The sequence below is a fragment of the Rhinopithecus roxellana genome, chromosome 5 (genome assembly GCF_007565055.1).
Source record: "Rhinopithecus roxellana isolate Shanxi Qingling chromosome 5, ASM756505v1, whole genome shotgun sequence".
In the NCBI taxonomy this organism is placed as follows: domain Eukaryota; kingdom Metazoa; phylum Chordata; class Mammalia; order Primates; family Cercopithecidae; genus Rhinopithecus; species Rhinopithecus roxellana.
This window is the reverse complement of record NC_044553.1, coordinates 158,179,932-158,321,129: the sequence shown is the minus strand read 5'-3', so window position 1 is coordinate 158,321,129 and position 141,198 is coordinate 158,179,932. Positions and strand designations below refer to the sequence as shown.

The window sequence follows — 141,198 nt, the reverse complement described above, 5'->3', positions numbered from 1 at the left end:
ACCCACCTCGGCCTCCCAAAGTGCTGGGATTATGGGCATGAACCACTGCACCCAGCCTCATTTTGCCCTCGGTCCTGAGAGCCCAGGGGAGATCATTTTGAATGCCCATTCTGCAGTCTCCCACACCATCTGCTCACCCCAGTCTTGGTGTCACCCACAAATTCAGTAAGCATGCCTCCCACACGTCTGCCCCAGTCCTGGGCAACTTTGCTCTCCCTGGGAGGGGCAGCCAGGCCTCTCTCAGGGAGATACCCAGTAAGACACCCAGTGAGCAACCCTGGACTGTATCTGACACCCAGCACACTGCTCTGCCAGCCTTCCTTCTTCCGCAGTCTCCACAAACGTCTTATCTGTCAAACAGCCACTCCACAAACATTACTAGGATCCCTACAATGGGAAGGCCCTGTGCTAGCAACCAGAGGAGGATGAAACTGAACTAAAAACTTGGAGCTGACAGGGGCGGGGAGGTGATGATTACAGTCTCCAGAGTCAGCCTGAGTTCCAATCCTGACTCTGCCAACTCTCAAGCTGTGTGACTCTGCCCAAGTCACTCAGTTTCCCTGAGCCTCAGTTTTCTCCTCGGTCAGGTGGGGATAAAAATCGTGCCTTCCAGGGTACAGTAAGGACTGAGTGAGGTAACATTTGCAAAGCTCTTCGAACAGAGTCTGGCACAGAGAAAACGCTTTACGAGCCTTGGTTGGCATGATTGGTCTGAGAGGGCTTCCGGCATTTGTCTGTGATTCTGCGTTTTTCCTTCTCCCCACTTGCCTATGGCTCAGGCCTTGGTTGTTTCTGTGGTCCATGGGTAGCAGAGAGCAAAATGCGCACCAGAGTCACTTGAATGAGACAGAACTGTGTTCAAATCCCAGCTTTGCATGCACTGGTTGAACGCAGGTATTGGGCAAGATACTATTTGCTCCATTATAAGATGGGACCAGAGGCGCCACACACTGAGGGACCGTCTGGCTCAAGTTGGGGCTTACTTAATGAGACTGAGATTAATATCGGTGTTTGGACGTTGAGCAGGCTCCCAGTCTGTCTGCAAGGCCTTTCCAGGGAAAAAGGGAAAATCAGCACTTTGCATGCCGTAAGGAGGCTTGCTGTATGGAGGCGGGACAGGCTGATCCCCTGTTAGGAATGTGACATAAGAATTAAATTCATGAAAGTCTAAAAGTCATTTCCTTTGAACAGTAAGTTCTTTTTTTTTTTTTTTTTTTTTTTTTTTTTTTTTTTTTGAGACAGAGTCTCGCTGTTGCCCAGGCTGGAGTGCAGTGGTGCAATCTCGGCTCACTGCAAGCTCCGCCTCCCGGGTTCACACCATTCTCCTGCCTCAGCCTCCCCAGTAGCTGGGACTACAGGCGCCCGCCACCACACCCAGCTAATTTTTTGTATTTTCAGTAAAGACAGGGTTTCACCGTGTTAGCCAGGATGGTCTCGATCTCCTGACCTCGTGATCTGCCCACCTCGGCTTCCCAAAGTGCTGGGATTACAGGCATGAGCCACCGCACCTGGCCTAAACAGTGAGTTCTGAACACCCTGCACGGTGATCCCAACATCAGAGAACGGTTCCGTGCCGAAAGCCAGTACATTTCCCTCCATGTTCTGCAGTTGTTACAATGGTCATTACGGAGACCATGCAGCAATGTGGGAAACGCTTGTGACATAAGGGTGGGGGGAGGAAACCGGAGATGCCATTTTACCAGTGGCTTGATAGGGCAACTTTGCACAGAAAGAAAGAGAAAGGAGAGAAAGGAAACCCACGTGGCTGACAGGGCTGAGTTTTCGGGCGAAGGGACGACAGCTGATTTCATTTTCTTTTTCTCCATTTAACCAATTTTCTGTAGAGGTTTTGTTTCTGTTGCACATTTGTAAGGTTGCGGGGTGTTTCCAAATGGAATGATTTAAGCCTAGTCTCACAGCTCTTCCTTTTTTTTTTTTTCTGAGAGGGAGTCTTGCTCTTATTGCCCAAGCTGGGGTGCAACCTCCGCCTCCCTGGTTGAAGCGATTCTCCTGCCTCAGCCTCCTGAGTAGCTGGGATTACAGGCGCCTGCCACCACACCTGGCTAATTTCTGTATTTATAGTAGAGACGGGGTTTCACCACGTTGGTCAGGCTTGTCTTGAACTCCTGACCTCAGGTGATCCACCCACCTTGGCCTCCCAAAGGGCTGGGATTACAGGCATGAGCCACTGCGCCCCGCCTAGTCTCATAGCTCTTGATGCATCAATGCTAAGAGCGTTTTCCAGGTGCTTCCCCAGACCCTGCTGCTGAGGGTGGTTAAGGCTCAGCTCAGCCTGCACAGCACAGGCTGGAGACAGGAACTGAGCTTGGCTGGACACAGTGCAAACCCAGCAATGCCACCTCGGAGCTGCCAGGACAAGCCCTTTCCTCTCTGGCCAAGACCTGGACTGTCAGACGGTGCACCCAATTCCTCCGCAGGCTGTCAGGGGGATGAAAGGACAGGAAGCCTCTGAAGTGCCCACACATGTGACTGTTGATAGCAGGAAAGGTGCTGACAGTCACCAAAGGAGAAACTAAGAGAAGGGTACCTCCCGGCTCAGGGCTGCCCTCCAGGCTGGCCGAGGGGTGTCTGAGTGGCCAGAGAACCATCAGCGAAGGTGAGTGCAGCTGGACAAGAAGAAAGGCCCCACGAGGGAGAAGCAGCCTTAAGCCAAGCAGGCCATGCAAAATCCACCTTGAGCCCCTGCCTGACTGCAGCATGCCCACTGTGTGCCCAGTCTGGCCTTGGGGAAGGGAGTGGAGGGGCTGAGGGCGGACTGCTGTGCTGACCCCAGACATCTGTGGCAGGGAACGCAGACACCTGCAGAGCCCCGTCCTTCTCCTTCTTGCTAAAACCAGGTCCCACCCGGACTCCCAGCCCCGTGTTTGCTCCATGACTCTTGGGCCACTACACTTCAGGACCCTCTGATTTGGAGAAACATGTAAATCACTCATCTAGGTAGGAGCTTTTCAACTGCTGGTGCCTCCGTAAGGTCAGACGGCTTTGCACATCTATGGGCTTGAAGCAGAGCCACTCCGACCCTGACAGCCCATTTAGACCTGCCAGCATGGCCTCAGCAAAGACATAGCTAAGTAAACTCCAATTTCTTTGCAAATCCAGGGTCCGATGTTTTATCAGAACTAGGGTGGTGCCCACAAGTTCATTGTGATGGAGAGGGCAGGAGGGCAGGAATATGTGCTTTACAGAAAGTCCTTGTGAGCAAGTCTTCTGTTGCAGGGCTGAGTGACTCGGCGCTCCTCAGCCTCTCCCTAGAAGCCTCCGTGTGGAATGCATAATTTATGAGGACCCGCTGTGCATATTCATGAGCTCATTGCCTTCCAAGGCCAGTTTCTTCGCCTAATGAATCACTGCATGAGGGCGTGACTGGGACAAGGACTGGCTCGGGGCAGGCCTGGGGCTCTCAAAATGACTACTAATCTTTAAAACTTGCTTTGAAGAGAATGATTTCCGACTGTGCCTGCCTTTGGTCAAATGTGGGGAGATCCAAAGACTGAAACCTCTGCCCTGAGCCCCCAGGCTGCACAAATCAGGGTGCATCCGCAATATTTCCCAGGATACTGAGGCAGGTCTCCTCCCCCATAAAGCAATGCCCATACATGGTGGGTGGAACTCTGTGTGCTCCGTGTTGGCAGAACTGCAGAAAAATCCCTCCGAAGCCTCTGATGACATCATCTCAAGAGCCAAAGAGCCCCCTGGCAGGTTGTCCTCCTGGGCCTCAGTCTTTCCTGTCTGTGAACTGGAGGGGTAATTCCTTTTATGATCTGGCTTCCGTTGACTCTCTAACACACTGTTCATGTGTAAGCACCTCTGGGACAGCATGTTCTCCCAGTGTATCTTGGCTGCCATCAGGATTTCAATGTCAGTGTTCTTTTCTTTCTTTACGGTCCAGAAAATAATGTATGTCTTATAGTCAGTGGGACCCTGGGTTCGGATGAAATACAGTAATAAGCTACCGTTTACCAAACACCTGCCATATGCCAGGCACCATGCTCAGCGTTTAGGAATCGCGGTGCATAGATTATGTGTGCTCGTCCCCGAACACGGGCTGGCTGATAGTAGGTGCTCAATAAATGCGAGTTTCCTCCCCTCCTTGTTTCTGGGAAGAAAGAGCTGCCCGGTGCACTGTAATTCGTTTGGCAGAGAAGTGTCTTCTCGAAACCTGTTTTTTAAAGCTCACATTGTATTCAGGGAGCTTCATGGCATTGGGAGCATTAAATAATTACTGGTTTAATTTGGATTTGAGGTGGAGGGGAGCTTAAAAGTTTTCCCAAACTAGTCACAACCAATTAAAATGTTACTCATGAAACCCAAGACAGTGATTCATTTAGTGCTCCATCTGGCATTTCTTGCTTTCAAGCAACACACATATGACTCAACTTTGCTTTTGCTTATTAAATGCTAACCAGCACACTTCCTCGTCCCAATAAAAAGTTAAATTGAAGGCTCGCTGTGTGTGCACATGAGTGTCCATGCATGGGTGTCTGTGCCGTGGGGCATGTTTATCCACGAGGCTCCTAGATGTGCACAAGTGGTATGAGGGACTGTATGCAAGGCCAGTTTTGTTGCCACACAAACTGTGCTGTCACTTGGGGCTCTGCTGTCACAGTCTTCAAATTTTTAACAATTCTTTTTTTTGTTTGTTTTTGAGACGGAGTCTCTCTCTTTCACCCAGGCTGGAGTGCAGTGGCGCAATCTCGGCTCACTGCAACCTCCGCCTCCTGGGTTCAAGCAATTCTCCTGCCTCAGGCTCCTGAGTAGCCCCCACCGCACCCAGCTAATTTTTGGATTTTTAGTAGAGACAGCGTTTCTCCTTGTTGGCCAGGCTGGTCTCGAACTCCTGACCTCAGGTGATCCACCCGCCTCGGCCTCCCAAAGTGCTGGGATTACAGGCATGAGCCGCTGTGATGGCCCCTTTTTTAACAATTCTTCTTCTTCTTTTTTTTTTTTTGAGACGGAGTTTTGCTCTTGTTGCCCAGGCTGGAGTGCAGTGGTGCAATCTCGGCTCACCGCAACCTCTGTCTCCTGGGTTCAAGTAATTCTCCTGTCTCAGCCTCCCGAGTAGTTGGGACTATAGGCATGCACCACACCCGGCTAATTTTGTATTTTTAGTAGAGATGGGGTTTCTCCATGTGGGTCAGGTTGGTCTCTAACTCCCGACCTTAGGTGATCCGCCTGCCTCGGCCTTCCAAAGTGCTGGGATTACAGGCGTGAGCCACGATGCCCAGCCTTAACGATTTTTTTTTTATTTTTATTTTTTTTTTGAGACGGAGTCTCGCTCTGTCGCCCGGGCTGGAGTGCAGTGGCCGGATCTCAGCTCACTGCAAGCTCTGCCTCCCGGGTTTACGCCATTCTCCTGCCTCAGCCTCCCGAGTAGCTGGGACTACAGGCGCCCGCCACCTCGCCCGGCTAGTTTTTTTTTGTATTTTTTAGTAGAGATGGGGTTTCACAGTGTTAGCCAGGATGGTCTCGATCTCCTGACCTCGTGATCCGCCCGTCTCGGCCTCCCAAAGTGCTGGGATTACAGGCTTGAGCCACCGCGCCCGGCCGCCTTAACGATTCTTAAACAGCAGCTCCATATGTTCATTTTGCACTTGGCCCTGCAAATTGTGCCGCCGGTTCTGGGGGTGTGTGTGTAGAACTGCGTGTCAGTGTGGGCACAGGAGCACACGCGTCCCTGTGAATGTGAGTCCATGCAGATGAGTGTGTACGCGCCCAGTGAGAGTGCAGGCTGTGTGAGGATGTGTGAGGCTGGGAACACAGGAAAGTGGACGTGAGAGGGGGATTGAGAGTCTTCGTGACTGTGTCTGAGGGTATCTGACACACTGAACTTCAAACACTGGGGGCACGGGAATCACACCAGAGCCCCAAGATTCAGATTCCACAGGTCTGGGGGCTCAGGAAGGTATACTTTGTTTTTTAACAAACACCTTCCCACCTTCAGGGGACTGCAGTGCCCACCAAGGTTTGAGAACCACTGGCCAAAGGTTTTAGGTGCTAGAAATTGGGTTGACGACCCCACCATTCTTTAGGTATAGGCTTAGAATGTCATATGGCTCCAAACCATCTATCCACTCCCTCTCTTATCTGAAGTAAAGGTTTCCCCAAAGCCCACCAGGAACACCAAGGAACTGACGAGCCGTCCACTGTGGGAAGCCCAGACAGAGGCCTCCCTCGGCCTTTGCCTGGGCCTTGAACCAGGCAGTGACTCACAGGAGCAGGCCAGAGTGGCCTTGCTGGTCAGCAGGGCAGGGCCAGGTCTGCCACCCAATGACCAGTATGGGTCCTGCTGCCTGACCCTGCCCCCACCACCAAACCCCCTTAAATCAGAAGGGACTTGCATTGGTCTGTGCCCCCCACACTGATGCCATCAGATGTGCCACCTGCAGTCACCTCCTGGGGTCCTTCCCTGGGGCCCAGCACTTGCTGACCTTGGATAGCTGGCTCCTCGACACCCTGGTGACCCTGCACAGCACAACTCCCCTTCCTGGCTGCATTTCCCTGAAAGCCATCCTGGGGTGAGATGTTGTCCTCTTGTGGAGCCATCCTGGCCGAGTGAGGGGCTGTGGGCCGCACGTGTGGCCGTGGGAGCTACACTCTGCCACTTGTCTGCGGGGGACCCTGGGCAGGTTCCTTGAGCTTGTCTGAGCCTCGCGTTCCACGCCTGTGAAGCAGCCCTGCGCTACCCTGGGCCTCGGGCCTGCTCCAGGGTGGATCCGGGGCCAGGCTCCTGCCCACTGCCTCCTCAGGCCACACTTCCTCTTGCAGCTCCTGCTTGGTCCTCACACACCTACCATGCACACAACACAGTTTCCCCACCCTGCCCCTTTGGGGGGTTGGCAGTGGAGCCAGCAGTCAGCAGCCGTGTGAATTAGAATTAGGGTCCTGCAAGCTCGGGGATCCAAAGAGGTACCTCGTTTCCCAGGAGGGCAAGTGGACACGGAACAGGAAAGAGGCTGGTCCAGTGCCACACAGCCAGTCCACGGCCAGGACAGGAACCAACATCTTCAGCTGCTCCTTTGCCCCCAGTGCTCCCCTCCACATCTGGCATCACTAAGTGCCCACTGTGCGCTAGGCACTTGGTAGCCTCTCTTCTGGAGCCGCTGCAACCACCAGATGAGGATGTCACAGCAAGAAGAGGAGGGCTGAGAGAGGTCAAGTGATTTGCCCAAGGACACACAGCGTGTGGGACCTGAGATATAAGCTTCGAAGTGATGCTGACACAGAGACCCCTGACTCTCGGGCAGCGTCAGCAGAGCCCCTTTCAGGCCTCTCCACAGCCTCAGGCTTCCTGAGGCCTCCAGGCCCCGAAGGCTGCTGGAGGCTGCCTGTCCTCCACAGTCCATCCCCCTCAGCTCCTGTCACCGGCTGGGTGGCTGGGAGCTGCATGCCAGCCTTTCCATTATTCATGTCACCCTTTGGCTGCCAGTAGGGATCGGGCCCAGAGGCCCCAGCTTTGCCAGGAAAGATAAGGCACCAACGCCTGACTTTTCTTCTGAGCTCCATCTCATTTCCCAAAAGAACACAAAGGCCTGTTATTCCCCGCCCTGTGCAGGATGTTGGGCCTCCTTCTCATGAAAAGAAGATAAACCATTAGTGGGATTACAGCTGGTTAGGTTTACAGCTTTTCCTCATGGCCACCTGTCCCCTCCTATAATGCTGCATGGACGCGAGAGGCAGGTGCCTGCTGTCTCCGGGTCATGGGGTGGGGGAGGCAACAGCTCCTCTGAGCCCCTCCCTCGGGCCAAGCTTCACAGGCATGACCTGGAAAAGTTTCTACAGCACTGCGTGGGCTCCATAGTCCTCATCCCATGTTACAGGTGAGAAAACTGAGGCTCGGTGAGGCTGAGAGACATGCTCAGATAATGCAGCTGGTGGAAGGCTTTGCCAGTGCTCTCTGCCCTGTGCTGGGGTGCCAAGCTGACTCATTTGTCCTCAAAACTCGGAAGAAGTGAGTTCATGCATGCAAACCCTGCCCACCCACGCCTCTATCTCCAGCTGTACAGTTGAGTCAAACAGAAGTTGAAAGCAGAGAACCAAAATTCAAGACCACCAAAGTGGGTCCTGGGAGGTCCATCTGTAACCTACTCCTCCCACTCGGGGAGCCAGGCAGGCCAGTCTGGGAGTCACGGCCCCACCCAGAGGTCTGATGGAGCCCCCTGCACCTCAGAGGACTCCCACAGCTTCAAACACCACGCGTACCACCGTGGGGGGGAGGCAGGGGTCAGGGGAGGTGACATGCCAGGCTGGGAGATGGAGCCCCCTCCTTGCCCTAGCAGACCCCGCCAAGCTGGTGATGTCACCGCCTGAGACAGGATTAAGGTGATGTCACAAGAAGCAGCTTAGTGCTGGGACAGATAAATGTCTTCAGAAGGCTAGCACTCCAGGGATGCCAGGGGTCCAACAAAGGCCAGCAACATCTGTGTCCTTGCACCCCAGTGTTGAGCCACTTTAGAGATCAGCAACTGCAGCTTCCCCCATTTCACAGATCAGGAAACTGAGTCCCAGAGAGGGAAGGATTTATCCAGGAGCTGCCAGTGATGCAGCAGCAGAGCCAACGAGGGTCTTAAGACACAGACTTGGGGTAGGGGGCCCTTGTTGGAAAGCCCTCTGGCTTTGCCACCTGGCAGCCCACCAGTGGAGTCTGTGCCTCTATGGAATAGCTGTGTGATAATCCACTCTGAGCCTCCGTCTCCTGGTCCGTACACTAGGGATGATAATAATACCTTGCTGATGCGGTTGTGGGGAAGAGAAAACAGGGTGGTGTTTGTAAGGAGCCTTGCAGACAGCAATTTTCCCTAAGCACTTTCTAAATGAAGAATGACAACAAGCAGCAACAGACCAATAGCAAGATCCCCGCTGAGCACCTACTATGTGCCAGGGCTGGGGCAGAGATGACTCAGACACCAGCCCTGCCCTCAGACGCTCACCGTCTATCGGGCAGACACAGATACGGACCTCACAAGTGATGGAGGCTACTTAGGGGCTGTCGCCGCACAGAGGAGGCCCCTCCCTGCCAGGGAGGGAGTAGAGAGAGTGAGGGATGGCTTTGCTGGGGAGCACAAGGTGTTCCAGGAAGGGGGTCCGGTTCTGACAGGCACCAGGTGAGAAACATCGAGGAGTGTGTAGAGAATCCATCTGCTTGGGCTGTGGAGGTGAGGGCGGGTCCTGGGCAGGGAGGCCAGAGGGGCCCCCGGGATCCGTTTGACCCCCCCAGGGAGGGCCAGCATTACCAGGCCAGGGGGCTCAGACTTCATTGCAATGAGGACTTCCCCTGAAGTGTACTGTTAACTGAAGTGCCAACCCCAGCCAGTGGGTGGAGATGAAATGCCCCTTGGAAAGCAGGTGCGGTGGTGGTGGCAGTGGGTGGCGGGGGTGCAGGCCGGGGGGTGTGGTGGAGGGGGATGGTGGCGGTGGTGGTGGCAGCGGGTGGGGGGGTGCAGGCCGGGGGTGCGGTGGAGGGGGGGTGGTGGTGGTGGGGTGGGCAGTGGGCGGGGGGCTGTGGCTGCTTCTCTGGGCGATGAGACATCAACCCCAGGTGTCTTTGCAAGACCCCTCCACATGTGTCCTGCCCGCTGTGCCAGCTTCACTGCTTCCCTCTTACGGCCATCCTGAGGGAAACTGAGGCTGGGCCAGGTGAAGTCACTTGTCCATAGATGCCAAAGCAGGGAGTCAAAGCCAGGGCTGCCTCAAGTCAAAAGTCTCGTTCTTTCATTACATGCCCTACCTTCCAGCTGCCTGGGATGGTTCTTCCCTGATTCATACAGTGCAGGGTTTGTTTCCTTATTCAGGTTTCATCATTAAAAAAAAAAAAAAAACAAAACTGCTGTTTAAAACTGTGTATTTTTTAATGCGCATTTTCCAAAGGAAACCAGGCCCCCTGTGCTTCCTCCCGACTGACGCTGTTTTCTCAGAGCCATAAATCACTTCCTTAAAGGGGGCTGGGAAGCCACACAGGAAGACCATTGGCCCCCGAAAGCTGTGGTTCACCAGCTACCAAGGGTCAGGGTCTGGAGGTCCCACGGCGGCAGCTGAGTCCCAAGCCCCAAGGCAGGCACTGCTTCCCTGGGACAGCACCCTCTCCCCAGCGGGCACCTCAGCAGGTAGCTGGTTCCTTGGGCCCAGCCTTCCCACACCCAGGGGACCAGGACACTTTCTGCTGGCCTGGAGGTGCTGAGGTGCAGGGGCAGTTCAGGGGAGATTCCTTAGCTGCCAAGAAGGAGCACTATTTGGGACATGCTTCCTCTTCCACTAAACAGTTGTTGTTTATCTGAAATTCCAATTTAGCTGGACGTCCTGCATTCCGCCCGGCAACCCTGGCGTTGGTGATGAGTGTGTCTGAGAGTGTGTTTATGTGTGTGGGACTGTGGGTGTGTGTCATCATTTCCAGACCTTGCCGGGGGGAAGTCTAGGGACAAGGACTTGGAATTTCGAGTGTCTTCCTGGGTACATAAGAAGGGAAATGCCTCTCTGGGGGCTGTGCTGCTGGTGCTGTCTGGAGGCAAAGAACTGGGAGATCTCAGCATGCTTGAATCAAGAAAGCCCGCTGAGGGCATTGTAAACCTCAGCGCCCTCGGTGGGGTGATTAACGGTGTCTCTGGAGTAAGGGCATCTGGGGTGCTGTGATGGATGCCTCCAGCACGGGCTGGCAAAAAGGCCTTGGGTTTGCTTCCTCTTATCTTCTGATGCTCAGACTCGCTGGGAATGAACGTTCCCACCTGCTGCCACGTGCCCGTAAAACAGATGTGAGGTCCTGTCACTCCTCTGCCCAAAACCCTTCTCACTCAGGGTCAATACCAACATCCTTTTCAGACTGCAGAAAGACCCCCGTGGGTCTTCCCAACTCCTCCTGTCTAAGCTCATCTTCTGCCCCAGTTCTGGGTTCACTCTGCCCAAACTGACCTTACTGCTCTTCCTTGAAAAGACCAGGCACTCCCACCTCAGGGCCTTTGCACTAGCTGCCTCTTCTGCCAGAAACACCCTTTTCTCAGAAGCTCTGTGGCTCAGTCTTTCATGTCCCTGAGGTCCTTCTCAAGTGTCCAGGCCTCTCTCCATAGCCCTGTTCTGATTCCCCTTCCCTGATTCATGATACCCCATCCTCAGCACCCTCTTCCCCATTGCACATCCTATGGGCTTTGTATTTCTCTTGTCCATTTTCTGTAAGACACCTCTCCTGCTCCAAGATTCTGCTGCCATCTTTGTCTGCAGCTGATCAGTAAATGTTTGTTGAATGGCTGATTGACCATTCAACAGTTGCTGCTGCCTCTGCCTTCCACGCAGTGGCCCCTTTTTACCTCCCACTTGTGCCTCAAGACCTGACTCAGGGCTACTCTTCCAGGAAGCCTGCCCTGCCCACCCCTGTGGTTCTCAGGTCACAGCATATGTCACACTGGACTCCCATTGTCTGTCTGCTTGTCTGTCTCCCCATCTGCTGTGAGCTCCTGGAGGCAGGTGTCCTCACAGACTTTCCTCTGTACCCCAGGACCCAGCAGTGGCCTGGCTAGCAGTAGGTGCTCGGGATGTGATTGGTGGCTAAGGGAATGATTGCTTGGATAGTTTATTTTAATTTTCTTTTTTTAAGAAAAGAGCCTAGTAATACACTGGGAGGTCCTTAAAAACCTTTGCTCCAGCCGGATCATTTCACAGATGGGGAAACCGAGGCCTGGAGGTGGAAGGCAAGGCAGGTAACACCTGGGAAGTATCGTCTCTGAGCCAGGCTCTGCCTTCTGAGCTGGGTGACTTCTCCCCCAGGCCACCCCAGCCTTCCATGGATGCTTCCTTCAAGGGCGGAGGTCGAAGCCCTGAACTGAGGGGCAATCGGGTTAGACTCAGGGATGGTGGAGGTGACTATGAACAAAATCAAGCTGGATTCCATCCGGAACCCATCCTGCCTTCCTCCCTCCTTCATAGCTTTCTCCTGAGTGCCTCCCTCAGTAAGCCACATACATGGAATAGAAGCTCTGCTTTTTAGGGGGCTCGACCTAAAATGAAAGCCCACCCTGATCCCCCCAGTGTGTCCTTGAATACGACTGATATTTCATCGTGTGTAGCAAGCACCCTATAAGGTGTCATCAGCTTCGTTTTGCACACAAGGATACAGAGGCCCAGAGAGGTTATCTGACTTGCAAAGATCACACAGCACTTGGTGGCAAGCTTGAATACCAAAGCAATCTGTCTGATTCCTCAGTCATGCTCCCCTCCCTGACTTTCTACTGTGGCCCCAACTAGGTGAGGACATAGCAGCAGGGCCCAAAAACAGCCGGAGACTCCCACCTGCCCCCACATGCTGCCAGCACCTGTCCCTGGAGCCTGGAGTCCTCATCGCATCTGACCTGCTTTTCCCAGATTGCAGACTCAACTGAACATCAGGGGCCACCATGGAAGCCTCTCTGCTCTTCTCCCACCAAATTCCAGCATAGAACAGGAATTGTTCCCTCTGGGGCAACCTAGTGAGCCTGCTGTTAGAGGCGGCTTTGTTTTCCACCCGTGACAGGCTGGTGGTATTGCCTCACCTCCCGCCTGGCTCCAGGCTCAGGTGACAGCTACACAATCGGCCTGACCATCGGCACCTCCACCAGAGGCTCCCTGATAAGGGGCAGAAACAGCCAAATTCGCAGGAGGACAGTCCTGGCTGACTTCCAGAGCTCTGCATTGACAGACACAAGCTTGGCAAAGCCAGCCACAGCAAGTCCAAGGAGCATGATGTCACCCCATCGGGGAGCAGCTAAGGGGCAGAGGCCCAGTAACTCCCCACGAGAAAAACTAGAAGCCCAAGTGATGGACTGAGCCTGTCTGCATTGAACGTGTGCCATCTGCATTTCGCTGGGGTTGTGTAGACATGTCGGGTCACTCGGCCTGCTGCAGTACAGCAGAGCATCAGAGCTCAAGCAGAAAGTGCCCAGGGCTGGGCTGGTATTCAGCACCCTCGCTAATGACGTTTGTCCCTTTCTACATGGGTTTGCGGCTCACAGAAACCTCCAGCCTTCCGGCTTTCTCTATGTCCCTCCCTTATACCAGCTTTCAGAGGAGGGACCCTAACCCCAGCCTGCAGCTTCAAGCAGCAAACATCCCAGGACTCTGAGCCCTCATCAGGGCTTATCTCACTGGGCCCTCATCACAGTCTGAGAGGCAGGTGCTGTCATTGCCCCCATTTTACAGAAATGAAAGCCAAGACTTAAGGTGGCAAAGCCAAGAGGTGATGCCCAATAGGCACATGAAAAAATGCTCAGCACCATTCGCCGCTAGGGAAATGGAAATCAAAACCTCAGTGAGATACCACTTCGCACCACTAGGGTGGCTGGGAGCGAGAAGACAGTAACAGGCGCCGGTGAAGATGTGAGGAATCAGAGCCAGCAGGCCCCGCAGGTGGGAAGGGAAAATGGTGCAGCCACTGCTGGAAACAGCCTGGCGGTTCCTCAAAATGTTCAACGTGGAGTTACCGTATGATCCGGCAACCCCGCTTCCCGCTGTGCACTCAGGAGAAATGAAAACAGATGTTCACACAGAAACCGGTACACGAGTGTTCAGAGCAGTGTTACTCATCATAGCCAGAAAGTGGAAAGAACCCAAATGCCCATCCACTGGTGAATAGATGGGTGAAACATGGCATATCCATATGATGGGGTATTAATCGGCAATAAGAAGGAGTGAAGATGGATACAGACTCCAACATGAATGAACCCAAAAATGCTTCCTAAGTGAGAGAATCCAGGCACAAAGGCCACGTGTTACAGGATTCCACTCATATGGGAAATGCAGAATAAGCAAATCTATAGAAACAAAGTAGATGAGTGGTTGCCAGGGGCTGTGGGGAGGAAGCTGGAAGGGGTCACTGCTAATGGATATTGGGTTTTTCCCTGGGTGACGAAAGTGTTCTAAATTTGATTGTGGTGATGGTTGTACAATTCTGAATATACTAACAACCACTGGGTGTACACTTTTAAATGTGTGATTTATTTTTTTCTTTTCTTTCTTTCTTTCTTTCTTTCTTTCTTTCTTTCTTTCTTTCTTTCTTTCTTTCTTTTTTTTTTTTTTTTTGAGACAGGATCTCACTCTGTTGCCCAGGCTGGAGTGCAGTGGTGCGATCATGGCTAATACAGCCTGGAACTTGTTGCCCAGGCTGGTCTTGAATTCCTGGACTCAAGGGATCCTCCTGCCTTGGCCTCCCAAACTGCTGGGATTGTAGGTGTGAGTCATTGCACTGGGCCTAAATGTGTGAATTATATAGTACATCTCAACAAAGGTGTTACTGAGAAAAAAAAAAAAAAAGATAAAACCAGGACTGGAACCCAGGACACTTATTACAGAGCTGCAGCCTTGAGCATCGCTGGCCCTTCCCATTTCCTCCCAGAAACCTGGGAAGAACGTGAGCACCACTCAGCCCACAGATTCCGGCAGCCTCGGGGCAAGCTCCGGATCCCAGGACCCCACATGCTCTGAGTGGCAGGCCTGGGTCTGCGGGCAGGGGCTGTCCCGGAGTCTGAGTGGCAGGCCTGGGTCTGCGGGCAGGGGCTGTCCCGGAGTCTGAGTGGCAAGCCTGGGTCTGCGGGCAGTGGCTGTCCTGGAGTCTGAGTGGGCAGGCCTGGGTCTGCGGGCAGGGGCTGTCCCGGAGCAGCGATGCCATCCCTGTGACAGGCTGTTAGCTAGGGTCACCCCACAGACCCCTCAGGGCCCCAGGAATCCCGGCTGCAGCCACACCTCCTGCCCAGGCATCCTGGGTAAATGCTGCCTCGGCAGTGAGTGGGACTCCTCCTACGCACCCAGGCACGCATGATCTCATGGACGTCACAGCTGTCGGCCCTAAGGGAACCTCCTTAGGGCACCTCATCCCTGGTTTTGGGGTCATTGCCAAGTCTTTACCCTCTCTCAACAAGCTCAGTGTTTTAAGATGGAAAGAAAAGGAAGTCCAGGAGGGGGTGGCTTTCCAAGTGTCTAAGGTGAGATGAGGCCCCTTCCCGTGCATTGCTGACCCTGCAGCGGGACCCCTGGGGCAGCATCAAGTCCCTGTGTGGCCAGGGGTGGGCTTGGTGGCTTCCGCTCAGGCCTCCCAGTGACCGGCAGGTGTCCTTACCCCGAGCCCCTGCAGAGAGTAGGTAAGAAGCGGGTCCGAGCCTGACCCTGAAGCCCACCCTGCCAGCCCTGTGAGTTCCTAAGGCGCAGCCCAGCCCTGGTGTGGTGCAGACCTGCGTTTGGTGAATGAGACATGAACAGACACAGACAAGGTGTCCCTTGGGTCTCTGACAGCCCCTCATCCATGGGACATCCACCCTTCTCCACTGTCTATCAAACAGGCCACACCCCAACTGGGCAGCCGAGGTGGCCCCAAACCCACTTTAGGATAGAGTTTCTCCTTCCTCCTCAGACCCCTGCCCTCCATCAGGCCAGACAGTTGGCATTCCCCAAATGTGCCCCGTACATCTGGAGCCCATCTGTGCCACCCCAGGTCTGCCTTTCTCCTGGCCCAGAGGTTGGTCCCTTGGTCCAGGCCTGGAAGAAAGCTCAGTGCCCTCCTCGCCATTTCTATACATTTCCAGGGAGTTCAGAGCTGACGATTTCTTCTCCAGAGGTGGTGGTTGTTTTTCTACCTCCTTAATCACGCTTATCCTGGGTGTCTGGCCTTGTGAGATGGGGCACCGTGCCCGACAGAGCTGAGGCAAGCACAGGTTAGCACACAGGAGTGCAGGGGAGCCGCCCAGGGCAGGGCGCAGCAAACGCTGAACAAACCAGAGCACCCAGCCACTTGGGCTTCTCTCTCCAGGAAGAACTGGGAGCCCTGGGTGGGAGGAGCCCTGCTCGAGGGGTGGGGACACAGGACGAGGCTCTATGCCAGCCTCAGCCAGCCTTCTTGGGCATGAAGTTGACAGAAGCGTCCACCAGCAGCAGAATGGGGATGATGTGAAACCCTGAGCTTCGTGGAGGGGGCCCAGGGTGTGGGGTGCGACTGAGCCAGCTCTGGCCATGGGGTAGAGCCGGGAAACCAGGCTTTGGCTGTTATCCCCGGGCGAACAGGAAACCATTCCAGAGAGATGCTGGGGCTTAGGAGGCACCTCTTGAGTCCTCAGCTTCTGCTACAAGGAAGACGCCTGTTTCTCTTCATGCTGCACACCTGCCCCCACCACATCCTACGGAAACCTCTCCAGAGGCAAAGGGCTTACCTGAAGCTAGTGCTTCCACCACATAGCTGGGCTCAGGGCCAGGCCTCCATCCAGGCTCCAAATGTAGGGTCTCCCTGAGACCGCTCCCTCCCCCAGAAAAGTTCAGAGGGAATTGCTGGACTTGGGTCTCGATAAAGGCCCTTCCCCCAAGCCATCCCTACACCCAGGTCCCTTCTTTGGGAAGGAGGGCCACTTTTCTGACCCTCCTGAGGTGGGTGACCCCAGGTTGGGGACAGCCTACTTGTGTCTTAGCCCCATCTGTCTCAGTTAGTCACTGTGTGACCTTGGGCAAGCCACTCAATTTCTCTAAATCTCCATTTGCTCATCTGTAAAATGGAATGATAACGTTGACTATATAGGGGAAAAGGGGCATCATGTGGAACTGAGTGTGTGAAAGGACCTAGGGGAAAGGGAACCGCCATTTTTTAGTGCCTACTGTATACATTCTTTTTAGTCCACCGGTAACCTCAGTCTGTTGTTAACCCTAAGGACAAGGACATCAGACCCAGGGCTGAATTCCCTGCTCTAGCCTCTCACCACAGTGCCTGGCGGCACACCGTGCACACAGCACGGGCTCAGTAAGCGTCCACAGAGTCAGAGGTTAACTCAGACCACCATGCACATGGCACAGGCTCAGTAACCATCCACAGAGTCAGAGGTTAACTCAGACCACCACGCACACGGCACGGGCTCAGTAAGCGTCCACAGAGTCAGAGGTTAACTCAGACCACCATGCACATGGCACAGGCTCAGTAACCGTCCACAGAGTCAGAGGTTAACTCAGACCACCATGCACATGGCACGGGCTCAGTAAGCGTCCACAGAGTCAGAGGTTAACTCAGACCACCATGCACATGGCACGGGCTCAGTAACCGTCCACAGAGTCAGAGGTTAACTCAGACTACCACGCACATGGCACGGGCTCAGTAAGCGTCCACAGAGTCAGAGGTTAACTCAGACCACCATGCACATGGCACGGGCTCAGTAACCGTCCACAGAGTCAGAGGTTAACTCAGACTACCACGCACATGGCACAGGCTCAGTAAGCGTCCACAGAGTCAGAGGTTAACTCAGACCACCATGCACATGGCACGGGCTCAGTAACCGTCCACAGAGTCAGAGGTTAACTTAGACTATGAGCGAGAAGCAGCAGGAAGGATGTTTTCTGCTCCAGCACCAGCGCTTGACATGTTTTTCCACTCAAAATAAATGAGGCAGGATTCCTAAAAGATGTGTTTAAACTTGGTAGAGAGTTCTCTAAACAGTTTGGCCTTGAGTTTGGACCACAGAGCTGAATACTGCAGGAATGTCTGACCCCCAAACGGAGCTCAGCAGTTTCAGGCCCAATTCTGGTTTTATTTCTAGCAATCCAAGTTGATGTCACTGACTCTTATGACAGGGTTCATAGGCAACCTCTAGTCTTTGCAAACATTATTTTTAAACTGGATCTTATCTCATACAAAGCAATGTGTGATGTGTGTGGCCACAGCCCTCTCTTACACTGTAAAGTTTTATTTAAATGTGTTTCATAGTGTGTGTGTGTGTGTGTGTGCTATATATGTATGTACACGCCCACCATTAAAAGTCAATTGGGGCCGGATGGTGGCTCATGCCTGTAATCTCAGCACTTTGGGAGGCCAAGGCAGGTGGATAATTTGAGGTCAGAAGTTTGAGACCAGCCTGGGCACATTGGTGAAACCTGGCCTCTACTAAAAATACGAAAATTAGCCAGGTGTGGTGGCGCATGCCTGTAGTCCCAGCTACTTGGGAGGCTGAGGCAGGAGAATCACTTGAACCCAGGAGGCAGAGGTTGCAGTGAGTCAAGACGTGCCACTGCACTCCAGCCTGGGTAACAGAGCGCGAGTCTGTCTCCAAAAAAAAAAAAAAAATGTCAACTGGGAAAGCCAGTTACTAAACTGATGACACAGCTTCTCTTTGATGGTGTCATGGAATCAAAGAGAGAGTGCATATCTGTAGTAGAGTGAAGAAACACGCTCTTCTCATAATTTCCCCCAGTATTATTCAAAAATCATTTCCTTCTAAACTCCTATCTCAGTTTTTGGATCTGTGGATTACACTGAATAAACAGATTCCACAGCCTACTCATTCCAACGCCCTCTTTTGTACCTCAACAAATAAAAAGTCAAAAGAGATTTCTGGCTGATGTTCTTGGTTATGCTTTTCCTCACTGGAGGTGATGACCGAATCATTCAGAAATTTGTTTTTGTGCTATAAAATGCAAATGCAAGTCCGTGGGAGGGAGCGATGTTTTGAAAACTCTTGCCCCTTGCATTATGATTTGCATATTAGAAATCCCATGATTTACATTTTGGATGCCTGTTGACCACAGCTCACACAATATGCTCTGTTTCATAATGAAAATGGATTACTTAAAAAACAAACAAAGAAACAGTCATTTGGTGGGGAAAAACTCAATGGAAGGGGTGCAGACATTACTACTGTTCCTAACGGAGGGACACATCCTGTCCTCTGGCCATTTGGTGTGGCCATGTGACTTGCTGGAGCCAGTGAAACTTTGGTTGTGGCAAGGTGGGTTACTTCCTGGTGGGTGCATTTAACTGGTGCTGTGTCGCCATCTCTCTCTTGGCTGGCTGCAGTGACTGGCAAAACATGAGTCTTTACAGAAGCATCATGCTGGGCCACCGTGCAGGGACCTGCCCTGGGAGCGGAGAGGACGTCACCAGACCTGCAGTGGCCTTTGTATAAGGTAGAAGTGTACCTTTGTGGCATCGAGCCATTGAGATTTGTTTAGGCCGGGGCATCCCGATCCCATTCTGACTTAAAGAGTTGGAAACAAAATATAAACCAAAGAAGCTGTTTTGATGAAGGCAAAATTTTGAAATCAAAGTGCAAAAATTGGAAATTTGAAATGGGTGTCTACAGGCGGCCTCTTACCTACCTCAGCAACCGGTTTCTATATTTTATTTTGACTGTGTGAATTTCAAGAAAAAAATAGTGAAATGGTTGCAAATGCTAAATGCAAAAGCTGTTAGCATTTGCAACCATTAGCTGTTTTTCATTTTAAAAATTTTGTTTTAAAAGCATGATAAATAAAAAATAAAAGCTATCTTGCTATCTCAAGAATGCTCCCTTAGAATTGACCCAATACTTTAAAACAACAGAAGTGGATAGCTTTCCTTTCCAAGCTGCATTTCTAACCTGCATCTCTTGTCATAGATGAAAAAGCCTGCGAGGGTACTTTCGACGCTGGCACCTAGTCACGCAAATGTATTCATTTGCTGCTTGGAGGTTCATGTGCCAAGTGAGTGCAGGGCTGGGAAGGTACCTGGGCCCTGCCTGATGTCGGGACTTGGGATGTGTGTGCAGAGCCATGTACTGGCCTGTGAATGGGTAACAGATAAGTGGGTGGATGCTAACAAATCAGCATCTCTCAGGCCACACACGGAAGGGGGCCTGTCCTGGGTCACACAGTACCGAAGGCTCCAGCTACACCTGGACATGCCTGTAACATCCCACAGTTCGTAACTTCTGTGAGAAGGGTAGCGGTCTGGGGTGGTGCCACTCAAAGCTACTACCCAAGAAGGGTATCAGGGCATGGGTGCTCCAAGGGTTCAGGGTCCCCAGGGGCTGCAGAACTCAGGGAAGGGTCCCTGGAGGAGGCAGGCCTCCACTGAGCCTGGGTCCCTGGGGGAGGCAGGCCTCCACTGAGCCTGGACGATGGGACGAGTGGGAGACACCTCGGTGAAAGTGCTGGAGGGGCTCGACCTGTGCCTGGGAATCCGGCCTGAGCCCCAGCTCACCACGCCCTCGTTGGGTGACTGAGCTGGTCTCTCGTTCTCTTGGGCCTCAGTTTCCCCTGCTCCATAACATGGAGATCCCATGGGTTAGGAGTGTGGTGTGGACCTCAATGTAGGGGCGCCGTGAGGGGCACTGAAGGGGACTCCCCAGCTGCGGATTCCTCCTGTGTGTCCCCACCCCGTGCCCAGCCTCTGGTGAGAGGTTGCTGGATGCTGCTGAGGCTGAGTCCTTCAATATCACAGGTGCCTGGCACACCTGAAGTGCTGTTCAAAGGTTCATGCCTGGAGATCACCCATACGACACCTCTGAGGTTACAGTGTCACCTCTACTTTACAGATGAGACCGCCGAGGCTCAGAAAGGAGAGGGGCCTGCCTGTGTCCAGGGCCAGGGCACATGGGGCTGGGATCTTGCCCAGCCCTCCGCGCCGGGGGGCTCTCACCCAGCCCTCCATGCGCGCCACAGGTTTTACAGTTGAGCCCTGAAACACTGCCAGGTCAACCCACAGAGCCCTGAAGGTGACAGTCTGTCCTTTGGACCCTCCTAACGGGGGTGGCAGTATCAGGCTCAGTCTCCCCTGTACCCTCCCAGCAACCCAGCCCCAGCAGTTGCCAAATCTCCCTGTGCCCTTCTCCGGGTCCCTCCTGTACTATGTGGACCTCACCCTCTCTCCCCAGGACCATCTCCCCAGCCTCCTCCCTGACCTCTGGGCCTCCAGATCCTCCTTCCGGTTCCTCCACCCACCTCACTGAAGCAAGCCATGTATCCTCCATCCCCGGCTCCAGAGCCTTCACTGGCTCCCTATCCCCAAGGGATGAACCGGCCAGTAACCATAAAGGAAGTGAAAACCCAGGCCACTTGCTGCCTCCAGCCTTAGCAACCACTGACGTCACATAAAACTGCCTCTTGCTCCTCTGGGACTCATGCCCTGCCACCACCCTATGTACAGGCACCCAGAAGGCACAGGGCATGGAGTCCGGCTTGGACCCTCAGAGCAACCCAGGAAGGCCCAGCCCTTCACAGGGGCTGAGCCGGGGGGTACTTGATGTCAGAACTCGGGGCATGTGTCCAGAGCCGTGTGCTGGCCTGTGGATGGCTGACACATAACCTCTCTGAGGTCACACATGAAGGAGGCCCACCCTGGGTCACTCAGCACCAAAGGCTCCCACTACACCTGGACAGGCCTGTACTGCTCGGGACTCCTACGAGCAGGGCAGGGAACCACGTTGGCACCGTTCACCAGGTCATCTCAGAGGTGTTCCCATATCCCAGGGCCACTCCAGGCATCTCATACCCTTTCCAGCACTTGCCTGCCCTGAAATCCAGGGAAAGGACACCGTGCCAGGACCCCCTCCTCAGAGAGCAGTGCAACCTCCTTAGGGACAGGGATGGCATAAATTGGGGGACAGGGCCTTCTAGGAGAAACTGAGGTGAGAGCTGGGGATGGCCAGGACAGGAAGAGAAGGTGGACACTGCCCTGGTCCCTGGTGAGGGGCCCACCGTGAGGTCTGGGGGAGCAAAAAGCTGGGGTGCTGTCTGGATTCTAGGATGCCAGAGGGAATTGTGTGAGCAGTTGGGTGGCCCCACCAATGTTTGCAGGCCCTATCCTTGGAAAGCCATCCTTGACTTCTGGCAGAGAGAGGTACTTGGAGAACCAAGTTCTTAGGGGCCTTTGGGGGAGGCCAGGGAGATGTCAGCTCACCCAGCTGAATGTCTTGGTGAGAATCAGAAGCTGCAGGGCATTGAGGGAGGTGATAAAGACAGGGGAATAACTTCCCACATACAAAAGGCACCAGCAAGGGCAGCCATGTCTCACCACATGAACAGGGTGACTATGGCTCAGAGCTGGGCAGTGGGACTGGCGGAGGGTTACTTAGGAGGAGAGACAGGGTCACTCTGCTGGCTGACCACTCCTGCAGGTTACAGGTCTGTCCTTACCATACCTTCTGCAGCAGGACAAATGTCCATCTGTCACAGAGGCTCAAAGAAGTTAAGTGACTCACCTAAGACCACAGAGCTAGGGAGTGGTAGAGCTGGGATTTGAACCCTGGTCTCTGTGGACCTGCATTCATTGCTCTGCTGAAAACAGAACAGCCGGTTCTTCAGTGCTTAGGATTGTAAAGCTGCTTTGCTGGAAACTTTCCCAAGCATGGGGGCAGCTAATAGCACAGAGACCTGGATTCTCTTCCTGCAGATTCTGGCCAGGACAGGAGATGGGTAAATCACAAGGTCAAAGGCAGGAAAAGACAATCAACAGACCCAGGATGGGTGGAACTGGCATCTTCTGAGGCCCCCTCTATGCCAGGCCGGTACCGTGCACTTACAGGTCCTATTTTCAGACCCAGTGAGGGAATTGACGAACGCCCCATTTTAAAGGTGAAGAAACTGAGGCTTAGTCAGGTGATATAACCCCGCCCCTAAGAGACAGAGCCAAGTCTAGAATGCAGGCAACTGTAAAGGAAGCGCCTTTGCTGGCCAGGGCGTGTGGGCCGGTAGTTGATGCAGGCGAGTTCCTGCTATAAATACGGTGCTGACTCCCGGGTAACCTTAGCTCCAGCTCACCCACCCAGGCACAGAGCCATAAATCCAGGGGCCAGCCACCTCCTGCTGCACTCCTGCTCTGCAGAAATTTCTTGACATCCTAACAAGGCACTACATTTTTCTCTACAGGTTGCAAGTTATTGAAGGCACTGTTGAGCTAGCTAACCCTGAAATGAGAGCTGCTTCTTCAGCAGCCAAAAAGTCCCACAAAATAGCCAGCCTCACCCTCCTTGGGTGTGCAGGTGGGACTCCCAGGAAGAGGGGCCTAACCCGGGTTCTGTGCTAACAGGCTCTGGGGAACTGGGTTTGAATCCCTGCTCTGCCATTGACCAGCTGGGTGACCTCACGTGTGCCTCTCTGAGCTTCAGTATTCTTAGCTACACGGTGGAGCTGCTAGTCCCCACCTCCAGGTAATATACAGAACAGCGTGTCCAGGACACAGCGGGTCCTCTGCTTCCCTCATCCCCTCTCTAGGTTGTTTATTTATTGGTGAAATAATAACAGCTATAACCACTAACAATAAGCCTGGCATTATTTTAGGTGTGTTACATGCTGTTAGCCATTGAATCCTTATTGCACATTGAGGAGTTAATGTCCCATTATTGTCCCCACTGAATGGATGAGGAAACTGAGGCACAGTGCCCTTGAGTAGCCTGCCCTGGGTCACACCAGTCACGAGTGGAGAGCTGAGAATGTTCCCACTGCCGACACAGGCTTGGGGATCGGTCACTGAAAACAGGTGAAAATATTTCACTGCAGTGTCCTTGGAGCAACCATTGGTTGCTGCTGGGTAGGAATCCTAGAAAGGCCTGAACTTCACACTGTGTGCTCCAAAAGGCCCCCTTCCTTGGCCCCCTTCTACCCATAAGTAAATATAACCTCCTGCACCAAGATGCCGCCCTTACTCCTGCCAGCCAGGTTGAATCCCAAACCCGCATATTAGAGACAAAAGACCTCACATGGCATTCTATAGATGGGAAAAGCAAGCCTGGAGCCTGCCCAGGGCCACCTGCCCACCAGGGCAGACAGAGCCAGCCTGGAATCCAGGCCCCACCTCCCAGCCCAACTGGGCTGACCCTCTCCTAAACGGGGAAGCGACAGTGAGGCCCACATCACCTCTCAGCCTCCAGGCTGCGCACACACATGCACACTCAGTGCCCATTCCTTTGCCCCGATGGGCTAAATATTGTCCTAGCCTTCCTGAAATACCCATCTCCATGCGGGTGGCTTTACAAACTGCTAAAACCAGGGCCATGTCCCTGGTGGAGGGGGAGAGCTATTCCGGGTTAGCGTCAGGTGTGGGGCAGGGCCAGCCAGAAAGAGCTGTCTGCTGGCTCCCGGGGCTCCCGCGGCCCTGGCGGGCAATTCCTGGCAGCCAGGACAACTGGCACCCAGTGGAAGAAGGTGAGGTCAGGCCCCTTCTGTCAATGTACCCCTCCCCAACACACAGACACACACACACACACACACTCTCACACTCTGTTCCAAATCCCACAGAGCCAGGCCGAGGCGCTGGGACTGTTCAGCAGTGACAGGGTACCTGCAGAGTGCTGTCACCCACAATCCGCCCACATCCCCCAGGAGACCTTGATGTGTCCCGAGAGCCTCCGAGGTGGGGTTTTATGGAGAGTGAATCCACGTGCCAGCGACAATTGGTGGCTTACGAAGGAGGCCCTGCTGGAGGAGCCCAGACCTGGCTGCCCGGGCTGCATGGGATGCCCATCTGCTGCCCGGGGTGCCCACCTGCTGCCAGCAAGCAGGGCCCTGAGCTCTCAGTGCACCCCAGGCACCAGCAGACGCTTTCACACAATATCATAAATTTCATTTTCACAGCCAACGGGGGGTTAGGACCACAATCTCCATTTTTACCTGGGGACACGGAGGCTCAGATAAGTTAAGCCACCTGCCCCAGATCACCCAGCCTGGAGGTGAAATAACTGGAATTTGAACCTGGACAGCCTGACTCCAGAGTCCCCCATGTAACCCTTGGATTTGGCTGTCCCCAGCCCCCATTCCGCCAAGGCTGGCTCTGAAACTGGCAGGAGCGGGGGGCAGCCCCCACCACACGGGTGGCCAGTCCCCACCACAGCCTCTTGCCTCAGGCAGAGCAGAGGGCAGTGGGCAGACCCCAGAATCTGATCGCCTTTCCACCTGCCTGTATCCCTGGCCGTTTTCAACCTAGAGGATATGAGGGCACACAGAAGGCCTGCCTGGTGCTGCTGGACCAGGGACTCAGAACGCTCAGAGGTCTCAGACTTAGGGGATCAGACAGAAGCTGTGTGCTCTCCCCGCCGATAAATGTTCACATACACTCGTCTGCATGTGGTTCCAGTGGCTCACGGCACCCTGAGCCCACCCATGGGTCCCGCCACAGCCCCTGCCCCTCTGTCCTGGGTCAGCTCTGGTCCCGGCTGCCAGCCCTGGGAGAGCTTGAATCAGACACAGCTTCCTGCACTGGCTACACTGTGCAGTCAGGGGTGCAGCAGAACTTAGCTTTAAAGTCAAGCTCCCCCCTTCCAGCGGCACAGGCCCCCCAGGCATTGGGCAAGGAGGAAGGGGGTCCAGCTCACAGCTGCTGGCAGCCTCTGGGGGCCCCAGTGCCCTCGGCGACTGGCGGCCTTGGCTCTGCAACCGGAGCCATGGTGGGTAAATATAGCGCTGCCACTCACCGGCTGAGGGGCCCTCGCCGTCCGACATGGTGTGGGAGATGGGCGGCCGGCTGGCCACCAGCCTGCAGGGTCACTCAGAGCCTCAGTGGCTGTCACCCACCCAGCAGGGCTTGGGGATCCTCCGTGTCCAGCTCCAGGCAGCGTCCCGCCCCGGCCGGCCTGGCCACCCCCCCATGCTGGGCTGGGCAGATAAGAACGTGCTCAGTGCCAGCAGCCTGTGCAATTGGTGGATAAATCTGGGCACTGCCCTCCCCCGCCCAGGGCCTCTCTGGGGCAGCCCCAGGATGTTACTTGAGAAGCCACTGTACCCCTAGGTGCTTGGTCAGTCCCCAAGATCCCAGCTCCTGGGGACTTGGGAATGCCTGTACACTCTTTCCTTGGAAACGGTTCCACCCAGCCAGCAAGGGACATTTATGGACATTTAGGGAAGGCGAATAACAAGTGATACCACCACTGAGGACATGGCCGGGACCAGGAGCTACGTGAAGTGTGGCCACCGTCATCTCACGCTGCTCTCCAGAGCTGCTGCAACCATCGTGTCCATGTCACAGAGGGGTTAAGCGACCCACCCAAGGCCACCACCGGGTCAGTACGGGGCGTGAGCAGGAACTGGAGCCAGGCTGTCTGTCTCCAAGGCTGCAGGAAGGCCATCCCTTGCCTTTGATTGTTTGGCCAACAGCAGCCAGCACTTCAGGCATCTACTGTGTGCTGAGTGAGCCACGTGTTGAGGGTCGACAGGGGATGGAGGCGGGATCCCCAGGGGTAGCCATGTGGTCCTGGCACAGTGTGGGTGCTCAGGAAATACTGGTTGAAAGAATGCACTCCAGCAAGCTCTTAGTATGCTCTTGTTGTGTACCTGGCTCAGAGCCAATCCATCCCCTCCCCTGGTCCCCACAAAGTACAGGGCAGAACCTGCCAAGGGCTGGAGATACCAGAGGCATCACCCCAGGGCTGAGTCTGCTGCCCCCCCGCCCCAGGCTCTAGGTCTACCCAGTTCTGTATGCAGAGACCAGAGGGAGTGAAATGGCTTAAAGAGAAGGGAGAGAAACTCAATCCAAGAGCTCCAGGAGGGCTTCCTGGAAGAGCTGGCATTTGAGTTATCTTTAAGTAAAAATAAAGTCTGTTCTTTTTCTTTCTTTCTTTTCTTTTTCTTTTCTTTTTTTTTTTTTTTTGCCACAGGGTCACTCTGGGGTGCCGTGGTACGATCATAGCTCACAGCAGCCTCAACCTCCTGGGCTCAGGTGATTCTCCCACTTCAGTCTCCCCAGCTGAGCCCACAGGTCTGTGCCACCACACTTAGCTAACTATTTTTTGTAGAGAGGGGGTCTCACCATGTTGCTCTGAGTGGTCTTGAATTCCCTAGCTCAAGCAATTCTCGTGCTTCGGCCTCCCAAAGTGCTGGGATTATAGGTGTGAGCCACTGTGCTCAGTCCAGAAAGATTTTTTGTTTTTGTTTTTGTTTTAAGATGGAGTCTTGCTGTTGCCTAGGCTGGAGTACAGCGGCGCCATCTCAGCTCACTGCAACCTCCGCCTCCTGGGTTCAAGCAATTCTCCTGCCTCAGCCTCCTGAGTAGCTGGGATTACAGGCACCTGCCACCATGCCCGGCTAATTTTTGTATTTTTAGGAGAGATGAGGTTTCACCATGTTGGCCAAGCTGATATCGAACTCCTGACCTCAAGTGATCCCAAAATGCCTCGGCCTCCCAAAGTGCTGGGATTACAGGCATGAGCCACCGCACCTAGCCCAGAAACTTTTTTGAAGGGAATAGAGGGTGTTCTAGGAAGAGAAGCCAGCAGGTGCGGAGGTGAGAAAGCCCAGCTGAAGAGTGGCAGGGGTCTCTGGCAGGGCTGGAGGTTGCAGCAAGCCTGAGAAGAAGGATGTTGCTTATGGCAGGGGAGGCCTCAGGGCTAGGGAAGTCAGAGGAGGCTTCCTGGAGGAGGGGGCAGATGCTGGCGCTGAGGATACATAAGCCTCAGGAAAATGAGAAGCGGGTGGAGCAGTGTGCTGAGGCATCCTGGCAGCTCTTCCATCTGCACTGAGGCCTTTCCTGGCTCAGGGACCTGGGGAGTGAAGGCAGGAGGATGAGGCCTCCATGTTTCCAAAGGAAGCCCTATCTGTGGGTGGGGTGAGGAGGAGGGCTGTGAAGTCACAGCCTCTACTCTTCACCCCTGCACTGGCCATCAGAAAGAAAGAACTGAATCCCTACGGTATAGGCATTTGCCTGTGCTGTTCCCTTGGCCTAGGAATTCTCTGTCCTCCTCTTTCCATGGGAAGCCGTGGCTGCCCCTAAAGGCAGCTCAGGGGCCCTGCTCCTTTTCCACTTGCCCCACACTCCACTCTGCCAACTCTAACCTCGCTGTGGTTAGTCCTGGCTGTGTCCACCTCTTGGTTGGCTCTGACTGCCCTGTCAGATAATGAGCTCACCGTCACTGAGGGTATTCAAGCAGGGCTGGGCAGCTGCTGGATGGGGACACAGCAGAGGGAGCTCAAGCATCATGTAGGGTTAGATTAAATGGCTGTGGGCTCCCTCCCAGGTGACCAACTTGTCTCATTTCCCTGGGACTTCCCCTGTTTTAGAACTGAATGTCCTCCATGGATCCTGGGAACTGCCCCCCCAGCCAGCTTCAGACAAACCAGGACTGGTGGCCATCCTGTGTCCCTCCTAACTGAAGTTTTTGTTCCTCCTAACTGAAATTTTAATTTTAAGAGAAAAAAGAGAAAGACAAAGCCAGACCTCCCCCCTGGAACTGTCTCCTCCACCCCGAAAATTCCCCTCCTCCCTCTGCAACACCTAGGTGTTGGATTCCAGGACAACTCTGGGGGCAGGGTGGGGGTGAAACCCCAGAGCTCTGTGCCTTGGGCTGGGTTGTGGGCTGGGGTGAGGGGGCAGCAGGGAGAAAATCAGATGCAGGTCAGCAAAGAGAGAAGCCCAATGACTTCCCCTGCAAAGTGGGAGGAGCCCCACCTGCCCGGCTGTGGGCTGCACTGAGATAGCTCTGCAGCACTTGGCAGACTTCAGGTATGCACAGGTGGCTTCTGTATCCCCGGGGAGGGGGTGTGACCAGGGAAGGAATGGCATGAGTCCCTCGCTGGGCACCTCTGGTTTGCCTTGGCGTGGCAGCTGGTGTCAGGCACTGGAGGGAGTGGGAGGCATGGACTGGGGGCTGACCTGCCTCCTAGGTAGGTCCCACCCCACTGTATGGGCTTCACACATTGTGGCCCCTCTTGGTGCCTGCCGTCCGGCACACCCAGGCCCACGGGTCAATGCCAGGCAGGGCCTGTGGCCACATCTCGGGTCTCAACTCCTGTCACCCTTGCTCTGGGCTCCCTGGGATGGGCTAGGCTGACGGAGGGGCACGCCATGGGACAGAGGGGACCAGTGCTGACCCCCCAGGAACCCCCATGAGACTGCCAGAGTCCAACCCGGGGTTCTACAGGTGTGGGATGCATCCTGGTGCTGGACAAACAGTGGGGCTACAGAAAAGAGCCCTGCCACACCACCCACCTCCCCAACAGAGGCCTCACCTCGACCCAAGTGGGCTGTGGGACCAGGGCTGGGAGGAATCTGGTGTCAGATGAACCCAGGTCAAATCCCAGCTCCAGCAGCCTTCCTGGGTGATGGGGACAAGCCTGGCCCCAGCCTCGGTTTCTTGCCTAGAAGGGGTGATGCCCATCGGGGCTGTGGTGAAGATTAAACCAGGGCAAGATGCCACGGAGGGGCATTCCACTTCCCCACCCTGCAGCCATCTGTCTGCCTGCCCCTGCGTCTCACCCAAGCAGACCGCCCAGTGTCCACTGGCTGGAGCTGGTTCCCTGCGGCAGGCCATTTCCCCTTCCTGTGTCTGGCCCCAAGTCCCTTCCTGTTTTCTTTATCATGGGAACATGTGTTGGGAATAAACAGCTTGAGTCCCCTGCTCCCGAGGCCACTGCACACGTGCAAGAATGTGTGTAAGTGGATGTGTGTGGTGATGCCTGTGTGTTCACTGGTACATGTGCACAGGTGCAGTGGGCATGTGTGGAAGTGTGTGCACGCAAAAATGTGTGTGTAAGTGAACACGTGTGATGCACATGCGTGCGCCTAGGTGGATGGCAGTGGGCCCGTGTGTGGGAGAGTGTGTGTGTGTGAGAATGGGTGTGTGTGCCCATACAAGCTTGTGATGTCCACACGCGGGAGTGTGTCTGTGTGGCGGGTGTGTGTGTACATGATGCGTCTCCTGCAGCTCACCCTGAAGCTGCAACCATTTGTGTGCCCGCTGGCCCCCAAGGGCTCACCTATGTCTGATTTAGCTGGTCTCAATAGCTACTCCATGGTCACCACGACGGGGCAGCTGCTGCCAGGGCCTGAACAAACCTTGGGGGAGCCTCTCAGGGCCCACAGGCTTGTGGGTAGAGGAGCACTGGTGAAGGAACTGAGGTTAGGAAGGGCAGGTGGTCAGGGAGGACCTCTGAGAGTCATTCATGCAGAGACCTGGGAGGTGAGGAATGGGGGTGGGGACGGATAGGACAAGACGGGCCTGGCGGTGGGAAAGAGCTGGGGCACCCAGGAATGGTTCGAGATGGCTGGACAGTGGTGTGAAATCTGGTCGGGCAGGAGTTGGGGCCATTGGAAGGGCACGGGGCAAAGGGAGGGGCACACATATACTGATGCCTGTGGGGCCCAGCCCAGAGCCAGTGCCCTTCCTGGGTTCCCTGTGACATCACAGCATCATGCCGCTTAACCAGGGGAGGCCCTGCAGTGACTGCTCACCCATGGTGTGCCCAGGCCCCTCCCCTGCTGCCACCGCCTAGAGGAAGGCCGGCCCCTGGGTTCCCACACTGTTTGGCCAGCCAGCACCAGCACTGGTGAGAAAGTGTCCCTGGAGGGACAGAGGAGGGTCAGTGATCAAAGGTGGAGAGGCAGCCAAGCATGGTGTGGGTCGGGGAAGAGGCCCTGCTTCCCACCCATGCTTCCTCCCACCGCTGGCACCTGCTGCCCCACACTCACCTGGCCCTGGCTGGGCCTCAGGAGTGCAGCCTCTCCCTGCTGGAGACCCCTCAGCCTTGTGTTCCCCCTGTACACAGAGTCAGGACAGGTGGGGAGCAGGGAGTCTCATGTGGGGCCTTGGTGGCCACAACTTGAAGTTTGACACTGGATGTCCGCATTGGATGGCCCCAAGCTCCTGGCTGTGTGGCTTGGGCAGGCTAGCCCATCTCGCTGGATGTGGGGTGAGGACAGAACGCAGGCCACACGGCAGGGTCCTAGCCCGTGGTGACCCGTCTCATGTTTGTCCACTGCCTTGGGTTCAAAGAGACACCTCCATATAGTCCAGGTCAGGCCTGACATACCAGCTCCACACAGAACCTGAGACAGACATGGATATGGAGACTCATCCGCACAGCCTCACACACGGGGGGGCCAGACAGATACCCGGAGACTAAGGAACAGGAACACGGAGAGGTACGGAGAGACACAGAGACACACATGTGCATGTGGGGCTCACACGCACACACACACACATGCACCTGCTCCAGCATAGCTCTGCGAGCTGGTTCCAAACACCCAGGGCCCCTTGTCCAGCCCAGGCACCCCTGACAGACCGCTGCCTGGGTGGCCTTGGGCAACACTCCCGGCATCCAGGCTCCCAGCCAGGAAAGAAAGCCGCGAGGCCTGTGCAGCTGCACCTGGTGTCCCTGAGCTGAGGGTGTGGGCAGCTCCTGGCTTCCTCGGGCTACCCCCTTACCTCTGGGGTGGCAGCCAAAAAGCCACTGTCATTTGGGAGGGGGCAGGGAGGCGATGGGGAGGCCTCCCAGGCTCAGGCTCCTGGGCTCAACAGCAGGGGCAAGGGCCCCAGGGACAGCCCATTCCACCCTCTACCCTCCGGCCCTGAGATGGGGCAGGCCGCACCTCTTGGAGCCTCGTCTGTAGCACAGGGTACCTGGAGGTACAGTAAAGCTGGCTCAGGGCTGGCCGCACAGTGCGCCCAACAGGTGAGGTGCAATGCCAGTAAAGCGTGACTCAAATCATCCAGGCTCCTCACCCAGTGTCTGCCACTGGCCGACGGGCTCTTGCCCAGGGCACTCCTGTGCCACCTGCTGCTCATGCCGGTCCCTGCCTAGCCTTGCCCTGGGCCCACGGAGCCCCATCCAGGGCAGGCTCCAAACGGGATGCAGCTGGCAGGTGTCCTGCACAGGGACCTGCAGCCTTGCCCTTGGCACCCAGAATTAGCAGGCTGCCTCCCGCGGGGTGGGGGGGACCCCTCTGTCTGGCCACCCGGGGTCTCGTCCCCGCAGGGGCTGCCCAAGAAATGAGCACCAGGAGGGTGACTATGGTTTCCTCTGGTGAGAAGGATTTACGGGGGAGAGGCTGTGTCCCAGAAGAAATGAGTGTTTTTAAAGCTCCAGGCCAAGGCAGGGACTTGACTCTGTCCCTCCCCACCCCTGGCCCTGGATTCAGAGAAATGTCCCTTCCTCCCACTGAGACTCCTTCCGTCTGCCAGAAATACCCCGGTGACTGCGGGGAGGGTGCGCCTGCGGGGTGGGGGGGTATTTTTGGACATCCAGAGATGTCTGAGGCTGTCTGGAGCCTGGGGTGAGGTCTGGAGCCCGGGGTGAGGTCTGGGCAGATGTGAATAGAGTCCCGCCAACTGACTCTGGACCAGCATAAAGCGCGCGGTGCCCTCTCGGCCAGGACTGCCAGGAGGGGCCGGCTCAGGATTCTGCCAAGTCCCATCCAGAACCTTCCCAGTTGGGCAGCTAATGGCTGGGACACAGGGCATGGTCGTCTGTCTATCCACATTGGCTGTCACTGAAGCCCAGCAGAGTCACCGCCTCCAGCCCCAGCACCCAGAGAATAGAGGAAGAAAACCTCCCACCTGGCCATGGCTGGGCCAAGGCTCTCACCCCACGCCCGGCAGCCTAAGGTTCCTGAAGCCACCCCCAACCCAGCCTAGGCTCTTAGGTACCCCAGAGGGCTGGGCCAGCTCAGGGTCTCCAGCCGCAGGTCGCTAGGGCAGAGGGCAGGGAGGTGTCCAAAGGTTTTCAGAGTTCAGCAGCTCAGCCCTGGGGAAGCTGGTGCCTGGGGAAGGCAGGCCCTCAGGAATGTGCAGGCTGGAAGCCTCCTGCGGGGATGCGAGTATAGATTAAACACGTCAAGGTTTACAGTGCAGGGGGGACAGACTCAGAAAAGGCCGCCATTGGCCGAGGTCACACGGGAGGGAGTGGCAGAGCAGGGCGGGGCCCAGAGCCTCCGGAGCCGCCTAGCGAGGGCATCCCCCGGCCTCCCCGGCGGCCGCAGTAGCCTGCGCGCACTGCCCGCCAGAGCTGCGCGCTCCCGCCCGGCGCGTCCCCGGCCGGCCTGCCAGCTCCCCAGCCTCAGGCCCGGCTCCCCCAGCAGCTGCCACAGCTCACCGCGCCTCGGGAGCCCCATCTGTGAAATGGGGGTGGCTCTTCCACCTCCACTTCGTGGCCAGAGCCTGCCACTGCCGACCCGGCCTCCCGCCTGACCCCGCCTCCGGGAGCGGGACTGGCGTCCCCTCGGCCCACCCACTCCGCGCCTCAGGACCCTCCGCGGCTGGGGCCGGCGCCGCCCGCTCGGCCTGGGCGGGAGGGCGAGCCCGCGCTCTGCGCCAGCGCGCCACCGTGCGGCTCTTCCGGGGACTGCGCCGCCTTGCCTGCAGGAAAGCCTCCCTTCCCTGCAGGTGACAATGACCAGAGTCACAGTGCCAGAGCGCGACCCACGTGTGGACACTAATTCCCCACCAACCCTAGGAAGTGGTCCTATTATTTGTCCTCCCTTACAGATGGGGAAACTGAGGCCCAGGCAGGTGGGAGCAGGATTTGACCCCAGGTCGCCTAGCTGCATAGCCTTGGGTTTAATCCTATCCATCTTGCCTGGGTCCGGGAGGTCAGCTTCACCTGGACTGGCGGCACCCGCCCATGCACATTGGGATCTCCTGGGAGACTTGAAAACAGTTGGACTGGGCGCGGTGGCTCATGCCTGTAATCCCAACACTTTGGGAGGCCAAGGTGTGTGGATCATCTGAGGTCAGGAGTTCGAGACTAGCCTGGCCAACATGGTGAAACCCCATCTCTACTAAAAAAAAATACAAAAATTAGCCGGGCGTGGTGGCACATGCTTGTAATCCCAGCTACTCAGGAGGCTGAGGCAGGGGAATCTCTTAAACCCGGGAGGCGGAGGTTGTAGTGAGCGGAGATTGTGCCACTGCACTCCAGCCTGGGCAATAAGAGTAAAAAAAAAAAAAGAAAGAAAGAAAGAAAAAGAAAAGAAAAAAAGAAAAAGAAAAGTTTCTGAGCCCCACCCCAGAGGCTGATTCACCTGGCCCAGGTGGCTCCCCCATGCAGCCCGGACTGAGAGCCACCTGCCCCTCACAGAAAGCCCAGTCTATGGAAGAGGAAGTGGCTCAGAAAGGAAGGGCAGGATGGCCCCACTGGCAGTGACAGCGGGGCTGGGGGGTTCTGGCTTTGCACTTCCCAGCCATCTGGGATTCCTGGGGGGTGCAGAAGACAAGCCCAGGCCTGCAGGGATAGAGCATGCTGAGCCTGTGGAAGGCCACTGGATGCGAAGGACCACAGGTTTAAGTGCTGACTCCACTATGGCCCAGCTGTGGCTGTGGTCTTGACTTCCCCTTCTGTGAAATGGGGCATAGTTGGCTCCTGTTTCCTGGCAGGATTTGAAGAAATCATGGTGTGGAGGCTCAGGCTCAGCAACGGACGGATATTTGCCAGGTCAGGGGCTGGTCAAGCCGGGAACTTGACGTCTCCAGAGGGAGCTGATCCCTCCGGGCCCCTGCAGACAATGCTGGGTTGCGTCGCTGCAGTACTGTGGCCAGTGGCCTGTGGTCCTTTTAGATGGACTGTGAAGGAGGTGCTGTCCTATGGGGACCAGGTCTAGCCACAGCAGGAGGCAGAGGGCATGGACTGTGGGAAGCGGGGGCAGGCCTGTGGGTACTGATGAACCTCAGAGAAGGGCTGCAGAGGGCATGGGAGGGGGGCACAGCAGAGCAGGTCGGGGAACAGTGCCCGGCTGGGAGCTTGGGAACAGGATGCTGGGAGACAGCAGCATTTGGGGTGGCTGTGGGAAGAGGCTGCTTCTGGCCAGGGGTGAGTTTGATCTGGAGGCTGAGCCCGGGCATACCATTCTCAGAATGGGTGGTGAGTTTGGGGCCCCCCAGACAGAGAGCTGGAAATGGAGGGGGTGGAGGGTGCAGCTTGATGAGAGGTTGGCCAGGTACCCACGTGGTCAGGCGAGGTGCTAGGGGAGCAGGAGGACCCTCTCTTTGCAAGAACACTGCAGTTCTGGAGGCGTCTTGGGGGCCCAACCCTCTGCCCAGAGGCTGGGGTGTGCATTCTCAGGACCCACCTGGGCTGGGGAGAGGGGCAGGCTGGAAACCCAAACACTTGTCTCCTCCATTCTCAGAGCCACCCCAGCCCCACCTGTACTAAGCATGTCACTTACGCTCCTGAGTCTCAGTTTCCTCATCTGCTTGATGGGACCATCCCTTGGAGCTACCATTCAAGACTGCAGCAAGGACCGAAGGAGGCCGACAATGCACATCAGGGGCCAGCACACATCTGTGCCTTCCCTGTGTGGGGAGGGGTCTTTCCAGGGGGCACATGGCCCAGGCAGGGGAGAGGGCAGCTTTTTCTTTTTTTTAAGATGGAGTCTGACTGTCGCCCAGGCTGGAGTGCAGTGGCACGATCTCGGCTCACTGCAACCTCTGCCTCCCGGGTTCAAGCAGTTCTCCTGCCTCAGACTCCAAGTAACTGGGACTACAGGCACCCACCACCATGCCTGGCTATTTTTGTATTTTTAAGTAGGGACAGGGTTTCGCCATGTTGGTCAGGCTGGTTGTGAACTCCTGACCTCAGGTGATCCACCTGCCTCGGCCTCCCAAAGTGATGGGATTACAGGCGTGAGCCACCGCACTGGGCCACGAGGGCAGCTTTTTCTCTCTGCACAAAGACAAGCTCCCAATGACTGAAGGAGAAACTCAGGGCAGGACGTCTTCCTTGGATGGGCTCAGAGGACACGGCCCTGGGGAGGAAGGGATGGCTTTCCCCATCACCACCACGAGGGCTGCAGTCTTACCTGCCCTGCCCCGCTGCCAGGTCAGGAGGGCACCATGGGGCTCAGCTCCACCAAGCTGCTCCCAAGAGAGGCCCAGGGGCCTCCCTGACCTCTCAAATCCAGCTGTCAGAGCCAGTCACCCACCCAGTCCCAACCTCACACAGCACCCAGGGGCATGGCCATGAATACAGCACAGAACAGGTGGGTAACCTGGGGCAGTCTCTCCCAAGCAGCAATGTCGGGGCATCTCTGGGGCACCTGCGGGCTGGCAGCTTCCAGAGCTCTGCCAGCCTCCACATCTCCCCCTTTTCACAGATGAGCAAGCCGAGGCGAGAGCACATGGCCTGGTTCCAGGTCATTCATGCAGTCAACACACATTTATTGAGCATCGACTCTGTGCTGGGCCCCGGGTAGGCACAGGGGGCTCAGAGACGAATCACACACAGACCCTACCCTTGAGGCGCTGACAGCCTGGGAGGGCAATTGGTCACATCAACGGACACTCACAATACAGTGTGGTCAGTGTGGTGTTAGAGGTAGCACAGGTGACTGAGGGAGCACAGAGGAGGGGCCCCTGACCCGGCTGGGGGTGGCAAGGAGGGCTTCTTGGAGGAGGTGACACCTGAAGAGGGCTTTAGGGAGTGAGCAAGAGTTAGGGTGTCTCATCTGAGGAAGTGGCCTGTGCAAGGGCTCAGTGGTAGGGACAATGGTGGTGGCTGGGAGTTGGGCAAAGGCCAGTCCAGGAAGGGCCGTGGAGTCCACAGGTGACAGGGAGCGCTGAAGGGTGTGAAGCAGGCAGTTGGCAGAGGGCCCGCTGGAAGCCAGCGTGAAGGGTGGCCCAGGGGATGGGATAGGGAAGAAGGGTGGGTGGCCGTGGGCAACAGGTGGGCGGGCACGGCCCTTGCCCGAGGAGTCTCATCCTGCCTGGAGGCCCCCTCAGCAGGGGGGCGGTGGGGGTGTGGGCTGCCAGCCGCGGGGCCGCAGGGTGCACAGCACTGGGTCCAGTGGCTTGAGCGTGGCCTGCTCCTGCAGCCCGAAGCGCTGCCCGGGCACCAGCCGGAACTCCAGCCTTTGCAGCAGCTTTGCCATGACCACCTTTACCTCCATCTGGGCCCAGCAGACAAAATGAGGAAGGAATGAAGAAGCAAAGACAGAATGAGTGAGTGAAAGAGCAGCAAATGTCACAGCCCGCTCTCCTCCTGGAGAGCCTCCTGTGTTCGCACTCTCCTCCATGCAAAACACAGCCAGTCCTCTGGGTCTGGCTCTGCTGGGTCCCGAGCCCACAGCCCAGCAGCCCCAGAGCAGGGGTTCTGAGATGCTTCCTGGCTCAGGATGAGCCACCACCCCTGCAGCCACTCCTAGGCAGAACCACGCCCTGCCTCTCCTACCTGAGCAAACTGCTGCCCGATGCAGGAGCGGTGGCCCAGGGAGAAGGGGAAGTAGGTGAACCGTGGCCTGCAGGGAAAGAGAGGAATCACAAGGCCAGCAGCCCCAGACATCCCCACAGGAACAACACAAGGAAGACAGCAGTTAACCCATGTCTGGATGAACACAGACTTAGAGCCAGGGGCTGGGCACTTTGCATGCAAAGCATGAACCGCTGACTCTGCCAAGGGCTGGATCTGCATTCTCTCTTTTTCTCCTCCTTTTACCCTCCTGGAAGGAGCTTATGTTGTCCCATTTCACACGTGGAGAAACTGAGGCTCAGAGGGGCAAAGCAACTTACTCCAGGTCATAAATTTACATCCAGCTCTGGGCAGAGCCTGGATCTAAATTCGGGCAGGCTGTGGAGTCCAGCTTTTCCCACCATGGCTTTGGTACCTTAACGTGCTGACCCCCACAGCAACTTCCAGATGCAGCCACGGATGGTCCCATTTCTCAGACAGGAACCTCAAGGTTTGGGGAGGTGAAATCACCCAGCTTCCCAGTATTTGGTGCTGCTTGTGAGCATGGACTTTAGAACAAGACTGAGCTGGGGCCAGACCCCTGCTCTACCACTTGGGCGAGTTACTTAACCTCTCTGAGCTGTGATTTCCTCTACAGCCACCTCACAGGGATCTGGAAGGCTATGTGGGCTAAGTGGGCGCCTCTGGCTCAGACCAGAGGCCGCTGTGTCTGTCCTTCTCCCACCAGCCCCACTCATGGGCAGCTCGAGGAGGGACTTACTTGGGTGCTCCGGGGCCGAAGCGATCGGGGTTGAAAGTCAGCGGGTCCTCAAAGTATGTGTCCATCCGCCCCATGACATAGGTGCTGAACTGCGGGCAAAGGGTCCGCTCGTCTCTGGTTCCCAGGTTGTTCCCCTGGCACCTCTTGAGCCACTGAGGCCACCCAACAGGGCTACTCGGAGCAGAGTGGGTCCCACTCTCCTCCCCCCATGGCTTCACCCCCATCTAGGTAGGTGTCGATTGTACTGGCCCCCTAGAAAATCCCTTAAGAGAAAGAGCGAGGACAGCCGACTGTGCCAGCTGGGCTTACTGTGTCATCCTGTGCTGGGCACAGCCCTGTCGGGGAGCCATCATTATCCCCATTTTACAGATGAGGAAACTGAGACCCAGAGAGAGGCTCCGTGACTCACCTGAAGTTACCAGGCAAATAAATGGCCAAATCGGGATTCAAACTCAGATCTGACTCTGTGAGGCCAACTTCCTCTAGATCCTGAGAACTGTTATATTCAGTTTCTCTTCAACTCAAGGCCTGCTTCCGCAGGGGTGGGAGTGGAGGAGCTGCAGACCCCACCAGCCTTCCACTTGCATGTGTGGTGCCTCCTGAGTGGGGCTGATGCTCACTTTGTGTCCTTGGCCTCCAAACACTGGGACAAAATCTCCTGAGCCTGCTCCACCCCTGGTTCTCTGTGCTGGGGTCAGCGCAGCAGAGGGTGCAGGGAGCCCTGGAGCTGAGCTCCAGCAAGTGAGTGGGAGCATTAGGCACGGGGGCTGGGTTTAGGGCACCTGCGATGTGCCAGGGATTGTTGCCAGGCACATGATGTACATCATCCTACTGACGCTTCTTGACAGGCTGTGGCTTGGGTGCCATCACCACTCCCCTCAACCTAACAAAGAGGAAGCCGAAGGCCTGATGGAGATGACCCAGCCAGCCAGCAGCAGAGCTGGGGATGGAGCCCAGTCTGCCCACTCAAAGCCCACAGGGTGGCACCCCCAGGCTGAGAGGTAGCCACAGGGCCTCCCCTGCCAGCTTAAGGGGATCTAAGGAGATGGCCATTACGGCATAGTGGTATTGATACAGGGGTATTCAAAAGAAAGCTCGGCAAAACAGATGACAGAGTGGCCACAGATGAGGCTTGGATGGACGCTGGGGGAGGTGGGGCAGAGCCCTCGGAGGAGAGGGGCTGCGAGCAGGGGCTGGGGCTCCTCCTTCCTCATAGGTAAAAATAAAAAGGATCCTGTCATGGGCTGAATTTTGTCCCTAAGAAATTCATATGTTGGAGTCCTAACCCCCAGTACCTCAGTATGTGACTGTGTTTGGAGACAAGGTCTTTAACGAGGTGATTAACTTAAAATGAGGTACTTAGGATGGGCCCTAATCCATTAGGGTGTCAGGTTAGGACACCCTAACCTGACTGGTGTCCTTATAAGAAGAGATTAGGCCACAGACACACAGAAGGAAGACTATGTGGAGACGCAAGGAGAAGGTGGCTGTCTGCACACCAAGGAGTGCGCCCTCAGAAGAAACCAGCTTCCCAACACCTTGATCTCAGACTTCCAGCCTCCAGGACTGGGAGAAAATAAATTTCTGTTGTTTAAGCCAAAGTCTGTGGCACTTTGTTACAATAGCCCTGGCAAATCAATACAGATCGGTCCCTGCCTTGAAACCACACACAAAATCAATTCTAGGTAGCTCAACTTTGAAAAGAAAAATGTAAGTGAATGCCCTGAACTCAGGATAGAGAAGGATTTCTTAAACAAGGCAAAGCAAAAGAAGTAATTGTTAAAAATATTAAGACATGTAGATCATCAAAAACACATTAATGAAGACAAGCCAGAAAGATGACAAACATACCAGACAAAAGATGAACACATGAGTTTTTAAAGTAAAGCTCCAGGACCAGGCGCGCTGGCTCACGCCTGTAATCCCAGCACTTTGGGAGGCCGAGGCAGGTGGATCACTTGAGGTCAAGAGTTTGATAACAGCCTGGCCAACCTGGTGAAACCCCATCTCTACTAAAAATACAAAAATTAGCCAGGCGTGGTGGTGTGCACCTGTAATCCCAGCTACTTGGGAGGCTGAGGCATGAGAATTGCTTGAACCCAGGAGGCAGAGGTTGCAGTAAGTGGAGATGGCGCCACTGCACTCCAGCCTGGGGGACAGAGTGAGACTCCATCTAAAAATTAATAATAAAAATAATAATTAATAAATGTATGCTGTAAAAAAATAATAAAATAAAATAAAGCTTTACATAGCAATATGAAAAAACACACTACCCAAAAAGGGAAACTGGGCCCACGTCTCAGAGACAGAGAAAATAGGGTCAGATGCTCACTCTTACTGGTTAGTAATTAGGAAAGCACAAACCAAGACCACAGTGAAATACTTTTTTTAAAACACATATTTGGATGGCAGCAGATACAAAATTGAACCATGCTAAGTGTTGGAGACAATAAAGAACAGCAGGTGCTGTCCCTCACCACTAGTGGGCGTCTAAGTTGGTGCAGCCACTTTGGAAGACAATGTGGCATTAGTCTGTAAAGCTGAACAGTCGCAGGTCCTACAACCCAGCCCTCCCACTTCTGGGTACATGCCTGAGGAGCTTGCTCACACACTGCTCCCGGACACACAGATGGAAATGGCATCGTTGCTGTGGTGCTCATAATAGGGACAAACTGGGCACCTCTCAAATGCCTGTCACCTGAGAACTGATCAGCAATGGTGGTTGTTCCACGGCCCCATAGAGAAGCCTACACAAATCTTACCAATCTTTATACTGAGCCAAAAAGCAAGTCCTACAACATATTACTGCATAAGTGCACACAGGCGTGCACACACACACACACGAGGGAAGGGCAAACACACAATTCAGATTAGTGATTCCTTCTCAGAAGAGCAGGGAGTGACTACATGCTAGTTTCCTGGTTTGGGGGTGGGTTTAGAGGCTATTATACATGAATAAATGCCTGGATGAATAGATAAATGAACAAGTAAGCAAACAAAGAGACACAAGGTAAAGGAGGTCCGGGGAGAAAGCCGAGAGAGAAAGAGCTGTAAAGTGCAAGGAGGGAAAGAACCAGGACAAGTCTGGGTCATCTGTGAAACTGGGCACTTTCCGTATCTGCTCTTCGCCAGCTGTGTGACCCCAGGAAAGTGACCTAACCTCTCTGAACCTCAGTGTCCTCAGCTGTAAAAGGGGCACCTCCCTTCCAGAATGACCTGCTGTAGTCTTCTGCTGAACAGTGTGAGGAGGAGACAAAGCCCTCACAGGGCTATGGAGAGACTCCGTGAGAAAGAACAGGGCAGCCAGCAAGGCCCAGCGCAGTGATGGGAATGGGGCCACGGGCTCCCCTGGTGAGTCCCAAATTCACCACCATTGGGGCAAGGAGGCCAGCCCACCCCAGGGCCCCCAGGGCCTCCACCCACCAAGAGCGGGGTGTTGCCGGGGACTCTGACCCCATCGATCAAGGTCTCCTCTTCCAGCAGGCGAAAGGTGCCCCATGCTGGTGGGTACAGCCTCAGCGACTCTTTGAGGACCTAGAGAAGCCACAAGGAGAGATAACAAGAGAAGTCGGGAGAGGCCACAGATCATGCTGGGCAGTGGCATGCCTGGGACCCCTCTCTTTCCCACCCACAGGCTGAATGTATACCCTCACCCTGGCCTGGGTCCCAGGCCCCTGGGACATCAGTCTCACCATCACGTGGCAGATGGAGAAACTGAGGTCCAGAAGGAGAAGGGAGCTGTGCAAGGCCACAATGGCAGAGCTGGGACCAGGAATCAGGGCTCCCACCATTCCAGAGAGCCACAGCAGAACCTGAAAGGCCTCCTGCTGTGCTGCAGCGGCTCGGGGAGGTGCTGCTGAGCCTGACCCCACCAGGGGAAGCTTAAGGTTCTGGAACACTCCAGCCTAGCCGGGAAGCACAAATGCGGCATGATTTACTAAAGGGCCAGTTTCCAAGCCAAGCTGAATACTGGGGTGACCTGGGGAACTCCTTGACTCTGACATCATTAGTCTGCGGCAGCCTGGGCCTCGGGATACTTTAAATGTTCTAGGGGAGTCTCCTATGCAGAAAAGTTTGAGAACCACTGTCCTAAAAGGTCCAGGGAGGCAGCAGGCCTGATGACATGAATCACCCACATCTGCCCAGAAGCTTCCCTCCTACTCCCCACACCTGGGACAGGTACTGCAGTCTCCCCAGGTCCTCGAAATCCAGGTGCCTCTTAGAACCGATGACCTCATCCACCTCGGCCTGTAGCCTGTGGGGTAAGACAAAGACAAGTTCATCTCCAAAGGGAGCCTTTCCCCAACTTAGCTTTAAGAAGGAGACATTGGAAGGAATGGTGAAGACAGACGCATGGGGCTCCCGATCCACAAACACTGTTACTTTTATTTTTATTTTTTGAGACAAAGTCTTGCTCTGTCGCCCAGGCTAGAGTGCAATGGTGCAATCTTGGCTCACTGCAACCTTCGCCCCCGCCCCCAGCCCCCAGGATTCAAGCAATTCTCCTGCCTCAGCCTCCCGAATAGCTGGGATTACAGGTGCTCACCACCACACTCAGCTAATTTTTGTATTTTTAGTAGAGACAGGGTTTCACTATGTTGGCCAGGCTGGTCTTGAACTCCTGACTCCAGGTGATCCACCTGCCTCAGCCTCCCAAAGTGCTGGGATTACAGGCATGAGTCACCATACCCAGCCCAAAGACTGTTAAAGAGATCCAATGACGGCCACATCCAAAACAGTGCCCAAACCATTGGGAACCATGTTCCAGGGGCCCTAAAACATCCACCCTTTGTGTCTGATGTTTGGGATTGGCTGTAGGAAACCAGACTGGCCAACATGGTGAAACGCTGTCTCTACTAAAATACAAAAACTAGCCAGGAGTGGTGGCGGGTGCCTGTAATCCCAGCTACTTGGGAGGCTGAGGCATGAGAATCACTTGAATCTGGGAGGTGGAGGTTGCAATGAGCAGAGATAGAACTGCTGCACTCCAGCCTGGCAACAGAGCAAGACTCCATCTCAAACACAAAAGTATTGTCGAGGATGTGGACAAATCAGAAAGAACCCTTGTGCACTGCTGGTGGGAATGTAAAATGGTTCAGCGGCTATGGAAAATGATATGGTGATTCCTCAAAAAATTAAAAATAGAATCACCATATGATCCAGCAATCCCACTTCTGGGTATAAACTCAAAACAACTGAAAGCCGGGACTTAAAAAGATACTTGTATACCCATCCTCATAGCAGCATTATTCAAAATAGACAAAAGGAAGAAACAACCCAGGTATCCACGGACAGATGAATGAATATGCAAAATGGGAGAGATGCTTCCAATGGAACATTAGTAAGTCTTAAAAAGGAAGGGAGTTCTGACACATGCTGCAACATGGATGAACTTGGAGGACATTATCCGAGTGAAATAAGCCAGTCACATAAAAGACAAATACTGTATGAGTCCACTTACATAAGTCAACTAGAATAGACAAACGCATAGAGACAGAAATGGAATTGTGGTTACCGGTGGTGGAGGAGGGGAGAATGGACAGATTTTCAGTTTGGGAAGATGAAAAAGTTCTGGAGACGGAGGCCAGGAGCAGTGGCTCATGCCTGTAATCCTAGCATTTTGGGAGGTCAAGACGGGTGGATCACTTCAGGCCAGGAGTTTGAGACCAGCCTGGCCAACGTTGCAAAACACTATCTCTACTAAAAATACAAAAAAAAAAGGTGTGGTGGTGCACACCTGTCATCCTAGCTACTCTGGAGGCTGAGGCAGGAGAATTGTTTGAACCGGGGAGGCAGAAGTTGCAGTGAGCTGAGATCACACTCCAGCCTGGGCGACAGAGCAAGACTCTGTCTCAAAAACAAAAAAAAAAAAAGAAAAAGAAAAATAATAAATAAATAAATATTAAAAATAAAAAAAATAAACAAAAAACAGAGGGGGATGGCATTCACAATGTGAATGCCCGTAATGCCACTAAACTGCGTGCTTAAAGACAACGAAAATGTAGAATTTTATGTTATATATATTTTACCACAATTTCAGAAAGAGTGGATTTGGGAGGAGGTTACAATCAGGTGGGCAATGCTGTGACAAGGCGCATGGGGAATAAAAGCCAGCTATACAACCAGGTGACAAAAAAACAGCGAAGCTGCCCATGAGTAGGTGAGAAGGCGCTGAGCAGGCACTCAGCAGTTAACAGTGAATTGGCTCTGGGTGGGTGGGTTACAATTATTATAACTTTTCTGCTTTTCCCAGATTTTTTATATGAAATGCTTGTTACTATTATACTTACTTTTAAACCCAAGAACGATCGTATGTTCACTTCCGCCCTTATATGCTGCTGATGACTAATAATGGTGATTGAAGGCCTGACCCCACCTCCCCAGAGCTCCCACCGAGCCCCTTGGTGCGTTCTGAGAGCTCTGACACTTGCTTCAGCCACTCCATGCAACTGTCCTGGAGGGAGCCTGTTTGTATTTAAGGAAACCAATGGCCCAACTCAAATGCCACCTCCCCAGGGATGCCCTCCTTTGTCTTGCCATCAGAAGACAAGCATGCCTTTGGCACTTTAGCAAGGATTCTGCTGCATCATCACTGCCAGGCTCCGGCCAGGCACTGGGTACACTGTGGGGAGGGAAAAGGCCACGGCCCCGCCCTCCTGGAGCTTCCGGTCTCATAGCTGAAATAGACGTGATGAAATAGTCCCGGGGAAACACATTCATGAGTTGGGAGGAGGCTCAGAGGGGAAACATGGGTGGCTCCTTTAGGGATCTGAGAAGCCCTTTCTAGAAGAGGAGTGGGAGGAGGAGGCACGTTCTCCAGGGGAAAAGCAGGGAGAGCGTTTCCAAGAGAGGGAACAGCACATGCCAAGGCCCGGGGGAAGCAGGGCATGTTGAGGGGACTCAACCATAGGAGGTAGGGACAGGTGGCCCTCAGGAACAAGACATCAGACAGACCCCTTTGCCAGTCCCAAGATCACCCCCATACCTTGCCACGATCTCCGGCTGGCGAGACAGCTCCATCACCGTGAATGCCAAGTGGTTGGCAGAGGTCTCATGACCTGTGGGAAGGGTGGACAGTGGCTGCTCTACGTGGGGCCACAGGATGAAGGAGACAGTTTGTCTGCCTCTATGCCAGCCAGTGCTGGCAAGTAAATGGCATTTGCCCCCAGGCATCTGGGTCTAAAAGCCCCTTCCTTGAACCATCGTCTGGGTCTCACTTGGCCCGGGGAGGTGCTCACCTCTATTTTGGAGAAGAAAAAGTGGAGGTGGAGAGGAATGGGTCTCTGGTCACACAGCAGGGAGAGTAGGGAGGGACACAATTCAAAGTCGGTGAGCCCAAGGCCTCTCCTTCCCATGCTGCAGCGCACACACAAAGGCCCCTCATGACCCTGAGGTTCTATGAGGGGTGGCGGACGTTTCGGGAGGCAGATTTTGACTTCTAGCAGGCTCTGGCCAAGGTGATAAAGTCAACCTCTCCAAGTTAGCCTGAGAGGCAACAGACATGAGTTTACTCTAAAAGGAGTAGGTGGCTTACCAGGTGGCAACCACTGACCAGCCAAGGTGCTTGAGGGGCTCTGCTTGAATGCAGAAGGACCTGTACGTTACAGCAAGTCCAAACTGGGAAGAAGGGCCCAGCTCCCAGGGTGTGGAGGTGGCCAGTCACACAGCCAGCAGAGCCCTCAGCCGGGGAGCGGGGTGGGAGAACAGAGCAGCCCTGGCCCCAGCTCTGCATCGCTGGTTGTGACTGTAGGAGGCCACTTCCCTCCTCAGCTCAGTTTCCTCACAGGCAAAGGGAAAAACAGACACAACCCACCCTGCCCTCGGCCAGTCCCCCATAGCATCTGGACGCGGGGCTCAGGGATAGACTAGAGGGATGAGACGGGATTAATACACCCTCTTTGGAAGGCTGGATAGAAGCCTGGAGAGTTCCTCAAGGCCCCCATTTTACAGATGAGGAGACTGAGGCTAGGTCTGTCCAGAAGCCTCATCTGGGACCTGAGTTTCCAGCTGCAAGAACAGGACCAGCCATTGGTTCCGCAAATCCCTTCTATCCACTGCAGGGAATGGCGCCCTGCAGCCTTGCTTTAGCACTGGCCATTTCTAATCTCCTGGGCATCTGCAAGCGCTTCTCCCACGTAAAGGGCCTTCCTCCATGCCGTTCACCTGTAGACCTCTTCGTCCATCAGTACTTGTCTCTGTCTGTCCACCTCTGCCATTGGACTAGGAACTGTCCCTCATCTTGTTCACCTCCATCTTCCCAGTGCCTAGTGTCAACCATTTGTTTGTGTATTTCATTCAATGTTCGTGGGAACCTACTGCACTGGGCCCTGGCAGAACAGAGGTGAGCAAAACAACCTGACCCTTTGCTCATCAAGTCCGGTGGGGAACAGACCTCACTCAATTACCACAAATAAATTAACAGCTTAACACTATGAGATGGGTGGTAGGGAGGAGCTCCAGGCCTGCAGCCAGCTTCTAGCTGAGGGCCTGAGGCAGCCTCCGTGAGGAGGAGGCATGTGAGGGCTCGCTGACAGGTGAAGAGGAGTTTTCTAGGTGAAGAACCATGTTCAGGAAATATCTGATGAGCAAACGAATGAAGCTGCTTAGCATCTCTTTTTGTGCCAGTCTAATGCAGGCCTCCCCACAAATTCTGAGTGAGGGGAAGCCTGCGTTCACACAGCCAAGCTCTCTGGAGCTGAAAGGCCAGCTTCACACATCCCCACAATTGCCAGCTGCATTACTAGGTCAGATGCCCCCAAGACAGCAAGAAGTGGTTTCTGCTCCCTTTAGCCCAGCCCCCTAGTCCTATGGTGAGCTCTGCTCAGATAGCCCCCAAAATCCCAAAGAGTTGGGTTTCAGGGATCCATGGTCTGCAGTATTCCTGCAGAGCTCCAGGCCCTTGGTCACCACTAAAGCTACAAACCAGCAATGAAGAAGGTGACGAAGTTGTCCAGCAGACCCTCATCGTCCTGGGCCCCCTCTTCAGCTGAAAGACAAGGAGAGTCTCAGTTCCCAGCAAACATTTGCTCCCTTTCCCCACAGCTCATAAAAGAACTAACTGTGTTTCTCCTCTGAAGCCAAACAGAGCCAGAGGCGATGAATCACCTGGGGGACGTCCCGGCCCATCCCACCCTCCCCAGTCTGCAGAGGGGGACCTCGCACCTTTGAGAATCTGTGTGAGGATGTCGGCAGGAACCTCCTCACCCCTCTTCAGGGCCTCCCGGCGGCGCTGGACCCAGTCCCTGCCCACCTGGCGCAGGAAGCGAATGCTCTCCCGGACCTCCCGGAGCTGCTTCCTCTTCCCTGGCAGGAACTAAACAAGAGTTTCAGCTCCAGATGGCCAAGTGAACATGCATGTTCCCTCTCCCCTCTCCCCTACCACCCTGAAATGACTTTAGCGGCACTGGCGAGCCGGGATGTCAGTAGAATGTGAGAAATTCTAGAAAAGATGAAGCAGCCAGGGAGACTGGATCAAGATGGCAAACTGGGCCCAGGCCTCAGCCTCCCTTTCCTGCACCAAATCCTTAGCAGTGGTGGGTGGGATGGCTTAAAACATCCACGTAGCCCTGCAACGTAAAAAGGGACCCCTGATGGGTGGAGGCAGTTAGGCTTGCATCGAAGGAAGAAATCCCAAGCAGAAGGAAGTAGAGTGCAATCAACTGCCAAAAAGACAGGGCGGTATTGGGGTCTGCAAGCTCAGAGGCCTAGGGAACAAGAGGGGGCCCTGAGATGAACTCAGCTATCACCTTTCCCCTTTTTTACTTCTTCATTCCTGGGATAAGGAGGTGATATGTGGAGCTGCAGCTGCCATCTTTTTAAAAAATCTCTATATTTTAATTGATATATAATAATTATACACATGTATGGGGTGCATGTGATATTTTGATACACGAATACAATGTGCAATGGTCAAATTGGCATATTTAGGATATTCATCACTTCAAACATTTATCATTTGTGTTGGAAACATTTCAAATCTTCTCCCTATTTTTGAAATACACAATACCTTGCTGTTAGTTATAGTCACTCACTCTGCTACTGACACTAAAACTTATTCCTTCTATATAACCGTATGTTTGTACCATTAACCAACTTCTCTTCCTCCTCTCACTCACCCTTCCCAGCCTCCAGTAACTATCATTCTACTCTTTACCTCCATGAAATCAACTTTTTTAGCTCCCACAAATGTGGGAGGACAGGCACTATTTGTCTTTCTGGTCTTGCCTTGTTTTACTTAACATAATGATCTCCATTTCCATCCAGGCTGCTCCAAATGTCAGGATTTCATTCTTTCTTATGGACAAAGAGCATTCCATGTGTATATACACCAAATTTTCTTTTCTTTTCCTTTTTTTTTTTTTTTTTTGAGACGGGGTTTTACTCTTGTTGCCCAGGCTGTAGTGCAATGGTGCGATCTCAGCTCACTGAAACCTCTGCTTCCCGGGTTCAAGGGATTCTCCTGCTTCAGCCTCCTGAGTAGCATGGTGCCTGCCACCATGCCTGGCTAATTTTTTTTTTTTTTTTTTTTGAGACAGAGTCTCGCTCTGTCGCCCGGGCTGGAGTGCAGTGGCTGGATCTCAGCTCACTGCAAGCTCCACCTCCCGGGTTTACACCATTCTCCTGCCTCAGCCTCCCTAGTAGCTGGAACTAGAGGCGCTCGCCACCTCGCCTGGCTAGTTTTTTGTAGTTTTTAGTAGAGACGGGGTTTCACCATGTTAGCCAGGATGGTCTCGATCTCCTGACCTCGTGATCCGCCCGTCTCGGCCTCCCAAAGTGCTGGGATTACAGGCTTGAGCCACCGCGCCCGGCCAATTTTTTGTATTTTTAGTAGAGATGGGGTTTCACCATGTTGGCCAGGCTGGTCTTGAACTCCTGACCTCAGGTGATCCACCTGCCTTGGCCTTCCAAAATGCTGGGAATACAGGCATGAACCGCTGCGCCTGGCTACACCAAATTTTCTTTATCCATTTGTCTGTTCGTGAACACTTAGGTTGACTCTATAGCTCGGCTATTGTGCAGGTGTCCCTTTGATATACTGATTTCTTTTCCTTTGGATAAATACCCAGTAGTGGGATTGCTGGATCATATGGTAGTTCTCTTTTTAGTTTGAGAAACCTCCATACTGTTTTCCATAATGGCTATACAAATTTACATTCCTGCCAACAATGCGTAAGAGTTCCATTTCTCTCTATCCTCACCAGCATCTGTTATGTTTTGTCTTTTTGATAATAGCCATTCTAACTGGGGTAAGATGATATCTCACAGATTTGCATTTATCTGATGATTAGTGACACTGAACATTTTTTCATATACCTCTTGGCCATTTGTCTTTTGAGAAATGTCTATTCAGATTCTTTGCCAACTTTTTAATGGAATTACTTGCTTTTTCTTGTTGTTTGTATTCCTTGTCAGATGGGTGGTTTGCAAATACTTTGTCCCATTTAACAAGTTGTCTCTTCATTCTGTTGTTTCCTTCACTGTGCAGAACGTTTTTAGTTTAATATAGTCACATTTGATATAGTCACATGTCTTTTTTTTTGAGATGGAGTCTTACTCTGTCAGCCATGTTGGAGTGCAGTGGTGTGATCTCGGCTCACTGCAACCTCCGCCTCCCGTGTTCAAGTGATTCTCCTGCCTGTGCCTCCCGAGTAGCTGGGACTACAGGTGCCAACCACCATGCCTGGCTAATTTTTGTATTTTTAGTAGAGACAGGGTTTCACCATGTTGGCCAGGCTGGTCTTGAACTCCTGTCCTCAAGTGATCCCGCCTGTCTTGGCCTCCCAAAGTACTGGGATTCCAGGCACGAGTCACCATGCCTGGCCACATTTGTCTATTTTTGTTGTTGTTGCCTGTATTTTTGAAGTCTTAGCTATAAAATGTTTGCCCACACCAATGTCCTGGAGCACTTCCCCTATGTTTTCTCCTAGTGTTTTAAATTTCAGGTCTTATGTTTAAGTCTATTATTATTATTATTATTATTATTATTATTATTATTTGAGACGTAGTCTCGTAGTCTTGCTCTGACACCCAGGCTGGAGTGCAGTGGCACAATCTCGGATCACTGCAACCTCCACCTCCCAGGTTCAAGCGATTCTCCCTGCCTCAGCCTCCCGAGCAGCTGGGACTACGGTGTGTGCCACCACACCCAGCTAATTTTTTGTATTTTTAGTAGAGACAGGGTTTCACCATGTTAGCCAGGATGGTCTCCATCTCCTGACCTCGTGATCCGCCCATCTCGGCCTCCCAAAATGCTGGTATTACAGGCATGAGCCACTGCGCCCGGCCAAGTCTATTCATTTTAAGGTGATTTTTGTATACGGTGAGAGATAGGGGTCTGGTTTATTATTCTTCTGCATTCAGATATCCAGTTTTCCCAGCACTGCCCTTTCCCCAGTGTATGTTCTTGGCACCTTTGTTGAAAGTCTGTTTCATGTAAATACATGAATATATTTCTGGGTTCTCTATTCTGTTATGTTGGTCTATGCCTGTTGTTATTTTTTAAAGCAATATCATGCTGTTTTGGTTATTGTAGCTTCATAGGATATTTTGAAATCAGGTAGTGTGGTGCCTCCAGCTTTGTTCTTTTTGCTCACAGTTGCTTTGGCTATTTGGGCTTTTTTGTGGTTTCATGTAAATTTTAGGATTCTTTTTTTTATTTCTCTGAAGAATGTCATCGGTATTTTGATAAGATTGCATTGAATCCATAGATTGCTTTGGGTAGTATGGTCATTTTAAAAACAATATTAATTCTTTCAATCCATGAGCATGGGATGTTTTTTGTTTGTGTCTTCTTCAATTTCTTTCATCAGTGTTTTGTAGTTTTCCTTGTATAGGTCTTTTACTTCCTTGGTTAAATTTATTCCTAGACATTTTATTTTCTACATAGCAACTGTAAATGGGATTGCTTTATTGGTTTCTTCTTCCCTTAGTTCATTATTGGTGTATAGAATTACTACTGATTTTTGTATGCTGATTTTTTACCCTACAACTTTACTGAATTCATTCATCAGTTCTAAGAGTTTTTTGGTGGAGTCTTTAGGAATTTCTAAATATAAGATCATGTCTTCTGTAAAGAGGGACAGTTTGACTTCTTCTTTTCCATTTTGGATGTCTTTTATTTCTTTCTCTTGCCTGACTGCTCTGGCTAGCACTTCTATTAATAGTACTATGTTGAGTAAGAGTGATGAAGTAGGCATCCTTATCTTGTTCCAGTTCTTAAAGGAAAGACTTTTAGCTTTTCCCCACTAAGTATGATGTTAGCTGTGGGTGTATAATATACAGCCTTCATTATGTTGAGCCACGTTCCTTCTATTCATAATTCATTGAGAGTTTTTAATAATGAAGGGGTGTTAAATTTTATCAAGTGCTTTTTCTGCAACTACTGAGATGGTCATATGTTTTTTTCCTTCATCCTGCTAATATGATGTATAACATTTATTGACTTGCATATGTTGAAGCATCCTTGCATCCCTGGGATAAATCCCACTTAATCATGGTGAATTACTTTTTTGATGTGTTGTTGTGTTAGGTTTGTTTGCTAGTATTTTGTTGAAGATTTTTGCATCTGTGTTCATCAGGGACGTTGGCATGTAGTTTTCTTTTTTTTTTATTGTTTTCTTGTCTGTTTGTGGTATCAGGGTAGTGCTGGCCTCATAGAATAAGTTAGGAAGAATTTCCTCTTCTTCAATTTTTTGGAATAGTTTGAGAAAAATTGGTGTTCTTCTTTATAGGTTTGGTAGAAATCGGCAGTAAAGACATCTGGTCATGGGCTTTTCTTTGTTGGAAGACTTTTTTAAATTATTATTATACTTTAAGTTCTAGGGTACATGTGCACAACGTGCAGGTTTGTTACATATGTATACATGTGCCATGTTGGTGTGCTGCACCCATTAACTCGTCATTTACATTAGGTATATCTCCTAATGCTATCCTTCCCTGCTCCCCCCACCTGACAACCGGCCCCGGTGTGTGATGTTCCCCTTCCTATGTCCAAGTGTTCTCATTGTTCAGTTCTCACCTATGAGTGAGAACATGTGGTGTTTGATTTTTTTTCCTTGTAATAGTTTGCTGAGAATGATGGTTTCCAGCTTTATCCACGTCCCTACAAAGGACATGAACTCATCCTTTTTTATGGCTGCATAGTATTCCATGGCATATATGTGCCACATTTTCTTAATCCTGTCTATCATTGATGGACATTTGGGTTGGTTCCAAGTCTTTGCTATTGTGAATAGTGCCACAAAAAAAACATACGTGTGCATGTGTCTTTATAGCAGCATGATTATAATCCTTTGGGTATATACCCAGTAATGGGATGGCTGGGTCAAATGGTATTTCTAGTTCTAGATCCTTGAGGAATCGCCACACTGTCTTCCACAATGGTTGAACTTGTTTACAGTCCCGCCAACAGTGTAAAAGTGTTCCTATTTCTCCGCATCCTCTCCAGCACCTGTTGCTTCCTGACTTTTTAATGATCACCACTCTAACTGGTATGAGACGGTATCTCATCATGGTTTTGATTTGCATTTCTCTGATGGCCAGTGATGATGAGCATTTTTTCATGTGTCTGTTGGCTGCATAAATGTGGAAGACTTTTTATCAGTATTTCAAACTCATTACTCACCATTGGTCTGTTCGGGTTTTCTATTTCTTCCTTGTTCAATCATCTTGGCAAGGTGTATGTGTCCAGGAATTCCATTTCTTCTAAGTTTTCCAATTGTTTAGTGTAGAGTTGTTCATAAAAATCTGTAATGATCCTTTGTATTTCTGTGGTATCAGTTGTAATGTCTCCTTTTTAGTTTCTGCTTTTATTTATATGGGTCTTTTTTTCTTGGATAGCCTATTTATTGGTTTATTGATTTTGTTTATCTTTTCCAAAAATCAACCTTGCACTTCATTGATCCTTTGTACATTTTTTAGTCTTTACTTCCTTTAATTCTGCTATGATATTTATTATTTATTTCCTTCTACTAATTTTGGGTTTGATTTGTTCTTACTTTTCTAATTCCTTAGATACATCATTTGGCTGTTTATTTGAAATCTTCCTACTTTTTTTGATATGTTTACTGTTATAAACATCCTTATTAGCACTGCTTTTGCTGTATATCACATAGGTTTTGGTATGTTGTGTTCCCCTTCTCATTTATTTCAAGAATTTTTTTTGTTTCCTGCTTAATTTCTTCATTGACCCAATGGTCATCCAGGGGTATATTGTTTAATTCCCGTGTATGTGTACCATTTCCAAAGTTTCTCTTGTTATTGATTTCTAGTTTTATTCCATTGTGGTCTGAGAAGATACTTGCTATGATTTCAATTTCTTAAAATTTGTTGAAATTTGTTTTGTGGCCTAACATATGATCTATCCTGGATAATCTTTCATGTGCTGATGAGAAGAATGTATATTCTGCAGCTATTAGATGAAAAGTTATGCAAATGTCTATTAGGTCTATATGGTCTAAAGTGTAGTTAAATCCAATGTTTCTGTGATGATTTTCTGTCTAGATGATCTGTGCAATGCTGAGAGTGGAGTGTTGAAGTCCCCAGCCATTATTGTATTAGAGTCTATCTTTTCCTTTAGATCTTTGCTTTCTATCTCTGGGTGCTCTGGTATTGGGTGCAAATACATTTAGAAGTATTTTATCTTCTTGCAGAATTGATCCCTTTATCATTATATAATGACCTGGTCTGTTTTTACAGTCTTTGACTTAAAGTCTGTTTTATTTGATATAATTATAGCTACTCCTGACAGCTTTGCCTTGTGTTTGTGTGGAATATCTTTTTCCATTCCTTTACTTTCAGACTACATATGTCTTTACAGGTGAAATGAGTTTCTTGTAGGCAGCATATAGTTGGGTAATTTTTTTTATCCATTCAGCCAATCTATATCTGTTAAGTGGGGGAATTTAATCTGGTTACATTCAAGATTATTATTGATATGTAAGGACTTATTCTAGTCATTTGGTTAATTGTTTTCTGGTTGTTCTGTATGTATTTTGTGCCTGTCTTCCTCTCTTACTGTTTATCATTGCAATTTAGTAAACATTCTGTAATAGTAATACTTAACTCCTTTCTCTTTCTCATTTGCTGATCTGCTCGATCAGTGGGTTTTATACTTTCATGTGCTTTCACAATGACAGAGATTATCCTTTCACTTCCAGATGCAGAACTCCCTTAAACATTTCTTGTAGGGCCAGTCTAGTAGTGATGACTTACCTTGGTTTTTGCTTGTCTGGGAAAGACTTTATTTCTCTTTCAGTTTTGAAGTATAGCATTACTGGGTACTATAATCTTGACTGACAGTTTTAAATTTCCAGCACTTTGAATATATTATCCCATTCTCTCCTGGCCTGTGAGATTTTCACTGAGCAATCCACTGTTAGTCTGATTCCTTTATGTGTGAATTCATGCTTATCTCTTGCTGTTTTGAAAATTCTCTCTGTGTCTTTGACTCTTGACAGTTTGACTATAATGTGCCTTGGAGAAGGCAGACCTTTTTCGGTTGAATCTACTTGGAGATTTTTGAGCTTCCATCATTATACAAAGCACGACTATACCTGGACCTCTATATCTCCTGTACCTAGATGTCTATATCTTTTGCAAGACTTGAGAAGTTTTCAGCTATTATTTCATTAAATAGGTTTAATATGCCTTTGCCCATCTCATCTCCTGAAATTCCCGGAACTGGAATATTTGGTCACTTACTGCTGTCCCATATGTCACAAAGACTTTCTTCAATCTTTTCTTGGTCTGATTGGGTTATTTCAAAAAACACCTCTCTTCAAGTTCAGAAATTCTTTCTTCTGCTTAATCTAGTCTATTGTTGAAGCTTTCAATTATATTTTTATTCCATTCACTGAATTCCTCAGTTTTAAGATTTCTGTTTGTTTCTCTTTTATGATATCTATCTCTCTGTTGAATTTCTCATTCAGGTCATAAATTGTTTTCCTGATTTCTTTGCATTTTTATCTGTGTTCTCTTGTGTCTCACTGAGTTTAACGTCATTATTTTGAATTCTTTTTCAGACATATAATACATTTTATTTTCTTTGGAATCTGCTGCTGGAGAGTTATTGTGTTTCTTTGGAAGTGTAGCGTTTCCCTGTTTTTTCCATGTTTCTTTTGCCCCTATGTGCATCTGGTGTAACAGTTACTTCTTCCAATTTTATGGATTGGCTTTCATAGGGAAAGACTTTTCCATAGATGCGTCCATAGTGTTGGGTGGGTAGGGTGCTTTGGATTTGATTATGGATTGGCACAGTAGCATAGTTTCTGCTTAATTTCTTCAGCTGTAATTGATTGTGTCAGTGGTATCTCTGAGTTTCTCAGTGACTTAGACTGTCATTGTTAGTGGAGGCCATGCTGAGGCTTTGCTGAGGATGGAGATGCCAGGCAGGCCAGTCCTTGAGCACCAATGGTGGCAACAGTGGTTAGGATGGGCCTGTGCTCAGGCCCTTGGATGGCATATATGGGCACCAGCAGTAGCAGGAGGGATGGGCCTATCCACAGGTGTCCTCCAATATTGCACACAGGCACTACCTACATTAGGCAGAGCAGGCCAATCCCCAGGCCTCCAGATGGCATGCTTGAGTGCAGGCAACAGTGGGTGGTGGGCTGGGCATGCCTGATGCATGTGGGGGCCAGTGTCAGCAAGTGGGGCAAGCCTCTCCTCAGGCCCTCTCAATGGCAGGCGCTGGTGGCAGCAGTCATGGTAGACCATTCCTCAGGCCCCTAGACGATGCACATGGGTGCTGGCAGTGGGTGGGGCATGTCTGGTCCCTGGACAGTGCGTGTAGGTGATGGTGGCTGCAGCGGATGGGGCAGATTGATTCCCAGGCCCCATGTGGGCATAGACAGTGGCAGGCAGGGTGCTGCACCTTTTGCAGCAGCCATCTTATGACAATGAGGTGATGTGCTGAGACAGTGAAGCAGAAAGACAGAAGGATCCAGAAAATCTGACACCGTGGAGCCATCATAGTCATCCTAGATTGCCTGCTTTGGGGATCATTTCACATGAGAGAAAGATTAACTCCTAATTCACTTTAAGCCAATTTGATTTTGAGCCTTTACTTTAGGCAACGCATGCAAATCCTCATTCAGAAGTCACTTCAGACATACCAGAACTCAAAACACATTCTGAAAAAAAAAAAAATCACTGAAGGAGGTTCTTCAGCAAGTGAAGACAACAGCTCTGGTGGCTGGTTACCAGAGGGGGTGCTGAGGCAGTACCTTTGCCAGAGTGTTGCGGGACGCGGTGATTCCCTCCAACATCAGTTTCACTGCCTGGGACAGAGGCTTCTGGGCACCCAGCAGCATACTGGTCTCCATCCCAAAAGCTGCCTGGGGGAGAGAGACGGGCAAGGTCATCCCTGCGGCACAGAAGGTCAGCAGATCCAGGGCAAAGCCTGACATCATTCTGCTAGACACCTGGACTCTGGGCTAAGGGTTTATATGCATAATATCATCAGCTGCTTACGAGAACCCATGAAAATTTGATCCCTATGGAATGCTGTGAGGATGAAGTAGCTCATAGTAGCTATTCAATAAACTTAGCTTTCTTCCTTGACAAGATGCATTTCCCCTGAAATGCAACCTTCCTTAAGTGTTCATTCTATACTAGCTTCACAGTGAAGTGAATGAATAGCAAAAATGATAAAGGAATAGCAATGTGATAAAGAGGAATCCAGTCACTGTCCCCACACTGCAGTTCCCTGACCTGCCCCACCCACACATAAAGTGGGGTTTGGGGTTACTGGGGCCACTGCTGAGTCTACTGGGGTGAACAGCCAAGTCATACCCTATAGGGAGTGCAGAGTGAAGGCAGCCTTTGGGCTGAGAGTTAGGCAGACCTGAGATCAAATCTTGCTTCTGCCATTGACCAGCTCCAGGCCAGGCCCTGCACCTGTCCCTTGCTCAAGAATGAGTTAGTAGCCCCAAACTCACACTAGGTTGCTTTGAATATTCAAGGAGACAGAATGTATGCAGAATATATGAAGCACACAGGAGTTGCTGGTATGTTAGAGGACAGGACGGAGGGGAAGAGAGAAGGAAAGGGAAGAGGGAGAGAAGAGAACCCTCTACCCCATGTGGCCCTCCTGGCCCCCATGCCCGACTGTCACCCATCACCTTGGCCAGGATGTCCATGGCGGTGTAGGTCAGCATGTCCTGCATGGACACTGGGGTCTGCCCATCTGCCTTGGCTTCTAGAATCTCCACCAGCTGCTCAGCCTTCTCGTTGAATGTTTCCATTAAGCTAACCAAGGAGCTGGAGAAACAGCACAGGCATCAACGGCCACTGGCCAGCCCAATATAGTGGACTGCCACGTGCCCTCCCTCTCTGCAGAGAGGATACTGTGCAGAGTGAAGGTGGGTGGTCCCTCCCGTCTTTCTGGCCTCCCCTTGCGACCCAGATTGCAGGTTGGAGTTGTAGTAACTGAACTAAACCCTGGGGTTTCACAATTCTCCTCCACTCAGGATGAATGCTGTTCTGTTGCTCTTGTCCTAACAGTTCCACAGGTCCTCTGTTGGTCACTGTGGCCCCTCAGCCCTGATCTCAAAGGGGCATGACAGTGTAGAAACTCTGGGCCTCGTAGAGTCCATGAGAGGGCAGCCCCAGTTCCCCTCCTGCCCCTCTACTCCCATTGCCTGCTCTCCTTACCTGCCCTGCCCTGGGCACCAGCTGCAGCATTTTGTTTTCCCACTTCACTGCCTGTCCTTGAGCAATCATGGTGTCCATCTCTATGTGGAAATGAGTCCTCAGATACCATTTGCACCCCAGAGCTCCCAACCCACATGGCTCCCTCCCAGGCACAGAGCTTAGAAAGACATACAGAAGAATGCACTCCAAACTCACAAAAATGGCAACCCCAAGGGAGTTGGAAGGAGGGGAATGCCACTTTGTACATTACATGTCTCTGAAATTTTGCTAAGAGAAAATGCTGCTTTTATCATTCAAAGAAATGTTCCTTTTATTTATTTGTTTGTTTGTTTGTTTTTCCTAGATGGAGTCTTGCCCTGTCATGCAGGTTGGAGTGCAGCGGTGCAATCTCGGCTCACTGCAACCTCTGCCTCCTGGGTTCAAGCAATTCTCCTGTTTCAGGCTCCCGAGTAGCTGGGATTACAGGTACGTGCCAGCATGGCTGGCTAATTTTTGTATCTTTAGTAGTGACGGGGTTTCACCAAGTTGGCCAGGCTAGTCTCAAACTCCTGACCTCATGATCTGCCCACCTTGGCCTCCCAAAGTGCTGGGATTACAGGCGTGAGCCACCGTGCCCGACTCTAGAAATGTTAATCTTATGGCTGGGCGCGGTGGCTCAAGCCTGAAATCCCAGCACTTTGGGAGGCTGAGACGGGCGGATCACGAGGTCAGGAGATCGAGACCATCCTGGCTAACATGGTGAAACCCCATCTCTACTAAAAAATACGAAAAACTAGCCGGGCGAGGTGGCAGACGCCTGTAGTCCCAGCTACTGGGGAGGCTGAGGCAGGAGAATGGCGTAAATCCGGGAGGCGGAGCTTGCAGTGAGCTGAGATCCGGCCACTGCACTCCAGCCCGGGCGACAGAGCGAGACTCCATCTCAAAAAAAAAAAAAGAAATGTTAATCTTTTAATATTAATCTGAGTACAGAGTACATGGGTATTCTTTGTTCTATTCTTATTCTTGAAACGTATCTGAAAATTTGAAATTATTTCCAAATAGAAAGTTTTTAAAAAGAGAAAATGGGGCCAGGGCCAGGGGCTTATGCCTAAAATCCCAACACTTTGGAAGGCGAAAGCAGGAGGATTGCTTGTGGCCAGGAGTTCCAGACCAGCCTAGACAACACAGCAAGACTCCGTCTCTACAAAAAAATTAAAAAAAAAAAAAAATAGCTGGGCATGGTGGCACACTCCTATAGCCCCAGCTGCTTGAAAGGCTGAGGCAGGAGGATCACTTGAGCCCAGGAGGTCTAGGTTAGAGTAAGCTATGGTCACACCACGGCACTCCAGTCTGGCTGAAAGAGCGAGACCTTGTCTCTAAAAAAGAGAAAGAGAGAGAGAGAGAGAATGGGAGAAGAAAAACTAAAGTAGTAACCAGCTCTTCATTGCCCATCTAGCCCATGCACACGCCTGGCAGCAGGTGAGCCTGGGGTTCTCCACTCTCATCTGGTCCCTTTGCAACATAAAACACTTTGAAGTTTGCTGTTGCTCTTAGGAGGGGGATGAAAATCTTCATCTGAGCTTAAGAGCTGGAGTCCACTTCTTGCTGACCTCTACCTGTAACGTTGCCTTCCTGTTCCAAGGGCCTTTTAGCTCCTCCAAATACAACGCTCCTGCCCACCTTGGGGCTGGTGCACACACATCCCCTCTCCTGGAGCACTCACCCTCCATCCCCCACAACCATCACTACCTGAATGCCTCCCTTTTCCAGATGGACACTCAAAGGCCACTTCCTCAGGCAATAATTCTTGAGCCCCAGGTAGGTGCCATATATGCTCCCACAACACCCTTGACTTTTTCTCATAACCCTTACATGGTTGGTAAGTATATATTTATTTGCAAGATTATTTGTTGTCTTTTTTTAAAAATCACATTTAAGTTGATTATCCAGATAGCATGTGGCCAGTTATTGCAGAAACACTGAATCTCTTACAGCTATTGTAGAAACAAAACTGGGCTACAGTGTTAGGTGAACAATAAAATCCTGACTCCCTTGGTGGACTCAGACCAAGGTCTTCCCATAAAACTAAAATCTAGAAAAGTAGAAACTAGCAATTTACTCTCACAATTTTATTAAAAGTACGAAAGGATATTCTGTGTGGGTAATGGTTGGAGATGAAACTCATCAGTGGTTCCTATATTTTCCTCATTAGTGAATTAGGATTCATCAAGGCTCGAGAATACTTTCATAAACACTTATAGGCATCTTCTCAAGTTTCTTTCATAAAGCCTTGTAAATTTGGCATTTACAATAAAACAGTCATCTCTAAGACAACACCTTATTGTGAGATTAAAAAATAAAAATATCTGGTGATGGTTGTGTAATAATGCGAATGAATTTAATACCACTGAACTGCACACCTAAAAATGGTTAAGATGGTAAACTTTATGCTATGTGTATAAAAAGTTTAAAAAAAATGTCCGTGAAAGCACTTCATAAACTATAAAGCACTGTTCACAAGGTTCTATGTGCTGAGATGCTTCATCAAGACAATGACATGGTTATGTCATGATCATGTGGGCCATCATCTGGTTAGAATTGATGTCTCCCATAACGTCAAAGCTTCCTGAAGTTTGCTTGGCTGGCCTTTGTAACCCTGGCTCTCGGCACAATAAGTATTTTTTAAATAAGTGTATCTTTCCAGTCTATTCCTTCCCATTTTCACTTCTGACAACTTTCCAGTAAGACTGAGACTATTCCAATTCATTGATTCACTTACGCATTCATTCACTCTATGGGCATTCCTGGAGGGCTTGTGGGGTGCCTGGTGCTGGGCGCAGGAGTCAGGGACAGGGTGCGTCTTCTGCCTTCAGGGATCCGTGGTCTAGTGAGGGAGGTGGACATGAATGGAAGCACTGCATTGGGTGTGACAGGTGCCTTGATGGAGGCATGAACTCAGCCTCAGTAGGTGACATCTTAGCTGGGTATCAAAGGAGGAACAGGAATTCCCCAGAGGTTCACATTGAGGCAATGGGAACAGCAGAGGTGCCAGAAAGAGCATAGTGGTTTCCAGAAAGGCTGGGGAGAGGGGATGCAAAGGTTGGAGGGGTTTAGGGGCAGACTGAGGGTGAATGGGGTCTGATCTTCATCTCTCAGCTGATAGGAAGCCATTGATGGCTTCAGAACAGGGGAGTGGCATGGTCATATCTGAGTTTTAGCAAGATCTCTCCAGGGTGGTGAGTGGATATATTGGAGGTGGGAAACAGGAGTAGCCAACAAGGAGGCTGTAGTAAGAGTTCCAGCAAGGATGTTTATACAGCCCTCCACAGATTACATAGTCAAGAGTAGCTTCACAGTGGAGAAACCTGGAAGGCATCACCTCAACCACTGAGCAAACTTAACATGGCCAGCAATGGGACATATCAGTAGCATGTGCCTCCTGATACAATGCCCCAAGGAGGACACAGCATCACTCTGTAGCATTACCACCAAAGAGGGATAGCCTGAGTCTAACAGTGCAGAGAGACAGCTGACAAATTCAAACTGAAGGACCATCTACAAAACTGTCCTGTCATCTTCAAAAATGTTAAGGTAAAGAAAGCCAAAGAAAGGCTGAGAACTGTTCTAGAATAAAGGGGGCTAAAGTGACAGGGGAATTAAATGAAACGCATGAACATGGATTAGATTTTAGACAAAGAAAATAAAACAGCTACAACTGCACAAATGACAACTTTTGAATATGAACTGTGAATTAGATAATGGTATTAGATTAATATCATTACTTTTCTCATTTTGATAAACTATAGTTTGTAGTCATTGTTCTTAGGAAATACACATGGAAGTATTTAAAGGTGGAGAGCGCAATGTCTCTAACTTACTCTTAGATGGTTTTATAAAATATGTAGTATATAAAAAATATATGTATACACACACAATGATAAACACATTTACATATACACTCATAAAGAGAAGGAATGATAAGGCAAATGGTGATTTAAATAATAAACAATAAGTGAATCTGGGTAAAAGATATACAAGAGTCCCTTACACTATTCTGGTGATTTTTCTATAAATTCAAAATTATATCAAAGTAAAAGATTACCTTCTTTACAATGTTAAAATAGAGTTACCATATGACTCAGAAATTCCACTAGGTAACTATCCAAGAGAAATGAAAACATACGTCCATACAAACACTTGTACAAAAATGCTCATAGCAGCATTTTTCATAACAGGCAAAAAGTGGAAACAACCCAAAAGTCCATTAACTGATGACTGGATAAGCAATATGTGGTATATCCATACAATGAAATATTATTTGGCAATAAAAAGGAATAAGGCATTAATATAGATGACACCACGGATGAGCCTTAGAAACATGATGCTAATGAAAGAAGCCAGGCATAAAGGACCTTGTATTACATGATTCTATTTATATGAAATGTCTACAATGCAAAAATCCATAGACACAGAAAGTAATTAGTGGTTGCTAGCAGCAGATAGGGGAATTGGGAAGAAATGGGGAGTGACCGCTTTTTTTTTTTTTTTTTTGAGGTGGAGTTTCGCTCTGTCGCCCAGGCTAGAGTGCAGTGGCATGATCTCAGCTCACTGCAACCTCCACCTCCTGGGTTCAAGTGATTCTCCTACCTTAGCCTCCCAAGTAGCTGGAATTACAGACGTGTGCCACCACACCCAGCTAATTTTTGTATCTTTAGTAAAGATGTGGTTTCTCCATGTTGGCTAGGCTGGTCATGAACTCCTGACCTCAGGTGATCCGCCCGCCTTGGCCTCCCAAAGTGCTGGGATTACAGGCGTGAGCCACCACGCCCAGCTGAATGACTGCTTTTGAGGGTGATGAAAATGTTCTAAAATATACTGTGTTGATGGTTATACAATTCTATGAATAAACTAACACCATTGAATCGTACACTTTAAATGGGTGAATTGTATGGTATGTGAACTATACCTCCATAAAAGTTATTTAAAAAGTAAAATACAGTCATGTGTTACTTAATGACAAGGATACATTCTGAGAAATGTGTCGTTACGGAATGTCTTCATTGTGTGAACAGCACAGAGTATACTTACACAATGCTAGACAGTATAGCCTACCACACACCTAGGCCATATGGTCTAGACTATTGCTCCTAGGCTGTACACCTGTGCAACAGGTTACTGAAACACAATGGTATTTGTATATCTGAACACAGAAAAGGTACAGTAAAAACACAGTCTAAAAGATTTTTTTAAATGCTCCACCTGTATAAGGCACTTACCATGAATGGAGCCTGCAGGACTGGAAGCTGCTCTGGGTGAGTCAGTGAGTGAGTGGTGAGTGTGAAGGCCTAGGACATAACTGCACGCTACTGTAGACTTATAAAAACTAGACACAGGCTACACTGGGTTTAAACATCTTTTTCTTTCTTCAATAATAAATTAGCCTTAGCTTACTAGAACTTTTTACTTTATAAACTTCTCAATTTTTTAATATTTTAATTTAATATTTTTAAGCTTGTAATAACACTTAGCTTAAAACACAAACACTGTTCAATTGTACAAAAACATTATCTTCTTTGTATCCTTATTCTATACGCTTTTTTATTATTTTTTTTAATTTTTAAAACTTTTTTGTGAAAAACTAAGACACAAACACACACATTATATCACTGCCTTCCACCTCCGCATCTTGCCTCACTGGAAAGTCTTCAGGGGCAATAACAGGCATGGAGCTGTCATCTCCTATGATAACAATGCCTTCTTGTGGATGCCTCCTGAAGGACCTGCCTGAGGCTGTTGCACAGTAAAGTTTTAAAAAATATATAAGTAGAAGGAACCCACTCTAAAAGAATGGTTAAAAGTATGGTAAATATATAAATCAGTAACATAGTCAATTATTATCATTATCTATATTATGTGCTGTCCATAATTGCATCTGCGAGACTTTGGTATGACTGGCAGTGCAGTACGTTTGTTTACACCAGCACCACCACAAACATGCGAGTAACGCATTGCACTTCGACATTACCATGGCTACAACATCACTAGGCAATAGCAATTTTCAGCTCCATTATAATCTTATGGGACCACTGTCACATATGCATTCCGTCATTGACTGAAACATTATTATACAAAGCACAACTATATCACCAAAACATAAAAACTAAAATGAACAAAAGAAGAAGCCCTGACAAGGAGTGATGAGGTCTGATGGGGAGCTCTTGGAGTATAGGAACCCCCATGCTTCTGGCCATCATGGGCACTCAGCCCTTGATGTTCCCAAACTGCATGGGAGCCTCACTCATCCCCACTGGACCAGCCTGTCTCTCTCTCTCTCCCTTTTGACTGTTAACACTCTGTCTTTCCCCTTTTTCCTCTCTCCCTTCAGCTGAGTGAGGCCCCCTTGGGTGGATACTTCCCTCCCCAAGGCCCACCTACGCTTCAACAGTCCCCACTGCCTCTAGACAGGCAGGAGCCATGGAGCCTCCGGCCACACTCACCTCCGGCTGAAGGCCAGGTCTATGACTCTCCGCTGCTTGTGCCAACGCTCATAGTTGCATTCGGACACCAAGCCTTGGCCGAAGAGTCTGCAGGAGACACACACTTGATGCAGGAAAGAGGGTGGGGGGTGGGGAGTGACTGCGTGATGGGCTTGGGGTCACATTTTGGGATGAGGAAATGGTTTTGGAGCTAGGTGGTGGCAATGGTTGCGCCACATTGTGAATGTACTGAATTCCACTAGACTGTACCCTCTAAGGGGGGGAAAATGGTGAATGTTATGTCAGTTTTACTGGAATTTAAAAAATAACTTAAAAAGGAACAGGGTGATTGTGAGGCCAACCTCAGTGGCCTCTACATTCCCTGCCATCTGGAGGTTGGGGGAGAAGGAGGAAAGTGCTCGTGACAAGAGTGGGACCACTGTTTACGGGGCACTCATCACATGCCTGGCAGCCAGGGCCTCAGGTTCAATTCTACACCCCACATTCTGGACCACACCAGCCCTCGCTCACAGCAGGGCTCTCCTGACCTCCCACCTGGGCCTTCCACCACGCCTCCTTACCTCTCACCAAACACAGTCTGGAGCGCACGGTACATCTTGGAGTCCTTGTTGTACTTGGTTGACATCAGGAACTTCTAAATATCCCCAAAAAAACCAACATAGTCTCATGCACCCGTGAGTAGCTGCAAAATGCTCTTCTGAGACATGCCCAGAATAATCACCATTGACTGAGTCCCAGCCACAGTGTGCCCACTTCCCGTGCATGATCCCACACAATCCTCCCTATCATCAGGTAACATCAGCCGTGTGGGGATGGGGAAAATGCAGCAAAGAGGGGCGAAGTGATTTTCCTACGGACGTACAGTCAGAGAGTGTGGGGAGGGCTTGCTCACTCCAGTGTCACACTTGGAACCCCATACCATGTCACCTTCCAGAGCAGCAAAACAGGAAAAGGCAAATGCTGCTCTGAAACCAGAGTGAGAAAGGGAGAAGCCCTTCTGGGAGAGGAAGGGCTTCTGGGACATAGGAAGGACACTCGGGACAAATTTAACATTACTAGCATGCACTCAACCCGGGCAGTCAATGAAGACTCCCTGGAGGAAAACTCAACTTACCTCACCAAGAGCTGGATGGTAACAATAGTGACATTAGCCAACAGCTCTTGAGGCAGGACTGCCCAGTGGTTAACAGCATGGGCTGTGTAGTCAGCCAGCTTCAATTTGGATCTGGGCTCAGCATCCCTGCTGCACCACGTGCTAACTCTGGGACCCTGGATGAGTTACTCACCTCCTCTGCCCCTCAGTTTCCTCATCTTAGATGGATATAAGAAGAGTTCCTGCCTGGCAAGTTTGTTGTGAAGAGTGTCAGTTCTACATAAGAAGTGCTAAGAATGGTGCCCGGCACACAGCAGGTGCTCAATAAATGCCAGGTGCACAGCTGCACCCTGCAATTCACTCAATGCCCAGTCAACCCAAGTTGCTGAGATTACAGGCATGAGCCACCACGCCTGGCTGCAGGTGTTTTTATGCTCATCTTACACACACATGGAGAAACTGAGGTTTAAAACTAACCCAAGGTTACACACATAGTAAATGGTAGACACAGGATTTGAATCCAGGCAATTTGCTGTGGAGAGAGGGGAGAAATGGCTATGATCCAGACCAAGGGAGCACAGGTCCCCTGGAACATTCAGGCAGAGGTGCATGAGTGGGAAGGGGCTGCAGGGGTTGCAGGGCCTAGAGCCCAGAGGCCTGCTCTCTGAGCTACTGCTTTATCCTATGGGTGCTAGGAAGCAGCAAGAGAATGACTCAACTATCAGTTAACCCAGGTGCTGCCAGCTTCTCTGAGATTAGCTCCTGGAAGTCTAACATCGATTTTTCAGCTGAAAGGAAGCCCCAGAAGTGGCTGACTTTGTGTCATGAACCACATTCCAGGGACCTCAAATGTACCCCAAACACTGTCATTTGTAACCCAAGTTCTGTCCCACTAAGAGGAAGACTGTGACAGTAAATGCCCACTTTACAGGCCCCTCTCAAATACCCTAGAGTCACCTGAGGTCTAAGTGAGCCATTCTTAGATTGAACTAAAGATCCCTACCATTAAGGCAGAGTAGCCTCAGTCAGGGTCTGACCAGGTGACCCCTCACAACCAGGCACTCCCATGGCCTGCTGTTCCAGAGGTTGGGGATCCTGTGATGGCCTGGTGACATAAATTGTGGGATGTGAAGGATGCACAGGGAACCCCCAGTGCCTTGCTGCTTCCTCTGGTCACACACACACGCTGATGGCACACTTCCACCCAGGAAGGAGAAACTGCTAAAGACTTGCCCTTGTGCCATAAACAACCAGAAAACCTGGGAAATGTATGAAATGTCTGCTTTCAGACACTGGACAACAGGCAGTGCAGGATTGTGAACCTCAAGAGGAGGGGAAAAATGTGAGACCTATGACCTACGATTACCCAGCTTTCTACCCAGAGGCAATTCCAGGACAGCAGCACAAAGAGAAAAGACCTAAATGCAGTCCAGCAGACATGCCAAGTTGAATAGACAGAGATCAGAGGCTAGGCAGACCAAAGGAGGCCAGAATTAGTAGGACAAGTACCAGGGAGAAGCTATGCATAGAAAGAGCTCCTATGCAGCAATCTGCATGGGGTCCCTTGGGTCTTTGGATGTATACCAATCTATGCAAATGTAAGGTGGAACTTCAGAAGACTGGCCAAAACAGCTGCTGGGGAAAGAAGAATTACTGGGTGACTACAGACTGAAGAATTCTCAGAGCTTACATGGGGCCAATAATTATTCAAGTTTCCACTACCCAGAATAGACAAACCTCAGACACAAGACCTTCAGTAGAGGCCCCAGAAAGGTCACTCCTTAGCAGTGGGGCTAAACTAGCTCTCAAGTAAAAGTCTACTCTAGACCCACCCTTATAAAACCCTTAAAGCAAGCCTGGAAAGGATCAAACTGATCTGCAAGTAACTTTATCATCTCTCAGAATGAAGTCAAACAATCTTTAAAGGAATATAACAAAATCTAGTGCCCAAAAGTGTAAAATTCACAATGTTCAGTATCCAGTAAGAAATCATTAGACATGCCACAAAGCAGGATATTATGACCTATACCTACACCCAGATAATGGAATGATAGAACTAGTAAATAAGAACTATAAAACATCTATTACTAATATGATCATGGAACCCACACATCTAAGAAATTCAAAGGATCTCAAATAGAATTAACACAAAGAAAAGTACAGCAAATAAAGTACACCAAGGCAGATCATAATCAATTACTGATATCAGTGATAAAGAGAAAAATCTTAACAGTAGACAGAGACGAAGTGATGTAATATTATTTGAAGATATATTTATAGAAGTTAAAGATGAAATTATAAACCCTATGAAAACCACTAAGGAAGAGAGAAAAGGAACCAATAAGGTAACAGTGGTTAGCTGGGCATGGTGGTAGTCCCAGCTACTCAGGAGGCTGAGGTGGGAGGATTGCTTGAGCCCAGGAGTCTGAGGCTGTGATGAGCTACGAAACCTGGGGAACGGAGTGAGATCCTGTCTCAATCAATTAATAAGACAATAGTAGAGATGAAACAGAATACTAAAACATACTTAATCCAAAAGAAGGCAGGAAAGGAGGAATAGGGAACAAACAACAGGTGGGACAAATAGAAAACAAATAGTAACATGGTAGATTTAAACACAGTCATATCAATAATTACAGTAAATGTAAACGACCTAAGCACTCTAATTAAAGGCAGAGATTTCAGACTGTATAAAACAGCAAGAATCAACTGTGTGCTATCTATAAGAAACCCACTTTAAATATAAAAATGCAGATAGGTTAAAAGTAATATAATAGAAAAAGACATACCATGCAACACTAAGCATAAGAAAGCTGGAATGGAGGCTGGGCACCGTGGCTCATGCCTGCAATCCCAGCATGTTGAAAGGCTGAGGTGGGCAGATCACTTGAGGTCAGGAATTCAAGACCAGACTGGCCAACATGGTGAAACTCCATCTCTACTAAAAATACAAAAATTAGCTGGGTATGGTGGCGGGCACCTGTAGTCCTAGCTAGTTGGGAGGCTGAGGCAGGAGAATTGCTTGAACCTGGGAGGCGGAGGTTGCAGTGAGCCAAGACACGCCATTGCACTCCAGCCTGGGCAACAGGAGCAAAACTCCTTCTCAAAAGAATAATAATAATAATAATAATAATAATAACAATAAAGCCGGAATGGCTTAAAGTAGACAAAATATACTTGGAGTAAAGAATGTTATTAAGAATAAAGACGAACATTTCTAAGGATAAAAGAGTCAATTCATTATAAAGACAAATCCATCCTAAACGTGTACACACCTGATAACATAACTTCAAAATAGAGGAAGCAAAATTAATAGAACTGAAAGTAGAAATAAATAAATCTATGATTATGAAGGGTTCAACATTCCTTGCCCTGCCACTAGAACAAGTAGACAGAAAATTAGAAAGGATTTAAAAGATTTGAATAACACTATTGACCAAATTGACCTAATCGACATTTCTAAAACCCTTTATTCAACAATAACACAATACACACTGTTTTTAAGGGTTCGTTAACATTCACTTTGATGAATCATATGCTGGGCCATAAAACAAATTTCAATTAATTTAAAAGGACTGAAATCACTGATGATGAGTATTCTCTCTGACTTTACAGAATTAAATTAGAAATCAATAACAGAAAGATATCTAGAATATCCCCTAATATTCAAAAATTAAATAACATATATCCAAACAATCCATGGTTCAAAGAATAAATCACAAGGGAAGTTAGAAAATATTTTGAACCAAATGAAAATAAAACATCAAAATTTGTGGTAAATTTGTGCTAAAGCAGTGCTTAGAAGGAAATGTATAGCTCTGAATGCTTACATTAGAATAGAAAAAATGTTTAAACGGAACAGAAATCAATTGTTTAAACTCCATCCTAAAAATCAGAACAAGAACAAATTAAACCCAAAGTGAATACAGAAAGGAAATAAGAAAAAGGAGAAATTGGCTGGGGTGGTGGCTCACGCCTATAATCCCAACACTTTGGGAGGCTGAGGCAGGTGAATCACTTGAGGCCAGGAGTTCGAGACCAGCCTGGCCAACATGGTAAAACCCCATCTCTACTAAAAAAATAAAAATTAGCCGGGTGCAGTGGTGGGTGCCTGTAATCCCAGCTAGTCGGGAGGCTGAGGTAGGTGAATCACTTGAACCTGGGAGGCAGAGGTTGTAGTAAGCTGACATCACACCACTGCATTCCAGCCTGGGCAACAGCAAGACTCCATCTCAAAAAAAAAAAAAAAAAAAAAAAAAAAAAGAGGAGGAGAAATCAATGAAATAGAAGACAGACAAAGAATGAAGAAAACCAATAAAACCAAAAACTACTTCTTTGGAAAAATGAATAAAATTGATAAACCTTTTGGTGAACTGATCAAAAAAAAAAAAGAAAACCCAAATCACTACCTCAGGAATGAGAGAGGGAACATATCACAGATCCTACAGACAATAAAAAAAAAATAAGAAGAAAATCTTATAAAGAACTTTATGCCAATAATTTAAGCAACTTATGTGAAGTGAACAAATCTCCTGAAATGCATGAATTATCTAACTCAAGAAAACACAAAATCTGAATGCCATATGTCAACTAGAGAAGGAAATCCTGAAACATGCTACAAGATTAACTTTGAAAACATTATGCTAAATGAAATAAGTCAGATGCAAAAGGACAAATGCCATATGATTACACCTGTATGAAGCACATAGAGTAGTCCAATTCACAGAGACAGAAGGCAGAATAGTGGTTTCCAGGGTCTAGGGGGAGGGAAATGGGGAGTTATTGTTTAATGGATACAGAGTTTCAGTTAGGGAAGATGAAAAAGTTCTGGAGATGGCCGGGCACGGTGTCTCATTCTTGTAATCCCAGCACTCTGGGAGACTGAGGTGGGTGGGTCACCTGAGGTCGGGAGTTCAAGACCAGCCAGACCAATATGGGGAAACCCTGTGTCTACTAAAAATACAAAATTAGCCAGGGTGGTGGCTCATGCCTGTAATCCCAGCTACTTGGGAGGCTGAGGCAGAAGAATCACTTGAACCCAGGAGGCAGAGGTTGAGGTGAGCCGAGATCGCACCACTGCACTCCAGCTTGGCCAAGAAGAGTGAAACTCCGTCTCAAAAAGAAAAAAAAAAGAAAAAGAAAAAGTTCTGGAGATGGATGGCAGTGATGGATGTACAACAATGTGAATGTCTTTAATGCTGCTGAACTCTACACCTAAAAATGATTAAAATGGTAAATTTTGTTATGTACATTTTATCACAATTTAAACTTTAAAACATACAATGTAAAAAAATTAAATTTGTAACTTAAAAAAATAAAAATTTCCCTTGAAGAAAACTCCAGGCCCACATGACTTCACTGGTGAATTCTATCAAATATTAAAAGAAGAAATAACATCACTCCCATACAAACTTTTACAAAAAATAGAGGAGGAAGTTATCACTTCCCAACTTATCCTATGAGGTCAGTATTAACCTGATATCAAAACTAGTCAAAGACATTACAAGAATCAAATAAACATAGAAACAAAAACTCTTAACAAAATATTAGTAAATTGAATCTAACAGTAATTAAAAGATAATTTATCATGACCAGGAATGCAAGGTTGGTTTAACATTTGAACATCAATCAGTATAATTCACTATATCAATATATATCTTTAAACTTCTTTTCTCATTAAGCATCACAAAAGTCTTCGTGCATGGTTTTTGGTAGCATGCTTTAGCAAGTCTTAAACTGTGTCTATGTTTGAAATTAAATTTTTTGGTTATTCATTCAACCTGTCTCCTGGTCTTGAACCTAAGTTGTAGTTTATCCCTCTCAGAGTCACTACAGCCACCTTCCATTGCAGAGAATTGCCCCACACATCTGCTGTGCACCCACGGTAAGAAAAAAATGCATCATTGTTTATTGAGCAATTGCTGTGTGCCAGGCAGTGGCTAGATGGCTCATTTATATTATTTTAGTTCTATTCTTACAACCACCCTATAACAGAGGCACCACCCCTATTTCACAGATGAGGAAACGGAGGCCCAGAATTATGAAGCAACATGTCCAAGGTCCCACAGCCAGCTGGTGGCAGAGCCGAGTTGAGCCTACTTCTGCTAACTCCGTAGCAGACTCCCATTCTTAGAACCTTCATGGCAGATATGATAGACAATATCACCTGCCTTGGTTTCCTCATTTCTTTTTTTTTTTTCTCTTTTTTGGAGATGGAGTCTCACTCTGCCACCCGAGTGCTGTGGTGCAATCTCAGCTCACTGCAACCTCCGCCTCTCGGGTTCAAGTGATTCTCCTGCCTCAGCCTCCCAAGTAGCTAGGATTACAGGCGCCTGTCACCAGGCCCAACTAATTTTTGTATTTTTAGTAGAGATGGGGTTTCATCACGTTGGCCAGGCTGGTCTCGAACTCCTGACCTCAGGTGATCCACCTGCCTTGGCCTCCCAAAGTGATGGGATTACAGGCGTGAGCCCCTGTGCTTGGCCCTTTTTTTTTTTTGAGATGGAGTTTCGCTTTTGTCACCCAGGCTGGAGTGCCATGGTGCGATCTCTGCTCACTGCAACCTCCACCTCCTGGGTTCAACTGATTCTCCTGCCTCAGCCTCCTGAGTAGCTGGGATTACAGGCACCTGCTACCATGCCCAGCTAATTTTTGTACTTTTAGTAGAGACAGGGTTTCACCACGTTGGCCAAAGGACTAATAAGAGTCCCTACTCCTATGAGGATTAAATGAGTCACTAATTGTGAAGTGCATAAAAAAGTACATAGTAAGCACTATTTAAGGATGTTTTGACATTTTATTTGTTAAATAAATTGATCAATTTTTAACTCATCATAGTCCTGGAGTTAGGGTTATAATTCCCATCTCACAGATGAAGGAACTGAGGCAAAGAGAGGCAAATTAAACATGTGTGCACCAGTTGGGCAAAACTTCCAACCCAAATCGGGACAGCAAGGTCCCCATCTAATCCCCACATCAAACAGCAATGCTTGCAAGAGTCCCCAAGCAGTGGGTGCTTAGAGGGAAAGATGCCATTCCCTTCTGGACCTTTGGGAAACCAGACAAAATGTGCCTGGCTCTGGAACATTCCTCCAAAGTCTCTGGGACCTGGCTTCACTCCCCCAACCCAAGGAAAGGCAGGGAACTCCCTCATGGAAACCACTCTGCCTCCTACCTTAACCGACTCAGGACTCGTGATGATGACTGAGGTTTTGTGGAAGACGTTGACCCGCACAACAGGTCCATACTTCTTAGCCCTGGAAACCAAAGTGACCCGAAGGAAACTGTCAACCAACTGAGGTATGACTATCACCAACCCCGCCCAGCAGGGAAACAGATGTGTCCCGTCCCAGAAGGTGCTCAACGAGGGCTACCAAAAGAGTGCTGTGCTGGGGCCCAGGAGCCCTGGGGGCAAGGCTCTGCCCTGTTGCTCACTTGCCAAGTCACATCCCCCACCAGGCCTCAGTTTCCACAGCCATGGAATAGGGTTGGAAACACCCCTTCTTTGATTGTCCCAAAAGGTTGTCCTGGGAATCGAATTATTTGCATCTTTGAAAGTGCTTTGAACAATGTAAAAAAGTGTGACACCAAACAATGACTGTTACCTAGTCACACCCCCCAACCAGTTTACAGATGAGGAAACTGAGGCTCAGAGAGCTTCTGATGGCTGGTCTAAGGTCCTGCAGTGGGTGAATGACAGAGCACGGCTTCCAAGCCAGTCTCACCTGCCTCCACTCAGGGGAGGAACTGCTGAGGCTGGGAGTGACCTGGTCTAAGGGAAGGTGAGGCTTGGAGTCTGTGTGCTGGATTGGGTTGGGGGAGCTGCCCCAAGGGAACCTGGAGTAAGGGCAACAAGTGACAAATGAGAACCCACCAATCCAAAAACACATCTTGGAGCACACGGCCACCAACCTCATCCTTTTTCCAAAAGCAGGGGAGGTGTCCTAGAAGGAAACTAGAAGAAATTGGAAACATTAGGCTTCCCAGCATTCAACAGGGAAGAATGGTCCCTTCCCCACAAGCTCTGATTACTAGGCCCACTTCACAGACAGGAGGACCGAGGCATGGGGAGGTTACAGCACTGGCTCAGGGACACCAGGCAGTAAGAATGAAGACAGGATGCAAACCCAGGTTTGCTCCAAAGACCCCCTTCAGAAGAAACAGTTTTTTTTCCTGTCTCCCTGGTACAGAAGCTGGGGGCTGGCAGATAGAAAGGACTCAATAATATTGTGTGGAATCACCCTCAGATATTCCCCAATACTGACCACGCTGGGCACCATGCTAGGCTTCACCCCTCCAACCTCCCCATATGGCTGATCAATCTGTTATTAACCATATTATATAGGACAGCCGAGATGGAAGGGTGAAGTCATTTACCCACAATTGCACAGCTGGTACCAGTGCTCCCCAAAGCCCTTCTCAGCAAAGGATGGTTTGGTCATATAAATCTGCTATGTTCACCAACTTGTAAACAAGCCAGTGCAGTGTCATCCTGAAGCTCATTCCAGGGGGCCCATGACTTCCTGTCTCCTGTATGACTTTATTCCTACCAAGCTCACTGCAGCATTCCCAATGGGTGACAACAAAATCACATTCTCCCAGGGAGAGACGGAGAGTAAATAAACAAAGACAATGTCCGAGGGTGATAGGAGAAAAAGAGAACAGAGTATGGGGAAGAGGAAGTGCTGGGGAATGAGTGTGCGGGTGTCCGTGTAAAACCCATTTATGCCTAGTGTTCCATTATTGGAATGCTAAGCTTGTGGAAGTTATTTATGTCCTGCTGCTCAAGGTCATCGCCAAGGTCTGATTTTTCAAATTCAAAAAACTGTAACCTCAGGCATAAATGGGTTAATACAGGCAGAGCAAGGAATATCCCTCTAAGAGGGTGGTTTGTGAGATGAGACCTGCAAGAAGCAGGAGAAGAGCCTTCTAGGCAATGCGAACAGCAGGTGCCAAGGTCCTGAGGTCAGAGTGTGCTTGGACAGTGTGGCTCAGGCAGAGTACTTGAGGGAAACAGAGTACAAGGTGGGGTCACCAAGACTGGGGGCAGGTCATGTAGAGCCTTGTGGGCTGTGGTCGATTTTTGCCTTGACTTTGGTGAGCTGGGGTCCACTGGAGGGTTCTGAGCAGAGCAGAGATGGGCTCTGACTTGGGTTTGAATGGATTGTTTTGCAGGACTGCAGAGAGTAACCAGGGTAGGGGAGGAAGCAGGGACACTAGTGACAGGGAGGGACTAGGAGAGGTGACGAGGGCTCAGAACAGAACAGGGCGGTGGAGGCAACAATAAGAAGGGATAAGATTCTGAAAGCACTGTGAGGCTGAGCACTGAAATGTGCCGTTTGGCTATGGGGGTATGAGGATGACTCCGGGCTTTTGGCCTGGGCTGCTGGAAGAATGGATGGAGCCGACATCTACCAAGATGAGGAGGAGCTGGTTGGGGTGGCAGAGCCACTGTGCCCACCCTCTGCAATTTGCCAGGGCTGTCTCTGGCTCTGCCCACAGGAGATGAACCCACTTCGAGAAGCCCTCCACCAATGACCTCAGCCCCTCCACTTCCGGAGTAGCTTTGGGCATGTGCTGTACACAAGTCCCCAGGGTTCCCAGGGAATTGCACCTCAGTTTTCCCAAGAGGTAACTTGTTTTATTGGTTTATCTTTATCCACTCCCCTCCTCCTACTGCTCAACCTGGGATCATCCCCCACCTCCTAAACGACTTCATTTCTTATCTCAGGATCATCTCAATCTCAGACAAGCAGATGAAATGAGGAGCTTGGCTTGGGACCAGGAAGGTTTGTGGTGGACTCTTGAGCAGGAAGTTAGACACTCAGATCTGGAACCCAGGGAAGGGCTGTGGGCTAGAGACATAAATTTGAGAGCCCACAGCAGAAAAGTGGCATTTCCAGCCCAGTGACTGGATGAGGCCACAAGGGAATGGATGCAGACAGAGAAGAGGACCAAGAACTGAGCCATCACTGAGAGGTTGGGAGCGTGGGGACAGCCAGTCAAGTGGCCTAAGCGGGAGCCCTAGGGAGGAGGGAGGAGAGCCAGGAGAGTGGGTGAGAAGCCAGGGGGAGGATGCGGGACAAGGCGGAGGGGAAATCGGCTCTGCCCAGGCTGCTGGGGGCCAGGTCAGACAAGGATCCAGGGCTGATGGCTGGGTTCGACAACATGGAGATCACCGGGAACCTGGCCCCCAGCAAGTTTGGTAGAGAGGTATGGGGCAGAAAGAACCAGAGGGGAGAAAGGAGAGGCCCAAAGACAGGCAGTCAGCCAGGTGGGTTACCATAGGGGGTGGCAGCTGCAGGGGAACGTGAGGGTGAAGGAAAGGGTTTTGTTCCAAGCTTTGAATTCTTGCATATTATATAAAAATGGGGATGATGCAGAAGAGGAGGAAGAGCGCTGATGGGGGGGGGGGTGGAGGGGGATGCTCCTGGGACAGGGTTGCTGAGCAGAGGGGGCAGATTGGCCTGGGCTACCCTCCTGGAACAGCTGGAAGGTACACGTGGGCCTGGGGCGGGAGGTGGGCAGCTGCTCAGTGGAGCCCAGGAAGGAAACTCACCGGCTGCTCCCTTTGCTCAGGGAAGTAGGAGGCAAGAATAAAAGCTGAGAGTGCGGATGGAGGGGGAGGTGATGGGGACTGAAGCAGGAAGGGAGAGTAGGCGAATAAACGCCCTGGGAAAGGAAGTGCAGGGTGGCCGCCTGCCTGCAGTGGAGGCTCACGCCAGGTGAGTGGCCTTGAACTTACCGGAAGATGGGCTGTGGACATCACACATGCCTGGATGTATTTCCAGAGTAATCTAGTGTCCTCGGTCTCACTTCCCAAAGCTCACATTTTGGGGGAATGTTCTCAGTTTTTAGTCACTTAAGTGAGGACAGAGTCTGAGCCCAGAGCTTCCACCCTAACCCCTGGGGTTCCGTGCCACATGGGAAGGAAGGTGAGTGCCATCTCAGGAAGACAGAGGGCACAGAGAGGGGTGGGGTCCCCATGGCCCAGCAAGAAAGGGAACAAAAACCCATTCCTTCTGACACCTGCAGGGGGCGCTGGGGAGGCGACAACAGAGCAGGAAGACCCAGGTGTTAGAAACAAGCAGGTAAGGCTGACACCATGGCCAGACATGGGGACTTGTTGCTCAGCATCTTGGCAGGCAGAAGCCCACTTGGCATGTCCCTGTTGATAGACTGGACATGGCAGAGCAGCCCTGGGAGAGAGGAGAGGCAACGCCCCGCTGCCCGCCACCCCACACCTCTCCAGCACATCCAGTTTCCAGCAACACCAGGATTGGCTGAGTGGGGACCCAAGCTCTCCTGTGGGCAGAGAAAGCCTTGGCCAGTGAAAAGAGCAGAGGCTATCTGGAGAGCCCACGGTGAAGTCACCCAGAGGGATGAAGGGAATGCTGCAGTGTGGAGGAGTGGGCCACCCACTAGGGGTAAGTGTGAGGGTGAGGGGCTATGATTGTGGCTCATGCCAGAGGGGCAGGGTGGTGAGTGCTCAGTTGGGCACCCAAAGCCCATCAGATGCAGCACCCGCCAGAGCCAGCTATGGGGCTCCCCCATGGCTGGCCACCCTGCTCCTTGTTGAACAGCCTCACCCCAGCAACTGGGCAAGTAGGAGTAGAACCAGCACTGTCCAGGAGTCAGTTTATCCCCAAATAAATAAAAATTGGGAGACAGAGACCTTTCATTGTCAAGTTTACATCCACTCCCACATTACCAGGAGAGTAGGGGCTGATGAGGAAAGTTAGAACAGTGACAGAGAAATAAAGAAGCTACAAGTGTTTGTGTGGGATCTGAGTGTGGGGGGTCTGAGTTTTCAGCTGTTACACGGATCCATGCAGTAGGATGTGGTAAGAAAAGCACAGAGGAGGAGCACTCAGGGAGGGCCTCCTGCAGAATGAGGAGGATGAAGAGTTGCCTCTTGCAGCGAGAGGGTTCCTTGTCTGCCAGCTGGCAAAGTCATAGGGTACCCAGGCACAAATGCCACTACTGGGGACTCAACACACAGATCTCTAGTCAACCACAGTGTCGCCCATCATAGTTTAAAGATCCAGGTTTTTAATGCCAAGGCATCGGGTTTCTGCTAGAAGAGGTTCCAGAACTTTCATTTAGTGCAGTTTTATATTTGACCACTAACCAATTTTTAATCCAAAATCTTTTTATATATGCATTGTTCAGTTCACCTCCTTAGAATACAGAGCCCAATCATGACTATATTCATCTTCCTCCCACTCCTCCCTCCACACCCCACACACTCAGGTCACATGTAGGCTTTGTGATATAAGATTTGGGAAGAATTTAGCCATAAAAAGGAAAGCAGTAAGGACACATGCTACTACATGAATGAACTTCTGAAACATTATACTAAGTGAAAGATGCCAGACACAAAAGGCCACATATCGTATGATTCCATCTATATGAAATGTCCTGAATAGGCAAATCCCTAGAGATAGAAAGCAGATTAATGATTGCAGGGCTGTGAGGGGTGGGGGGAAAATGAGGAGTGATGCCTAATGGGTACAGGGTTTCTTTCTGGGGTGACAAAACAGTTCTGAAATTGATGGCGATGGCTGCACAGTGCTGTGAATATACTAAAAACCACTGAATCATACATTTAAGAATAAATTTTATGGAATGCAAGTTACATTTCAACTTTTTAAAGATGATTTAAGTTCTGCTTTCTCAAGACACAGAGACCAGAACAGGTCATCTGAGTTTATGAGAAGACCAAGTAACGATGAAACTTATCAGAACAAGCACCAAACTCATTCAATTCTAAGTGCTGATGGCTGATCTGAAAACTTGACAGGGTGATAGTGTACATCACAGAACTTACGGGAGATTTCCACCATTCAACCTTGAATCGCTATTGATCAAGTGTCTACTATGCATGTACCGTGTGCTGCTACACGTCGGGGACGCAGTAGTGACTGAGACAGACAGGGGCCCATGGAAAAGACAGACACTTAACAAGAGCTTGCACAAATAATTACCCAATTAACATTATGCTGTAAAGGAAAATTACAGTGACTTCAGGGTTTATAAAATGAACATAATATTTTGGGGGGAGCAGGAGGAACCTCCCTGCGGAGTTAGGATTGAAGCCAAAACTGGAAGGCTGGGGGAAGAACCATCCAGGTAAAGTAGAAGGCAGAGGAGCTAAGCAAGAAGAGAGAAAGCACCAGAAGGGCAAAGAGCCAGCAGGGAGAACAGTTGTCTCCTATGTCACCAGCCACAGAGATCTTTCCTGAACCCATCAAGCAGAGATTCAGGCTTCTAATGCCAATACATCTGGCTTGTGCTGGAGAAGGGTGCCTTCCAGAATGTTCATGTCCTGAGATTTTAAAAAGTGTGTCTAATACCATTGTTTATTCATTCATTCAACAAATATTTATTGAGCTTCTGTAACATGCCAGGCACTGGGGATACACAAGCGAACACAGTGTCCCTGTCCTCCCGGGGCTCACATTCTAGAGTGGGAGACAGACAGTCAACAAGTGAACAGTCAACAGGTGGAAAGAAGGTAACTTCAGAGGTGATGGCCCCTGAGAAGTCTGGGGCTGGGTGGTCTTTACACAAGGTGCTCGGCGAGGCCTGTTTGAGAGGAGCAGAGGAAGAAGCCCGCCAGGCCCAGGCTTGAGAAAAGGACCCTAGGGGAGGGAAGCTGCGGGGGGGAAGTGGGGGTTGGGAAGAGAAAGGCTGGGGGCAGTAGTGAGAAAGCAAGAGGGAAGAGCAAGGAGGAGAGTGGGTTCGGAGAGCTCGGCAGGGGCCTCGCGGGCCATGCAGCCGACTTAATTTAGAACTGCATTTAGTTGTCAAGTGATGGGAAGCCCTTGGAGCAGGGGAATGACACACTGAATTTAAGCTTCACAAAGCTAAGCTGGGGGGGGGGGTGGCAAGTTGCGTGGGGGTAGGGACCAAGAATGGAATTGTAAGTACTAAGGAGAAGACAAATGGGGTGTCCCAGAACAGAAATACAAACAAAAGGAAACATGACTGAAGTACAGCGTGCTCCAATCCAGGCTGACCCTGTCCAAGTCTCAAAGTTAACAGCGCCCACTTTGGAGGCAGGCTGACCTGGGCTTAAATCTAGGCTTACCAACCGTGTGACCTTGGGCAGGTGACTTCGCCTCTGCGCGCCTCAGTCTCCTCGTCTGAACGATGGGGTAGCAATAGCGCCTACCTGAGAGGGCTGTCGCTGCCATCACGTTTGTGGGGCCCAGCTGTGCGCGGTGGGCGCCCAGCAGTGCTGCGGCTGTGAGTAATTTGTTACTAAGAATAGTTAGCGCCCCTCTCCGGGCCGCCGTCTCCCAGCGGCCGCGCGCACAAGGCGAGGCCGGACCCCCGGCCTGGACGCCGGCTTAGACGCGGTCCCCCCGGCCCCCTGTTCCAGCGCCCCAGCCAGGCCCCGCCCCCAGCCCCGCTCACCTGGGCCGCGGCGGCCCGGGGATGTGCTCGTAGCGGCTGCGAGCGCGGTGCACGAAGGTGCAGCAGAGGCCGAAGGCGAGCAGGACGGCGCTGCCAAGCAGCAGCAGCCCGGGGCTCATGGCTCCGGGGCAAGCCAGGCCAGGGTCGGGCCGGGCGCCGAGGGGGCCGGGAGGCCGCGAGCCGACTCAGCTGTCAGCGCCGCGCGCCGCCTCGGCCCCAGGCCCGGCGCGACCCAGCACCCTCCCCGCCCGCTCGGCTCCGCCCCCGCCGACTCCGACCCCTCCCAGGGCGCACCGTCCCCGCCAACCACGTCTCCGCCTCCGGCTCCGGCGCTCGGGGCCCTCCCCCGCCCCGCCCCGCCCCCCAAAGCTCCGCCCCAACCTCCACACGGCCCCAGCCCGGGCCCCGCCCCGAGCATGTAGTCTTCACCAATCACAACTCCGTTTCTGGCTCAGCCCCCCAGGCTCCGCCCCCACCTCCTCAGACTCAGGTCCGCCCCAGCAGCCGCTCCGCCCAGAACGCGTTGTCCCTGGCAACGCCGATCCCCCTCGCTCTGGCCCGGCGGCGGCGCGAAGTCCTGCTGGCTGGCTCCGCCCACTTCGGCGCCGCCAAATAACGGCATCTTTCCGCGCGCGGTCTTAGGCCCCTTCCTTTCTCCCCAAAACCTGCCCGGAAGCCCCATCCTAGCCTGCAAAAGTCCGTATGACGCCGTGTTCCCAAACTTCTCCTTGGAACCCCAGACCCCCAAAGTTGTTCTCCAGTTGTCGCAGGGCGCCTCTTCCGCCCGGACAGTCCGCATCTAGCGCCCATGGTCCGCCAGCGGGGCCCACGGGCTGGTGGCAGGATCCCGCGGGACACAGGGACGCCTGTGCGCACGGCGTGGCCGGAGGCTGCTCTCCCAGAGACTCGGGCGCCTACGGACCCTCCCAGACCAGGCGAAGCCCCACCTGAGGGACTGGCTCAGGTCCGAAGGAGTTGGAGGGATGAAAATCTGGGTCCGCCCTGCAGGGAAAGCGGGAAGTGTGCCGGGGAGGCGGGGGTAGCGGAGGAGAAGGTATTTTCGAAATAATGATCAGGGCTTCCCCCTCTGTCGTAACGCACGTCTCCTTACCCATCCCGTATGATGATGAAGCCAACTCTGGGCGTTTTAGTTCCCAATTCCTACCCCGAGGGGCCACCCAGCGTGAAAGCTGTGACTGGGGACGGCCAGGTGTGCCCACTCCTAGCCCAGGTAAAGGTCCCCGGGCTGGAGGGAGGTGCCCAGGGAGTGTAGATGGTGCTGGGTTTCTGAGAAGAGGCAATGCCCCTGCCCCACGCTTGAGCCAGTCCTGGAGAGGTTGGGGGTTGGAAAACTAAGGGGACCTTTGTACTGCCTTCCCAGGTACAGCCGGGGACAGTCCCCGCCAGGGACATGGGACATAGCTGTTAGAGGTGTGTGGGCTGAGGGGCGACGGAGAGGGCCAAGCCTTAAGAGCCGTGCCCAGCACGGAGGAGGCGGGATTTCTGCCCCCTGGGGCCACCGCAGCCTGGACAGGTGGGCAGCAGGGCGTCCATCCCCCCGACGCCTGGCCCGTCCTCCCAGTTGGACTCGGGGAAGTTGGCTTGCCACGGCGCCCCCGTGTGGCGGCGGTGACAAGCAGCCGCAGGCGCACCGGGTAACTCAGGCTGGCCCTGCTGGGGTGAGGTGTGGAATGGGGCCACCAAGTCCCCTGTCGGCTGTGAAAGCTCCAGGGCTTGGGGGCAGTTTGGAGGGAGGATGAAGCTGCAAGAAGGAGGGTGTGGATTCCTGCGCACTGGAAGGTGGGTTGGGGTGGTTAGCTAGAAAAGAAATGTGACCGCACCACATTTAGTATCCAGTTTGTGGAACAGCTCCCTGAGATTACACATTGCATCGCACTGTCTGGAGAGGAATTTCTCTTGCCTTGTCTCTCTGGAACCCTGGAACAATGATTCTGTTAGCAGCAGCGAATCCATACGGGTCTGCAGCAGCCTAAGTTCTTGCCTCCTCAGAAGAAAGAATTCTACTGAGGGACATAAGGTAGAGTGAGAGGCAAGTTTTAGAGCAGGAGTGAAAATTTATTTAAAAGTTTTAGAGCAGGAATGAAAGGAAGTAAAGTATACTTAGAAGAGGGCCAAGCAGGTTACTTGAGAGAGTCAAGTGCGTGGCTTGACCTTTGACTCGGGGTTTTGTAGATTGGCATGCTTCCGGGGGATTGCATCTCTCTTCTTCCCTGATTCCTCCCTTGGGGCGGGCTGTCTGCGTGCGCCGTGGCCTGTCAGCACCTGGGAGGGGCCGAATGCACAGTTGTGTGTACTGAAGTTATGCGCACGCTCATTTGAGGTGTTTTTCTCTTACCTTTGTTCCTAGAGGAAGGTCATCTACCAGTTTATCGCTGCCCTTTTGCCTTAGTGTGCATGCTTGAGCCCACTCGCCCAGCTCCTGAGATATCGGGAAGCCGATCACCAGCTTCAGGTGTTTCTATCTGTTGGGAGACTGCCTCTTCCTGGCACTGGCTGCAACCAATTATTTTAGAGAAGCAGTTTATCAACTGCCTGACCATCACCTGATGGTCGCTTGACATTCCTGGTTGGAGGAGGGCCCTCTCCTGCCTTGCTCATCATGTCTGCCTGACTACCTACTGTCACAGTTCCTTGATGGAAGAGCCTGGTCCTGAACAGCTCCAGGCCAGCCTGGAACCCCACAGAAAGCAGGTGTAGAGCAGCATCAGGGAGCAGTGGTCAGGGTGAACCTCTCCAAATACAGCTAAGGAGAGGAGTGGGCATACATGTTCTCTGACACATCGGGCAGCACCACTGAGCTCTGGCTCAACATGACCATGGCTTACCCCAGGAGTAGCACTTCCAGAGCAGTCTGTGTCCCCATCTGTGAGCCATCAGTCTCCCTTCTCCATAGGCACCAAGCACACAGCTGTCCCATCACCACCTCATTTGATGCTCCCAGTTATCCTGTGATCAGGTAAGGGAACACAGGCTGCAGACCAAGGCTTGAGGTCCCATGGCTGAAGGCCCTTTTCCTGGGTGGGCAGCCCTGCCAGCCACCAGCAGGAGGCGCTGCCTGGAAGACGTGGCCAACCACCTGCTCCTTCACTGGAGGGTCTGGAGTAAGCTATTCAATGTGGCAGCCATTGGCCACATGTGGCTATCCGGTACTTGAAATGTGGCTAGTCCAACTGAGATGTGCTATGTGTAAGATACACACCAGATCTCATAGATTAATACAAAAAAAGAATGGAAAAAAAAGGTCACCGGGCACAGCGGCTCACAACTGTAATCCCAGCACTTTGGGAGGTGGAGGCAATAGATCTCTTGAGAACAGTAGTTCAAGACCAGCCTGGGCAACATAGGGAGACCCTTTCTCTAAAAAAATGAAAAAAAAAAAAAAAAAAAACTGGCTTCGACATGGTGGCGTATGCCTGTGGTCTCAGCTACTCAGGAGGCTGAGGTGGACCACTTGAACCTGGGAGTTCAAGGCTTCAGTGAGCAGTGATGGGACCACTGCACTCCAGCCTGGGTGACAGAGCCAGACCCTGTCCCCCCCCCAAAAAAAAGTCATTGATATATGGGTCACCTATTAAAATGATAATATCTTGAATATGTTGAGTTAAATAAAATATATTATTAAAATTAATTTTACCTGTTTTACTTTTTTAACATGGCTACTAGCAGATTTTAAATTACCTATTTGGCTAACATTATGTTTCTATTGGATAGCACCAGTATGGACAATGACTATGGCCCCTAGAACAGGAGCATCAGCATTACCCAGGAGCTTCTAGAACGGCAAATTCTCAACCAAGACTGAGTCAAAAACTCTGAGAGACAGGACCCAGCAACCTGTGTTTTAAGCAGCCCTGTAGAATTTGATTCTTCTCAAGCTTGAAAACCACCGGTGTAGATGACATACGGGGAGTGGTTTCCCAGCAGGAATTGTTGGGGGAGATGCAGGCATAAGAGGTGGCTCTGAATTGACTGCCTTTACGTGGGTGGCCTGGCAGGGTGGAGGTGCAGTGTCCCAGGGAAGGAGAAGGATCTGGCTCTGGGAGAATGGGCCTTGGTGCAAACCTGCCTCTAAAGCCCTGGGAACCACTTACATAACACCCTAGGAATCTGTCCCCTCATCTGAAAAACAGGGGCAGTGATATTGAGGGTGTCTCATGGAGTTGTTGTCAAGATTAAATGAGCTGACACACCCGACATAGCTGGCGTGTAATAAGTGCTCAGTAAAAGCTAGTTCTCAGTGGGGGAGGAGGGGAGAGGGGACAGATGCCGCACAAGAAGACTTGGGTTCTACATGTTAGGCTGAAGAGCTCTTTCTCCTGCTATTGTGTTTCTTCCCAGGTCATTCTGATGCTGGTCCTTCACGTGGCATGCCCCTCCTCACTCTGTCGTAGACAGTTGGCTGCTGCCAGCATGGATGCCACCAGCCTCAGATTGAGCTTTCTGTCCAGAAAGCAACCTGGAGTATACATGCCATGCACATCTGCAATGCTACCTCATTTTTCATCCAATTATCCTCTGGCGACCTCTGTTTTGCAATGAGACTCAGGCACAGAGCCAGGACTGGAACCCGGTTTCCAGCTTCCTTGAACCTCCCAAACATTTCTAAGGTATAAACATGGGGACTCCTAGGCTCAGTCTAGGGCCTGGGGTGTTGTAACCTCTGGCTGATGCCTTGAACACAGTCCTGGACACTGGGCCACCCCTGTAGCATTGACCCTGAAGCTCCAGAATTAAGCTGTGTGGCACTGGGCAGGGCAGCACCTCTCTGGGAATCTGACCCTGGCTATTGACTAGAGGTTGGATTAGAGGGCGTAAGGGTGAAGGCTGTGCCTAGACCAGCCCCCATCCCCAGAGGCCCTGGAGGACTTTAAGGCAAGATCGGAGTCCCTGGGGACAGAGTCACTTCTGAATGCTCCCTCAGTGGCCAGCTGTAGGTGGTGGAGTGAAAGCAGCACTGGACAGGGAGCCAGCTCTGCCCTTCTCTGAACTTGTGTCCCAGTGGGGTGGGGGTGACTTTCAATGCCCAGCAGGAAGGCCCACAGCAGGGTCCCAGAGCTGGACTGCCTGGGCTCAAATTCAAATTTTGGCTGTGTGATATTTGGTAAGTGACAAATGCCCTGGGACTCGGCTTCCACGTGAGTAAATGTGCATTAATACGAGGATTACATGAGTGAATGGTATGTTAAATTTTCGGAGCAGTGTGTGGCATGTAATAAGCACTCAGCAGAGGTCAGCTGTTGTAGAAAGTAAAAGTTCCTCTTCCAAGTTTCCCTTCTTGTTAAAGAATAAATCATAAGTGTTAGAAATAATAGTTTCTAAGAACAGAAAACCAAACACCGCATGTTCTCACTCATAGGTGGGAAGTGAACAATGAGAACACTTGGACACAGGAAGGGGAACATCACACACCCAGGCCTGTTCTGGGGTGGGGGGATGGGGGAGGGATAGCATTAAGAGATATACCTAATGTAAATGACGAGTTAATGGGTGCAGCACACCAACATGGCACATGTATACATATGTAACAAACCTGCATGTTGTGCACATGTACCCTAGAACTTAAAGTATAATAAAAAAGAGGCCGGGCGCGGTGGCTCAAGCCTGTAATCCCAGCACTTTGGGAGGCCGAGACGGGCGGATCATGAGGTCAGGAGAGCGAGACCATCCTGGCTAACACGGTGAAACCCCGTCTCTACTAAAAATACAAAAAAGTAGCCGGGCAAGGTGGCAGACGCCTGTAGTCCCAGCTACTCGGGAGGCTGAGGCAGGAGAATGGCATAAACCCCAGAGGCGGAGCTTGCAGTGAGCTGAGATCTGGCCACTGCACTACAGCCTGGGTGACAGAGCGAGACTCCGTCTCAAAAAAAAAAAAAGAAAAGAAATAATAGTTTATTTTAAAGACGAACTTCCTTCAAGCCTCCTTGCTTTATGCTAATAACTCTTTGTTAAGCCCTATCCTATGTAACTGTTAGACATGCTCACAGGCAAATAGGACATTCTATGTCCTTGTATTTTAACCAAAATATCTGTGATGGACGTGCTTGCAGGCATGTCCCAGCTCGCACCCTAGGCCCCTTCCTTATTTGGGAATATTATTACTTTTCTAAGTCCTTTCTTAAGCAACTTCCTCTTTTCCTTTATCCTTCCATTACTTTTACCTATTTAGAAAAGTTTTAAACAGCCAATCGGGTTTTAGTTTAGATTGTGCGGTCTGGCTCAAGCCAATGGACACAGGACACAGTAGCAGGGACAAACTGCGTAAGGGCTAAAAATTGCTTCCCTCTTTTGTTCAGGTGTGCTTTTGCCATTGTTCCATCTGTGATGAGCACCCTTTCTGCAGAAAGTAAAATTGCCTTGTTGAGATAATTAAATGTATGTTCTAGTGCTATTTCTTTCCAGCACTGGGGAATAAGTATTTACATATAACAGCTGTCCACTCTTATTACTACTTAGGGCAGGGGTCCCCAAACCCTGGGCCAAGGACCAGTACTGATGGGCAGCCTATTAGGAACCAGGCCACACAGCAGGAGGTGAGCGGCAGTGGGGGAGGGTAGTGTGGGGAGCGAGCATTCCCACCTGAGCTCTGCCTCCTGTCAGATCAGCAGCAGCATTAGATCCGCATAGGAACATACTGTGAGCTGTGCATGCGAGGGATCTAGGCTGTGAACTCCTTATGAGAATCTAATGCCTGATGATCTGGGTGGGACATTTCGTCCCGAAACCATCCCCCCCAACCCCCATCCATGGAAAAATTGTCTTACATGAAACCTGTCCCTGATGACAAAAAGGTTGGGGACCGCTGACCTGGGGACCATGGAGTAAGGCCCCAGAAGTCAGGCGACAGCCTAGCCCAGGCCTAGTTTGGGGCCTGAAAGGTGATGAGTTGGAGGTTGGGGAGGGAGTGTACCTGGACTGGAGGACTCACGGCCAAAGCCCAAACTGCCCAGAGAAGTATTGGAGGGCCTGAGGCCATACCCAGAGCTCCCTTTGCCAACCCTCCTAATCCATCTCTGAGCAAAACAGCTTCTGGAGCCAGGCGAGCAGGGCCCTGGTTTGGCTGCATTCTTGAGGGCCTCAAAGCTTGCTGCACCTTCCCCGGCCTCCAGTCTCAGCGTGGCTTCATCTGGCAACAGGCCTGGGACACTCAGCCTCCCTGAGCTCGCTTCCCCATCTGCACAGTGAGGAATTCAGCCGGGATGGTCACTAATGGCCTGCTATCTCCTAACACCCCCTGCATCAGAGTTCAGAACTCCCCTGCATCCCGGGAAGACGTCCACTCAACCACCCCTAGGCCGCTGGAGGCCCGAAAGGAGCAGGAAGCCAGCAGCAGGGCCACATGCCAGGCAAGAGGAGCCCCCAGCTATCCCCAACAGCTGCTTCCCAGCCAGGCTGGCACCCCCACACCAGGCAGGAGCCCCAGCACACCCCTCTCTGCAGGCATAGTGGAGCTGAGGCAGTGGTTAGGGTGCGGGGGCTCTAGACTAAGCTGCTGTATTCAAACTTGGCTTCTCCCTTCCCTGGCTTGGTGCCCTAAGATGTCTAACCGCTGTGTGCCTCAGTTTCCCCTTCTGTAAAGCACTGAGTATGAGGAGTACAAGAGAGTGACCCTAAAGCTTTCTGCTGCAGCCCAGGATCCTATACTAGCAACTAGGAGACCCTATACTAGCGGCTAGGAGACCCTGCCAGACTCGTGCCTGACCCATGTGCCTGCCCGGCCACCCCTGATGCCAGCTCCCAGAACTTGGCACAGCATCACTGCCTCCCCAAAGCCTTCCCCCCCGGCTGGGTTTGGGTGCCCCACCCAGACCTCTTCCAACCCCCGACATGGGCCACGTCCTGTCCTCACTGCCTGGTGACTCATCAGCTTACCCACCCCCACCCGTGCTCCTGTCCGAGGCTGAGCATAGTCACACTTAGTGCCCCTCTGCGGCCTGGCACAGAGCCAGGCCCGAGCATCCCTGGAGCAAAGGAGCTTTCACCTGTGATGCAGGTGGGAGACGGCAGGCCTCACCCCTTTCTCCTGGTTCCCACCCTGGCTCCCACACAGGCGCAGGTCAGAGAGGAGGCAGGAGAGTGGTGTGTAGACAGCCACATTGTTGGCATAGCCCTGGGTGAACAGATGTCCGTAGTCTCACTGAACCCCCAGCCTGATCAGCCCCAAGGTACGGCTGGAGGAATCAGGTCTCCTGGGTTTACACTGAGCAGGGACGGGGATGGAAAGGACAGAGGTGGCCCCAGAGCCCAAACACAGCTTTGAAAGTAGTGGAGGCCCACCCACTCACTGGAGGGTCAGGGTGAAAGCTCTGCCCAGCTAGTGTGGGTGGCTCCTGCCCCGAGAGCAAGAGAGAATCAGACGTCAGGGTTGGAGGAGGCTGGCGCCATCCCAGGAGCACCCACAAGGGCTGGGTATGCTGTTGAGCGGCTTCTCCAGCACACGGCCTCGGAGGTCATCCAGTCCTCCCAGCCATCCTTCCTGAGCGGGTGCTGGCTCCTCCACGCAGCCTGCCCCTCCAGTGGGGCCCCAGGCCTGCAGCTCACCCTGCTCCCAGCCTCCGGAAGGCTTTCCCCACTGGATGCCTTCCGATTCTCTCCAGTGCCTCTGACTGCGGGGGTCAAGGGGAAGGGGGCGGGCACCAGGCCATGCGCTCTGGGCCACATTCCTCAGGCCACCCTCCGGATGTTCTGGCACCTTCCATTCCAGCTGTGGGCAGGACAAGCCTGGTTTCCCCCACCGCCCTCAGTCTGCCAGCTGTGCCTCTGTTAGCAAAGCCAGGGGCCATGTCCGTCCTCGAAGCCTGGCTGCCCTTCCTCCTCAGGGTCCTACAGCCGGGCTGTGTTCCTGCTGGTGTCTGGAATGCTTGGAGGTAAGAAAGGAACTCCTCCCGCCCATGATGGACCATGACCCCCGCCCACACCCCCGCCAACACACACTCCTGCCTTGGGTCTGCGGAGGATACACATGCACTGCAGCGCCTCACACAGGTCCCCAGGACAGCACACACCCGCACCCCCTTCACCCTAGAAAGCGTGTGCACCTGCCGGGCGCACACAGGGCGGAGCGGCCCCTGCCAGGCTTCCCCGCCGGCGGGATGGCCTGGGGGCAGCGGCGTGTTGCCTACAGGTCGGGGTTCTGGTGGCTGCACACGACGCCCGCATCCTCGTCGTGCTCGCAGTTATGGGTGCCCACGCCGTTGTGCTGGCACTCCAGCAGGTTGCGCTCCCAGCCCGCGCAACGCACATTGTCCAGCAGAATGGGCAGCGAGCCGCCCTGGCCGAACTCGGCGCTCTTGACGGCGCGCACGGCGTAGGCAAACCCCAGCTGGCGACACACGACGGCGGCGCCGTTGATGTTCCAGGAGTCGTCGCACACGGTGCCCCAGCGTCCGCCCACGAACACCTCCACGCGCCCGCTGCCAGAGCTCAGGCCCGCGGGCCGTACCAGGCGCACCTCACCATCCCGGAACGCCCGGTTCGCCGAGTTCAGCCGCCCCCGCCGGCGCCCGCCGCCCCTCCGGCTCCCTGACTGCTGGGTGGGCCGCGCTGGCTGCGGGGTGGGCGGGGGCGGAGCGACCGTGGGGCGCCTGCGGCGGGGCGCCCGGGTGGGCGCCCGCGCTGTAGGCCGCGCAGTGCTCCGTGTCTTCGGGATGAACTCTGCGCAGAGGAAGAGTATGCCATCAGAGGGATCCAGGAGCCCCTGTCCAGCCCTGCTGCCCACCCTATGCTGCCCTACAACCTGTGCGGAGAGGGCGGACTCAGGGAAGGATGTCCTGGGTCTGCCCTGCACTCACACCCAGAATGCATCACACAGGATGCTGCCTGTGCTCCCAGTGGTGCTTCCCAGGTCACCTGGACCCAGCAAGATGCCAGCCTGGACTCAAGCGCCAGGGGCTTTTTCAGTCATGCAGCAAACACTGGCAACTGCTTTGTGCCAGTCTGCTGTTGCTGTGTCTCCCTACCCCAAGCCCGGCCTTCCTAGGAGTCCCCAGGTTGGGCGGGGGAGCCAGCCCCCGGCACTTCAGAACTCAGGAAGGCAACAGAAAGGAAGGAGTGTCTGGGAAGTCTTCTGAGAGCAAGTCACCGTTTCTTCTTCCAGGCCTTGGTTGTGAGGGTGAAGAAGCTGAGGCCCACAGATGGGTAAAAATTGCTGCAGGTCTATGGTGGCCAGTGGCCAGCAGGCTGGGAACGGGATGCGCACAGGGATCCCTGGGGTCAGGGTGAATCTCTCCTCCTCGCTCCCAAGGTTGGCACCTGTCACAGCGGGTACGATGGGGGTGCTCTGGTTGTCTGGCTGGGGAACAAGGCAGAGCCCCTATACCCCCCCCCCCCCCGATAGAGCCTGAGTGCAATCAGTGCTAGGGAGCTGAGGCAGGTGGTTCCCTTTGTCCCTGCAGAATGTGGGGACACGCTTGGCCCAGGTCAGCCAAGGAATAGACCTCAATCTCCACTTTGCTGTGCCCAGCCCTACTCCACACGGGTGCAGTGCCAGGCACTGGGCCCTGCCATGTGTGACAGCCCAAGACTGTTCAGTTACCATGGGGAGGATCCTGGGACCACCGGGCCAGACCTCTTTAATCCGGCCCCACCTCCGCCAGTCCCACTTTGAAAACCACTGAGAGGGAGCTGAGAAAGGGCTTCTCAGCACAAGGCCAAGCACAGGCCAGGGCCCGGAGCACCGTGACATGGACAAGGTGCTCCCTGTCCCTGCACCCTGGCCCCTGGCCCACACCTCCTGCTCCTCAGGCTGCCTCACCTCTCCCACTGTGGCTCTCGCTGTTCCCCCTGCCTGCACTGCCACCCCCATCAGTGCATCCCTGAGTGAACCTCCCTCTTGGTGCCAACCCTCCTCGGTGTACTCCCCCAGGTGCACCCCCCCCCCCGTGCAACCCCCTCCCGGGTGCATCCCCCACTCTGCACCCTCCCTCAGTGCCATTCCCCTAGGAGCCACCCCCCTTAGTGCATCCCCCCATTGGTGCACCCTTCCTCTTCTTTTCAGACTCCAGGAACCCCTACCCCCGACCCCAGTCTCCACTGTTCTGGGTGGGTCCTCACTGGTACCTGGCACACACTTCAATCATGAGGCCTGGGACAGTAAATGACATCTCTGTCTGTCCCAGCCAGAACAGGGCCTGATCTGACTTCTCAATGTGGCTCCGGCATCCAGCGTGGAGCCAGTAACTAACAAAAGTGCCAGAAACTGCTGAATGAATGAATGAATGAAAAACTCACCAAGCCCTGAAACCAACTGCGACCAGAACTCACTTCCAAAATCACTGAGCTCAGACCCTTCGCCCTCTACCCCGGGTACCTCTTCTGCCCAGGTGCTTAGCCTCCCTCTCTTCTTGCCCTCCCCACCCCTACACACACCCAGTCTGCCAATGGGTGGCCTGCTGAGCCCACTTGGCCTGCTGAAATATTTTCCTTGGCCCACAGAGTGATTTTTAAAATTCTGAACTAGTTGCCAACACTTTGAATTGGGAGGTTTTACCTAACAGGCTGAGAAGGCGAGGACCGCAGTGTCTCACCATGTGCTGTATCCCCAGGGCAGGGCACGTGTCCGTGGTGAATGAGTGAATGGGGGGATTTTCTGCTTCTCTGAAGAACTGGAAGACCTGGCAACATGGGGTCTTTGTTCCCACGTAACTTGGGCCCAGGGGAATAGCCCCAACCTGGGGCATCCTCTTCCCCCTAGCCCCAGGCCCCATGGGCAGTCATTTGTGGCCCTGCTCTGCCATCTCTCCTCATCAGGCTTGTCAACAATCTATGAAGGCCCAGCCCACATGCTAACCCCTCCCACAAATAACTCTTCCAGTCTCCTTTGCTTACACACAGATACATCCTCTTTCTCTGTCCCTCCCAAGAACTCAGAGCATACCTTGCCTGGCACTAGCTATTTCTCTCTTGGTTTAAGGAATTGTGACCAATCAAGCAAGACCCAGTTTAGTAAAAGTCCCATCCACCTTATCACCTTGTCTAATGTGTGCCAGGCACAGTGCTAGGCACAGGGGCTGAAGAGGGACATCTAGGTCCAGCTGGTAAGATCCGCATCGGGCTGGAAAGGCAGCCGTTGTGGGCTGCAGGATCTCTCCCCCCGACCCTCAGTGTCCCACTGGCGGGCACTTACTTTCTTTGGGCATAAAGGGGATGAGGCGGCTTCTGATCTTCACCTGAGCAGGCTGGATCTGACACTTGCCAGGTGGTGCCCGCCTGCCAATGACACACAGGAGGTTATCAGTCTCACCCTGGGAGCCCACCCTGAGGATGCCCCCTGCCATTGCCTTTCTCCTGCAGTGAGGCAGGCATGAACAGCAACGATAGTAACAGGTGGCCATTTACCATGCACCTACTGTGTGGCCTGTGGCATCCCTACCCACTCCATGCCCCCAGGATTCTAAGAGCTCCAGGGCATAAATCCCCTATGACAGCCCACTGGCTGCATGCTCAGCCTCTGCCAGAATAGCACCGGGGCTGGAGGCTTACTGTTTCCCAAGACACTTCTAATCCAGAGCATGGACTCTGTCCTCAGGGTGTGAACAAATGCCAGTCTCTCTACTCCCCCAGCCTGCCATCAGATTCCTGAAATGCAGCCTGATTCCTGCCCGCCACCCTCTCCCACCAGCTCCACAGCATTTGAGGAAGGTCTCTCTCAGACCCTCTGGTTCCTGGATTTCTGATGATGCAGAATCTGAGAGATTCCTCTGCCTGGAACCATCTAAAGGACGGGGCAGGGGTGAGGAAAGCAAGCCTTGGGTCTGGAGGCAGAGCTGAGGGATTTGGGGCCTTGGCGTGTGGGGTTTGCGAGAGCAGGGAGACAAAAGAGGCAGAGAAGGGTGCCAGGGCTAGGAATTGGGACTCCTTTGACATTTTTGAGGGCACAGTAGGAAATGGAATTCCGTTTTAATTAGTTTTTGGCCGTCGATCTGTGATTCTTTGGGAATGACCCCATTCCAGGACAGACCCACGTGGGCCCACGACTTCAATAGGATTCCAGTGGAAAGGCCAAGGGGTGAAGTAGCCACGTGACACGGAGTGGCCTCCAGACAGGCTTGGCCAAAGAGGGACACAAAAGAGAAACAAGGGTCTTTGTCCCCAGAGGCTGCAGAAACACAACCAGGCACACACGCTTCTCAAAGCTGCAGGAAAAGCGAGGTTTTTTCTTGCTCTGACCTCCAGAGAACATCCACACACTTTCGACAGACCCAGTGGGGCTTCTGTTCCTTAAGGAAATTGCATTAAAAGTCTTTGTTATGCAAAAGGGTAGGATGTCCACCCCAAAACGCCATAGTGGTTATGTGTGGGTAGTAAGAGATGACCTGACCCTACCTCCTCCACTCCCCATTTATTTCATTTTCCAAATGTTCTATAATGGGACCTCTGTGTAATACGTGTGGGTGCAAAGAAACAGTTATTCCAAGCCAGGAGAATGAAGGGAGGAGAAGGGTCAGGGCGGGAGGGAGGAATCTCGCCCACTTCTGGCTCCTAACACAAGACTGTGAGCAAGAGAACTCCCTAAGTCTTGCTGCGTCCCTCTCTATGACATGGGGACAACAAGCCAATAGGGAAACGGTGTTGGAAAAACCAGAGATGATGGATCTAAGGCAACATCTGGCATGAATTAGGCACTCGTTTGGTATATGTAACATTTCCTCAGAGAAGCATTCTTTTCTGAAAATTGGCAATAACCTAAAATTCCGAGGAATAAGTTATAGTGACTCAGCAGAAAATCACACAGCCATTAGAAATGGTTTTTTTGAGGGTGATGTTTGCAACATTTAGACAAAATGGGCATAAGTGAAGGAAAAAGAACCAAGTCTGCGTGTGATCCAAATACAACCCTGTAAATCCTGGCACTGCATAGATAACGATGGTCAGGACCTCATGGAAATGAGAAGGAAGGGATGGAAGGAGGAAGTGATTATGTTTTATCTGATAAAAAGTCATGTCAATAATTTACGTGTGCTTTTAAAACAAACAAGCAAAAAAAAAAAAGTCTGTAAACAAGGAAAGTGAGAAGCTGCCACAAACAGGGCAAGCTAAGGAGATGCAACCACTAAAGGTAACATGGGATCCTGGAACAGGAAAAGGGCATTGGAGAACAACTAGAAACATCCTTTGAAAAAGAGTGTGGAGTCCAGGTGTGGGGGCTCACACCTGTAATCCCAGCACTTTGGGAGGCTGAGGTGGGCCGATCACTTGAGGTCAGGAGTTCAAGACCAGCCTAGCCAACAGGGCGAAACCCCATCTCTACTAAAAATACAAACATTAGCCAGGCGTTGTGGCAGGCATCTGTAGTCCCAGCTACTCGGGAGGCTGAGGCAGGAGAATCACTTGAACCTGGGAGGTGGAGGTTGCAATGTGCTGGGATTACAGGTGTGAGACACTGAGCCCAGTGCAAAATATTTTAAGCACAATAAGTGTTTTAGAATTTTTCTTTTTGTAAAAGTAATTAATTATTTTAGAGACAAGGTCTCCCTCTGTTGCCCAGGCTGGACTTGAGCTCCTCCCATTTGCCTCCCAAGAACATGAAACATGCCAGCTTGTTTCAGGATTTTCCCAAACCTGGCGTGTCTCAAAGTTTAGGGTAAGTAAACACACTGGGGGACTCCTAGGGTCTGCCAAATATGTGGATTCTTGGAATGCAACCTCAGGCCTTGTGTTAGAGATAAGCACAAGCCATGTCCGCACCGGGTGTTGAAGGGACGTTCGGGCTCCTGTGGAAACCAGCAGAGATGCGAAAATCTAAGGGCTGAGAAGCAGCTTAGAAAGCTGATCACTCATTTATTCATCAAGCATTCCTGAGTCTCTGCTCCATGCCATTTGCAGTATCTGGGCAGCCTCTGCAGAGTGAAGAGATACAGGCTTGGCCCTGAGACTCCCAGAGCAGCTGGGAGACAGTTAGTCGTGTAGCCCAGAGACTACAAGTCTGAGTGAGGAGAGCTGAGGAAGCGCTGGACAGGGGCCTGGAGGGCAAAGTGGGTTGGGGAAGGTACTTGAAGAGGGTGAGGTTAAGGCACACAGCCGAGGGGTTAGGGCAGGGCTCTGGAGCCAGCGGCCTGGGCCCAACCATGGCTCTGGGCCCCGGGCCGTGACTTTGTATCTTTGTGCTCATTTCCACCACTGTAAAATGAGCGGCTGAGAGTTTAATAAGCTGCACACGGAAGGAGCTGGTACATGGCCTGGCACGGCACTTCTGGCCTTACAGCTAGAAGTGAAGCCGGGGAGATGGAGCCGGCGAAGGGAGCCCCAGTGTGTTTTCCCCAGTGAGACAGACAACAGGAGGATGGGCAGGCATGGGGCGGGGACACACAGGGATCAGGGTGTCTTCTGGGAGGCATCGCAGAGGCAAATTGGGGGCTGGGTTGTGGGAATGCAGGGGCAGCCCAGGAAATGAGGAATGAGGGGCCTGCTAGACAGGAGGAAGACGCAGGGAGGGCGGGCCAGGCAAGAAAGCTGAGTGAAACCTCCGCCCTAGGCCCCAGTCGCCTCTCCAGCTCCCTCCTATCCTAACAGACCTGTGCTTTGAGGTGTGCAGACCCGGGTCTAAATCCTGAGTCTGCCCCTTGCCGGAGGAACTGAGGCGAATCACGTCCCTCTCTGGGCCTCAGGGTTCTTGTCTGAAAATGGGGATTAATAGTGCCCACCTGAGGGCAAGGTGGAGGGGACAAGCCAATGGAGCTAGGAGGGCTGACAGAGAGCAGGAGCTCCCTGTCCTGGAGGCCGGGACTCACCTGGACGGGTCAATTATTTTGTAGACAACCCCGCGTGGAGCTGTGGCACTCGGCTCCCCTGTCGACATGAAGTACAGCTCCCCTTTGAACAGAACAAAGTGACCAGTGAGACCCCCACCTAGAATACTGTCCCAGCCAGCCCCGCCTCACCACCCCGCTCCCCGCAGGCTTGGAAATCGACCCCAACCCCAGCTAGCCATCACATGAGGCATCCCAGCTCAGTCTAGCTGTCCAGTCCCCAGAAAGGGAAACTGAGGCTAGGTGAGGCGTTGGGTTGTGCCCAAGGGCCTCTGGAGCCTGGTCTCCCAGGTGTCAGGCGCTCTGCCTGGACCCAGCCAGGCTCAGACCTCCACTCTTGCCTTTTCCAGGTGACCCAGCACCACCCCTGTCACCTACCTGGGTTTCATGCCCAGCCCCATACACCTCTGGGCACACACGAGGGGGCTACAGCCCAGCTCCCCAACTGACTGCTTCCGGGGGACCCGCAGGCACATGTGGCTCTCTGAGCCTCAGCTTCCTCATCTCTAAAATGGGCAGACCTCATTGGGCTGTTACAAGGATTGAAGAGCGCAGAGCGTGTGCCTAATCAGCATTAGCTAGCTGTGATGGCGGTCATCATCTGGGGTTTGGGCCCTGCCAGGTCCTCGAGGCCAGGGTGTCTCTCTACTGACAGCAAGGACCTCCCAGGCAGGAGCAGAGTACATGGCTGGGAGTGTAGGTCCTAGCCCCTCTGCTTGGCCCCCTGTGATCTCCAGCAGCTATGCGATGGCCCCATTCTGAGCCTCAACTTCTCCCCATCTCAGAGCTGCGCTGAAAATGTAACCATTAGAGTTCTGAGTCCCTGGTGCTGAGGACTGTCTCAGGGAATGTAGGTTCTCCCTGCTCCTCCCACTCCAATCCTCCCTCCCAACCCCTGCTGCCAGGGGTATCTATGTCCTGAAAACAGGCTGCATTATTCCTACATCACAGCTGAGAAAAAAATAAATAAATAAAGAGGCTCAGAGAAGTCAAGTGATTTGTCCTGAGTCACACAGCTAGTGAATGGTTAAGCCAGGACCAGAACTCAGGAAAGTCTGCTGCCCCAGCCCCACACCAATATCGGATGCGTGGTGGCTGGGAGCCCAGACATGAGCCACACATGACTCATCCCGAGGGTTCAGCCATGCTAATACCTCTGTCCTTGTAAAAGGATAGCAGAGAGCTCAGCTGCGCTGGGAGCAGGGAGGGAGGTTTCCCCACAGAAAGGCTGAGACAGACAGCTTGGTAACAGGTTGGAGAAAAGCATATCCCTGGGGACAGGTGCAGTCAGGGAGGGCTGCATGGGGGTGGGGTCTGAGAAGCAAGGCACAGGAAACTCCGGAAATGCAAAGGGAAGGCACTTGAGGGTTAAATTGTGTAACCTGGGTAGACCCAGCTGTGATGGGGCTGGGGGATGAGGCAAGAAGTACGCTGAGTGGTCAAACGCCCCTGACCCCCAAACCCAGGGGCACCAGCCCCACTGGGGAGGTCGGGAGAGGGGCTGTAGGCCCACATGGTAATGATGCAGCCTGCAGCAGTGGGGGTCCCCCGGTGAGATGTCCCTGCTGGGAAGTCCATGGGCACAGCCCTAAATTGGTCAGACAGCCTTGGGCTGTCCACTCCCCTCTGGGCCTCTTTCTGGAGTGAGCCACCAGGAGCAGCCCTGGTCTCCTCTGTTCCAACCCCTTGAGGAACTCCCTGGTTCATCTGGCCAACCAACCTTAAGGCCCCCTCTGGGAGGTGTCCAGGGGCCAGGTGGGGCATGGTGCCCCTCCTCCATAACCAGGCGTTCATAGTCAGCCGCAGTTTCCCCGTTGGTAAAATGACAAGGCTGGACCAGGCAGACTGCAAGGCCCCTTCTAGCCATGATCTGCTGGGAGCTGTAGCCCCCAACCCTCTGCACACACAGGGAGCCCCCGCGGGTGCTGCCAAGCCCGCCCAGGGCTCTTGTTGAGACTCAGAAAACAATGCTCCAAAATGAAGGCCTCAGAAGCTGCCTCCAAAGCAAAAGATTTTCTCTGACCTTCTCCTGTCCTCCTGTCTCTCAGTCCTATTCTTCCCTGAGATGTCATAGAAACTAGAATCTCTCTTTCCCACGGCAGATAATAGAAACCAGCACACATTTCCCCCAAAGCCAGTCATAGAACCTAAAAGTATTATTGTAACTCTCCCCCAACCTTTATTTGTAAAACTGGCCATAAAGAAATTATCTGAGACCAGGCACGGTGGCTCACACCTGTAATCCCGGCACTTTGGAAGGCCGAGGCGTGCGGATCACTTGAGGTCAGCAGTTTGAGAATAGCCTGGCCAACATGGCGAAACCCCATCTCTACTAAAAATATAAAAATAAGCCAGGCATGGTGGTGCACACCTGTAGTCCTAGCTACTCGGGAGGCTGAGGTATGAGAATCGCTTGAACCTGGGAGGCAGAGGCTGCAGTGAACCAAGATCACACCACTGCACTCCAGCCTAGGCGATAGAGCGAGACCCTGTCTCAAAAACAAACAAACAAACAAAAAACCCCACAACAACAACAACAGCAACAACAAAGAAATTATCTGGGTCAGATATGGTGGTTCATGCCTGTAATCCCAGCACTTTGGGAGGCCGAGGCAGGGGATCACTTGAGCCCAGGAGTTCCACATCTGCCTAGGCAACACAGCAAGACCCCATCTCTACAGACTATTTACAAAATAGCCAGGCACAGTTACATGAGCCTGTAGTCCCAGCTACTTGGGAGGCTGAGGCAGAAGGATTGCCCAGGAGTTTGAGGCTGCAGTGAGCCATGATGGCGCCACCACATTCCTGCCTGGATGACAGAGCAAGACTCTGCCTCTAAAATAAAGAAGGAGGAGATGATCTGACCTGTTTGACCCATTTGCAGGTCATCAGACTCCCATTCCAGAGAGAGCCCCCTAGCCAGAAGGAAGGAATGCAAGCACAGAGAGGCCAAGAGGAATCTAGACACACAGGCTGTGCTGGCTCTCCCACTCAATCAGCATGAGCTCAGGCCCTTTTTGTCCAATCACATTTCTACACGGCTGCCCATACTTTGTTGTACCTGAGAATAAAAAGGGACAATTTCTCGGCCGGGTGTGGTGGCTCACACCCGTAATCCCAGCACTTTGGGGTCACCTGAGGTCAGAAATTTGAGACCAGGCTAGCCAACATGGTGAAACTCCGTCTCTACTAAAAAAATACAAAAATTAGCCAGGTGTGGTGGCGCGTGCCAGTAATCCCAGCTACTTGGAAGGCTGAGGTATGAGAATCGCTTGAACCTGGGAGGTGGAGGCTGCAGGTTGCAGTGAGCCGAGATTGCACCACTTCACTCCAGCATGGGCAACAAGAGCGAAGCTCTGTCTCGGGGGTGGGGGGGGGGGGGGGAGGAAAAAAGTTCCATGAACTTTCAGAGGGCAAAGGGGACGTTTTCCCTTGGTGGGACACTGAGCCACCTTCCTGGTCTCTGTGGTGTGGACTGTCCCTGGAGCACACTGGGCCAGCAGAGGTACTCATTTTGTAATTTGCAAGTGTTGGAACAATTAGAGAAGCAGCAGCAGGAGCCGGGAGCAGGGGAAAGTTTGTTTGCATTGGACCCCAGGGCTCCGGGCTCCGTGCCGTCCAGAGGCTGCTGCCAGAACTGTCCCTGGGCCACCAGTCTCACTGGTGCCTCCTTCTGGTTTTCCACACTCGGGTGTCAGTCAGAGGGCTGAGGAATGGCCTTTTGGGAACTGTACCTTCCTTCCAGGCCCTGCCTCTGTGGGGGAGGGGCACCCCTGCTTCTAAAACACATTAACCCCCTACTGACCAAAAGAAAGGGCTTTCAAACTTAGGAATGGCTGTGGGGGCTGGGGACTGCCTTTTTGGAAATTCAGATTCTGACAGTTCAACAAAGGTTTCCCAGACTCAGCCCTAGGGGCTCTGGGCACTGAGCCGGGCAGGGGACACCCCTCCAAAGGCCCCTGGGCGGGCGTTGCCTAGCAACCCCAATAAGCATCCATTAGGGCCCGCTGGGGGCCCCTGGGCTTTTGTCCAGGAACAATCCTCGGGCTAAGCACAAAGGCAGGAGGCTGGAGCAGGATCCAGTCTCCACTGGCCCCTCTTCCTCTCCCCTCCCACTCTGTCCCTAGTGTTGAAAACACAAGTGCCTAGATTCAGGATCCACTAACCGACAAGAAGGCTGTGTCCACCCGCTTTGAAATAATTATGTGGCTTCATTTAATGGCCCAAATCCATTTGCCATCAGGAACTCCAGGCCAGGGGAGGTCTCTGGGGAGGCTCTCTTCCACCACCTGCCTGCATTTCCACCATTCCAGATCCTTCCTGGCCGGCTAACGGGCATGGATGCTTACCCGTGTTATTAGTCTAGAACTCACGGCAACCTTACCCAGGGTGAGGTGGGGTAAGAGGAAGAAAGGGGCCACTACTTCCATTTTTCATAGGAACAAACGGGAGCTCAGAGAGGTGAAGACGCCCGAGGAGGTGTCAGAGGCATATGAACCAGAGCAACTCCATCTTAAATAAGAGCTGGGTAAAATAAGGCTGAAACCTACTGGGCTGCATTCCCAGACAGTTAAGGCATTCTGTCACAGGATGAGACAGGAGGTCGGCACAAAATACAGACCTTGCTGATAAAACAGTTTGCAGTAAAGAAGCCGGCTAAAACCCACCATGACCAAGACGGCCACGAGAGTGACCTCTGGTCGTCCTCACTGCTACACTCCCACGGGCACCGTGACAGTTTACAAACGCCATGGCAACGTCAGGAAGTGACCCCATATGGTCTAAAAAGGGGAGGCACGAATCATCCACTCCTTGTTTAGCATATCATCAAGAAATAACCATAAAACTGGGCAACCAGCAGCCCTTTGGGCTGCTCCGTCTATGGAGTAGCCATTCTTCTATTCCTTTACTTTCGCTTTACTCTATGGACTTACCCCCAATTCCTTCTTATGTGAGATCCAAGAACCCTCTCTTGGGCTCTAGATTGGGATCCCTCTTCTCTAACAGAGGCACATGCAAAGTCTGGAGCCCAGGAAACTAGGGAACTAGTTTCAGGCCTGTATGGTCCTTCCCCTACATCAGAGACCAGAAGGACCACAGGATGGAGGACCAGTCCCAGGCATGAGCAACCAGCAAGGAGAGGTCTCAGGAGTGCTCACCGGCCTCATCCTCCCCAAATGAGATGATGTACGGGTAGTAGTTGTTGATGAGGCCTGGGAACTCACAGGTCTGGCCATGGCCCATGCAGATCTCACTGTAGTGCCACTGGCCTGTCCCTGGGTTCTCTTGGAGGGACATCAGACGCCTGCAATGCAAGATGAACTGTGAGGCCATGCCTGGCATGGCACCCAGGGGAACCTACCCACCCATCCATCCATCCATCCCACCCTCCCACCCTCCCTCCCTCTCTCCCTCCTTCCCTCCATCCTTCCACCATCCATCTATACTCATCCATTCACCCACTGATCCATGCAAGGACCATACAAAATTCACAGAGCCCAGTGCAGAATGAGCATGCAGGGCCACTTGTTCAAAACATATTAAGAATTCAAGATGGTGACCTCAGAGCATGAGATCAAGTGTGAACCTTTCTGAGCATGGGGCCCTGTGTGACTGCACATGTGGTACGTCCATGAAGCCGTCATTGTGTGCAATCTTCACCAAGCACCTACCAGAAACCCACAGGAATGAACAAGACCAGCTTGGTTACTGCCCCCTGAATGCAATCCAGCTCACTGGATCCTGCAGAGGGAACAGCGCTTTCAAGCGTTCACCAGTTTCAGAACCTGCCAAGCGTTGGAGCTTCAACGTCTTTGGAATATGCTAACCTTACTCCTTACTCCCATCGCTGATTGTCAATCACCTATTGATACTTCCAGGTCCTGCTTAGAGATGTCCCCTCCTCTGTGAAGCCCTCCCTGAAGGCCGCCATGCTGAGCTCCCCCACACTGTGCACAGGCTCTCTGAGGTTGCAGTGCAGTGGACTGAATGGGTCTGTCTCCCTGGCTCGGGTACTAGGGGTCCTCTTCATCTCTGTCATCCTGGTTCTTGCCTAACCCAGCAGAGGGGCTGAGGAAATACTGGCAAAATTAGTTGAATTTCTGTGGTCAGGAGACTTAGGCCCTCCTGGGAAGGATAGAAGGGAGAAAGGACAATCAGGGGTAAAAACAGAGGCTTCATCTACACCCATTTTCCAGATGAGAAAGCTGGGTCCCAGGTGAAGGGGTGGATCTGGGAGAGGAATCCAACTTCCAGGGGCCCAGGTCAGGTATCTCTCTCAGCTCCAGGCTGCAGACTGGACAAAAATCAGAATTCTCCCACCAGCTTCAGCCATCTTCATGTCTTTATGCCCTCTCCTTAGGAACCCATTCAGTTGCTGTCAGAGGAGGTTGCATGGAAATAATTAAGAAATACCAGGCTGGGTACTGTGCCCTGAATCTGTAATCCCAGCACTTTGGGAGGCCGAGGCAGGAGGATCGCTTGAGTCCAGGAGTTCAAGATTAGCTTGGGCAATAGAGCAAAACCTCATCTCTACAAAAAATGCAAAAATTAGCCAGGCGTGGTGGCACATGCCTATAATCCCAACTACTCAGGAGGCTGAGGTGTGAGGATTGCTTGAGCCTGAGAAGTGGAGGCTGCAGTGGGCTGAGACTGTGCCACTTCATTCCAGCCTGGGTGACAAAATGAGACCCTATCTCAAAACAAAACAAAACAAAACAAAACAAAACAAAACAAAACAAAACAAAAATCACCAAATATTAAACATATTCTTTCTTTTCTTCCTTTCCTTCCTTCCTCCCTTCCTTCCTTCCTTCCTTCCTCCCTTCCTTCCTTCTCTCTCTCTCTCTCTCTCTCTTTCTTTCTTTCTTTCTTTCTTTCTTTTTTTCTTTCTTCACTAGATTCTAAGTGCTTTTTATGTATTAACTGATTCAGTCCTTAAAACAACCCTACGGGCCAAGTACTATGATCATCTCCATTTTGCAGATGAGGTAGCTGAAGATAAGGAAAGGTGAGGTAACTGGCTCAAAGTCACCCAGCCAGTAAGTGAGCCAGGGTTCAGACCAGGCTGTCTCAGCCTGCCCTTGGGCCTCTTTAGTCCTCAGCTTTCTCCTCTGTACAATGGGACAACAAAGTGGTCATGAGGCTCCACAAGCGCCCTTGGGGACAGAGCCTGACTCACAGGAGGGTGTGATATAGGTTTCCCTCCCCCATCAAACCTATTTGGTATGTGGTTCATCCTCCTCCCACACCAGGGTCTCAGTGGGTGGCACTGCCGCCCTAGAGCATGGGGACAAGGCAGCAAGGCTCCAAGACCACAAAAGCCCCACCTCCTCCTCTCCCCATTAGGGGGTCGGTGGGCAGCCATCGTCCTCTCGGGTCTTAGTTTCTCAACCTTTGCAAGCACCCTGCAGTCCTGGCTGGGGTGGGATGGGGTAGGGCTCCAGGCCCCCATCAGCTGTTGCAGTGACAAGCTGTGGCTTCCCCAGGAGGAGGGTGGCCCTGAGTGTCCAGGAAATTATTCATATTCTGCCCTCCTGCCCATTAGAACTGCTGTCAGGCCCAGAGCCCATGGTTCTGAGGAGGGACAGGAGGACCACCGGACCCGCACTTAAGCAAGCCTCCAGTCTTTCATGCCATGAGTTGTGTGTCTATCACAGAGTTACTGAGGCCTGCAACAAAGGCTCAGCATACATCTCAGGAGAAAACGGGGTGGATGTGGGTGTCCGGCCCACATCTGGGAGTCCCTGTCAGAGCAGCAAGGCACATGTGCAGGAACAGGCGCATACATACACTCCTCTTTACCAAGGAGCCAGTCCCAAGGAGCCAGTGGCAGCAGCCAGGGGCATGAGGGCACTAGGTCACTTACCCGGTCATGAAATCCCCAAAAATGTAGAGGCCGTTCAGATTGGGGTACTCGCAGCCCCGGTACACGTAGCCCCCTGTGACCGACTTGCCAATCGTGTGAGGGTAGGCGAAAATCGGCAGCACGTCATCTGCGGGGTGGGAGGGCGAAAAGCTGCGGTGAGCCCGCCGGGGACAGGTTCATCTGTCAGGAGAATTTCGGAGGGATTCCGCGGGGACGGGGCGACCACGGAGGGAGGGGCGTGCCCACAGCAGGACTGGCGTGGTGGAAAGCGTGTCTGCAGGGGTGCCAGATGGGGATGGGGCGAGGAGAAACTCAAGAGCGCTGCTGGGAGGCATCCAAGGCACAGGGAGGCTCCCGGTGGAGGCGAGGGCAGTCACCGAGGGAGGCTTTGGCTCACAGCCCGTGGAGTTGGGGTGGGGGAAAATCCAGAGTCAGGGGGTGCCTGGGGTGCGAGTGGTTCCCGAGTGAGGCCCTGCCGCACAGCCCATAGAGTGGGGCCGGGGACAGATCCAGGGTCAGGGATCTCCGGGGCGCGGTCTCCGAGGGAGGCCCTGCGGCACGGCACGTGGGGTGGGGTGGGGTGGGGGCGGATCCGGGGCCAGGGTCCCTGGGGCGCGGGCACTCACTGAGGGAGGAGTTGGCGCACAGGCTGCGGTCGTAGCACTCGAACCCCTCGCGCGCGCGCCAGCCGTAGTTGCCGCCGCGCTCCACCAGGTCCACCTCCTCAAACTTGTTCTGGCCCACGTCGCCGCAGAAGAGGCGCCCGCGACCCGCGCCCGACGCGGGGTCGCCGCGGTCGAAGGAGCAGCGCCACATGTTGCGCACGCCCAGGGCATAGACCTCGGGCTGCGCGGTGGGGTCGCCCACGAACGGGTTGTTGGGCGGGATGCCATAGGGCAGGCCGCGCTCCTTACGGTCCACGTCGATGCGCAGCACCTTGCCCAGCAGCGCCGACCTGCGGGCGGAGTGGGAGAGGGCGCGGCTCGGGGTCGCCCTGCGCCAGGGCGCACGGGCTCCGCGGGGCAGGTGCCGGCGCGCCGGCTGACCGCTGAGCCAGGTGCAGGGTGAGCCTAGGCTGTGGGATCAGAGACCCTGGGATGCAGTTCCTCCTTAGCTACTTACAGCCGGGTAACCTCATTCATTCACTCAACATGCATTTTCCACCTTCCTGCGCGCCAGGTCTGTCCCATGCGTTGGACACAACACATCATCTATTTCGTCTTGTCCTCACAACAGTGGTTTAGGTAGGCGGCTCCTAGTATGATGCCCACTTTACAGATGTGGCAGCAGAGCTCAGAAAGGTCAAATAACGTTGCCTAGTTGCCGCACCACTGGGATCCAGCCCAGACAGCCTGGGCCCAGAAACTCAAGCTCTTTACCACACACTCTGTGCAATGTGGGTGTCCTCAACTGTAATAGTAGAGTGGTCCCGCTCAGTCCACTCACTCCTCCTGGACTGTGGTATAGGGTGAAAATTCCACTAGAAAAATGACTTGTATTTACAGTTTTCTTCTGGTACCTGGCAATGTGACCAGCACGTAGTAGATGACCATTAAGTGTCTGCAGAGTCAGTGAATGAAAGATTGCATTCAAAGCCAAGTGCACCAGAGTGCAGGTTGGTAGGGGAGGGGGAGAGAGCAGAGGGTGCAGCCCTAAGCGCCAAGCAGCTTAGGGGGATAGCTCATGACAAAAGTGACGCGTGATGGGAAAAATCTGTAATGTGCTTAAAGACAGTGCAGAGAACATACCCTTTTCATCTGTGGTTTTTGATGCACCGACTTAATGCATCAGTTTCCCTTGCGGTTAGCACTTTGGTGTCCTCCCTCTGGTTTGCTTTTCAAAGTGGGATTTGTGAAGCCGTATTCCATCATCCTCACATAGCATTCGCACCCACACCTTTCCCTTATCAGTAGGGACAGCAAACAAGTGTCCTCTTTCATGGTGGTGAAATGCTCCCACTCAGTATATTCCTTGTGATCAAGCCCCTGTTGCTGGCCTTCCACTTTCCCCTATAAATTCCTCTCATACACTCCAGCCTGCTGAGCGCCATCCAGATCACAGCCCTGAGCCCACGCACCACACACCAGGATTCAATATCTAAGTGGGCACGACTCGTAGCAGCAAAATAATGTTTTTAAGTTCTGTCCAATTATCCACTAATCCTTAATTTCTATTTTCTCAACTTCATCTCTAAACACAACCCAAACGTGAGAAAGCTCGGATGATGCTTACACTGTCACATAGGAAAGCACAACTCACAAATTGTGAGCACTTTAATTACTGTAATCAACATCATACTTGTACTTGCTATTTTTACTTCCTGGGCGGAGGAAGGTTTTATCATTTTGGCTAAGGGAATGGGGGAGGCTGACTTGAGACTACTGGACATCCTGGTTACACTCACAAGAGTGTGTGTGTGTATGTTGTGAATGTATGTATGTAGATGTGTGTATTTGTGTGTATGTATGTGTGTATATGTGTGTGTACGTGCGGATGTATGTGTGTATATGTGTGTGTATTGTATGTAGTACGTGCATATGTGCATGTGTGTATGTGTGTGCACGTGTATGTGTGTATATGTGTGTGTTGTGTATATGTAGTGTGTGCATGTGTGTGTTTGTGTGTATGTGTGTATATGTGTGTATGCATATTTGTGTATGTGTGTGTGTGCATAAGTAATGGAATGAGATCTTGAGCTCGTTTGCTCAAGCCAGGAAATGGGTTAAAGAGCAAGACTACACGTTGACATCTGGGTCTTCCTGAAGAACCCTGGGACAGGAGCTCCATGTGCTGGTGCCACCCTGCTCCAGCCAGCTCACACTTTCCATTCGGCCTGGGGAGCATCCCTTCCCTTCTTCCAGCAGGGATCCAGCAGGGCCAGGCTGACCTTAGAGAAAATCCCATTTGCCCTGAGGCTTGCTAATGTCACCTCTCAGGCGCCTGTGCCCAGAGGGTCCTGTGCCTGGGCCTGGGCAGCCACGATTGCCTTTACTCCTTGTGACAAGCTGCCCGCAGAGTGGGCTTTTATCCCCTCTGTTGACGGCAAGTGACTCGCCTAGGCTGCCCAGCTAGATGCAGGCTGAGCTGGGACCCAGAACCTTTTTTCCTGCCCTACACTGCCTGGCTGAGGAAGGAACTCACCCTCTGGAAGAGTATGAGAAGCCCAGGGTTATGTAGACCAACCCACTAGCCAACCAAAAGCTGAACATACTTGTTTTGGGCATTTCCGAATGTCCCAAAGGGGTCTCCGGCCATCCCGCCATCTCCGGTGAAGATGTAGAGGTAACCGTCATCCCCGAACAGCAGCTGACCCCCATTGTGGTTTGAAGCTGGTTCTTTGACCTCCAGGAGTATCCTAAAGGAAGATAAGGGCCCCTAAAACTCAGCCTTCCACGCATGAGCCAAACACACAAAACAAGATCACACTCTCTCTTCACAATGGAAAAGACTTTTCTTTCCTTCCTTCCTTCCTTCCTTCCTTTCTTTCTTTTTTTTTTTTTTTTTTCTTGACAGAGTCTTGCTCTGTTGCCCAGGCTGGAGCACAGCTCGGCTCACTGCAACCTCCATCTCCCAGGTTCAAGCGATTCTCCAGGCTCAGCCTCCTGAGTAGCTGGGATCACAGGGGCCCACCATACGCCTGGCTAATTTTTGTGTTTTTAGTAGAGATGGGGCTTCACCATGTACGCCAGGTTGGTCTCAACCTCCTGACCTCAAGTGATCTGCCCACCTCGGCCTCCCAAAGTGCTGGGATTACAGGCGTGAGCCACCATGCCCAGCCTGGAAAAGACTTTTCATATCCTTTATATTAAGTGATTTTCCACGAGGAGCTAGTAGGTAGAACGAGCAAAATTAATGCACTCTATCGTGCCAAGCAGGACCTAGAGGCTCAGAGAGGTTGAGCAACCTGTCTAAGGTCACACAGCCCATAGGTAGCAGAGCTGGGATTAGAACTCAAGTCTTCTAGTTCCGGTCTACTGTTTTTTTTGGTGGTTGTTGTTTGTTTGTTTGTTTCTGCTCTCCACTGCTAGCACCTGCCCTGTTATGATTATGGGAAATTGTCAACCTAGTCACTGACACAGCTGGTTTCTTCCTCATCATAGCTTCCCCCGCACTAGTTTACTTATTACTTATGTTGAGCACATCTTATGTACTCCCTCATTTGCAGCTTCTAACAGTGGGCAGGATGGTGTGCAGTGCACTCAGCGCCACACTCACTCTACTCAGGAACCTCCCTTACTGCCATTACAGGAAACCTACTACCATACTTCCCAGCCAGCTGGCTTCCAGTTTGTGTTGGTGGGTGGAAGGGAGAGGCCAAGTTTCTTTGGCTTCTAACCTTGCCTCCAGAAGTGGTGGCTGCAGAGACAGCAGCATTGGCTGGTGAACCTGGACCCCTGGGTTTCCACCCAGCCATCTTGGTACTAAGAGCAGCAAACTCCACAGCACAAAGGACTTTTTCCCTTTGTTCCTCCAACCCAAGAGTGGTAGCAGCTTCTTACAGTTATCAGTCTTTAAGTAACTTAACCTTCCTCCTCTCCTTCTCCAGCCCTCCTAATGCCTTAGTCATCCTTGTGTTCAGTTTCCCCTGACTGAAATACTCAGGGTGGTTTAGGTTTTCCAGGATTGGTCACTACTTTCTCAAACCCTTCTTTTTCTTTCTTTCTTTTTTGAGACTCTATCACCCAGGCCGGAGTGCAGTGATGTGGTCATAGCTCACTGCAGCCTCGAACTCCTGCGATCAAGAGATCTTCCTGCCCCAGCCTCCTGAGTAGCTGAGACTACAGGTGCATGCCACCATGCCCGGCTAATGTTTTAACTTTTTGTAGAGATGAGAGCTCTCACTGTGTTGCTCAGGCTGGTCTTGAACTCCTGTCCTCAAGCGATCCTCCCTGCTTGGCCTCCCAAAGTACTGGGATTAGAGGTTTGAGTCACTGCACCCAGCCTATTAATCCCTTATCAATACAAATAAGAAAAACTTAGATACAGAAAGGTCAAGTAATTTGAACTCAGGACTTTGACTTTTCAGAGCTGAAACTGGAGGCCTGTTCTTTGTGAGGCCTGTGCATATGATCTGGTGAGCGATACAGAGCTCCAAACCCCAGGCTTTCAGTCATCCACCCGGCATTGGGATCCAGGTCTGGGAAGAGACTGACAGTGGACAGCGGACTCAGGCTAGGGTAACCACTCATTCCTGGCTGCCCTGAGCCTGCTGTGCCTACCTCTCCCCACGAGTGAGTCAGGTTCTAGGCTTGACTTTGTGAGGTTACCAGAGGACCTTTGCTGAGCCCCCACCCTGAAATATGTTCATCTGTATATTTTGTGTTCCACCTCAAGTCTTTATCAGGAATCCATTTTTAAAAGTCTCACCACTGAAGACACATCCATTCTGTCCCTCCATCTCCCCTCTGTCAGGTCCGTGTGATAAACTTGGTCTCTCTTGGAGAACTGGCTGTACAGGCTCCTGTAAGATCCTGAGAATTATGTTTCCTCCTTTCGCTCTGGCTGCCAGGAAGCTCATAGTCAAAACTAATGCTGTGAATCATAAAGATTCACATTAGCCTTCACAGCTAACATATTTGATTTCTCCTCCTTTTTATATATTCAGTGTCAAGATTTTACAGTTTTATCAAACACACAATGTGCTGTTCTTTGCTAATTTGCCCTCAGACCCAGTACTGGCCCTCCCCCTACCTCCTCTCTCTCTCCTGCAGGGGGTCAGCTCCTGTGAATGACATTTCCCAGGCTTCGTAGCTAGCTGGCCTCCAGCGAGGTCAGCCAGTGGACTGCATTGGCAGGAGCCTGGAGAGGGAGGAGCACTTCTCTGCTTTAAGCAGCTTCTTGGCAGCAGCTGCTCCTCCCTGGCTCTACCTCCTCCTGCCCAGGCCAATTATGATTCCAGCTTCCACTGGGTATCCTCAGCTCCAGGGTCCCAATAACCCCATCTTCTCACTTTGTCCTCCCCGTCCAAGGGGTGGAAGTAACTTCCTCCAATTGCTGACCTCAGAGTCGCTGCCTTCCCCAGGTTGCCCGCCCCCCCCCCGCCTTTTTTTTTGAGACAGCGTCTTGCTCTGTCATCCAGGCTGCAGTGCAGTGGCAGGATCTTGGTTCACTGCAACCTCTGCCTCCCAGGTTCAAGCAATTCTCCTGCCTCAGCCTCCCGGGTAGCTGGGATTACAGTTAGACACTACCACATCTAGCTAGTTTTTGTGTTTTCAGTAGAGACGGGGTTTCGCCATGTTGGCCAGGCTGGTCTTGACCTTTTGACCTCAAGTGATCTGCCTACCACAGCCTCTCAAAGTGCTGAGATTACAGGCGTGAGCCACCGCATCTGAGCCCTTTCATCATGTCTAAAACCCGAGTAACTGACTCCCAGGATCAAATTCTACCTACTGAGTTACCTGATACAGGGTTTACTTCCTACTGAACTCAGACTGATATGTGTGCCCCACATGCGAGGTCAGGTCAGACCCATTTTGAAAACAGTTGGGGCATAAATCATCCACAGAGCACAGGCTCTGCAGACGTTGTTGAGAGGAGCAGAAGCCCGGAGGAGGAACAGAAGAACTTAGGGGCAGGAAGGAGAGCAAGTTCCCTGGGGCAGCGGATTCGGGTGGGAAAAAGGAGCCAGTGGGGCTCAAGAATGGAATCTTCGGCCGAGGCGGGCAGATTGCCTGAGCTCAGGAGTTGAAGACCAGCCTGGGCAACACAGTGAAACCCCGTCTCCACTGAAATACAAAAAATTAGCCAGGCATGGTGGCATGCGCCTGTAGTCCCAGTTACTGGGGAGGTTGAGGCAGGAGAATTGCTTGAACCCGGGAGGTGGACGTTGCAGTGAGCAGAGACTGCACCACTGCACTCCAGCCTGGGCAACAGAGTGAGCCTCTGTCTCAAAAAAAAAAAAAAAAAAAAAAAAGAATGGCACCTTCAGGCCGGAGTGAGGCAAGCTGGGGCAGAGGGCAGAGGGTGGGCTTTGGAGACAACAGATCAGGCTTCCAGCTCTGACGCTCCCTCCCCATGTGACCCAACACTTCACCTCTCTAAGCCTCCACTTTCTCATCTGTAAAATGGGAAAAATAATACTAGCCTCAGTGGGTTTTAGGAGACTCAGATGAAATGAAGTGCCTGAAACAAAAGAGCTGGTGCAGAAATGTCGGGCCTCGCAGGCCAGATGGAGGGGTTTGGATATGATCCCCGTATGAGGTCTGATCTGCAAAACTGTCCTTCCCCAGGCCCCAAAGCATGAAATTCAGCACCCATACCAGGTGTGTTAAATATTCACAGTAGGGCCGGGCGCGGTGGCTCAAGCCTGTAATCCCAGCACTTTGGGAGGCCAAGATGGGTGGATCACGAGGTCAGGAGATCGAGACCATCCTGGCTAACCCGGTGAAACCCCATCTCTACTAAAAAATACGAAAAACTAGCCGGGCGAGGTGGCGGGTGCCTGTAGTCCCAGCTACTCGGGAGGCTGAGGCAGGAGAATGGCGTGAACCCGGGAGGCGGAGCTTGCAGTGAGCTGAGATCCGGCCACTGCACTCCAGCCTGGGCGACAGAGCGAGACTCTGTCTCAAAAAAAAAAAAAAAAAAAAAAATTCACAGTATATGAGAACAGGATACCAACTGGTACAGTCACACCAGTGCATATGGGTACCTGCCCCCACCCAGGCCCGGGTTCCCCAAGGAAGCCACCTCTCAGAGCTGTGGTCCACGGCGTTCTCATCATCCTCAGAGACCCTGAACTCGCTGATGCGGATCCACTCACTGGTGCGGATACCCACTGAGTAGTAGACGTAGAGCCTGTGGTTGTGCCGGAAGCTGGGGTGGAAGGCAATGCCCAGGAAGCCACGTTCGTCACCCTGCCAGGGCGAGGTGAGCACCGCCCGGCTGATGTTCAGGAAAGGCTTCTCCAGCCTCGAGCGGTCGGGCAGGTAGGCCCACACCAGCCCCACCTGCTCAGCCACGAAGAAGCGGTGGGTGCCATCCCTGGCATGGACCATGGCCACGGGGTTGCGCAGCCCATTGGCCACCTCCTCCAGGCACAGCTGCAGGCAGCCCTTGGCATCGGCCACCACATGGCCTAGGTTTGAGTTGAGGTTCTTGTTGACCAGCAGGTAAGGGAAGCAGTAGTCCGTGTCATCCAGGGACAGGTAGCGGCAGAACCTGGCACGGTTGCCCTCCAGCGCCTGAAGCTCCCGATCAGTTGAGAGGTGACGGAACAGCCCCCGGCACTTATGCCACATGTCCAGGCAGTAGTCCTGGCAGAGCCCGGGCACCGTGCGCAGGGGTGTGAACGGGTCCTCAGCGTCATAGAGGTGGGCTGCATACGGAGAGCACTCCTGCAGAGACAGCGATGGCTCAGAGATGCTTCGTGGAGGTACTTACCAGCTGTGTACCCTTGGGTGGGTCCCCATCTCTCAGAGCTTCAGTCTGCTGATCCATAAAATGGAGACAATGCCATCTGTCTGTTACCATGATAAGCCTCAGTGACAGTAGCAAACGTTAGGCCTTAATGTTTGTGTTGTTCTGTTAGAGCACAGAACGCTACTCCTACTCCTATTAATAGCAGCAGCAACAGCAGCAGCTACTCTGGAGCACCTGCCGTATGCCAGGAAGAGTCTGAGGCACTGCCACCCACCCTCTCTGTGTTAACAGTGCACCTCTGCCCCTACATCAGCACAGCTCACTGCTGCACTTAACTTGGGTTCCTGCCCAAGGCTCACCTCCGATCCTCCCTGACCACCCTGTCCACACCCTCTAGTACCTTCTGGCCTCTATCTGTTGAAAAACAGTAAAATACCAAGTGCTGTCTGATTTGGCTCTGCCCATGGACAGCTCCACCACCAGCTCCCGCCTCTCTCCACCTCTCCAGCCTCCTGTCTACCTTCCATCTCCTGATATTCTGATATGGCTTGGATCTGTGTCCCCGCCCAAATCTCACGTAGAATTGTAACCCCCAGTGTTGGAGGAGGAGCCTGGTGGGAGGTGACTGGATCACAGAGGCAGAGTTCTCACGCATGGTTTAGTTTAGCACCATCCCCCCTTGGTACTGTAGAGTGAGTGAGTTCTTATGAGATTTGGTTTTTTAACATGTACCCCCGCCCCGCCACCATCTCTCTCTTGCTCCTGTTGTTGTCATGGGACATGCCCGCCTCCCCTTTGCTTTCCATCATGATTGTAAGTTTCCTGAGAACTCCCCAGAAACAGAGGCCACTATACTTCCTATACATCCTGCAGAACTGTGAGCCAATTAAAACTCTTTTCGTTATAAATTACCCAGTTTTGTTTTGTTTTGTTGTTTGTTCATTTGTTTTTTTTAGGACAGGGTCTCTCTCTCTCTCTCTGTCACCAAGGCTGGAATACAGTGGCACCATCTCAGCTCACTGCAAACTCTGCCTCCTGGGCTCAAGAGATGCTCCTGCCTCAGTCTCCTGAGTAGCTGGGACTACAGGCGAGAGCCACCACACCTAGCTAATTTTTTTGTTTTTTGTAGGGATGAGGTTTTGCCATGTTGCCCAGGCTGCTCTCGAACTCCTGAGCTCAAGCCATCTTCCCGCTTCAGCCTCCCATAGTGCTGAGATTACAGGTGTGAGCAACTGCACCCAGCCACGTATTTCTTTATAGCAATGAGATAAGAGACTAATACGTACTCCCTGCCATTTCACACCTCTGAGCCTCAGCACAGGCTGTCCCCTTTGCAGGTATGCCCTTCCCCTACTCTTCTCTGGCAGACAGAATTCTCTTTATTCTTAAATCATGACCATGACCATGGGAGAAGGAATGCTAACCAATCACAGCAGTTCCTGGGGTTTGGGGCAGATTGTGGGCCAGGCACCAGGTCAGTGAGCCCACGCATCTGCATTTCCTCCTCAAGGCAACCACAGGAGGGAGGCCTGTTCTTATTACCACTGCACAGAGGTGGAAGCAGACAGCAGAAGGGAGCCACTAGCCCAAAGTATCATGTCACATGCTGATGGGCTGGGGTTTGAGCCATGTCTGCTCAGCTCGACCTGCCAGCTCCCTGCTACCCATCCCCAAATGCCAGTTAAGTGTTCCCACACCACTGCACCCTCTCTGCACCCTATCCCTACCCAAAGCACAGGCCACAGCTCCAGGCTGTCTGCAGGCCTTCCTGTTAGAGCCGCCGGCTTGTGGCGTGGTCATTCTTTCTATCTGTGGCTGACACCCTCCCCCACCTGTGAGTCCACCAGGCCAAGGCCTGGTCTGAGTCAGCTCTGGGCCCCCCAGAGGCTTCAGGGGATGCTCCTTCTGCAGTGGGGAGGCGCTGACAGTCACGTACTCCCTCCCCTCACAGGGAGGACCAGGCTGGCTTCCAGCAGGAGGCCTCTGGGATGTTTGGGGGAGGATTGGGCATGCGGGATGGCAGGCTGCCTCCCAGTGTGTTCTCAAGTCTCAGGCCAGGGCCCACTCACTCCTGTGACATGATTGTGGCTTTTGTTCATGCCACAGCCTGTCCTTCTGGCCCCTCTACTGCTGTGAGGCTAGGTCTCACCTGACAGGCCAAAGGCCACTTGGCAGAATGTCTTGAGGTCCTGGTCAGTTACTGTCCCAGGTACAGACCAGGGTGCCATGTCTCACATGCCCCCCTCTGCCAATGAGCCGGCCAGATGGCCAGACCTCGGGCTGTCGTGTGTGCTGTCCCTCCCATGGTTCCCCGGGAACCGCCTGTGGGTCAGCTGGCAGCTGCACATGGACCAAGGAGGGGCTGTGTGCACACATGCCTTCTTTCATCTTTGCAAGGTAGGGTCATTGTCACTATTTTATTTTGTTTTATTTGTTTATTTATTTTTTGAGACAGGGCCTCTCTCTGTCTCCTGGGCTGGAGTGCAGTGGCACAATCCTAGTTCACTGTAGCCCTGACCTCCTGCACTCAAACGATCATCCCCACCTTGGCCTCCAGAGTCGCTGGAACCTCAGACGGGCTCCACCACACCCAGCTAACTTTCTACTTTCTTTTGTTTGTTTGTTTTTTTTTTTTTTGAGACGGAGTCTCGCTCTGTCGCCCAGGCTGGAGTGCAGTGGCCGGATCTCAGCTCACTGCAAGCTCCGCCTCCTGGGTTCACGCCCTTCTCCTGCTTCAGCCTCCCGAGTAGCTGGGACTACAGGCACCCGCCACCTCGCCCGGCTAGTTTTTTTGTATTTTTTAGTAGAGACGGGGTTTCACCGTGTTCGCCAGGATGGTCTCGATCTCCTGACCTCGTGATCCGCCCGTCTCGGCCTCCCAAAGTGCTGGGATTACAGGCTTGAGCCACTGTGCCCGGCCCCGGCTAATTTTCATTTTTATGTTTTGCAGAGACAGGGTATCCCTATGTTTCCCACGCTTGTCTTGAACTCCTGGACTCAAGCAACCCTCCCGCCTCAGCCCGCCAAAGTTCTGGGATTACAGGCATGAGCTACCGCACACGGCTTGACTCCTGTTTTATAGATGAGGAACTGAGGCTTAAAGAAGGCCATGTGCCAAGAAGTAGCCAAACCTGGGCTCACACCCAAGCCTCATGGCGCCTGGACTGGTGTTCTTTCTAGATTAGTCAGCAACACTTCATTCACCAAGAATTTACTGAGCAGAGATTGTGGCAGGCACATCTTGGTTCCAGAGACACAGTGAGGGGCAGAATAGACATCTGGAAGGCAACGAGAGCCCTCCATTCACCAAAGCCCAGTCCAGAACTACAGAGGGAGCAAAAGTTCCCCCAGGCAGCCAGGCCGAAGACCTTGGCATCCACGCGTCCCAATCACACAGCAGACGCTTCCTCGTGACCTATGTACTCTTACTTACACACAATGTAATATGGTGCCCAGACCAGGGTAGTCCAGAACTAGGAAGCGACAAGAGTGATTGCTACTGGCAAGAGAATGATCCGCAGCTTGGCCTCAGTGTGTTTGGGGGCAGGTGGCAGGAAGCTCACAGCAAACCAGCCCAGTATCGCAGGCTACAGCTGCCTGGGCCATTCAGTGCAGGGCAGAGAGCCCCATCTTGCCCAGAGTTTGGCATCCCATGTCACTGACACTCGTGACTTATGGCCGTGGGTCCTGAAGGTTTCTTATGTCCACCATTCATTTTTTGAAAGACCAAGCCTTTGCGCACAGTGTTCTGTCCAGCGGATATTCGCTCCTCATCTACTTCCTCCTCTGGCAAACTACTATTCATGACTCAAGGCCGACTCAAAGGTCTCCTCTTGTCCTCTATGTTCCTAGGGCCCTGACTGGTCCATCCCTGGCCCTTATGGATGCTCCCAATGCACTCTGTCCATATCTCAGGCATGACACTCACTCCATGGAATCTTATAGCTTACAGGGTAAGTTCTCTACAGCAGTCACTGCTCCATCGCCAGGGGCGCTCCAGTCAGTCAGCTTGGCTAGGATTTCGTTATCTCTTCGCTTGTCTGTCCACTCTACAGACTGTGGGACACAGTGGGGCTTCAAGGAGGGAGGCAGTGTGGCGAAGTGGTTAGAAGAAGGGTTTTGGAGCCAGAGCATACATTCCCCCTGGGGAATGCTTCTTAACCTCTTAATGCTCTTAACCATGGGCAAGCTCCTTAACCTCTCTGTGCCTATGTCCTCATCTATAGAACGGGAAAGGAGTTCCAACCTCTTAGAATTGTTGGGAGGAATAAATGGAGAAGATGCGTGTGTTTGTTCAGTAAATATGAGCTATCAGCATGCAACCAACATTCAGGAAGCCTTCCCTGAGGTATGTGGCCTTGTTCCCACACTCCTTGAGGAATCTCTGGCACCTTCCTGTGTGTGTCGGTCTCCTGAAGCGACGAAGGGGACTTTTGAGACTGGGCCTGTGACTTGCCAACTGCTTTTGGGTCCAGCATCCAGCACAGGGCTGACTCCTAACAGGTTCAGGAAGAGCCTGCTGAATACATGAGCCCGTAGGGCACATTTCATGGAGAACTCCATCAGAAACCATGCTTTGATGATTTCAGCGGCTTAGAGAGGCAACCCCAGTCACAGGGGTGGTTACTGATGTGGAAGCTCACACCAGATGCACTGGGAGTGCCACGCGCCATGGCTGTCCTCTCTCCTCCAGAGGACACAGGCACTTACTGGACAAGCCAAGCCCCAGGAAAGAGTCTTACATCTCCCCAAAGCAGGTGTGAAGGCCTGAGTGCCTCCATACTGCCAGAGATCTATAGGTAAGGCACCTCCACCACCTCCCCGTGTGGAAATCAGGAGGTGCCAAATGCAGACTCCGCCTTGGCTAGCAGAGAGCACGGTCCTCCCACCAGGGTGCTCCAGGAGGTCCCGTCAGTGAAACTGTAACCCAGCCTCAGTCGCCATCTCTAAGCTCACTCCAGACATGAGGTCACTCTGAGAGACGCCTGGGGTGAAGTGTTAGCAGTCACTTCACTGCTGGTTGCTTAAGGCCAGGCTGTCCTGGGAAGGTTCCCAAGAAAAGAGAGGTGCCCTGCCAGGGGACAGCATCAGGACTGACCCTTCCCTTCCTCCATCCACCTGCCCCCCTCACTGCCCTGCTGAGTCAGGCACATAGCGAGTGCCCAATAGACAAATGTGGCATGGATGCAGGAACTCTGCTATGTGACAGGGGTGGGGAGACCAAAGGACCTGGTCCTGAGGAGCCCCCAGGCTGGTGAGAGAGGCAAATGCTTGGCCAGACCATTCCCGTGCCCTTGAGGCGCACAGCATGGGAGTCCAGCAGAACCCACCTAAAGGTGGCCAGCCCACCCTTTGTTGCATTCTGAAGCTCCCAAGGTCCCCCTCCTCATCCTCCCAGAGCCTACTGCTTCCCACCTAGATATGTGTTCACATCAGCGAGTGTGGTCCATGTCCCCACCTCAACCACCACTGAGCTGTGTGACCACTGGGCAAGTCCCTGCCTCCCTCTGAGTCTTTCTTGAATCGGGCTCCGAGCCTCACCTGGACCCTTCCCAGGGCTGGGCAGCCAGTGAGGGCCAAGGAAACCCTTGAGAAATCCAACTGCAAACATTTACCGAGCCCCTAGTATGTGGCATTTAATCTGCATGGCAACCCAGAGGACTGGTTAAGGCTTTATTTTATATATTCCATTCCATTCCATTCCATTCCATTCTATTCTATTCTATTCTATTCTATTCTATTCTATTCTATTCTATTCTGTTCTATTCTATTTTTGAGACGGAGTCTTGCTCTGTTGCCCAGGCTGGGGTGCAATGGCTCGATCTTGGCTCACTGCAACCTCTGCCTCCCAGAGTCAAGTGATTCTCCCGCCTCAGCCTCCCGAATAGCTGGGATTACAGGTGTTCCCCAACATGCCCAGTTAATTTTTATATTTTTGTAGAGATGGAGTTTCGCCATGTTGGCCAGGCTGGTCTTGAACTCCTGACCTCAAGTGATCTGCCCACCTCGGCCTCCCAAAGGGCTGGGATTACAGGCGTCAGCCACCGCACCCAGCTTCATTTTAAATACTGTGAGGTGCAGCAGTGACCTGCCCAGGTCACGAAGCTGGGGAAGTGACAGAGCCAGGATCAAACTCCAACTCCAAGTCAGCCCTCTTGCCCTTCCCCACACCACCTGCCCCTGCTGGCCGAAGGCTGGGACATGGCCCTGGCCACTGGGGCCTCTCCACCCCAGGCCTCTCACTAGCCAGATGCTGGGGCAGGAATGCCTTGTCCTGCCCCATTTCTGCATTCAGCCAGGCAGCATTTGCCCACCTGGGTGTGGTCAGGCACTGGGGCCTCAGACTCCCACAAGAGGAAAACAAACAGCGGTGGCAGCGCCAGGTGTGCACAGAAGCCGGGGCTCCCCCTCAGGGGGAGGATGGGGGGCCCAGGAACTTCAACACATAGCTGTTGCTCATTCCTGAGTGAGCTTCTGCCAGGCCAGGGCGCCATCCCCAGGAGAGGACACAGCACCCACAGAGGTGATGGCGGAAGTGGCAAGGGCATCAGGATGGGGGTGGGACTCTCGTGGGGGGCAGTGGCCCCAACCCCCGCAACAACCCCTGGCCACACGTTGACCACGTCCACGGCAGGGCCCCCTGCTTTCACTGCCCCTGGGACAACACAGAGGAGCACTGACCAGGACAGATGCCTCTCCACCTTGGTACCCCGACAAGGGTGCAGCTGCTCGGGGTAGGATGCTGGGGGCTCGACTCCAGGGGACCGGGGCAGAGGAGCCCCCAACCTCTGAGGAAATGATGACATCATCTGTCCGTCCCTCCTGCTTCAGGAGGGGAAACTGAGGCCCTGAGAAGGCCCAAGTCATAAAACGAAGGAATGGCAAAGCCAAGAGTCGCCCTGGGATGCGCAGTCTCCCCGCCCCGTGCCAAATGACTCCCTTTTGGGGACTAGAGTTCCAGAGTCCGCCGCCCACTCTTGGCCCTCGCCCCCGCGGGGTTCCGATCTCTGCTCCAGGACCCGGCCGTCCGCGCCCCGTCCCTCCCAGTGGCCGCGCGCCCGCTCACCTGGCACAGCAGGTCCCTCGCGTAGCCGGCGCACGCGGCCCACTCGGCGGCGTCCACGCGGCTCGCCAGGTCCCAGAAGCGGCGGGTCAGTTCGGCGTCGCGCCCTTCATCGCAGCAGCCGAAGTCCGAGTACTGCGCGCAGAGGCGCAGCAGCTGCGGCGGCCGGAAGGGCGGCCTGAAGTCCAGGCACTGCGGATGCGCGGCAGCCCCGAGCACCCAAAGCGCCAGCAGCGCCCCGGCCCCGGCCCGAGCCATCGCTTCGCCCCGCGGGGGAAGAGGCGGAGGGACGGCAGCCCGAGTCCCCTCCCGGGGCGCTCGCAGCGGCGGGGAAGGGGCGGGCGCTCCCCTCCCCTACACGCAGGGCCTCCAGTTTGGGGACCTCCCCTTCTAGGAGGCCACCTCTGGTCGGGGACATGCGGCGGGACTGAAGGAAGAGGGACGCGGCGCAGAATGCGGTACGACCTCTTTTAACCGCTTTCCCAATTCAGTGGGAGTGGCCGGGTTTGTGGAGAGTCCCGGTGTGTTTTCCCGGTTCCGCCTGGGGCCCTGCTTCCTCCCCACAGGGCGCTATTTAGCCAGGGAGGCGCAGGGCCAGAGGGCTGGACTCCTGGGCTCCGGTTCCACCACCCACTGGGCTAGGGGAAGGGATGCCCGCAGCCGGTCCCCGAAAGCTCTCACGTAAGTTTAAAAATGGGGGAGCGAGGGAAAGGACAGGGGGTGTTGCCCCAGGACTCTCAGGGAGAAGCGAAACCTGGCCTAGGGGTGGGGAGGGGGGACGGAGCAGCTACCGCAGTCCACCCTTGGCCCTTACTGTGTGCTTCCCAGTCTCTGCTCCTGGGGCAACGGATTCTCCTGCAGCCCAGGACCCACTGGGGCTTCCCACTTCCACTCTCGCACAGGGAGCACTGATGCGTCTACCCCCTGGGGTGGGCATCTAGCCCTTTGTTCTGCTGCCCCTGCTGAAGATTCAGACCCAACCCCGCCCCACCCCCCAACACACACATGCAGACGCACACACACAGCCTCACCTACCCCAGAATCTCACAGCACCAGAACCACCCAGGCATTTTCTCAAGTGGACCTCAGCATTTGATCCTCCCTGGAGTGTCCTTCCCCATCTTCTCTGTCCAGTGAGCTCCTACTCCATCTTCATGGCCCCAGCGCACACATCCGTCCTCTGCAGGTCTCTTTGGACTGTCCTGGGGGACCGTGTTTCTGTCTTTGGGCCCGTGCTCCTGGCAGAGCTGGGAGTGGATTAGATGCAGCAGGGCTGGAGCCCTCAGAGGTCTGTGGCTCTGGCCTGAACAGGTACAATGTAAGAGTCAGTGTCTCTGCTGGAGACTAAACATCTCTGAGTATTTGAAACACGGGAAATTTAATGCAGGGACTTGAAGTCAAAGAGGCTAAGAAGCCATACAGGCAGGGCTCAGTGAAGTAACCTTGAGATCAGCAACAGTAGGAACAGTCCCCAGGTCCTTGATGCAGGGAGAGCAGATGTTACCGGAGCCAAGGAGCTATGGTCACCTTGTAAAAGCTGGACCCTCACAAGGCCTGTCGGGCCAGAGCTGGAGATAGCCACCGTCAGAGATGCTGCACAGACAGAGCGGGACAAATACCCCGGCTTCTCCCTGCCACCTCCCCTCCAACTCTCACCTGTGACTTTCATTGGCTGAACCTAGCAGAGGGCTGCTAGGGTGGGAAATGCGGACCGCAGGGGCTCCCTGCGTAGAGAGCAGGGCACAGGCAGAGCCAGGATGGAGTCGGAGGGCACACAGGCCCAGGGAGGGCATCTACGATAGCCCCTACTTCCCAGCTGGGACTCAGAACTGGGTGATAGTCACACATCACCACAGGGCTCCAGATGGGTGTACAGAGGCGGAAGTGACACAGAGCCTGGGCCATAGCCATGAGGTTTGGACTCCTACAGCCACAGAATATGTCAGACACAGCCCAGCCCCAGCCAGAGTAACATCAATTCTTACCCTAAGACCTATTTATCTCAGTTCCTGTTATTTAATATATCCTGACTGGCTTTCCAGAAAAACAAGGCTTGAAAAAAGATAAGAAAAGTCAGTCAGGGGCCAGGCACAGTGGCTCATGCCTGTAATCCCAGAACTTTGGGAGGCTGAGGCAAGCGGATCACCTAAGGTCAGGAGTTCGAGACCAGCCTGGCCAACATGGTGAAACCCCGTCTCTACTAAAAATACAAAAATTAGCCAGGCGTAGTGGCACACGCCTGTAATCCCAGCTACTGGGAGGCTGAGGCAGGAGAATTGCTTGAACCCAGGAGGCAGAGTTTGCAGTGAGCGGAGATCATGCCATTGCACTCCAGCCTGGTTGACAGAGCGGGACTCTGTCTCAAAAAAGAAAAAAAAGAAAAAAAAAAAAAAAGAAAAGTCACAGTCAGAAGGAGCATCAGAGCCAGCCTGGGACATGACACAGATGCTGAAATTACCAGCCATGGAATTTAAAATAACTATGACTAATATGTTATGGGCTCTGGTGGGAAAAGTTGACAACATCAAGACCAAACACCTCTGAGTATTGACAAGGACATTGCAAGGACAAATGGGCAATAGAAGCAGAGAGGGGTCCACCTTAAGAAAGAAAATAAAGGCCGGCCGCAGTGCGTCACGCCTGTAATCCCAGCACTTTGGGAGGCCGAGGCAGGTGGATCACGAGGTCAGGAGATCGAGACCATCCTGGCTAACATGGAGAAACCCCATCTCTACTAAAAAATACAAAAATTAGCCAGGCGTGGTGACGGGCGCCTGTAATCCCAGCTACTCAGGAGGCTCAGGCAGGAGAATCACTTGAACCCAGGAGCAGAGGTTGCAGTGAGCCGAGATCACACCACTGTACTCTAGCCTGGGCCACACAGCGAGACTCGGTCTCAAAAAAAAAAAAAAAGGCTAAGAATTTTCTGAAATTCATGACAGATACAAAGCAACAGATCCAGGAATCTAAGAGGCATAAAGCAGGATAAATACCAAAAAATCGATAGCGAGGCACATCCTATGCAAACCACAGACAACCAAAGATGAAGAAAAACCTTGAGAGAAGCCAGAGGGGAAAAAATACCTTACCTATGGAAGAACAAGGAGAAGAATTACAGCAAACATTATTAGAAACCAGGCAAGCAGGCCGGGCGTGGTGGCTCATGCCTGTAATCCCAGCACTTTGGGAGGCTGAGGCAGGTGGATCACCTGAGGTCAAGAGGTCAAGACCAGGATGGCCAACATTGTGAAACCCCTGCTCTACAAAAATACAAAAAATTAGCCAGGCATGGTGGTGGGCACCTCTAACCCCAGCTACTTGGGAGGCTAAAGCAGGAAAATTGCTTGAACCTGGGAGGCGGAAGTTGCAGTGAGCCGGGATCTCACCATTGCTCTCCAGCCTGGGTGACAGAACGAAAGAAAAAGAAAGAAAGAGAGAGAGAAAGAGAAAGAAAGAAAGAAACCAGGCAACCAAGAGACAGTAGAGTGAAATATTTAAAGTGGTAGAAGAAAAAAATAAAAATAAAAAAAAACCCATCAACCTAGAAGTCTAGATCCAGTGAAATTATCCTTTAGGAGTGAAAAAGAAATGAAGACTTTCCCAGAAAAACAAAAATGGGAGAAATTCATCACCAGCAGATCTGCCCTACAAAAACAAAAAAGCATTAAAAGAAGTTCTTCAGGCCAGGCGCAGTGACTCACACCTCTAATCCCCACACTTTGGGAGGCCGAGGTGGGTGGATCACCCGAGGTCAGGAATTGGAAACCAGCCTGACCAACATGGCGAAACCCTGTCTCCACTAAAAATAAAAAATGTAGCTGGGTGTGGTGGCGGGCACCTGTAATCCCAGCTACTCGGGAGGCTGAGGCAGAAGAATTGCTTGAACCCAGGAGGCGGAGGTTGTGGTGAGCCGAGATCATACCACTGAACTCCAGCCTGGGTGAGAGAGAGATACTCTATTTTTTTTTTTTTTTTTTTTTTAGACAGTCTCACTCTGTTGCCCAGGCTGGAGTGCAGTGGCACAATCTTGGCTCACCGCAAGCTCTGCCTACTGGGTTCAAGCCATTCTCCTGCCTCAGTCTCCCAAGTAGCTGGGACTACAGGCACCCACCACCACACCTGGATAATTTTTTATATTTTTAGTAGAGACAGGGTTTCACCGTATTAGCCAGGATGGTCTCGATCTCCTGACCTCGTGATCCGCCCGCCTCGGCCTCCCAAAGTGCTGGGATTACAGGCGTGAGCCACCACGCCCGGCTGAGATACTCTAGTTCAAAAAAAAAAGAAGAAGTAAAGAAATTCTTCAGGGAGAAAGATGATATAGGTCAGAAATTCAACGTACTGGATGGTTATGGCAAATGGAGGAGTGACATGGATGAGAGCAACGTCATAAGAGATGGGAGGAAGGAACTGGAAATTCTGTTCTAAGTCATCACACTACACATGAAGTGGTATAGTGTTATTTGAAGGTGGACTTTTATTAGGGGAAAAAATGTATTTCCTCTGTAGTATCAGCTCAAATTTTTCTGCAAATCTAAAATTGTTCAAAAAGTCTATTAATAAAAAAACCCAGCTGGGCGCAGTGACTCACCCCTGATATTACAGCACTTTGGAAGGCCAAGGCAGGCAGATTGCTGGAACCTAGGAGCTTGAGATCAGCTTGGACAGCATGGCAAAGCCCTGTCTCTACAAAAAATACGAAAATTAGCTTGGCGTGGTGGTGTGTACCTGTAGTCCCAGCTACTTGGGAGGCTGAGGTAGGAGGATCGATTGAATCTGGGAGGTTGAGGCTGTGGTGAGACAAGATTGCACCACTGCACTCTAGCCTGGGTGACAGAGCAAGACCCTATCTTGAAAATAAATAAAAATGTTAAAGTTTTAAAAACCACATAAACAAAATATGTATTGCACACTCTAGCCCAACCATTAAAATAATTGTAAAAGAAATATAATTGATATGCCTTAAAAGAAGGTAAAATGAAATCATACTAATAAATGCGCAATTTTTTTTTTTTTTTTTTGAGACGGAGTCTCGCTCTGTCGCCCAGGCTGGAGTGCAGTGGTGTGATCTCGGCTCACTGCAAGCTCCGCCTCCCGGGTTTACGCCATTCTCCTGCCTCAGCCTCCCGAGTAGCTGGGATTACAGGCGCCCGCCATCTCGCCCGGCTAGTTTTTTGTATTTTTTAGTAGAGATGGGGTTTCACCGTGTAGACCAGGATGGTCTCGATCTCCTGACCTCGTAATCCACCCGTCTCGGCCTCCCAAAGTGCTGGGATTACAGGCTTGAGCCACTGCGCCCGGCCAATGCTCAATTTTTAAAACCAGAGAAGGCAGGTAAAAAAAGGGAGGTAGGACCGAAGAACAAGTATAATCAATAGAAAAAAGTTATACATATTGTAGACAGTAATCTGTCTCTATCAACAATCACTTTAAATCTGAATGATTGGAATAGATCAATTAAAAGACATAGATTGTCAGAGTGAATTAAAAAATAAGGCCTAGGCCGGGCACAGTGGCTCATCGCCTATAATCCTAGCACTTTGGGAGGCGGATGCAGGAGGATCACGAGGTCAGGAGTTCAAGACCAGCCTGGCTGATATGGTGAAACCCCATTTCTACTAAAAATACAAAAATTAGCCGGGCGTGGTAGCGCATGCCTGTAGTCCCAGCTACCCAGGAGACTGAGGCAGAAGAATTACTGGAACCCAGGAGGCGGAGGTTATAGTGAGCTGAGGTCACACCACTGCACTCCAGCCTGGGCAACGCAGCAAGACTCCATCTCAAAAAAAAACAAAAAAACAAAAAACAAGGCCTACCTGGCATGGTGGCTGTTGGCTCATGCCTATAATCTTAGCACTTTGGGAGGCTGAGGCGGGCAGATCACTTGAGCCCAGTAGTTCAAGACCAGTATGGGCAATGTGGCAAAACCCTGCTGCTACAAAAAATCCAAAAACATTAGCTGGGTGTGATGGTGTGTGCCTATAGTCCCAGCTACTCTCAAGACTGAGGTGGGAGGATTACTTGAGCCCAAGAGGTCGAGGTTGCTGTGAGCCATGATCACACCACTGCACTTCAGCCTGGGTGATAGCGTGAGACCCTGTCTCAAAATAATAATAATAATAATGAAATAAAAATAAACAACCAAGGGGCCCAACTATATTCTGTCTACAAGAAATCCACTTTAAATATAAAGACTGATAGTTGAAAAATAAAGAGATGGAGAAAGATACACCATGCTACCATGAATTAAAATAAAGCTGCAGTCACCACATTCATTTCAGATAAAGCAAACCGTAGTGATAGAGAAGCCAGAAGCTGGTTGCCCAGTCTCCACCAGTTAGGCAGCTCCCTGAAGGCAGGGGCCCCGCTGTTGAGCCCCCAGGGTATCTGGCGCATGCTGAGCATCTTATTATTTGTAAGAACAAATAAGCACATGAATGGACAAAAGGAAGGAGTGAATGAGTGAAAGGATGAGGGAATGAATGAATGATCAAATGCTCTGACTTGGTTATTTCTATAACCCGAGCTCCGGCCACAGCTGGACAATTCCACCAAATGCCATCTGGAGCCAGAGCTGTTTGTGTGGCAGTGGGGTGTGCACCACCAGAGCAACAGAGACAAAGCTAGTCCTTTGGGCCAAAGGTGCCTCAGACTCCATCTAATGGAAATGCAGCTTCGGAAGCCAGACCTGGGGCTGAGAAGTTTCCCAATTTTCTTTAGCAAATGATTCAGGGCCCACAAAGGCTGCCTGGCACAAGGGAGCCGCCTGGCCCTGCTCCAAATTTCCCATTAAGGGCTCTCCCTCAACCCAACCTCCGTTTCCCTATCTCTTGAGTGGGAGTGGGGAAGAGGTGAGACCAGGCCTCTGCTGGCCCCTCTGGGGCATGAGGGTGTGGGGTCCAGGAGCATTGCCCACATTTCCAGGAGCCCAGCAGGCACCATCGACTGCCACTACCAGGGCACACAGGCCAGTGGACACCCAGCGCCTCTCTGGTCAGACTGGGTTGGTGTGGGCACCTACGCATCAGCTCCCACAGACCAGGCTCTGCTAATTCCATGGTTTTGAGTCCCTTCTTCAGAAAGACTGGGAAGGCCTCAGGGCAGCCTGACAGGCCGCCTGTCCCCACTGTCTTGAGGAGAACAGCCAAGGTGTTGGTGAATCTGTTCTCCGCAGGGCCCATGCCTCCTCTGCCACTCTTTTTTTTTTTTTTTTTGTTGAGACGGAGTCTCCCTTTGTCGCCCAGGCTGGAGTGCAGTGGCCGGATCTCAGCTCACTGCAAGCTCCGCCTCCCGGGTTCACGCCATTCTCCTGCCTCAGCCTCCTGAGTAGCTGGGACTACAGACACCCACCACCTCGCCCGGCTAGTTTTTTGTATTTTTTTGTAGAGACAGGGTTTCACCGTGTTAGCCAGGATGGTCTCGATCTCCTGACCTCGTGATCCGCCCGTCTCGGCCTCCCAAAGTGCTGGGATTACAGGCTTGAGCCACCGCGCTCGGCCTCCTCTGCCACTCTTAGCTGCAGCAGGAGAATGTGCCAGGACCCATCTTGTGAGTGCTGGGGAGTGAGAGGGTCATTGCTCTGCCACCCTGGCAGCTGGGATACCGGTGTGATATAGATCATGGCCAGGCAAGGGGCCAGCACAGACCTCAGGCCAGAGCTGGCCTTTGTAAACATCCTTATGGAAAATTACCAAGAACAGAAGAAGGAACACCCAAGAACACACCACCAGACTTCACCCATGCTAATGTTCGACCACGCTCCCTTTAGGTGTCTGAAATCCTTTTTAAAACACGAAGAATTGTGTGCCGCAGTGTGAGAGGCAATGTGGGTTGGTCATGAAGAGCAGTGGGTTTGATTATGGCTCTGTAACTTACTAACTGTGTGGCCTTGGACAGGGCACTTGACCTCTCTGTGCTTTGGTTTACTCATCTGTTAAATGGGGGTAATCAATGAGGCCACTGGAAGAGTGCCTGGCATGTAGTATGTGCTCAACAAAGAGGAGCTATTACAGGCCCAGTGGGCTTCCGACACCACGGCCTCACGTGAGCCTCAGAACCTTTTCCTCTGCTCAGGTGGAACGTTCCCTGAAGGTGGCTGTATGCAGATTTCACAGAGAACACAGAACAGCATCTGGCATGTTCTTAAACTTTGTATAAATGGTCTCTTGCCACACTTTTCTTTTCTTTTCTTTTTTTTCTTTTTTGAGATGGAGTCTTGCTCTGGTGCCCAGGCTGGAGTGCTGGGGCACACTCTTGGCTCACTGCAACCTCTGCCTCTTGGGTTCAAGCAATTCTCCTGCCTCCGCCTCCCTAGTAGCTGGGATTGGAGGCACCCGCCATTACACCCGGCTGATTTTTTTGTTTTTTGTTTTAGTAGAGATGGGGTTTCACCATGTTGGCCAGGCTGGTTTCAAACTCCTGACCTCAAGTGATCTGCCTGCCTCGGCCTCCCAAAGTGCTGGGATTACAAGCATGAGCCAGCGCACCAGTCTCTTGCCACACTTTTCTTTTCTCTTTCTTTTTTTTTTTTTTTAGAAGGATCTTTCTCTGTCACCCAGGCTGGAGTGCAGTGGTGCAATCAGAGCTCACTACAGGCTCAGGCAATCCTGCCTCAGCCTCCCAAGTAGCTGGAACTACAGGCATGCATCACCACGCCCGGCTAATTTTTTATTTTTTTATAGAGATGGATGTTGTGTTGTTCAGGCTGCTCTCAAACTCCTGGGCTCAAGCAGTTCTCCCCTCCGGGCCTCCCAAAGTGCTGAGCTGATATGCACGCACTGCCACGCCTGGCCTCTTCCTGTACTTCTCTTTTTGTAACTTCCTTCTTTCCCCTCCATCTGGTGTTGGAGATTCGTCTACACTAAAGGGCAATTCACTCCATTTAACTGCTGTCTAGAACTCCACTCTCTAAGCAGTGCCACCATCTGCAGATCTTGCAAGTCACCAAAAAGCAGCTCAGACTGTCCCTGAAGTCCTGCCTGCCTGACAATCTGCTGGTCTCTCTTCAAAACATCTATTTTAAAATTTAAACTTGGAAAAGGAAAAACAACAGAAGACAGAAATGGGCATTTATTAAAGAGCCACAACTGTGCTAGGAGCTTTGCCTGTGCCACGTCATGCGGGCCTCACGTCAGCACCAGGTCCCAGTGGGACCCCATGGACCAGGAGGTCATCTTTCCCCAAATGCTGCCCCACTCCGACCCATGTGCCAACGGAACTCCACCCCCAGGTCTCTCCAGGTATTTCTGAGTCTCCAGGGGCCGTGCATGGACTCGAGGGCAAGTATTCTGAAGCCTCTATGACATCCCTTCCCACTCACACCCACCACCTGGGCCAGTCATTCCCCACCACGTGCACATCAAGAAGCTGACGCACAGAGAGGTGACAACAGCTAGTCATGATCAGGTCACAGAGTGGAGGGGTCAGGATTTGAACCCAGTGCCCGGTGGCTCCAGAGGCAGAGACTCTTCCTGAAGTCACAGGTGGAGTTGGTGGCAGTGGAAGGCTAGAACTCAGGGCTCCTGACACCCAGGAGAGTGCTCTGGCTGAGGCCCTCTGAGATGAATGCATGGTAGGATTGCTGCTCCATGTTTCAGCCTTGTTGAAGGCACGAGATAACTTTGCATGAAAATGCATGTATATATGTGTGATTAATTTGAAAGGGAAGCACCAAGCCATAGCCCAGCTCTCCCCTGCCTCCGGAAATTGGTCATGCTGATCAACCCTAGCAGGTAGCTCTCTGTCCCCCCGTGTCCCTCCTGAGCTGCAGGCCTCGTGTCTGTGGGCCTGCGTGCAGCCTCTGGCAATGTAGAAAATGAATGAATGAATGAATGAATGAATGAGGTGGACTCACCACTGCAGAAACGATTGGGGAGGGTGAAAGGGGAGCCTGACTCTTGCTAACCACATAACTAATGATGCCCTCAGAGGAGGAGACCCCAGAGTCCACGTCTAACCCCTGACGGCCCAAGCAGGGAAACTGAGGCCCAGGGAGGAAGAGGCCCAGGCTTACTTTCCTCTGGATGCTCTGAGGGTCACTTTCCTTTCCTGGAAGGTGGCAGGGGCCACCCCCACCCCTCATCTGATTCTCCTGCTTCTCAGTCCAAAGCCACTAGATTCTTCACAGCAGGGGCAGGGACAGGGCGCTCCCTACTCTGTGAGATTATTGCCCGGCAAAGCACCCCAACTGCTTTGCCCCTAAGTCCCACTCAGGACGGCAGGCAGAGGGTCCTGGCTCTCCATGTTCCCTGGACGTCCCAACTGTCCAGCAGCCAGTATTTCCCTGGGGCTATCCTATCGGGGCCTCTGGGACACTTCTTCCCTGGGACCCCCACCTCCCAGACCCCAACTCTACCTCCAGCTCGTTGAGTGTCCCTCCCCTGCCCCCACCCCAAACCCACTAGATCCGTTCTGGGTCACCACTGAAGACCCCCAGTGGGAATTGCTTCAAACTTGCCCCTCGGAGGGGAGGTAGTGGGTGGGAGCAGGGACACAAGACCAACCTCGAGTTGCTGACAGGTGGCATGCGTGAAGGAGATGGGGGCTCATTACACTGCCCTCCAGTCTGTGTGTGTTTGAAGTTTCCTGTTAGAGGAAGTTTGCAAATCAATTCATCAACAAAAAGAAACTGATGAAAAGCAACAGCACCCCGGCTGTGGACTGCCAGCCTGGCTCTCGGCCTGCCTTCCTCCTCTGACTTGCCATCGCTGCCTGACCACATGCCCCCCACCCCCCAGCTAGATGGTCCTGGGGCCAAATTCACCATCTTTCTAACTTACCGCGTGACGTTAGAGAAGGCCCTCGCTGAGCCCCCGTTTCCTTATCTGCGCCACAACCATGTGACCTAGCTGTTCTGGGAGATTCCGATTTCAAATGTTCTAACATTTCCCATGCTCTGTCCTGTAAAATACGGTTTCTCAGTGCTCTTCCCAGGAGCTGGGGCTGCATAGGGTGCCGTAGTCCGAGAAGTATGGGAAATGCCACATTCTAAGTCCCTCTTAGAGACTGAAGAGACAACTCTGCGTGCTCTGAGAAGTCCCACAGCCAAAACCCAGTTCGTTTTTTTGCGCCAGTAAGACTTATTTTCCCCAGCACACCTGTGAACACTTCTGGCCCTACATCTAAATGAAAGCCGTCACTGGGGGGATTCCCTCACCTGGGTGGAGAAGAGTTAAATGGAAAATGTAGTGGAAAGGACCCCCCAGTGTGGGGGCTGACAGATGCCACCCCAGGTCCCAGGCATCTCCAGCCCCAGCCTCAGTAGAAATGCATACACTTGCACAGGCATATACGTGCCCTCTCTTGCTGCTCAGAAGTCCTTGGGGAGACATGTCTACACACTCTGAGCTCACGTCCCCAGGGGGACCTTGGGCTGGGAGATTTTCCAGTGCCAACTGTGGCCACTAGCGCCTCTGCAAAAACCCCTCCGCAGCCTCCCTTTCCTCACCACCGAGTCCCATGAGGACTGAACAGCAGCTTTGCTCCTGCCCCGCCAGGCTTCCACATGTCCCTGGGCTACAGCCCTGCATGGAGACAGGCCCTGACTTCACACTCAGTGCTGTTCTCACACACCAGGGGCTTTCTGATACTGTCCTGGACGCAGGGGAGAGAGGGCAATGCCAACGGAAAGCTATTAGAATGCCTGTTTTAAACCAAAACAGGGTTTTGGTTTTGGTTTAAAATTCCAAGGGACAATCCTAGCATCTGGACATCAGAGCTAGGAAACAGTCTACCATGTTACAGATGGGCTAGGCGGAGGCTGCCTGCTCTCCTGCTGGGGCCCCAGCAAGGATGGTGGCCCCTGTGAGGGAAGGCGGGGTCCTGAATCCTTCCTACTGATTGCCCTAGATTTAGTAAACGGGATAGTTAAATCCAGTTTCGAACATTTCCCAGTCTCATCTAAGCCTGTGGCTCCCCTGCCCAGGACCCCTCCACAGTGCAAATCCAATTGTGATTTGCACCCTCATCCCAGCTTCAGGAGCCCCTAGCTGGGCCCAGACCTGGGTCATCTCTCCCAACTCTGCAGGTCTGAAGCCACAGGGACCCACACTCCATGGGCTGTGATATGGCTCTGGGGTCCCCGGAGTGGCATTTCTCACACACAGTTCTGCTCAGTTCCTTTGCGGGGGTCTGCCAGGCATCACAGACTCTCCTGGATGTCCCCACAGTGCCTGTCAGCCTGGCTTCCCCGAGGCTGCAGCTGAGACCACAAAGCAGAAAGGCAAAGGTGTGCAGGGGTTGGCGCACCCTCCCCTGGGGCGACCTTCTGGGCTGCAGGGTCTTGGAGGGGTTGGTTCCCTGGGGCAGCTCTGTCAGTATCCACCTTTCCCCCAGCCTAGCTTCAGCCATGTCTCAGTTGGGGCTGATTGAGGAGTAGTTTGAATGGCAGCTGCCTTCCCCAGTATGCTGGGCTTCTTGTCTTTCTGTGGGTCTCTCCTGCCCCTGGGAGGCTCCTCTGTCTCTCACACGAATCCACCCACCCAGTCCACCCACTCACCACTTGGCCAGACTCGCCCAGATGGGTCTGAGTCTCAGCTCCATGAGGCCTCAGATAGAACCCTCCCTCTACCCCATCCTCACTCCCCCATCTATACATGCAAATAGTCTGTCTCTCTCTCTGTTTCTCTCTCTCTCTCTTTCTCTCTCCCTCTCTCACACACACACACCAATTTGTTCATAATGTGGGTCTGAAATAGCCTGAGGCTGGCGAGAGAAGGAATCACATGACTGGCTCAGACTTCTAAAGGATGTGATAAGCTGAGGTGATGGCCAGCGCACCACCATGCAGACACAAAGAGAGAGACTTCAGTCTTAATGCTTGCCTGTAGAGCACAGCACAGGAGGCAGGTCTTGGAGTAACACCCGTGAGCAAGTCCAAGTAGAGATGGGGGTGATGAAGTCACCCAAATGCCACTGTGGTCCTGGCTGCATTAATAGAGATCTAACACTCAGAAAAAGGGAAGTGATAGCCCGCCCAGAGCTTGGCTACTCAGAACCACTTGGTGATAAGGTCAAATGGGAGCATATTTAGAGGTGGGGGGAGATGTGGGATGGGATGAGGACTGGAGGTTCTCAACAGAAAGGAGGAAGCAGCCCTGCCCTGTGAAGCCCAGAGAGTGGAGCTGGGGCCAACAGAAAGAGGGTTTCAGTTCAGTCTGACGAACGGGGATTGGGTTTCCCGCAGAGGTAGTGAGCTCCCTGTCCTCAGAGGTAAGTCAGTAGAGGCTGCAAAGATACCTCTGAGAGTGCAGATTCCTGCTAGGGCCTGGATAATATTTAAGATCTACCGCAATGCAAGAGTTGGGGATTGTCAGACACACAGGCACCTGCCCGCGTGTGCAGAGCTACTCCTGTTCCTTCTCCCTGCTCCTGCCTGGGGTCAGCAGCTGCAGATGGATGACAGAGACTCTAGTGCAAGACCCAAAACACAGATCAGGCTGTGCCTGGTAAATGGGCCAGATGCTGGTGGTGTTGCTGGTGTCACCCCCACTGGCCCTGCCCCGTGTCCACTCCCGGGCTCTGTCCCAGGCCCCCTTCCCAAGGGAATCCTCCTGGTCTGGCCTTGCTTTTAGAGCCCACCCCTCATCCCAGGATGTCTGGGGCATGGGCTTAGAGCCAAAGGAGGGGCTCCAGGGCACTTTGGCCAGTAGGACAGTCAAGGCCCACGGCAGGACCACAGGGAGGGCAGAGTTGAGGGTGGGATAGGGCAGAGTTGAAGGCCAGGCATGCTGGCACACACCTGCAATCCCAGCTGCTCAGGAGGCTGAGGAAGGAGAATTGCTTGAACCCAGGAGGCAAAGGTTGCAGTGAGCAGAGATTGTGCCTTAACCTGGGTGATAGAGCGAGACTCCGTCTCAGGAGCCAGAAGTCACAGAGGGTGCCTACAAATTCTGAGCAGAAAAGACCCTCAGATCATGGCTAGTCCAACCCCACGTGTCCCCAGTGTTCCCACATGGAAACGAGGCCCAGAAAGCAAAAGTGACTCCCATGTCAGAGTGGTGTTGGGGCCAGGACCGTAGGGGTCAGTTACTGGCTTAACTGTGTCTCCCCCAAGTTCATATGTGGAAGCCCTAACTCCAGTACCCCAGAAGGTGACTGTATTTGAAAATGGAGCCCAGCCAGGCATGGTGGCTCACGCCTGTAATCCCAGCACTTTGGGAGGCCGAGGTGGGCAGGTCACCTGAGGTCAGGAGTTCAAGACCAGCCTGGCCAAAAATACAAAAATTAGACAGGTATGGTGGCACATGCCTGTAATCCCAGCTACTTGGGAGGCTGAGGTAGGAGAATCACTTGAACCCAGGAGGCGGAGGTTGCAGTGAGCCGAGATCGTGCCACTGCACTCCAGCCTGGATGACACAGCAAGACTCTGTCAAAAAAAAAAAAGAAAGAGAGAGAGAGAGAAAGAAAGAAGAGAGAGAGAGAGAGAGAGAGAGAAAGAAAGAAAGAAAGAAAGAAAGAAAGAAAGAAAGAAAGAAAGAAAGAAAGAAAGAAGAGAGGAGAGAAAGAAAGAGAGAGGGAAGGAAGGAAGGAAGGAAGGAAGGAAGGAAGGACGGAAGGAAGGAAGGAAGGAAGGAAGGAAGGAAGGAAGGAAGGAAAGAAGGAAGGACGGAAGGAAGGAAGGAGGAAGGAAAGAGAAGAGAAGAAAGAAATGGAGCCACTGCAGATGGAATTAGTGAAGGTGAAGTCATTAGAGTACATCCTAATCCAGTAGGACTTGGGGTCTTATCAGAAGAGGACATTTGGACAGAGGACATGCGTGCAGGGAGAAGGCCATGTGCAGGTGAAGGCGGAGATCCAGTGATGCTTCCACAAGCCCAGGAACACCAGGATTGCCAGCAGCCCCCGGAGGCCGGGAGAGAGCCAGAGGACAGAATATCGACCTTGAAGCCTCAGAAGAAGAACCATTGCCGCTGACACCTCGATCTCAGACTTCCAACCTCCAGAACGGCGAGGGAATCAAAGTCTACAGGCGCAGCAGCCCCAGCAAACTAACACAGAGTCTGTGTGACAGGGAGGCCGCGTGTCCTGTTCCTGAGACCCACATGCTACGTGCTGGCAGCAGCCTTGGGTGGTGGACCCTTCTCCTCTGTCACCTCTCGGGTTCCCTCCACACTCCACAGTGCCTGTCACCATCGTCCCACTTGCTCCTCCTGGCCACTTCCTGGGTGAGTACTATTATTAACCCCCATCTTATAGATGAGAAAACTGAGGCTCAGGGATGCTGAGCTGGAATCTAGGCTGGCTGAGACCCAGTCAGATGCAGCCAATGAGAGCACCCAGTGTAAGGGTGTGAGCACCCCACCACGGAGGCCACCTTTCTGTAAAGGCTGACAGAGGAGACAGAGTCAGATGATGAAACGCAGTGGAATGACAGGGAGCACGGATGGACCAGGGCTTCTTCCAGGTTGCCTGCCCGGTGTGCAGTGGGGCAGGTCCTACATTGGCTGCAGCTTCTACCAAATGGCCTCAGTGCCCTGCCCAATGCTGAGATCCCAGAAATTAGATTCTGAGCTCCTCTGGGGCTGAATCCATAGCCACTGACTGGCATCCGGTGGGGGCTCAGCCAATACTAGCTATCCTACAGATTCCCACAGGGCTAGCTCAGGACGTGGGTAGAAACCAGGGCCATGCATCTCCACTCATAGAGAGAAGGTCTTTCTACACTGCGAGCTGGCCACTTAAGGGAGGAGCACCCCATCACTGGAGGCAGGCAAGCAAATAGTTGCTGAGCAGCCGCCTGTCAGTTCTGCTGTAACTGAGGGGAAAATGAGAACATTTCCACTACGCTCCTTTCTGTCCCTGAGCCTATGAGTCTATGACTTCTTAAATCTTTAGTGTATTTTTAACTATAGACAATACTTTTATATAGTTCAAAAATCAGAAAGGGTCAGCCATGGTGGCTCACGCCTGTAATCCCAGCACTTTGGGAGGCTGGAGTGGGCAGATCACTTGAGGTCAAGAGTTCGAGACCAGCCTGACCAACATGGTGAAACCTTGTCTGTACTAAAAATACAAAAACAAAAAAATTAGCCAGGTGTGGTGGCACGCACCTGTAATCCCAGCTACTTGGGAGGCTGAAGCAGGAGAATCACTTGAACCCAGGAGGTGGAGGTTGCAGTAAGCCAAGATCGTGCCACTGCACTCCAGCCTGGGCTGGAGATTTGAGATTCCATCTCAAAAAAAAAAAAAAGAGAAAGTTCAAAATGAAATTCAGTGAACATGGGTCCCTCCTACCCTATGCCCACACCCCTGCCCCCGCCTCCCAGGGAGCCTTCCAGAAAACCCTGAGTGATGCCAGTCTCTTATGTAATCTCCCAGAGAAAGCCCATGCCTGAGCCAGCATACGCGGGTCTTTATTTTTAAGATAAATACATATTCATGTTATTTTTTATTTATGTTCTGCCTCTTGTTTATTTCACTGATTTTCAGCGGCATAGTCCAGCCTGTGGCTGTCCAGCAACCTGATGATATGGAACAGTCCCCTGGAGGTGTGCACAGGTATAAGATGGGGAAAGGCCCACCTCACAGGGCTGCCAGGAGATGGTGTTTCCCTGGCCTGGCACCCAGCGCAGTGCCTGGCACGTGGTCTGGGTCCCCAAGAAAGGTCCCAGCGGGTGTCTGGGAAGGATGTGCCTGGGCCCATGTGGCTGCAGCAACTCCTCTGGCCACTAGGGGGCCCCTTGGTGCCGCCAGTCTTGCTGGTGGCCACAGCACAGCACTGCGGTGACCAGGACAACAGGCGAGGCTCCTAGGAGGCAGGGAGGCACCTAGGCTTGGACTTGGCATCACGAATTTCCAGAAGCACTACCTCGTCTTCCATCCTCCTGCCATCCTTCACAGTAGGCAGAGCAGGTACGGCTAGCTCTATGAAGCCAGGGAGAAACTGAGGCCCAAGAGGGGAAGAGACCTAACTGAGGTCACACAGCAAGCTAGAAGGGACCCACTGGACAGTGCAACCTCCAGCATGCAGGCGGGGAGGGCTCCAGGAATTTGGGAACAAGAAGCTGGGGTCACCTGTGACCCCCACTTACCTCCCCAGAAAAGGAAAGAAAATACATGTTTACCAAACCTTGTTGGTGTTCTCTTCTCTTCTCTTCTCTTCTCTTCTCTTCTCTTCTCTTCTCTTCTCTTCTCTTCTCTTCTCTTCTCTTCTCTTCTCTTCTCTTCTCTTCTCTTCTCTTCTCTTTTCTTTTTGAGTCGGAGTTTCACTCTTGTTGCCCAGGCTGGAGTGCAATGACACGATCTCAACTCACTGCAACCTCTGCCTCTCGATTCAAGCGATTCTCCTGCTTCAGCCTCTCGAGTAGCTGGGATTACCAGCTGGCTGGGATTACCACCAGGCCTGGCTAATTTTTTGTATTTTTAGTAGAGATGGGGTTTCACCCTGTTGGTCAGGCTGGTCTCCAACTCCTGACCTCAGGTGATTCACCCGCCTTGGCCTCACAAAGTGCTGGGATGACAGGTATGAGCCGCCACCCCCGGCCATTGGTGTTGTTTTCATTCAGAGAGGACAGAAAGGAAGAGACTGCCCCCACACAAAGCCACAGCACACCTGCCCCATCCAGTCCCATGGCCTCAGCACCTGGGCCCTTTGCCATGCTACCTGGGGCCCTGAGCTCCCACCTGCCTGGGAGCACTCACTGTAGGACTTTGGCAGGTCTTGCCTCTCTCTGGGCCTCGGTCCTCCCACCAGCACTGGTCGTCTGGCCCGTCACAGCAGTCCCTCATGGCCTGCCACCTCCAATCCATCCACCTCTAGGACTGCCAAACTGATCATGCATCTTCCCTACCTAACAGCCGCCCCTCCCACTACCTAAAGAATCAGGTGCAGACTCCCAACAGTCCCCCAAAGCCTTAACTCATCTCAGCATTAAAATAAAATACAATAAAAAGAATCAGGTGCAGACCCTTGACCAGGCATTCCAGCCCTTCCTCCCCGGGGGCCTCTCCTGCCCTCTCCTCCCAGCCCATCCTGACCATGCTGACTCTGCTCTGTCCATTTGTCATCCCCAAATGTACCTTTCCCATCCTGCATTTGTGTGTGCACCTGCCTCTGTCTGGGCTGACATGGACAGTCCCCTTTTTTGCCTGGTGACTTCCTTTCTAGCTCTCAAGGCCTGTTCCAATGCGCTCCCCAACTCAGTGTGTTCTCTGACCAAGCCCAGATTACCTGGACTTCAGCAACACTTTTCTGCCTCTTGCAGTTGCCCCAGCTTCCTGGGCTGAACTTCCAGAGCGTTTGTTATCCCATGCTCCACTGAAACAATGCCCAGACTTGTCTCTCCAGCCTGAATGAGTATCAGGACCTCTACTCATTCATCTCTGGCACCCTGGCACCTGGCACAGAACCTGGCATCCACTAGGGCTTAGGAGATGGGTACTGAATGAAGAAATGTAAAGGATGGATGGATAGATGGACAGATGGATGGACAGATGGATGGATGGTTGGTTGGATGGATGGATGGATGGATGGGCACATGGATGCATGGGCAGACGGATGGATACATGGATGGGAAGATGGAAGAGTAGATGGATGGACCAGAGGGACAAATATGTGAATGGATGGATGGGTAGGTAGGTGGTGAGTGGATGGATGGATGGATGGATGTGTGGGTGGATGGATGGATGGATGTGTGGGTGGATGGATGGATGGATGTGTGGGTGGATGGATGGATGGATGTGTGGGTGGATGGATGGATGGATGTGTGGGTGGATGGATGGATGGATGGGGGTGGATGATGGATTGAGATGTGGGGTGGATGGATGGAATGGCTGTGTGGGTGGATGATGGATGGATGTGTGTTGGATGGATGGATGGATGTGTGGGTGGATGGATGGATGATGTTGGGTGGATGGATGGATGGATGTGTGGGTGGAGGGTGGAGGATGGATAGGAAGATGAAGAGTAGATGAATGGATAGAGGGACAGATAGGTGGATCGGTCATGGGTATCGTGTTGTTGGATGATAGCTGGACAGATGGATGGATGAAAGGGGTGGTGGTTGACCACTGTGAGTGAGAGCTCTGGATCTGGGCTCTGACAGACTCAGGTTCAAGTGTCCTGGTGAGCACTAACTCCATGTCATGCACAGTCCCCTGGTGCATCCATATCCTGAGCCATTCAGTGATGTATCACTCTCTTCCTTCACTGCCCCAATATTCCCCCAGGGGTAAGCCCTGACATCAGGCTCTGCAGGGTGGCTGGGATGCTTCAAGGGAGGAGGAACAGATTCAGGGAGCCAGAAGAGGGGAGCGCAGAGGAGTCTGCAGGCCCAGCTTTCAGAAGGCCTGAGCTGGGCACTGTAGCCCCTGAATCCTATGTTGTGTCACCTAGGCATAGAGTATGCAGGGCAGACATCAGGGAGAGAGGAATCCTGGTCATGCCCCAGATCCCCAGGACCTAGAATACTGCCTCAGAGAGCAGAAAGAAATTACCCCAGCCCTTCTCAGGCCTGTGTCTACGGAGCCATCCCTTTCAGGCAAACTGCAGTTTGGGCACCCATCCTGTTGGGAGCTCACAGGGCCAGCTTGGGGCTGACGTAGGCACTGAACTCCCTGATCTCCAGGCTGTGGCCTTGGCCTCCAAGCCCAGAGTGGGGGTAGCTGGATGGGCCATGTCCTGCAGGCCAGGAATGGGTCCGGAGCAGTTTCCACATCTTTCCCATAGTCGGGGCTGGCAGGACGGAGCAGAACAAGATCCAGCTGGAATCCTGATGGGAACAGGGAAGCCGGGAACCTGTTTTGCAGGCTCCCTGCGGTCTCAGAGCCCTGAGGATCGCACATGCATAGACACACACACACACACACACACAGACACACACACACACACCTGTATCCCCATGGCCAGCAAGCTCTCTGGTTTCACCAGCCCATAGTAGATGCCTGCTAGGGTCATGGGAATGTCACAGCCACAGCAGCCACACATTGACTACATGAGAGGCCACCCATTCTCATAGAGTCAAAGTCAGTCTACAGTCATCTCTCAGTGACTCCTCCAGCATCAGGCCGACCACTCCTCTGGCTGCACCCACCTGACAGGATAGCAATGCAGGCATTCATTGAGCATGGATGTGGGCCAGATACAGGACTAGCTCACTTCATCCTCACAACGACTTTGAATTTTGCACCATCATGCAGATGGGGAAACAGAGCAACTTGTGGGGAGTCTTGCCCAAGGTCACACAAGGAGTGGGCACAAGCACTAGGCTTTGGGCTCTGGCAGCCCAAATCCAGGGTCCATGCAGGAGCCTTTCACCAGCAAGAGCAGGAGCCTTTGAAACTCAGGGTTCTTGGCTGGCATGGGGGACTGTGTTTTATAAAAGTGGCGAGTGCCTCTGGTTGAATGTTTAATGTTCATATCAATGAATCTCCACCGTATCCATCACCAGAGCCCTCCAGGGCAGATGGGCATTCGAGAGGCCGCCCGCGCCCAGCATTGGATGGAGGGTGAGGTGAGGCCTCAGGCAGCTGACCCAGGCTGCAGGATGGGCTCAGCCTCCTGTCTCCAGCATTCTCCTAGTGCTGGTTGGGACAGGACCCTGCCTCATTGTGGGCACTAGCCAGCCATCTGTCCCCAGTGACGCAGCAACCCAGACCTGCCTGCCTGGAGAACAGCCCTCCACAATAATAATAATTATGACAACTATTATTAGTATTCTATTGTGGTGACGGTAATAACCAGCTTGGCGTCGTGGTCAGGAGACCAGACTCTGTGCCAGGCAGACCTGGCTGCACCTCCCAGCCACCCCTTGGCTGTGGGACTTTAGGCCAGTACCTTGACCACCCCCTACACCTTAGCTTCCTCCTCTGCAGATGGGAGGAGGCTGCTCAGGTGCATTGGTTCCTGCTTCCAGAGGGTGGGGCTACACAGGCAGAGTTCTGGACAACCTGGCCTGGAAGCCACAGGAAGGCAGGCCCCGCAGCACTGTGTGTTTTTAAAGCTGACCTACCTGGCCTCTCAAGGGAACCCATGATGAAAGGTTCCGGCACCCCTCGCCAGTCATCAGCCCACACGCTGCTTCACTTCCTGTAATGACAGTGCTGGGTCAGTGGCTTACCCACTTTGCTTGGCAGGCACCGTGCAATTTTCATTAGGTCACATACTCATTATTTCTCCAGATGACTCTCAGCCAGGGAGATGTGAATTTGATGGGCTGCCCATTTTACAGACGGGGCAACTGAGGCGTGCAGCAGGCAAGGGCTTGCTTCCGGCCTTGGAGAGGGCAAAAGGTCAGTGGTTCAAGTAGGGATTCTGAATTTGGCCTCTGTGGTTCCCTGAAGTAGGTTCCTGGGGAAAAGAGAGTGGAGAATCATGGTTGCTGGGAGTGGTGCAGGGAGGAGGCAGAAGGCGTCGGTGGCCTGCAGAGGCTGCCTGGCCCCAAAAACAAACTCACACTCACTCACAGGCCAACTGCTTGGGCCGCTGCCTGCTCTGCCTCAGATCCTCCAGGATGGAGACGTGGGGGAGAGGGAGCTGGATCCCATGCCTGCTGCTGTCAAGGTCAGAGAAGGGGTGAGGTGTGCCTGGGTTGGGAGCTGGGGCTGTAAATGCCTGACCATGTGGGAGCTGGTAAGAAGACAGCACAGTCTTGCCCCTTCCTGAGCCCTGGCCCAGGTGCTGTGTCACGGACTTTGTAGTTCCTTCTGTCCCCACCATAACCCCGTGGGGCCAGTGCTGCTGCTGGCCCATCCACAGATGAAGACACACCCGAGATGCGACTGCTCAGGCCACAGAGCTGATTGGCAACAGGTCTGCCCCTGAACCCAGGCCCGAGTGCCCCAAAACCCTGCTTTATCTCATCCCATGCTCCAGGGGAGCCACAGCCAGGGAAGAGGAGAAGTGGCCGAGTGCCGTGGCCGAAGCGAGGGTGGAGAGTCAGCTCTGGTTCCCACTCTGGTCTGCCAAGCTCTTGGCAAGCCTCAGCCCCTTCTGAGTTTCCATTTTCTCACCTGAAGGCGTGAGTAGCTTCCCTGTCTGGCCTGGCTGCCTTGTGGGCTCAAAGGCAATGTGAGAGGTGCCCATTTCATGCTTGGCATATAGTAGGTACTCAAGTAAAGTAAGTTTCCATCTTCCTTTTCCCTCAATAATAAAGCAAAGTGTTCCCTCTCCTAGACAAAATATTACATTTTAGGATGAGTGATGATGGAATTGTAGGCAGCTTGTCGGGCCGGCACTGGCGGGGCTGCTGGGAAAAGATCTCTGAGCTCCTCAAATCACAGGCACAGCAGCCCCGGGAGGGGAGTCCGGTGCTGCTTGCTGCAGGCAGGAGCCTCTGCGTCCTCTTCCTTCAAGAGTCTTTCAGGGCCAGGTGTGGTGGTTCGCATTTGTAATCCCAGCACTTTGGGAGGCCGAGGCTGGAGGGTTGCTTGAGACCAGGATTTACAGACCAGCCTGGGCAACATAGCAATATCCTGTCTCTTCAGAAAACAAAAAAATCAACCAGGTGTGGTGGTGCACTCTTGTAGTCCCAACTGCTTGGGAGGCTGAAGTGGGAGGATCACAGCCCAGGAGGCTGAGGCTACAGTGAGCTGTGATCATACCACTGCACTCCAGCCTGGGGGACAGGGCAAGACTCTGCCCGAAAAAAAAAAAAAAAAGTGTCTATTGTCATCTCAACTGCACCACTTCCCAAAACTCACCAGAATTCTCCCGGGCTGAGTTCTTTTCATAATCTCATGCTAATGGAGAGTGATTTCTGTGGACTCATACCTCAAGAAATTGTGGCTCTCTCAGAGCCAGCCTTAAAGGGTAATAGGCATTCAAAACTGCTAAGGCAGCTCCCAGGCACCGTTACACCCCTATTAAATCACATACACCATTAAAAGGATAAAAGCCTGTGCTGGCATGCACATGTGTGCATGGCTGTCTTCCTAGGATGCTCTTCCCCAGCTCTGCCGCCTGCAGGAATGGGAGCCTCCTTTCAGGCTCAGCACACGCATCTCTGCAGTGACACCTTCCCAGCTCCCCATTCAGAATTGCCACCCTTCCTGGCAGTTCCATAGCACATGGGTCTTGTTTACAGCACTTTGCACTGCCTCTGTCTTAACTCCCAGGTAGGCTATGAAATTGATGACAGGGATGGAAGCTGTCGTTCGTTCAGTTCACAGCATG

General features: G+C 52.1%; 3 protein-coding genes and 1 long non-coding RNA gene across 8 annotated transcripts in view; all 4 read right to left on the bottom strand.

Moving 5' to 3' along the window:
• The window catches only part of EML1 (EMAP like 1), a 211,863-nt gene extending 186,244 nt beyond the window's left edge, over positions 1 to 25,619 (bottom strand). The window contains exon 1 of one of the 2 annotated variants that reach the window (XM_010353665.2): positions 25,161 to 25,619. In XM_010353665.2, the coding sequence (XP_010351967.1) occupies positions 25,161 to 25,188 (28 nt within the window). In that variant the 5' untranslated portion in view covers positions 25,189 to 25,619. The remainder of the gene's footprint in view (positions 1 to 25,160) is intronic. The other variant, XM_010353666.2, reaches the window with a different exon arrangement.
• A 9,970-nt stretch (positions 25,620 to 35,589) lies between these two features.
• On the bottom strand, positions 35,590 to 79,270 carry LOC104654463 (cholesterol 24-hydroxylase). The gene is made up of 15 exons (XM_010353668.2): positions 79,037 to 79,270; positions 72,489 to 72,569; positions 71,790 to 71,871; positions 64,083 to 64,156; positions 63,523 to 63,609; positions 56,515 to 56,653; positions 55,618 to 55,728; positions 46,556 to 46,706; positions 46,317 to 46,379; positions 44,379 to 44,451; positions 41,564 to 41,648; positions 40,817 to 40,927; positions 37,394 to 37,482; positions 36,616 to 36,682; positions 35,590 to 36,334 (listed from the first exon to the last, which is right to left on the bottom strand). The coding sequence occupies exons 1-15, from the start codon at positions 79,153 to 79,155 to the stop codon at positions 36,164 to 36,166; spliced, it is 1,503 nt and encodes a 500-aa protein (XP_010351970.1). The 5' UTR covers positions 79,156 to 79,270; the 3' UTR covers positions 35,590 to 36,163.
• Positions 79,271 to 87,131: 7,861 nt separating this feature from the next.
• Positions 87,132 to 118,521, bottom strand: HHIPL1 (HHIP like 1). 4 transcript variants are annotated; one of them, XM_030929724.1, is made up of 10 exons: positions 118,092 to 118,521; positions 110,354 to 111,000; positions 105,879 to 106,022; positions 103,294 to 103,622; positions 102,668 to 102,794; positions 99,960 to 100,105; positions 94,783 to 94,864; positions 91,179 to 91,261; positions 89,136 to 89,305; positions 88,401 to 88,708 (listed from the first exon to the last, which is right to left on the bottom strand). In XM_030929724.1, the coding sequence occupies exons 1-10, from the start codon at positions 118,344 to 118,346 to the stop codon at positions 88,538 to 88,540; spliced, it is 2,154 nt and encodes a 717-aa protein (XP_030785584.1). In that variant the 5' UTR covers positions 118,347 to 118,521; the 3' UTR covers positions 88,401 to 88,537. The 4 variants fall into 4 exon arrangements, with proteins under 4 accessions (XP_030785581.1, XP_030785582.1, XP_030785584.1 ...); XM_030929721.1 differs by lacking the exon at positions 89,136 to 89,305 and having other exon boundaries at positions 87,132 to 88,708; XM_030929722.1 differs by lacking the exon at positions 89,136 to 89,305 and having other exon boundaries at positions 87,132 to 88,708; positions 100,026 to 100,105.
• Positions 118,522 to 138,420: 19,899 nt separating this feature from the next.
• Positions 138,421 to 141,198, bottom strand: part of LOC104654465 — a 19,581-nt gene continuing 16,803 nt past the window's right edge. The window contains exon 2 of the long non-coding RNA XR_746843.2: positions 138,421 to 139,374. This is a non-coding gene — a long non-coding RNA (uncharacterized LOC104654465). The remainder of the gene's footprint in view (positions 139,375 to 141,198) is intronic.

Excerpts from the sequence above, each read along its gene's own strand:
- HHIPL1 (XM_030929721.1), bottom strand. The coding sequence starts at position 118,346 with ATGGCTCGGGCCGGGGCCGGGGCGCTGCTGGCGCTTTGGGTGCTCGGG. Across the intron at positions 102,795-103,293 it reads GTGCGCCAACTCCTCCCTCA|ATGACGTGCTGCCGATTTTC; the intron begins GTGAGTGCCCGC and ends CCCACCCCGCAG. Across the intron at positions 91,262-94,782 it reads AAAATAATTGACCCGTCCAG|GCGGGCACCACCTGGCAAGT; the intron begins GTGAGTCCCGGC and ends TGTCATTGGCAG.
- LOC104654463 (XM_010353668.2), bottom strand. The coding sequence starts at position 79,155 with ATGAGCCCCGGGCTGCTGCTGCTTGGCAGCGCCGTCCTGCTCGCCTTC. Across the intron at positions 46,380-46,555 it reads CCTCACACAGATTCTCAAAG|CTGAAGAGGGGGCCCAGGAC; the intron begins GTGCGAGGTCCC and ends CTTGTCTTTCAG. Across the intron at positions 37,483-40,816 it reads CCGGCAACACCCCGCTCTTG|TTCAGCACCTATGTCATGGG; the intron begins GTGGGTGGAGGC and ends CTTTGCCCGCAG.